Here is a 110665-nt window from a genome sequence, read left to right as displayed (position 1 = left end):
AGGAAACACAACTAAATGATGGATAACAAGTATTTTGAAAGCAGGTTCTGCCATACAAGTGTGGGTCCTGAGTTAATTAAGCAATTAATATCCCATCATGCTTAGGGTCATTTATAAAAATGCCCAGTTGCCCATTATTTTGGCTACCATGGCTAGAAGAAGAGATCTCAGTGAATTTGAAAGAGGGGTTCTCAAAGGAGCATGGGAGGTTTAAAGGGGTTTGTGTGTCTCAGTCACCAGATCTCAACCAAATTGAACACTTAAGGGAGATTCTGGAACAGCTCCTGAGACTGAGTTTTCCATCACCATCAACAAAACGCCAAATTATGTGAATTTGTCTTAGAAGAATGGTGTCACATCCCTCCAACAGAGTTCCAGACACTTTAGAATCTATTCCAAGGTGCATTGAAGATGTTCTGGCAGCTCATGGTTTCCCAACGCCCTATTAAGACACTATGTTGGTGTTTCCTTTATTTTGGCAGTTACCTGTACATAGTTGTAAATGTGATGATGATATCAAGACAATGGACTCAAAACTGTGGTCATCATAAGCCTGACAGCACCATGCCATCTTATGCGATGAATGGAGTTGTTTAGTTCAAACACAGATTTTGACAATGTAAAGCGCAAGGCAGTAGTTGTCACAATTGTGCTTGATGAAAGCCACTGAGCATCGTCTATTCAAATATCTCATGGGGACAGATATTTGGTGTTGATTTTTAAATAGACTTGGGAAACTGCTTGAGGAAATGAAATGTCTTGTTAGAGGCCAGACTTCCAAAGGACTCCTTATGATTCTCTGGAAGGTGCTTCAGTAGTGGGAGAGAAAATGACTACTTCATATCAGCAGTCGCTTCCCCCAACTCCCAATTATTGAGAACACACATTGGTAAGTGATGGTCTTTTAACTAAAAACAAATTAAAGATCAAAATGTTACTCGTAGAAACATTTATTTCTTACTGGTGACTGATGACTTTATGAATACGCGCCTTTGTTGCTTTTACCTTCAGAGAAACCATGTTCTGACTTTGGCCGTGGTGTGTCCCTCTAAGGGAGAGGTCACTTCACTCTGGGATGTCCATCCATTTTCGGATGTTTTAATTTTGGAGCTCCTGTTTTGGGGTTGATCATAAAGAGTGGAGAGATGAGGGGGAGTGGAGACGGAATGTGTCTAATAAAATATTAGGACACAGCTCTTTTATCCAATACAATGTGGCAATCGCTGCACTGCTGGATCTATGTCTTTCTCTCTCTCTCTCTCTCTCTCTCTCTCTCTCTCTCTCTCTCTCTCTCTCTCTCTCTCTCTCTCTCCGTCTCGCTCCTCTCTCTCTCTCTCTCTCTCTCCGTCTCGCTCCTCTCTCTCTCTCTCTCGCTCCGTCTCGCTCCTCTCTCTCTCTCTCTCTCTCTCTCGCTCTCTCTCTTTCTCTCTCTCTCCCTCGCCGTCTCGCTCCTCTCTCTCTCTCTCTCTCTCTCTCGCTCTGTCTCGCTCCTCTCTCTCTCTCTCTCTCTCTCGCTCTCGCTCTCGCCCTCTTCGTCTCGCTCCTCTCGCTCTCTCTCTCTCTTTCTCTCTATATATCCCTACCTCTCTCTCTCTCTCTCTCTCTCCCCCCCTCTCTCTCTCTCTCTCTCTCGCTCTGTCTCGCTCCTCTCTCTCTCTCTGTCTCGCTCCTCTCTCTCTCTCTCTCTCTCTCTCTCTCTCCCCCCCCCTCTCTCTCTCTCTATATATATATATATATATCTTCCTTATTTATTCAACACATACAAAGAAACCTCTACAAATGTCTACCAAATACACTTGTAACGGCAGAGATGGAAAAAAGACAAGGAAGGCTGACTGCCTCTGTTCAGGCTTCTCTTATTTGATCTTGCTTCAAACAAAATGACTGCAACAATTCCAGTAGAACATTATTGCATCCCTGCAGTTGACGGCAATGCAGGACGATGGTTCATTGGCATTGCATTTGCCTTTGAAAAACGAACCCTGAATGTTTATTTTTAACAATCTAGTGAGAGTTTTTACATGGTTGTGTGTTGTCACATATGTGAATCTGCAATGTGTCCCCTCCCTATTTTGTGTTGATGGTATTTTCAGTGGCTGTGGGGACTGTGTGAAGTCATGCTACATGCCTGGCCTGTTTTCCCCAGGCTGCTGGGAAGATGGGACGAGGGGCAAGGAGTGAGCCATGTTGAGGACAGAGAGGAGGTCTTCTCTCTGTTGTCATCTCACGCCTCAAACTCCCCTCACCTCCATCTCCCAAATGGCCTTCCCTCCCACTCATCAGTCGGCAGCCAACACTGCTCTCTGTTGGCAGAGGATCTAACTACACCACTGCTAAATCACATCTCTTATGAACCACTCTGGCTGAACAACAGCAGCCAAAACCAACGTCTTTGTTACCTAATCGAATCTAATATGAGATGATTATATGTAATTACAGGCAGACCTGCACACTGTGTCCTCCAGGCTAATATTCTCATCAAAGCACAGTAAGAGTGAAGCCCTTCTGCTCTCTGCGTTTGAGGGAGCTAGCATAGTTTATCATATCACTAAACATTGACACTTACTTGATTGGGATCATTTGAAGAGACCATAAAAATCAATGAGTGCAAGAGAGAGGTTTAAAATATGAGAGCCACGTTGGAATTTAAGACCATGTCACGACTCCTGGAAGAGTTACAAAGGCCTCTTTTTATGCCGTGATTAATGGACAGAGAGAGAGAGAGGACAGGTCACAAGCAGGGTTTTAATAGATAGCTTTATTAAACTAGGTAAATATGCTGCATCAATCAGAAAGGGCCTCTCTCCATAGTTTTTTGGGAGGCAGGACCAGCGTGCAGTGGTCCTCCTCAGGATCTACATGGGCTGGTACCACTAATTTGGACATCTTCACAACCAGGGTCAGCATGACAGGACGACTGCTATTATCGCTCTGACCGGTCACCATGTCATAAATATGACCACAGTCGTTCTCTGCATCCAACACTGATTGGGCAAGGCGCCGAGCTCTTTCCAGGATTCGGTGACTGCTCGGTCCACTTCTCTGGACAAGAGTAAAAAGAGATCAAGTACCTGTGAGGAATTCAGAGGGGTCTTTGAAACATTTCCTCTTCTTCATCAGACTCGTCGTGGTGTCTTTTGATTGAGGACCTGTCGATCACCTTATACCCAGGCACAAAGGTGTAGGATAGCACATGCCATAGGAGAGGTTCTGGATGCCCTGGATGGGCTGGGAGTCCTTTGGCTGGGAGGCCCCAGCAGTCTTAGTCTTTATCTCCAGGTCACCCTTTCAGTGTCCATATCCATCGCTGGAGGAGATTCGCTGGAGGAGATTACTTGGGTCTCATGAATGATAAACTCCTGTTCAAAACAGTTAACGATGTGTCATTTCTGAACAGAATTCCAAATGGAGTATTCATGATTAATCTAGGCCTTAATGTAATGTAAAATATTAAACTGCTGTGTAATGTCAAACTTCAAACTACTGTGAGACCCCCTTTAGGCTGTCCTGTAATGCAAATGTTGCTACACTGTAGTTGTAATTTCAAATCCGGACGCAAAATAAAAATGTATTTAACATCTTAACCATCGTAAAAAAGTTGTTGGGAGACTTTTCGGTTCATTTTTTGTTTACATTTCTCAAAATGGCAGACGGTTAATGTTTTCCAATGTGCTTCAAATATCAGAAGTTGTCTTTCCGAATGCTGAGGATAACTTTGGAAAGGTCTAGAGCATTTCCATGGCAAAGATGATTAGAGCACTGTGACAAACCATGGACGCGGTAAAGGAGTCAATGGAATGCAGAGGGGCGGCAGGGTAGCCTAGATTGGCACACATTCAACAAATCTAACAGTGGATATTCGTCAAATCCGTCATGATTTATGTATTGTAACAGGCCCACAATGTGGTTACTTAAATCAGACTTGGATACATTTGGCTGAAGTCCCTTTTCAGGTTTAGAAGAAGTGACTACTGAATGCTTACTCCCATTTGTATAAGATGGTTAGCATAGCAACCATAGATAAATCGATGGTGGTAGTCAAAGTCGTTTTTAACTGTAATGCAGTTGATTGGTGACAATGACATCGACATTTTTATTTATTTAACTAGGCAAGTCAGTTAAGAACAAATCCTTATTTTCAATGATTATTTTCAACAGTGAAATGCTTACTTACAAGCCCTTAACCAACAACGCAGTTTTAAGAAAAATAAGTGGTAAGTAAAAAAAATAGATAAGTAAAAAATAGAAAATAAAAGTGACAAATAATTTAACAGCAGCAGTAAAATTACAATAGTGAGGCTATATACAGGGGGCACCGGTAAAGAGTCAACGTGCCGGGGCACCGGTTAGTCGAGGTAATTGAGGTAATATGCACATGTAGGTAGAGTGACTATGCATAGTTAATAAACAGGGAGTAGCAGCAGCGTAAAAGGGGGGGGGGGGGGGGGGGCAATGCAAATAGTTAGGGTAGCCCTTTGATTAGCTGTTAAGAAGCCTTTTGGACCTAGAATTGAGTGGCTGGAGTCTTTGACAATTTTTAGGGCCTTCCTCTGACACCGCCTGGTATAGAGGTTCTGGATGGCAGGAAGCTTGGCCCCATTGATGTACCGTACGCACTACCCTCTGTAGTGCCTTGCAGTCAGAGGCTGAGCAGTTGCCATACCAGGTAGTGATGCAACCAGTCAAGAGGCTCTCGATGGTGCAGCTGTAGAACCTTTTGAGGATCTGAGGACCCATGCCAAATTTTTTCAGTCTCCTGCAGGGAAAAGGCTTTATCATGCCCTCTTCAGGACTGTCTTAGTGTTTGGACCATGAAATTTGTTGGTGATGTGGACACCAAGGAACTTGAAGGTCTCAACCTGCTCCACTGCAGCCCTGTCGATGAGAATGGGGGCGTGCTCGGTACTCCTTTTCCTGTAGTCCACAATCATCTCCTTTGTCTTGATCACGTTGAGGAAGAGGTTGTTGTCCTGGCACCACGCGGCCGGCTGTCTCATCATTGTCGGTGATCAGTCCTACCACTGTTGTGAAATCGTCAAACTTGATGATGGTGTTGGAGTCGTGCCTGGCCATGCAGTCATGAGTGAACAGGGAGTAAATCAAATCAAATCAAATCAAATCTTACAGGAGGGGATTGCGCATGCACCCCTGAGAGGCTCCTGTGTTGATGATCAGCATGGCGGATATGTTGTTACTTACCTTTACCACCTGGGGGCGGTCCGTCAAGAAGTCCAGAATCCAGTTGCAGAGGGAGGTGTTTAGTCCCAGGGTCCTTAGCATAGTGATGAGCTTTGAGGGCACTATGGTGTTGAACACTGACCTGTAGTCAATGAATCGCATTCTCATATAGGTGTTCCTTTTGTCCAGGTGGGAAAGGGAAGTGTGGAGTGCAATAGAGATTGCATCATCTGCGGATCTGTTGGGGCGGTATGCAAATTGGAGTGGGTCTAAAGTTTCTGGGATAATGGTGATGATGTGAGCCATGACCAGAATTTCATAGCACTTCATGGCTACAGACGTGAGTAATTTAGGTAGGTTACCTTAGTGTTCTTGGGCACAGGGATTATTGTGGTCTGCTTGAAACATGTTGGTATTACAGACTCAGTCAGGGACAGGTTGAAAATGTCAGTGAAGGCACTTGCTCTGAGTACACGTCGTGGTAATCCATCTGGCCCTGCAGCCTTGTGAATGTTGACCTGTTTAAAGGTCTTACTCACATCGGCTATGGAGAGTGTGATCACACAGTCATCCAGAACAGCTGATGCTCTCATGCATGTTTCAGTGTTACTTGCCTCGAAGCAAGCATAGAAGTAATTTAGTTTGTCTGGTAGGCTTGTGTCATTGGGCAGCTCGCAGCTGTGCTTCGCTTTGTAGTCTTTTGCAAGCCCTGCCACATCCGATGAGCATTGGAGCCGGTGTAGCACAATTCAATCATAGTCCTGTATTGATGCTTTGCCTGTTTGATGGTTCGTCGAAGGGCATAGCGGGATTTCTTATAAGCTTCCAGGTTAGAGTTCCACTCCTTGAAAGCGGCAGCTCTACCCTTTAGCTCAGTGTTGATGTTGCCTGTAATCCATATGGTCACTGTGGGGACGACGTCATCAATGCACTTATTGATGAAGCCAGTGACTGATGTGATGTACTCCTCAATGCCATCAGAAGAATCCCAGAACATATTCCAGTCTGTGCTAGCAAATCAGTCCTGTAGCTTAGGATCTGCTTCATTTGACCACTTATAATCGACCGAGTTACTGGTGCTTCCTGCTTTCATTTTAGCTTGTAAGCAGGAATCAGGAGGATAGAGTTATGGTCAGATTTGCCAAATGGAGGGTGAGGTAGAGCATTGTATGGGTCTCTGTGTGGAGTAAATGTGGTCCTGAGTTTTTTTTCCCTCTAGTTGCACATTTAACATGCTGGTAGAAATGAGGTAAAACGGATTTAAGTTTCCCTGCATTAAAGTCCCCGGCCACTAGGAGCACCGCCTCTGGATGAGTGTTTTCCTATTTGCTTATGGCCATATACAGCACATTGAGTATGGTCTTAGTGCCAACATTGGTTTGTGGTGGTAAATAGACAGCTACGAAGAATATAGATGAAAACTCTCTTGGTAAATAGTGTGGTCTACAGCTTATCATGAGATTCTCGACCTCAGGCGAGCAAAACCTTGAGAGTTCCTTAGATTTCGTGCACAAGCTGTTGTTTATAATACACATAGACCGCCACCCCTTGTTTTGTAGCACAATTGGTTACGGGAGAGTAAATCGGCAGCCATCTCCTCCGGCACCATTATTATCAATTTGATTGAGGTCTGATGATTATGGAGGCCAGGTCATCTGATGCAGCACTCCATCATTCTCCTTGGTCAAATAGCCCTTACACAGCCTGAAGGTGTGTTTTGGGTCATTGTCCTATTGAAAAACAAATGATAGTCTCACTAAACACAAACCAGATGGGATGGCGTATCACTGCAGAATGCTGTGGTAGCCATGCTAGTTAAGTGTGCCTTGAATTCTAAATAAATCACAGACAGTGTCACCAGCAAAGCACCCCCACACCATCCCACTTACTCCTACATGCTTTATGGTTGCAACCACACATGAGGAGATCATCCGTTCACCTACTCTGCGTCTCACAAAGACATGTCCATTGCTCATGTTTCTTGGCCCAAGCAAGTCTCTTCTTATTATTGGTGTCCTTTAGTAGTGGTTTCTTTGCAGAAATCATCCATGAAGGCCTGATTCATGCAGTTTCCTCTGAACAGTTGATGTTGGGATGTGTCTGTTACTTGAACTCTGTGAAGCAGTTATTTGGGGTGCAATCTGAGGTGCAGTTAACTCAAATTAATTTATCCTCCGCAGCAGAGGTAACTCCTTTCATGTGGCGGTCCTCATGAGAGCCAGTTTTTACAACTGCACTTGAAGAAACTTTCAAAGTTCTTGACATTTTTCGCATTGACTGACCTTCATATCTTAAAGTAATGACGGACTGTCGTTTCTCTTTGCTTATTTGAGTTGTTTTTACTATAATTATGCACTTGGTCTTTTACCAAGTTTCTTCTGTTTACCACCCCTACCTTGTCACAACACAACTGATTGGCTCAAACGCATTAAGAAGGAAAGAAATTACACAAATTAACAGGGCACATCTGTTAATTGAAATGCATTGCAGGTGACCTCCTCATGAAGCTGAGAGCGTGCCAAGAGTGTGCAAAGCTGTCATCAAGCAAAGGGTGGCTACTTTGAAGAATCTCAAATATAAAATACGTTTTGATTTGTTTAACACTTTTCTAGTTACTACATGATTCCATATGTGTTATTTCATAGTTTTGAGGTCTTCACTATTATTCTACAATGTAGAAATAGTAAAAATAAAGAAATACGCTTGAATGGGTAGGTGTGTCCCTGTTTTCCCTCTGACCTTCCTCAACACCACCTCCACACCTCCATTCTCCACATCTCCCTCTACATCCCCCTTCCCTGTTTTCCCTCTGACCTTCCTCAACACCACCTCCATTCTCCACATCTCCCTCTACATCCACCTTCCCTGTTTTCCCTCTGACCTTCCTCAACACCACCTCCATTCTCCACATCTCCCTCTACATCCCCCTTCCCTGTTTTCCCTCTGACCTTCTTCAACACCACCTTCATTCTCCACATCTCCCTCTACATCCCCCTTCCCTGTTTTCCCTCTGAAAGTTTAGTCACTGCTGATCAACATTTCCACATCATTCATTTCTTATGTCACTTTATTGTAATTATGCACAATTAATTATACTTGATTCATTGTCCCCCCAACCGCCGTGTCGATCACTTAGCACGAGCAGAGTGACACAGGCAAAACTGTCTTTCATAACTCAGCAGCAGTGCCAGGGAGTGAACTCCCCAAAGATAAGCAGGGTATTGTAGTGCTCTGGCTCACACTTCCTCAGGGCAGGTGATAAAAACCAAGTAGAGATTACATTACGTTAATTCCTTTTTCAGAAGCCCTGACCCAGAATGAATTACAAGGTACATTTAGAGCATAGAAGAGGGAGAGATGACCATCAGGCCAAATACGAAATAATGAATTACTGGAACAGTCATTGTCAATACATAGTGGGCCGTTGGAATAAGGTTAACAGACAGAATCAAGAAGGTATAGTGTAGTACAGTATGGTGCAAAGTGCAAAGACATCAATTAAATTGTGTTATATATTCTTTAGCACAGACATCATGGCCTGCCTGTAAGTCTAAACATTGAAGTATGAACAAATAGCAGTCATTTGGAAATGCAAATCCTCATTTTGAAAGATAACAGTCAGAGAGTGTTCCCGCCCAGTCTAGGTGATATGGCAAATATGGCTGTGCAAACACCCCCACGATACCTACAAGCACAAAATCAGCCTGACAACTACTACAGTGTCACCACGGGCTAATACAGTACACTCTGCCTGGCCGTTGCCCATTACTCCTTAGTTGATAGGTAAAGGACTGAGAAAGGTGAGGGCTTTTCAGGTACTGCTACGATAACACTCTCGACTGGCTTATTGGACGACACGTGAACATTTCCTTTAAAATGTCCCCTACACTGAGAATGGCGCTGCTGTTCAGCATGATGGGTGAGTTAACTATACGTTCCTGTACTATACTTTTTTGAAACAATAATGAGGAAGTATTGTGTACCTACTGTGTATATCTTGGCCTTACACATTGGAGTGTGACATATTTGAGATTAAAGGATCATGTTCAAGCAGAGGAAAATACTCATAAAAGTAAACACGATATGTGGTTCTTTTTTTCTAGGATGTGGGCATTTAATCACAGTGACGGTTCCCGAGAAGTTTGTGAACGTGACAAACGGTGAAAGTGCTCTTCTCCAGTGCACGTTTGTTACCACCGTGCAGAACACGAGCAACATCATCATCCAGTGGAGTTTTGTTGCCAAAACCTCCAATGTGCTACAGCAGGTATGTAGGCTGACGTTACTATGTCTTATGTTGCCACCTGGTCATGGCCTCTGTGTCCCCAATGTCACCTGGACCGTTTTACACACCTAGTGCGCCAAAGGATATTGTTCAGTTCATGGACAAGAGTGCTAAAGGCAATGTTATCGTCCTTACAGGGATTTACAGAGATGTCTGAATTTGAAAATGTGTGATCAAACTGCCTTCAGGTATGCATGGGAGTTCAGGAGAGTCATTGCAGTTGATGGGCATGCTGTTGGATAGCATGACTTCCCACAAGGATCGATGATTTGATTTGTTTTATACGTACAGTGTCATGCATCTTCTGGATGCCCACATGGGCATATCAGACACTGTATTTTCTGTAGCAAAATACAATCATTATGTCTATATGTGCACACATACATATGCAGTATATAAACCGACGTTCATGCATCAGTGAAAAACCATTGAGAGAACAAATCAAAAACATTTCAGATATACAACTGATCTTGTCTTCCAAGCTGGAGATACAATTTGCAACCCGGAATACTTCTTTCCTCGATAACCATTCAAGTTTTTCTAATTCGTAACAGTTCCTGTTATCTTTGCAACATTTTATCAAACAGTACAGCTCTCAAATCATCACATGACGTACAATAAATTAAGAAGTGCAGTTCATTCTGGACCTCCCCTCAATCGCAAACAGTACATCGTCGCTCTCGATTGCTGTGCTTCCGTGTTTTCATAAAAGCCAAGGCAGGTACTATTCAATATGGTGTTTGCTCTTGAGCGGCCATTTTGTGACACACCTTGGAACGACAAAAAAAAAAAAGCACAGTCACCAGAGCACAAGTGGCTCCCTGTTAGTGTGTTACAGTAGAACAGAACCTCAGACCTCAGAATCCTCACGTCACGCAGTCTCACTAACACTTGGGGTTGCTCCGACTTTCCTGACGTATTGTAACTTGATTCTGTAGAATGAGTAGGTCTCTGAAATATCAGCACGAAATCTGTTGGTTGTCCTGTGGTTGTTTTTATGTAAGCTCTAAGACATTCTTGCTGTTACTTTCTAGGTGTATTACTCTCAGTCAGGAGAGGACGTGATTTCTAAACCGTATGAGGGCAGGTTGAATGCTCCCACCTATCCAGCTACTAGCAATGCCTCAATAACAATAAGCAACATGCAAGTGTCAGATGCAGGGGCCTACACCTGCGAAGTCCACAACTTCCCTGATGTCAATGGGAAGACTGAGGCCACTATCATTGTCAACATTCTTGGTAAGTTCTGTTTTACATTTGGTCAAATGCTTTGAAATGAGTCATGGTTTACTTCATAAATCAATACAATGATGTCACATTTAATAATTGAATTGAAGTAAATCTTCTTCCTATTTCAGTGTCACTACAACACACGAGCAGATCTATGAAATAGTTTCACTGTTTTTCCTAGTCTGAGTTTGGTGATCGTTGAATTACATGCCTTCTGTGATTCCACTCATCCACAGAGTTACCAGGCCAACCTTGCAGGCCTCAGTGTCCACAGTAGTTTCCATGGGAACTGGAGCAGACTAGTATCTTCATTGTCAGTGTCAGAAATTAGAACAGGAACACCGGAGTACAAGACCGTCTTCCGACATGTCTCGTACTCCTCAGGAGTAGACTGGAGAGACATGACTTTTTCAGATGAAATTAATGATTCCCAGTTTGATACAGCAGAGAGGTTGTAGTGAAGCATTATGGTGAAGGTAATACGCGGTATTCAGTCCTACCATGGAAATGGTCTTGGCCTTTTTGTTTTTCACGCTGTGTGTTTATATACACATTTGACTGTAGCAATGGCTGCTCATCTTACCAATATATCATTGTCTTAATTGGTCATGTCTGTTGTATAGATTCATCATCTTAGTCACCGTAAACCCTGCCGGTATCATTGTGTACAGTACATTGCCACCTTTGTCACCATTGCAAAGCATAAGAAACACTCAGGGCGATGACATCCAGCTTCACTAGAATGCTCAAGTATGAATGTACCACTGTAACGACTCGTATCAATCAATCATCCAGTGTTCTGCATTCCAACGTCAACGGTACCTAGTACTAGACCAAATCCTGAGTGTTAAAAACCCCAAGTAGGACCAGAGCGCTGGCCTACAGTTGAATTTGTAGTTGACAGAGTGTTCTGCTGTGTATAGTGAAGAACGTACAGATTCATCATTGATCGCTCATGAACTGCCCTTTTCTACCTGTATATATTGCATATGTTCTTTGTCTATGTTTGATCATATTTTTTATCTATGAATAGAGCCGCAACCAAAATGTCCCCACCGGAATAATAAAGTCATTATTTTAAATAGCTAGCTACTGGTCCAGGGCAAAGTGTTGACTTTTATGTCTAACTTGGCCATACCATTTGGGCACTTTCTCTGATTGCCGGTAGTTGGATCAACTGGGTCCAACTTGCAGCATATTACGTAAGCTTAACTCTTGCTCTCTCTCTCTCTCTCTCTCTCTCTCTCTCTCTCTCTCTCTCTCTATTACATGGTCTGTAAGAGAGGCCATCTGTGCCCTTCTGTGCTGTCCATGGTGATGTGGAGTCTGGTCACCTGGTTACCCTCACCTGCCACAGTGAGCGGGGAAGCCCCACCCCCACCTATACCTGGATCAGAGTGGATCAGGACAAGACCAAGACACCTGTAATGGGGAACCCTGGTGGGTTGCCATACTGTAACACACATTCCCCATCACTCTGTTGTTCTCTGATTCATTAGAATGCTTTTGCTAGACTTTCTCTTTCTTTTCAGATCCGAATATAGGATCCTTGTATTTCCGAAACATATCCCAGTTTGAGTTTGGAGAGTATTGTTGCAGTGCCTCAAACGCTGTAGGATCTGCTACTTGCACCGTGGAGCTCAGCCATGGTATGGGTAATATATACGTATATTTAGTATATACGTAGTTTTATTGAATGTGGCTATATAATCTTTAAACACACTGCTGTAACTAATCTTACCAATAACCCACCATTAACAGAGCTAGGGGATGGGGCCATTGCTGGTGCAGTCATTGGAGCACTTCTTGGAGCTGTCCTTATTATCCTTATTATCTGGTTCATGACACACTCCATGAAGAAGCAGAAATCCAAGGCTTCAAAGGCAACAGAGATGCAGTGAGTGATTATGATTTGTGCGGCACTTTTCACGCATTCACACACAATGCCATTCAAATGTGTGGTGCAGTGTTTTACCGACAGTTTCCCTTTCCCCCGCCAGAGCCATCCCTAAGAGTTCGGCCACAGTGGCGTATGAAGGCGTCCCTACCAGGGAGAGTGGCCATCAAGCCTATGTAACCTCCGGAGGGGTTCCCATGGCAACAAACAGCCACGTCCATTCTGACGCTGACGGAGAGCGGGCCGAAGCTTAGGAGAGGCCTGACATGCTTCTGGGGTGACATCACTACTCTGAAAAACAATGCTCCACTGAAGTTTGTGTTTTTGTATAATGTTTTTTTTAAATTCACAATTTAAGTAATGGTTCATATTTGTTTTATGTGATATGAGGAATTCCAATTGTCTTGATTTCACACACCAAAAAAATACAAATCACTCTACACCCTGATTAATGTGGTAATCCACCCATTCCCTGACAAAATGTTTATTCCCATTTCATATTCATTGTGACAAATCTAACCAATGCTCATCCATGCTTTCTGGAAGAAAAAAAATACAAATTCAATTTTGCATAACTGAGACAAGTGTTTAATTACTAATGTGGATATACACATGGTCTGGAATGACATGGGGTAAATCCTGATATGTTTGGTCTGAAATGACTGTGATGACTCCCTGTGACCTTTCCAGGCAACCTGAGGAGAGCAACATGAGAGTAGCACAGCCAATCAGAGGTGGCCTCTACCACTTGACCTTAACACCTTGCTGCTGTCTCCAAGAAATACATTTCTAAGAATGAGCCCATGGAGAAAAATAATGGTATAAAAGACTAGAATAGAGCTCCGTGTTAATGTTCTGTTAATCCTTCACCTTTTTCATAATCAGGAGAGAGAGAGAGAGAGCTGTGTGAGTACAGAGTCCATCTGATCCCACAGTCACGATTCAGATATGCATGAAAATAGAGGAGTGTGGACCTTTAAGTCTCTGGTGCGTACAGATGGATACTCCAGAAAATTGGCCCGAACAAAAAGGAAAAACATTGTTGTCAAATATTATGCCACATACTGATTCAAAGACAGTGTTAATGACCAGTAGGGGGAGCTGAAAGGCCAGAACTGATGTCACTGCTAACAAAATCACAGGAAAATTAACTGACGTTAGAGCCAGATAAATACACAGATAAGATCCATTTTTGTTAAAGGGGCACCTGCCCCTTTGCCCTCCCACTCGCCAAGTGCCCTTTCAGGGGTTAGTATATATACAGTGCATTCAGAAACAATTCACACCCCTTAACTTTTTCCACATTTTGTTGTGTTACAGCCTGAATTTAAAATTGATTAAATTTAGATTTTTGTTAGGTCACTGGCCTACACACAATACCCCATAATGTCAAAGTGCAATGATGTTTTAGGGAATTTTTACAAATTAATACAAAATGAAAAGCTGAAATGTATTGAATCAATAAGTACTCAACCCCTTTGTCATGGCAAGCCTAAATAAGTTCAGGAGTAAAAATATGCTTAACAAGTCACATAATAAGTTGCATGGACTTGCTCTGTGTGCAATAATAGAGTTTAAAATACTTTGTAATTAGTGCCTTATCTGTGTACCCCACACATACAGATAATTGTAAGGTCCTTCAGTCGAGCAGTGAATTTCAAGCACAGATTCAACCACAAAGACCAAGGAGGTTTTCAAATGCTGAAAGCAAAGCATTGTTTGTGGCAAATCCAATACAACACATAATTGAGTACCACTGAGTACCACTTTCTATATTTTCAAGCATAGTGGTGGCTGTATCATGTTATGGCAGGGATGCAACTTTCACTGGGGATGGGGGGGACATGTCATTTTTGTCCCCCTCAGTTTTATCATGTGGGGGACACAACGGTGTGCTTTAGGACCACGCAGACTCCTCCGAGCATTGGGTAGGTGGTTTGGAGTGTTTATCCGACTGGATACAAAAAAAAAAACAAATCTAAAAACCAAAGTTGCAGCTCTGTGATATGGGTATGCTTGTAATTGTTAAGGACTGGGGAGTTTTTCAGGATAAAAAATAAACGTAATGGAGTTACGCACAGGCAAAATCCTAGAGGTAAACCTGGTTCAGTCTGCTTTCCACCAGACACTGGGAGATGAGTTCACCTTTCAGCAGGACAATAACCTAAAACACAAGGCCAAATCTACACTGGAGTTGCTTCCCAAGAAGACAGTGAATGTTCCTGAGAGGCCGAGGTCGTTTTGACATAAATCTACTTGGAAATCTATGGCAAGACCTGAGAATGGATGTCTTGCGATGATAAACAACCATTTGACAGAGCTTGAAGAATTTTGAGGGGTGTGAATACTTATGTAAATTATATATTTAATTTTCAATACATTTGCAGAAATGTCTAAAAACATGTTTTCACTTTGTCATTATGCGGTATTGTGTCTTGATGGGTGAGAAAAATAATACATTTAATAAATGTTGAATTCAGGCTGTAATAACATATTAGTAAATACAAGTTTAAATTGAGGATAGTCTGATGGGTGAAAAGGTCAAGGGGTATGAATACTTTCTGAAGGCACTGTATGTTTTTGTATACAGTTTTTGTCATCATTCTGAACACAATGAGTTGACTCTTCACATGGGATGACTTCACTGAACAACAAAAGAAAGGGAATATTAAATGATTCCCAATGATCCATCGCATCTCCCAAAAATGTTTTCAACATACATCTGTAAAATGATAGTCTAGAAACTAAAGCTTTGGTTGTCTTCCTCTCAACCTTCCATGTCTTCTCCCTGGACCTCCTCAATGTCCACCTCTTGAACATCAGCCTCTGAGGCCTCATCTTCACTGTCACTTTCCAACCTTGTTGAGGATGGCTCGTTGTCAGGCTCAAAAAGCCTCAAATTTGCCTGGATGGCCACCAATTTTTTCACCCTTGTGTTGGTCAACCTGTTACCTGCTTTGGTGTGTGTGTTCCCAAACAAGGATCAGATGCGCTCTGAGGTGGCTGATGATGGTGGGATTTGGAGGATGAGGGAGGCAACAGGGGAAAGAGCCTCAGTCCTATGTTGGCACGACTGTCATATTGCATCTCCATCCCAAAGCCCTTGCTTGGAAGTGTATTTCGCCAGACTGCCAAGAACCTTGCCCTCATCCAGGCCAAGGTGGGGAGACATGACACCACAGACCTCGTTGATCTCTGCACCAGACAGGATGCTCTTGCCAGCATACTTGGGGTCCAACATGCACGCTGCGGCGGGTATGGGCTTCAGGCAGAAGTCTTCACACGTTTTGACGTATTTCAGAACTGCAGTTTCCTCTGCTTGGAGCAACAATGAAGTGGGCAGGGCAGTACAGATTTCTTCTCTTACATCTGAAAGCAGAGTCTGAACATCAGACAGGATGGCATTGTCTCCCTCAATCCGTGCAATGAAGACTCCTATAGGTTTCAGGAGTTTCAAGCTGCTTACCACTCTCTCCCAAAATACATAATCCAGGAGGATCCTCTTGATGGGGCTGTCCATATCGACAGACTGTGATATGGCCATTTCTTGGATAGACTCCTTCCTCTCCATGTCAAACATGATGACAACACCACCCCAACGGGTGTTGCTGGGCAGCATCAATGTGGTGCTCTTATTCTTCTCACCTTGCTTGGTGAGGTAGATTACTGCAATAACTTGATGACCCTTCACATACCTAACCATTTCCTTGGCTCTCTTGTAGAGTGTATTCATTGTTTTCAGTACCATGATGTCCTTGAGGAACAGAATCAATGCATGAGCAGCACAGCCAATGGGTGTGATGTGAGGGTAGGACTCCTCCACTTTAGACCAAGCAGCCTTCATGTTCGCAGCATTGTCTGTCACCAGTGCAAATACCTTATGTGGTCGAAGGTCATTGACGACTGCCTTCAGCACATCTACAATGTAGAGACATGTGTGTCTGTCATCTCTTGTGTCTGTGCTCTAGCAGAATACTGGTTTGAGGGTTGGAGATGATGTAGTTAATTATTCCTTGCCCACGAACATTCGACCACCCATCAGAGATCATTACAATACAGTCTGCTTTCTCTATGAATTTCTTGACCTTCACTTGAACTCTGTTGAACTCTGCATCCAGCAAATTAGTAGATAAAGCATGTCTGGTTGGAGGGGTGTATGCTGGGTGAAGAACATTCAGAAATTTCTTCCAATACACATTGCCTGTGAGCATCAGAGGTGAACCAGTTGCATACACAGCTCGAGCAAGACATTCATCAGCATTTATCTGACTACGTTCCTCCATTGAGTCAAAAAACTTCTGATTCCAAGAGGACCATGAACTGTTGCTATCGATAAGGTGTCTGGATTCATAATTTTCACCTTGAATAGAAGTAGAGGGACTTTTGTCAGAGGCTGCTTGTTGTGAGCGCTGAGGGAACTTAATGCACTTGGCCAGATGATTTTGCATCTTTGTTGCATTCTTCACATATGATTTGGCACAGTATTTGCAAAATGTACACAGCTTTCCTTCTACATTACCTGCAGTGAAATGTCTCCACACATCTGATAGTGCCCGTTGTCAATATCGTCGTATGAGTGAGACCAAGGCGCAGCGTGAGTAGAGTTCCACATAATTTTTATAAATCGAAACTGAACAAAACAACAAACAACCAAACGAAACGTGACGCTACTGATGTGCACGAAGGCAACTATACATAGACAAGATCCCACAACACAAATGAGGAAAATGGCTACCTAAGTATGATCCCCAATCAGAGACAACGATAAACATCTCTCTCTGATTGGGAACCATATCAGGCCAACATAGACATACAAAACCCCCTAGACATACAAAAACTAAAGTACCCACCCTAGTCACACCCTGACCTAAACAAAATATATAGAAAAACAGAGATATTTAAGGACAGGGCGTGACACCTGTAAACGTTAGAAAAAAATTAGAGAAAAAACAAATACAATTCCATGTACAGATAAATAGTTAAGCAGTTAGATTAAACAACTCCTTTGTAAAATGTATATTTTTAAATGAAACATGTATGGAAACAGGTGAATTAACACTCCTAAGTTAGCAGGCTCAAGCAAGCTAAAAACCCACATGGTAGCATAAACTAACTAGCAGAAATTGTTAACAAGTTCTAAATGATTTATACACACTTTGCTGTAGGCTACTATTTACTAGTTAACAAAAAAATTGTCATATATCCACCCCACCCAGTATTGTCATCAAAACTTACCAGAAAGAATGTAGTCCTTGGCTCAGACAGTGTAGTAGGGTGGGCTCAACAGCATCTCATTAGTGTGCAAGATCTTGAGAATCAGCTGCACATGTGATGGAAGAATGCACTGTGCATGCAGAGGGTTGCAATTCCATTGATTTAAAAAAATTATTATTATTTATCCGTTATTTTACCAGGTAAGTTGACTGAGAACACGTTCTCATTTGGAGCCATGACCTGGGGAATAGTTACAGGGGAGAGGAGGGGGATGAATGAGCCAATTGTAAACTGGTGACCGTGATGGTTTGAGGGCCAAATTGGGAATTTTTGAGGATAGTTTAACCAAAATATGCCACAAGACCTAGAATTGCCTTATGTGTATCCCACAAAAAAAAGGTTCACTGTTATAAGCTATTTTTTTTGATGAATTTAAGCAAACTTTCCATTAAAAAATTTCGGAAAATATACGGAAATTTACCGGAAAGTTTCCGACCCTTTGCAACTAGCCAGCTACCTAGTTTAAATATCAGCAGTACTGCCACATCATCATAATATTTTATTGACACTTGATAACACTAGATTAAATAGCATCATCAATACCTGGTCTGGTTGGCTAATAAACGCAGCAGAGAGAGGCAGAAAGACAGAGGTGCGTCTTCATCAACGACCCTCTGACTCAACTCCATGCCTTCGTCAGTCGGGAGTTGCATCATGTGTCAGGGCAGCAGCAACACAGGTAGTCTACTGGCGCTGACCACCAGAATACTAAAATATCAATACAAGCCACTTGCCAGCCAGTCATATATCATGAGTTAGAAAATGATGAATGTATTATGAATGTTACATTATAAAATGATTATTTAAGAATTTAAGAACATCGAGGATAAATCACAATCAGTACAATTTTTTTATTTTTTTATCAAGCTAGCTTACTAGCAGATTAACATCAATTATCAACAATGACAAGCTGAAAGCCCACCCTCTTTCCCCTGTCAATCATGTCTTTAGGAGGCTTACAATTTGTAATGAGTGTACTGTACAAATAAATAGCCCTTTTCTTCAAAATAAAAATACATCACTACAGAGGCAGTTTATATTTTAGGAATATCAAGATATGAATTATGAAAGTGTTTTTATTTTGAGCACCTGCCCCCTGAAAGGTCTGTGCACTGCCTTGATTAAAAAGGATAAGAATCGGTTTGAAATGTCAGACAAAGGATCATTTACAAGCTATTATACAAACGACAAAAAAATGTGTTTGTCAGCTATGGACATTGTTACTTCAGGTATTGTACGGCAAGATCAACTCATCCAAATGCAATAAGCCTAAATACGCACCAAACAGTATTTATCCAAGATAAAGACTGGAAATGGCTTTGTTCTCTTTAATGAAAGGCTGCTGATCATCCACCAGTGACAGTGATATCATCAAAGTGAGCTTCTGGCTTTGAACAACAGGTATTTCACTCTTTCCTCTGCTCTGCCACTTATCTGTGATCAATCTATGCTGTTAGTCGAAGCCCAGCCTGTTTTTGTGCAGTAGGTGATAAAACTAAATAATTCAACCCATCATTTATTTGATAAATTACTGAATAACTGAGTGAATCCTGACAGTGATTGGATTAGACTACTTAAAAGTTTGATAATATACTGCCTCTTCTATACATACTACTCACATGCTTACTTAAATTGATCAGTACTCTATTATCATTTAATATACATTTAATAGAAATGCTTTGAAAGCCAGAAAATAAAAGTCTCAGTGTTATCTGAGGAGACAATCCCTCATGAACATCAAATGAAATGAACTTTGGTGAACTTAATCAGTACTTAACTTTTGCAACTGTAAAAGGCAAATATCCACATAAATAAACTCCTAGGCTCTCTATTGTGTGGAAATATACATTCATTGATCTCATGGCAGAAAAATATATTTTAAAAAGTGTACAAGACTGACACAACATGGCCATTACAGCTTTTGTTAGTACTTCATCGAATTCATACGTTTTCAGACAGAGGTTGTGACAATAAACCTTTTTTGGGGGGGGACATATCCGTGGCATACCACGGCTTTCAGCCAATCAGCATCACCAATCAGGGCTCGAACCACCTGGTTTATAATGCCCTTTTAACCATGACAACCTAAGGTCACCATAAGTGTGAGTAATATACTCAAATAACAGACTGTATAGATACTTATACAAACACCATTCTTACTGGACCAACAATTATATCTACAAAGGCCAGTAAGAACTTGATAACAAGAGTTCATATATATATATATGTTAATCTTTCATAATGTACATTCAATAATACCCTTCTATACTTTATTTTATAGAGTCAATAGTATAAACAGGATTAACATGTACTGTACATTATTATACATCATTTCTCAGTTACTAATCTAAATAGATTTTTAACCCCATGCAAAATGTTAAAAACTCCCTGCCTTAGATAGCTCTATATCTCTGTAAAAGATTGATTAATACTGATGCGTCTACTGTTGCGTCTACTGTTAACAGCATACATGGTCTTGAACTGCCCCTGCAGGGCACAGAGGATAGTCCTCCTATAGGTGCAAGACAGGAAGTAGTAGATTATGGGGTCCAGACAGCTGTTGAGGGAAGACAGGAGCAGAGTGAGCTCATTGAGGATGTGAAGAATCTGCTTACTTTCCAGGGCCTGAATCAGATCCATTTGGGCCAGCACGTAGGGCACTCGCACCAGGTGGTATGGCAGGAAGCACAGTGTGAAGATCACCGGCACCACAAAAGTCTTCCGGACCACCCTGCTCTTTTTCCGCTGGGCCTTGGGGTCCAGGTTCCCCAAGGACATGGTCCTCACCTTGGTGGTTATGCTGGCGTAGAAGCAGAGGAAGAGGATGAAGATGGCACAGAAGAAGGCCACCATGGTGAGGTTGGCCAGGGCCCCCAGGAGACCTTTATGGTGGAAGTGAAAGCAGATCTTGTCACAGGGTTGCTGCCTGTCATTCCTGAGGAAGAACAGAGACATGCCCAGGATCAGGCTTGCCCACACCGAGAAGGACGCCCGGTGGCTCCACCGCACCCTGTGGATTCTCAGGACCCACACAGGCTTGATGATCTTCAGGTAGCGATCCAGACTGATCAGGCTGAGGAACAGGATGCTGGCATACATGTTGACGTAGAAGAAGATACCCAGCACCTTGCAGATGTAGAAGGGGCCCTGGCTGTTGTGGTAATAGACCCGCATAGGCAGACACAGCACCAACAGGAAGTCAGCTATGGCCAGGTGTCTCAGGTACACAGCCATAGATGAGTCGGAGTGCTTCTTCAGGAAGAACACAAATATGGTCATGGTGTTGCTGACCAGGCCGAAGAAGCAGATTATTGAGTAGAGAATGGGTAAGGCAGGAGACAGGATGCCGTCATGGATCTCACAGTTGCCGTTTACATCAACCCCACTGGTGTTAACTCCTAGTTCCATCATCGTCCCACTAACGGTGGTATTCAATCTAGTCCCAAAGGCCGAGACACAAGCTGAATCACACGGACGACACATGCTGATCAATCAACTAAAGAAAGGCAAAAGTTTAATTAAAACCCATATATTTCAAAGACAGTGTTTTATAAACACCATGCATACAATTTTTTTCTTTCAATATAAGAAAAAGTATAATCAAATGAAACAAACAAACTGTATGATAGTTGCAATATTTGTTATATTATGCTGTCTTGATTGAAGTCTGAATAAACTATCAAGCCATGTTATTACAACCAGAAAACAAGAACTTACATGGGTAGCTGCTCTGCCCTCCGCTCCACTCAGTCTCAGACTGAAATGAATGAGTTCCTGTGCATGAGCAGTGCTTTTGACAGAACCCTGTCCGATCAAGGAAATACTGAGATGTGACGTGAGTCAACCATCAAATCATCCCTGTTAAGACAGCTTATGTTGCTTCCTCAATCGCAAAGCTTTCAGCGAAGGGAAAATGAGACAGACAGTTCTGAGGGCCCTGTCACGACGTTGATCTCTAGATAGATGAGGAGGATTAATATTTGAAAGAAAAACCACCATTGTCTTGACTTCATTGTTTTGGGGACTATATGAGGTTATGATGTACTGCTCCTGGGTCTATGGAGTACAAACAAGCGTTGTGAAGACAATAAATATTGTGATCAGATTACAGATACTTTTGGAAAAATAGATGATTACTTCTTGCATTACTTTTAATTTGCCCACGCCATTAGGGTACTGGGAAAAGATTCAAAGTTCAGTTTTGAATTTGATACGGAAAGGGAAACGTCACAAAATTAAAATTACCACACTCCATCAACCCAAAGGTCTTGGGGGGGGTCTAGGTTTACTCAACTTCAGGTTATTGTAACGATCCTCTTCGTCTGATGAGGAGTAGTCAAGATCGGACCAAAACGCAAAAGTGTTAAGTGTCCATGTTAATATTTATTTTAACTCAGAACACTAAGACAAAATAACAAAAAAATAGACCAACACGAAACAGTTCTGTCTGGTACAGAGACAGAAAACAACTACCCATAAACACAGGTGGGAACAGGCTACCTAAATATGGTTCTCAATCAGAGACAACGATTGACAGCTGCCTCTGATTGGGAACCATACCAGGCCAAACACATAGAAATACACCACACAGAACAAAACATAGAATGAACCACATAGAATGCCCACCCCAACTCAGGCCAAAGAGTTCAATTTGGTTTCATCAGACCAGAGATTCTTGTTTCTCATGGTGCTCTATAGATGGTGGTCCTTCTGGAAGGTTCTTCCATCTTCACAGAGGAACTCTGGAGCACTGTCAGAGTGACTATCAGGTTCTTGCTCACCAAGGCCCTTCTCCACGATTGCTCAGTTTGGCCTGGCGGCCAGCTCTAGGAAGAGTCTTGGTGGTTCCAAACTTCTTCCATTTAAGAATGATGGAGGTCACTGTGTTCTTGGGAACCTTCAATGCTCCAGAAATGTTTTGGTACCCTTCCCAGATCTGTGCCTCGACACAATCCTATTTAGGAGCTCTACGGACAATTCCTTTGACCTCATGGCTTGGTTTTTGCTCTGACATGCACTGTCAACTGGGGGACCTTATATAGACAGGTGTGTGTCTTTCCAAATCATATCCAATCAATTGAATTTACCACAGGTGGACTCCAATCAAGTTGTAGAAACATCTCAAGGATGTCCAATGGAAACAGGATGCACCTGAGCTCAATTTCGAGTCTCATAACAAAGGGTCTGAATACTTATGTATGTAAGGTATTTCATATTTTATTTAAGGCAGTCTGAATACTTTTCGAAGGCACTGTATATCATTAGAAACTAATCTATGACTCTTTAGTGTCTTGCTACAGGATGCAGCAGCAGGATGTGTTCAAGTTAGTCTCACTTCCTGTCAAGGAAAAAACCTCAGACCCCTCACCACACTAATCTTACAGAAAATATATAGGGCACTCTTTTCACATGACCCAATTATCTGTTTCATCAGGAAAAACTTTTTGAAAAACCCTTGGCCCTACAGTGACCATCCTGGAAAGAAGCTTGTTTTATAAGGACAATGGGATCCACCCAAATCATTTGAGTTCCTGGATCCTTTCACAGCAGTATACGGCTGCGTTGAGACAATTACTTATCAATGACCCAAGCCCAGCTCAGTTAATCCTTACCAACGTGTCGCTGTGTTCTCATAATGCTTAATAGGATGTCGGTGTGCGGAGCCGAGAGGGTCGCCAGCTAATGACCCAAGAACACACCTGTGCTCGGGTGTGTCCCAGGATAAATACACCTCTTCCCCATTCATTGATGAGACTCTCTCCATGCAGACACACTGAAAGATTTTGGTTGTGGCCTTTTTGTGTCTGTTTTGTTTGTTTGCGTTGGCACCGTTCAACACCCCTCATTATCACATTTATGCACGCAAATCACTCACTTACACTACTGATTACTGACTACACACACACACCATTGTTAATTGTATTTAGTTTACTTCAGTTTATAAATATATGATGTTATTCCTTATCTCCACGTTGTCTCCCTTTTTGTTACGAACTTCGAGCCGGTTCGTGACACAGGTCAGAGAGTCAACAACCTGTGTGGGGGGCTTGATTCTGCTGACGGTACATTACTGTATTAGCTGGTTCGTGACACAGGTCAGAGAGTCAACAATCTGTGTGGGGGGCTTGATTCTGCTGACGGTACATTACTGTATTGGCTGGTTCGTGACACAGGTCAAAGAGTCAACAACCTGTGTGGGGGTTTGATTCTGCTGACGGTGCATTACTGTATTGGCTGGTTCGTGACATACATATTTCCAGTTAAAGAGGATGTTAAATGGAAGAATTCAGCATCTCACTTTTGTAGTAATGCAGCTTGAACTTTATACTGAATTATCAAACCACATTGAAAAACAAACTTATAGAACAGGAAATTATATGCTTTAGCAGCCTGCAAAAGCACACTTTCACAACCCACATGCTAAAACTCCAAGCCACCTATCGCAGAATTAAGTAATCAGATAAGTCTATGTTATCAAGGGTGCATTGCAACTTTGCTTCTCAGTTCATTCAGAAGAGGTGAAGCCACCTCATATATCAAGGTGTTTTAAGAAATGTTTCTCTGCACATTCGTCTTCTGAAATTCTGGATGCATTGGCATCGGGAGGCATTTATCATTTGTAATCTGAGACAATGGAGCAAGCTGCATCTGTGCTCGTGTGTAGTCTACTGTAGCATCCATGTGGACTGTGGCTGAGGATCAAACCTGTTCACAGATCAAGCTACACACCAAAGCACAGCACTGATACACCCACAGCGGATGGCAGTGGGATTGTTCGTGATACCAAATCAACACACCGCCCCAATAACTAATTTAACTGTCTGTTTATTGTCTACCATTATTACCACCCTCCTGTGTCAATCTGTGGTACCTGCAGTGTTTTTTTCTGGTCACATTGTCAGGGAAACTCTTCATCCTATTTAAAGCTGTTCAAGGTACCCCCTCCTTCAGTTCTTTACAAAGTATGACATGCACATGTCAACAATCTGCAACCCTTTTTGGTTTCACAAACATTAAAAGGAACAGTAAATGTCTGAGGTGGGCCTGGTTTCATGTAGCAGTGCATGCAGCTGTGCAAACACGCCATCCGGAGAAAACACAGAACTTCAGGTTATTGTGGCCACAGAGCATAGCTGTATTAGTCAGGCCGAGAGTGACATGTCTTTATCTCATATCTCACACAATTGTTGTCAAACATGAAGCAGAATACATCCACTGAATTTAATGTACACTGTAAAAAAGAAAGTGCTTTGTTACACAAACTAGTGGCAAATGAGCTGCCACCACCTTAAAGGAGACGAAACCTTAACTTGGCTGGAGTATTGAAACACATTGTTGTGAGGGTATTGGGACAGATTTAAGGTGTTCTGAAACATTAATCTTGAGGTATTCTGAAACATGACATGGTGTGTTGTAACACCACATACAGTGGGGCAAGAAAGTATTTAGTCAGCCACCAATTGTGCAAGTTCTCCCACTTAAAAAGATGAGAGAGGCCTGTAATTTTCATCATAGTTACACTTCAACTATGACAGACAAAATGTAAAAAAATATCCAGAAAATCACATTGTAGGATTCTTAATGAATTTATTTGCAAATTATGGAGGAAAATAAGTATTTGGTCAATAACAAATGTTTATCTCAATACTTTGTTATATGCCCTTTGTTGGCAATGACAGAGGTCAAATGTTTTCTGTAAGTCTTCACAAGGTTTTCACACACTGTTGCAGGTATTTCGACCCATTCCTCCATGCAGATCTCCTCTAGAGCAGTGATGTTTTGAGGCTGTTGCTGGGCAACACAGACTTTCAACTCCCTCCAAAGATTTTCTATGGGGTTGAGATCTGGAGACTGGCTAGGCCACTCCAGGATCTTGAAATGCTTCTTACGAAGCCACTCCTTCGTTGCCCGGGCGGTGTGTTTGGGATCATTGTCATGCTGAAAGACCCAGCCACGTTTCATCTTCAATGCCCTTGCTGATGGAATGAGGTTTTCCGATACATGGCCCCATTCATTCTTTCCTTTACACGGATCAGTCGTCCTGGTCCCTTTGCAGAAAAACAGCCCCAAAGCATGATGTTTCCACCCCCATGCTTCACAGTAGGTATGGTGTTCTTTGGATGCAACTCAGCATTCTTTGTCCTCCAAACACGACAAGTTTAGTTTTTACCGAAATGTTATATTTTGGTTTCATCTGACCATCTGACATTCTCCCAATCTTCTTCTGGATCATCCAAATGCTCTCTAGCAAACTTCAGACGGGCCTGGACATGTACTGGCTTAAGCAGGGGGACACGTCTGGCACTGGCGGCGTAGTGTGTTACTGATGGTAGGCTTTGTTACTTTGGTCCCAGCTCTCTGCAGGTCATTCACTAGGTCCCCCCGTGTGGTTCTGGGATTTTTGCTCACTGTTCTTGTGATCATTTTGACCCCACGGGGTGAGATCTTGAGTGGAGCCCCAGATTGAGGGAAATTATCAGTGGTCTTGTGTGTCTTCCATTTCCTAACAATTGCTCCCACAGTTGATTTCTTCAAACCAAGCTGCTTACCTATTGCAGATTCAGTCTTCCCAGCCTGGTGCAGGTCTACAATTTTGTTTCTGGTGTCCTTTGACAGCTCTTTGGTCTTGGCCATAGTGGATTTTGGAGTGTGACTGTTTGAGGTTGTGGACAGGTGTCTTTTATACTGATAACAAGTTCAAACAGTTGCCATTAATACAGGTAACGAGCCTCTTAAAGAAGAAGTTACAGGTCTGTGAGTTTGTAGGTGACCAAATACTTATTTTCCACCATAATTTGCAAATATATTCATAAAAAATCCTACAATGTGATTTTCTGGATTATTTTTTCTCATTTTGTCTGTCATAGTTGAAGTGTACCTATGATGAACATTACAGGCCTCTCTCATCTTTTTAAGTGGGAGAACTTGCACAATTGGTGGCTGACTAACTACTTTTTTGCCCCACTGTAAGTGTCAGTGTCATAACCCCTTGCCAGAGACTGGGAGCCCTAACCCGGAAATGCTTGGAAACACTATTAGTCCTGTGTAGCCGAATTGGATCCCTTCTCCTTTGGTGTGGTTTCCTCTCTAAATCTCATAAACACCATGATTGTATTTCAAATCCTGTTTCGAGCCGAATTAGATCCCCTATGGAGTTTCCAAAAAACTGTAAATGGGAGTTTCCTCTTTATTGTATGTTCCCTGCCCTTACAGTATATGGTGTGTTTATAAACTCATTGGTAATTCCAAAAGGTCAAATGTACAGTATTATGCTCAAAGGACAAGAGAAAAAAATATGTGTGAAAATACAAATTATTACATTTGTCCGGGACAATGAGTACAAAATTACTTTTCAATATTTTATTGCAAATTCCAAAACATTAAAAAGAAGTCAAACATTTGTATATTGATAAAGACAGTTCAAAGATCTGTAAGGTATTTATCATCAGAAATGTGACATTTTACACACTCATGGAAAAAAATACAGGCAATGACTGCTAATGTTAGCAGTAGCACTCATACAAAACCTCAGCCCATGGCTAAATGTGATCCACCAGTCATCCATTATGCTAATGTCCTGACCTGAGTCTTAATTTTCAGATGATGGTACATGGCATGGAAGATTGTTCATATTAATATAAATCTCAGTACAGTTGAGTTAGATGATATGATTGACCATTGACATTAGCCTGTGATCCTGGTCGGCTTTGGTTAGGATTGGCCAGCAGGGGGGTAACGTAGTATGTATGTACGTATGCATGTCTAATTTTCTACAGGGAGAGAGAAATAGCCAATAATCTCAAACAATAATGATACTACATAAATGCATAATTTGGTTATCAAATGTCAGAACTGCCAATTCTCACACATAGGCAATAAGACACACGCATTTGACACTCTTCTCACGCTGACACACCGCACCTCATGTCTCACGCATCAAAAAGTACTGGTTTTCTTTTTAAAGTACTGGTTTTCTTTTTGAAATTAATCCAGTGTGTTAACTTTTCAACTGCGCCCAAATCGTTTTGAAATCCTAGTATCTGCACCAGAAATGTAAAGGAAAAATCCATCCAAAATCACTAATCCCTTTAAATTACAGTGTTAAATAACACTAATATGTGGGAACAATATTTTTTGAACAAATGTTTCATTTTGATGTTATCATAAGGTTGGTAGCAACATGGAAAATCATTGTGGAAATCGTTGCAGCTCAAGTCAACTACAAAATACACATTGCAATGCTCTCCCAATGGGCTGGCTGGCTATGTAGCTAGCTAAACAACGTAACTACACACTAATACCAAAGACCCAATTTATATGGACCCTGACTTAACTTTCATTGTTAATTTGTTTATCTTTCGTGGAAGATTCTTTATCCCTAAAAGGAAATGGGCAGAGAACTCTTCACATTATTTAAGATAGAATTTAAATATTATTTAGAAATGATCAGTGAATGTAAGAACAAAAAGCAATACGTACCAAAGTATTTAACAAATTTAACATTTATCTTGATATGTAATACCCCTCCCTCCCTGTCTGTTAAGTTTATGTACTCTTGTTTGTATATTTCTGTTTTTTTGTGTGTTTGTTGTGTTCATAGTAAAAAATAAATAATACAAATGTAAAATAATACCAAAGACAATATCAGCATGTAAAGTAGCTAGTTAGCTGTTCAATCGTCTAAACATCCTGCAATATCAATTTAGGCGTCTCACCATGTTCAACCTGTATATGCCTCAGAGTGAGAAAGTCTTACATTCACAAAGGCATAAATATATATATTGTAACGACCCTGGGTTTATAAGCTTGGAAATGTATAAACCCAGCGTCGTTACAATATATATACTTGAGGCAATGGGAAACGTTGCCCATGCTACGTCAATGGCCCGCGCGGAGCATTCTGGGCGATTCTGAGACAAGGAGCGGTCCTACAAGGATTGAATGGGAGTAGACTGAATGGGCGCTAGCTCAAAACCCAAGATTAGCACGAATTTCGTCAACAACAAGTACAAGATTACACATATTTTCCGAGATGTGAGATAATTAACTTGCTCTTTGTAATATCATATTGCTTTGAAATCTCAAAATTACGTACTTTCTAGAAAAGAGGCACGTTTCTCGACATAGACACTGACTTTGAGAAGGGATTGCGTGACGATAGGTTTAACAATCGCGTGACGCAGCATGACAACGTGAACGCGATTGGTCGACAGTCTACTGGGTGTAGCGTTACACAAATCTTCATTGGTTTCATATCTCCTTTCTAATATCATTTCAAGGGGCTTTATTGGCATGGGAAACACACACACTTCAAAACATTCAATGACACAGGGATAGAACATCCCTCAGAGATTAACAAAAACCATATAACATTAAAAATGGGTGAACCTTTCCTTTAAAATCACGAGTGGAACTTCTATCATTATTGTCCTGTTTTGCCACTGCACTGTGAACCGCGGCACATTGAAGCATATGATTGGTCAAGTTATGTAAGGGCTCATGGGGATTGGATGCATGTTTTAAAGAAACGCCCCTCGCGATTAGAGTGGCGTTTAATGGAGACAATGAAAACGTTCTCTGCTGAGTTTATAAAACTGCAAAAAGAGCAGCACGGTAGCGCTGTTTTATGTACAATGTTGTCAACAAAATGAGGTTGCTGTAACTTCCGTCCCTATTGCAGAATGCAGCCTTTTGACAGCATGTACTAAAGTCGATTTAATACACATTTACATTAGTCCCCTCGTTTCGAGATGGGCTTTTAGACTGTGACAATGAAAAGGCAGCAAACAGACCTACAGTATGTTTTAGCAGGGAAGTTCTGCAGGGTGATCTGATTTGGAACTGAAAATAATTATTTCCAACAGATTGTGATGTGAACCCAAAAGTGTACGTTTGATTCTAGAGGTTGGAAAATAAATAGACAAATATTTTGTTTAGGATGTAGTCTAGTCATCAGGATATTTTATTATCTATTTACCTGATCAATTCTCATTCTTAACATTGGGGTAAAATATAGGGTAATTATTATTCCCTACACTTATTTTATTATTCCGCTTCTTCACAATTTTGACAGTGTAATTCCATATTTGAAATATGATATGCCTACTTGTGTCTTTGAAATTGAATCATATGAAGCTATGTATTTTTCAAATAAGCATTGGATAAAATGCTCCAGGACTCAAATATTATATTTGACATTTTAGTATTGTGCACATGCTAGGCAGAGATGGTAGTGGGACACAACTCATAAATGCATCATATTTTGTCTACGTAGAGTAAGATGGCAAGGATCTTCAACTGGTAGGCATAAACCACCTGAATAATTGATATCCATTTGATTTTTCTTGAAGTTTGGGTGATTTTAAGAAATGAATTGTTATAAGAAGAACATTTTCAAACACTCGGCACTTGGGAAACAGATCAGAGCTGGCCAACCCTCCTGGAGAGCAGGATTTTCTTCCATCCTTAGTGTAGTGGTGCGACTTCCTGGCACGTGTTGCCTACAAATTTCCACCCGAGATTAGGGTTTAATCCCTGCTTCCAATCTTCCCACTGTTTCTCCCCATTTCATTACTGTCTGAAAAAAGTATCAAATCACCCCCAAAATATGTAAAAAATGATATTAGCATACTATATTTTTTGGGGAATGAAATTTCAAGTAACAAAGTCTAAATATTGTGAGTGTTAATTTAATGTTCAAAGCATCCTAAATACACCTGACCTGTGGTTTTAATTTTCCACTCTGCTCATAAGCCTAAGCCATATCAAAATTGCCATACATAGAATTGCAGGAAATAAGCTTTAAAATAGTAAAAAAATGTCCCTGCAGTACAGTTGACAACCATTGCTATAAATGCTAAAAAAAAATCCATTCTTACTGAAGCATACAGTGCATTCGGAAAGTATTCAGACCCTGAGACATTTTTCACATTTTGTTACGTTACAGCCTTATTCTAAAATGTATTACATATTTTTTTTCCGTCAATCTACACACAATACCCCATAATGACAAAGCAAAAATATGTTTAGAAATTTTTGCAAATGTATTAAAAATACAAAACAGAAATACGTATTTACATAAATATTCAGACCCTTTGCTATGAGACTTGAAATTGAGCTCAGATTGAGATGTTTCTACAACTTGTTTGGAGTCCACCTGTGGTAAATTCAATTGATTCGACATGATTTGGAAAGGCACACATCTGTCTTTATAAGGTCCCACAGTTGTCTATAGAGCTCTGAGACAGGATTATGTTGAGGCGGAGATCTGGGGAAGGGTACCAAAAAATGTCTGCAGCATTGAAGGTCCCCAAGAACACAGTGGCCTCCATCACTCTTAAATAGAAGAAGTTTGGAACCACCAAGACTCTTCCTAGAGCTGGCAGCCTGGCCAAACTGAGCAATCGGGGGAGAAGGGCCTTGGTCAGGGAAGTGACCAAGAACCCGATGGTCACTCTGACAGAGCTCCAGAGTTCCTCTGTAGAAATGGGAAAACCTTCCAGAAGGAAAACCATCTCTGCAGTACTCCACCAAGCAGGCCTTTATGGTCAGATGAAAGCCACTCCTCAGTAAAAGGCACATGACAGCCCGCTTGGAGTTTGCCAAAAGGACTCTGACCATGAGAAACAAGAATCCCTGGTCTGATGAAACCAAGATTGAACTTTTTGGCCTAAATGCCAAGCGTAACATCTGGAGGAAACCTTGCACCATCCCTACGGTGAAGCATGGTGGTGGCTGCATCATGCTGTGGGGCTGTTCTTCAGTTGCAGGGACTGGGAGACTAGTCAGGATCGAGGGAAGGATGAAGAGAGCACAGTACAGAGAGATCCTTGATGAGAGATCCTTGATGAAAACCTGCTCCAGAGCACTCAAGACCTCAAACTGGAGCAAAGGTTCACCTTCCAACAGGACACTGACCCTAAGCATACAGCCAAGACAACGCAGGAGTGGCTTCAGGACAAGTCTCTGAATGTCCTTGAGTGGCCCAGCCAGAGCCCGGACTTGAACCCAATCGAACAGAGACATTTGGAAAAAGTCAAGGGGTCTGAATACTTTCCGAATGCACTGTATATCACTTGAACTGGTACAGATATCCTACTCACGCCACTCCTCTCAGGATCCCGCCTCCTTGACCCCTCTTCCTCTACTTTCTTCACTGTCTCAGCATATGACAACTTCTGCACTACTCTAACCCTGGAAACCTCAACCTGCCTCTCTCGCAATGGACATTTCTGATCCCCAGCCCCATGGGCACCCCTACAATTAACACATACCACTACTTTCCCCAAAGATACACATTGCTTTGTCTTCTGCACTTCTGCACACCTAGGAACCTCCCCCTACACACTGCTGCCACATGCCCACATGCTTGACACCTGTAACAACGTAATGTATTCGGCACAAAAGAACAGACAACGACTCTTCTGTTTCACCACTCACGCCAACCTGTCTGTCACACCAAATGACGAGCATCACAAACACCGGGAATTTTCCTTCAGTTGGTCAACTTTCACATTTACCGCTACCCCCATAATCACTCCTTCAATGACACCCTTTTCTTGAGAGCAAAACAAGTCACATCTTTTGTCCCCATTCCTTTAACGCGGAGAGCCTGCTCCCTCTGACCAGCAGAAACACAAACAATTATCACAAGACCACTTCTGGTTACCTTCACCGATTCCACAGCACCCAACTCTGTTTTCATCCACCCTGAAACCACAAATGGATCAGCCAAAGGCAAAGGTCCACTTTTTACAAAAATGTCACTCCTTGTAACGGATTTCCTCCTCTTCGTCTGAAGAGGTGTAGCAAGGATCGGACCAATACGCATCGTGGTAAGTGTCCATGTTTTAATAGAAAAGACTGAACACACAAAACAAAATAACAAAGTGAAATGGAAATGAAACAGTCCCGTGTGGCACAAACACTGACACAGGAAACAATCACCCACAAAATACCCAAAGAATATGGCTGCCTAAATATGGTTCCCAATCAGAGACAACGATAAACACCTGCCTCTGATTGAGAACCAATCTAGGCAACCATAGACCTACATAAACACCTAGATGGAAACAACCCCATAAATCTACAAAAACCCCTAGATAGTACAAACACCCTAGATGAGACAAAAACACACATATCACCCATGTCACACCCTGACCTAACCAAAATAATAAAGAAAACAAACAATACTAAGGTCAGGGCGTGACAGTACCCCCCCACAAAGGTGCGGACTCCGGCCGCAAAAACCTAATCTAAAGGGGAGGGTCCGGGTGGGCCTCTTTCACGGCGGCGGCTCGGGTGCTGGACGTGGACCCCACTCCACCATAGTCTTAGTCCGCTTTTGTGGCCTCCTAGGAACGGCGCCCCCTCGCCGCCAACCTAGGATTGGCAACCCTAGTAAAAGGGCCCCACTGGACTGAGGGGCAGCTCCGGACTGAGGGGCAGCTCAGGACTGAGGGGCAGCTCCGGACTGAGGGGCAGCTCCGGACTGAGGGGCAGCTCCGGACTGATTGACTGCTCTGGCAGCTCCCGGCTGGCTGACGGCTCTGGCAGCTCCCGGCTGGCTGACGGCTCTGGCAGCTCCCGGCTGGCTGACAGCTCAGGACAGACGGGAGACTCTAGCAGCTCAGGACAGACGGGAGACTCTAGCAGCTCAGGACAGACGGGAGACTCTATCAGCTCAGGACAGACGGGAGACTCTAGCAGCTCAGGACAGACGGGAGACTCTGGCTGGAGAGGAGGAAGACTCTAGCAGTACTGGACAGGTGGGAGCACCTGTAGGCAAAAGAGGGAGAGACATCCTGGTGCGGGGGGCTGCCACCGGAGGGCTGGTGCGTGGAGGTAGCACTGGATAGAGCGGACCGTGCAGGCGCACTGGAGCTCTTGAGCACCGAGCCTGCCCAACCTTCCCTGGTTGGATGCTCCCCATAGCCCGACCAGTGCGGCGAGGTGGAATAGGCCGCACTGGGCTGTGCTGGCGAACCGGGGACACCATGCGTAAGGCTGGTGCCATGTACGCCGGCCCGAGGAGACGCACTGGAGACCAGATGCGTAAAGCCGGCCGATACGCGGAGCTGGAATGTACCGCACCGGGCTATGCACACGCACTGGGGAAACTGTGCGCTCCACCGCATAACACGGTGCCTGCCTGGTCCCTCTCGCTTTCCGGTAAGCACAGGAAGTTGGCGCAGGTCTCCTACCTGGCTTCGCCACACTCCCTGTGTGCCCCCCCCCCATACCAATGCCTCTCTGCCTTCGCTGCCTCCAGCTCTGCTTCGGGGCGGTGATATTCCCCCGGCTGTGGCCAGGGTCCTCTCCCGTCTAGAATTTCCTCCCAAGTCCATGACTTTTATGTTCGTTGCTGATGCTGCTGCTGCTGCCCGTTACCACGCCGCTTGGTCCTCTGTTGGTGGGTGATTCTGTAACGGAATTCCTCCTCTTTGTCTGAAGAGGTGTAGCAAGGATCGGACCAATAAGCAGCGTGGTAAGTGTCCATGTTTTAATAGAAAAGACTGAACATGACACAAATACAAAATAACAAAGTGAAATGGAAACGAAACAGTCCCGTGTGGCACAAACACTGACACAGGAAACAATCACCCACAAAACACCCAAAGAATATGGCTGCCTAAATATGGTTCCCAATCAGAGACAACGATAGACAGCTGCCTCTAATTGAGAACCAATCTAGGCAACCATAGACCTACATAAACACCTAGATGGAAACAACCCCATAAATCTACAAAAAACCCTAGATAGTACAAACACCCTAGACGAGACAAAAACACACATATCACCCATGTCACACCCTGACCTAACCAAAATAATAAAGAAAACAAAGAATACTAAGGTCAGGGCGTGACACTCCTACCATCACAGACTCATCTTTATCCTGACCCTCAGTGCAAGCCTCGGACTCCGAGAATTTCACCACACCATTCTTCTTTAACAAACCATCTCTTTTTCCACAATTTTTAACCAATTCCAGCTCACCCTCTTCCTCCCTCTCTCTTCAACCTCCTCTTTCTCCCCTTTTCCCTTCATTCCTCCTCTGTATTCCAAGTATCCTTATGATAATACTGCAGTTCTCCTGACATACGTCTTGTTCTTACCCTGTCAAGGGACACCATTTTTCCATCAGGCGTCCAGCCACTTCCGTCCAGGGGAGGTGCCTGTTTTTTACAATTGACCATAGAGTTTGCAAGAGGCAGGCACACCTGCCCATGAATGCCCCTTCTCCACCACTATGCCTCAGACTGGGGGAATTCAGAAGTACACAAGCACAATGTTTGAGGTTCACATCTTGCCTTTAATCTAAACATTTGTCTTCTGATATGAAGGTATGAAACAATAAAGGTGGAATTTCACACAAAAAACATTCTACCTAGGCCCTGTTCAGACCTGAGGTAAGTTGATTTAACGTGGAATTAAAAAAATAATGACTGTAGTAAATGTTATCTTGAGTCCATGTTAAGTCATGTTTGAATCTAGCCCCATTTGATCAGTATAACAAGGGTGGATCAGCACAACAGTTTATTCATGAAGACTGGCTGAGTGGACTAAGTCAGTGTTTTAACAAGCAAGAATCCTGAGTTCACATCCATGTTCTCACGTGAATACCAGTGATGACAGTACACTTTATACATGTGACCTCATATTACCTCTGCTATAACTTACATAGCCCTAAGAATTTCTATTGTAACATTATTTACAATCAAAAGTTGCCTGGCAACTTTAGCCTATAATTAGTGCCTAGTAAAAGTATTAAATTCTTCAAAATATTGACTGAAAATTCAATCAATATTTATAATCAATCAATATTTATGCTATAAACCACTTGCAATTTAAAAATATTTGATTATATGATCGACACAGACTTCCAAAACACGTTTGTTTGGATGCTGCCTTTGCACTGCACTGAAACACCAGAAAGTGTTTTCACAAACACAATTATTCAGATTGGCTAACAACTTTGGGTGGCTCAGAGTACTTCCATTCAGTTTTGAAACACATTCAGTGTATCATAACACTTACAGTACCAGTCAAAAGTTTGGACACACCTACCCATTAAAGGTTTTTCTTTATTTTTACTATTTTCTACATTGTAAAATAATAGTGAAGACATCAAAACTATGAAATAACACATATAGAATCATGTAGTAACCAAAAAAAAAAGTGTTAACAAATCAAAATATACTTTATATTTGAAATTCTTCAAAGTAGCCAACCTTTGCCTTGATGCACACTCTTAGCATTCTCTCATCCAGCTTCACATGGAAAGATTTTCCAACAGTCTTGAAGGAGTTCCCACATGTGCTGAGCACTTGTTGGCTGCTTTTCCTTGACTCTGTGGTCCAACTCATCCCAAACCATCTCATTAGGTTGAGGTCAGGTGATTGTGGAGGCCAGTTGATCTGATGCAGCACTCCATCAATCTCCTTCTTGGTCAAATGGCCATTAAACAGCCTGGAGGTGTGTTTTGGGTCGTTGTCCTGTTGAAAAACAAATGATAGTCCCACTAAGCACAAACCAGATGGGATGGCGTATCACTGGAACCTCACAAGCAGAGAACATCCGTTCACCTACTCTGCATCTCACAAAGACACAGCGGTTGGAACCAAAAATCTCAAATTTGGACTCATCAGACGAAAGGACAGATTTCCACCGGTTTAATGTCCATTGCTCGTGTTTCTTGGCACAAACAAGTCTCTTCTTATTATTGGTGTCCTTTAGTAGTGGTTTCTTTGCAGCAATTCAACCATGAAGGCCTGATTCACCCAGTCTCCTCTGAATAGTGGATGTTGAGATGTGTCTGTGACTTGAACTCCATGAAGCATTCATTTGGGCTGCAATCTGAGGTTCAGTTAACTCTAATGAACTCATCCTCTGCAGCAGAGGTAACTCCGGGTCTTCCTTTTCTGTGTAGGTCCTCATGAGAGCCAGTTTCATCATAGATCTTGATGGTTTTTGTGACTGCGCTTGAAGCAACTTTCAAAGTTCTTGAAATTTTCCGCATTGACTGACCTTCATGTCTTAAAGTATTGATGGACTGTCATTTCGCTTTGCTTATTTGAGCTGTTCTTGCCATAATATGGACTTGTTATTTACAAAATAGGGCTATCTTCTGTATTACACTCTACCTTGTCACAACATAACTGATTGGCTCAAACGCATTAAAAAGGAAAAAAATCCACAAATGAACTTTTAACAAGGCACACCTGTTAATTGAAATGCATTCCAGGTGACTACCTCACGAAGCTGGTTGAGAGAATGCCAAGAATGTGTAAAGCTGTCATCAAGGCAAAGGGTGGCTACTTTGAAGAATCTCAAATATAAAATATATTTTCATTTGTTTAACATTTTTTTGCTTACTACATGATTCCATATGTGTTATTTCATAGTTTTGATGTCTTCACTATTATTCTACAATGTAGAACATAGTACAAATAAAGAAAAACCCTGGAATGAGTAGGTGTGTCCAAACTTTTGACTGGTAACTTACATTGGGTTTACATTCAAACGCCCTCCAAACACCAGATTTCAGTTTAGGTGCACTACTTTTCATCGTTTTACTACACAATGATGGTGTTTTGAGTCATTCTATTTTAACAGTGTACAGTGCCTTGCGAAAGTATTCGGCGCCCTTGAACTTTGCGACCTTTTGCCACATTTCAGGCTTCAAACATAAAGATATAAAACTGTATTTTTTTGTGAAGAATCAACAACAAGTGGGACACAATCATGAAGTGGAACGACATTTATTGGATATTTCAAACTTTTTTAACAATTCAAAAACTGAAAAATTGGGCATGCAAAATTATTCAGCCCTCTTAATTTAATACTTTGTAGCGCCACCTTTTGCTGCGATTACAGCTGTAAGTCGCTTGGGGTATGTCTCTATCAGTTTTGCACATCGAGAGACTGACATTTTTCCCATTCCTCCTTGCAAAACAGCTCGAGCTCAGTGAGGTTGGATGGAGAGCATTTGTGAACAGCAGTTTTCAGTTCTTTCCACAGATTCTCGATTGGATTCAGGTCTGGACTTTGACTTGGCCATTCTAACACCTGGATATGTTTATTTTTGAACCATTCCATTGTAGATTTTGCTTTATGTTTTGGATCATTGTCTTGTTGGAAGACAAATCTCCGTCCCAGTCTCAGGTCTTTTGCAGACTCCATCAGGTTTTCTTCCAGAATGGTCCTGTATTTGGCTCCATCCATCTTCCCATCAATTTTAACCATCTTCCCTGTCCCTGCTGAAGAAAAGCAGGCCCAAACCATGATGCTGCCACCACCATGTTTGACAGTGGGGATGGTGTGTTCAGCTGTGTTGCTTTTACGCCAAACATAACGTTTTGCCTTGTTGCCAAAAAGTTCAATTTTGGTTTCATCTGACCAGAGCATCTTCTTCCACATGTTTGGTGTGTCTCCCAGGTGGCTTGTGGCAAACTTTAAACAACACTTTTTATGGATATCTTTAAGAAATGGCTTTCTTCTTGCCACTCTTCCATAAAGGCCAGATTAGTGCAATATACGACTGATTGTTGTCCTATGGACAGAGTCTCCCACCTCAGCTGTAGATCTCTGCAGTTCATCCAGAGTGATCATGGGCCTCTTGGCTGCATCTCTGATCAGTCTTCTCCTTGTATGAGCTGAAAGTTTAGAGGGACGGCCAGGTCTTGGTAGATTTGCAGTGGTCTGATACTCCTTCCATTTCAATATTATTGCTTGCACAGTGCTCCTTGGGATGTTTAAAGCTTGGGAAATCTTTTTGTATCCAAATCCGGCTTTAAACTTCTTCACAACAGTATCTCGGACCTGCCTGGTGTGTTCCTTGTTCTTCATGATGCTCTCTGCGCTTTTAACGGACCTCTGAGACTATCACAGTGCAGGTGCATTTATACGGAGACTTCATTACACACAGGTGGATTGTATTTATCATCATTAGTCATTTAGGTCAACATTGGATCATTCAGAGATCCTCACTGAACTTCTGGAGAGAGTTTGCTGCACTGAAAGTAAAGGGGCTGAATAATTTTGCACGCCCAATTTTTCAGTTTTTGATTTGTTAAAAAAGTTTGAAATATCCAATAAATGTCGTTATACTTCATGATTGTGTCCCACTTGTTGTTGATTCTTCACAAAAAAATACAGTTTTATATCTTTATGTTTGAAGCCTGAAATGTGGCAAAAGGTTGCAAAGTTCAAGGGGGCCGAATACTTTCGCAAGGCACTGTAGCTATGAGGAAGTGCTGCTTTCATGTTTGAATTGGTTATCAGAGCCGAAGTTTAAGGACAAGGGAACTAGTTACATGCCTACATATAACAGATACATTAGGAAAGCAAATGATGTCAAACAAATGGTTCAACATTCATATTAATGCTCATACTACCAACATATTTTACATACATAGATTACCAACTGGGGTCATTTTGACCCCAAGAAGAAACAGTTGTAAAAAGCAACAGCATAGCAAAATATTAACTTAATTCTTATCAAAATGTCACATATGTTACATATGAAAAAAAGTTGATTTGCATATCTGCTGTCAAACTAAAATGTCAATCTTTGCCTTAAATATGTGCAGCATTTTTTCCGAAGTACAATGCACACTGGTAATAAAAAGATGATTTACAATCATTTGATTGTAGTATGACTTCGTTTTTTAGAATTTTGAAGTAAATATGAATTTTGTCTTATTTATGTGGTAAAAATGAATGCCATTTATAGGGCCGGTACACCATCATTAGCATTTCTGCTCCGGAAATAATGGGAGTGGTAGTGCTTATTGCAGGAGGCTTCAAAAAGCATGCCCAAAAGTCACTTCAAACTACATGTTATAGCAACCCAAATACAATAACAAGTTGCACATACAAAATACTGGAGGATATTTCAGGAATTCTGATATTCATATAACATTTTCCGCAGAATAACTACATAGCACCATGTGTACATTCAGAGGGCAGCTGCTGGTTTATTTATTACAGTTGTACCAAGTATGTATACTACTGACAGACTTTTATGAGCTTTTTTGACCTCAACTCAGCACATATCTATGGTAATTTTGATTTTGTACACGGCCATACCTAGTTATAACAAGTTATAACCATAGGTGAGTACAGGTGCTCCATTTCTGCAGGATATCTGTCGATCGAACAGGCCCCCCTCCACCATCTGAGGATATGTATAACTTAATATTATGTCTCAAGAGAAACCTCGATTCAAATGAATACTTTTTTAGATTTGCCCTAGAATAATTACTCTTTGGAAGTACATACCAATACAGCTCTCTGTGTATACTCAGAGTGAATCTAATGTCTGTATTGCAGTTATAAGAATGTAAACCACTGGCAAATTGTTATACGCACAAAAATAAGGTAATTTTGTGTTTTGTCCATTATAAGATACATGGTATAGAAAAGTACAATCTTAGGCGGATACATGGGAAGCTATGTCTCTGCAGATGATTCGTCTCTATCTGGTCAAAATCCCTGATACAGGTCCCTGTCCACCCTCTGGTGGTATGGACAACGTGTTATTATGTCTCCAGAGAAACTTAGATTCAAATAAAGGTCCTATCTATCAAATGACTATAGGCAGAATGAGGTGTTTTTGGCTGGGTGTTCTTCATAGTCCATAATGATTCAGAAACATGAAATCATTATTTAGATTTGAAATGAACAAGTTGAGTGACAATGTCAATTGGAATAATTTAATAAAACAACTTTGGGCTATGATTTAAAAAAATATGCCTCTTCAGTTGGCAGGATGAGGGAAGAAACCCACTGGTCACATACTGGTTGAATCAACGTTGTGTCCACGTCATTTTAATAAAACTACGTTGAACCAACGTGGAATAGACGTTGAATTGACGTTTGTGCCCAGTGTGAAAGGGCTTATAAGAGTTTGGGTTTTGGAGTTGCCTATATGTGAACTTTAAGTTGGTTATTTTTTTTAAACAAATGTTACAGTTGGACACTCAATTATATTTTGATAAGACAGAAGACATTTCTTTGATATTGGATTTTGTCCAAACAAAAGTGGCCTTTTATGTGGCAGTGCCTGTGGCCCTTGCCGTGGGTGCAGTAACACAATTAAACCACAGGATGGCAGACAAGAGTTAATATGATATGAAATAATGTGTTTGACAGGGCTTTTCTCCAGGCTTACTTGGTAGACATGAAATTCTGCGTCTTGGTTTCATAAGGCACTTTAGTTATTTATCATACGGTCTATTTATCACACTATTTAGCTCCCGAGCGGTGCCGCGGTCTAAGGCATCTCAGTGCCAGAAACGTCACTACAGACCCTGGTTCGATCCCGAGCTGTATCACAACCAGCTGTGATCGGGAGTCTCATAGTGCGTCACACAATTGGCCAGCGTCGTCCGGGTTAGGGGAGGGTTTGGCCAGGGTAGGCCGTCAATGTAAAATAAGAATTTGTCTTAACTGACATGCCTGGTTAAATAATACAAATATTATTGTGGGGCACATATGTCTGGACAGCCCGGTCTCATAGACGAGATGTAACATAGTACATGTTAATCCGGTACACTCAAATTAGTATGATATGTTACATTTGGCATGGTTATATAAAACAGAAGGCAAAAAACGAATCTCACCACAGACAACTTTAGCATTTTCACTCATTTAAACTATTTACTACTTTTCAACTACTTAGCATGTTAGCTAACCCTTCCCCTAACTCTTACCTTAACCCTTTAACCTAACTCCTAAACTTAACCCTATCCTTAGCACCTAACCTTAATAGATAACCTTAGCCACTTAGCCATCTAGCTAACATTAGCCTCAACAAATTGGAAATCATAACATATCATACATTTTCATAACATATTGTACGAATTGCGATTCGTAACATAGCATACGAATTGCAATTCGGAACATATCATATATGAATTGTAATTCTTAACATATCACATGAAATGGATGACGCACATCACAAATTAATACATACCATACAAACCTAACATATATTTGGAGTATCCCGGAATTACATTTACCATGTTAAGTCTACCCATGAGTCCAGGTTGGTTTAGGCTACTCTTTATCATATTGTAGAGCTATTTATTATATGGCTAGCCTAATTGACAGCTGTATGGCACTGCATATAGATTAGAGGACAACACCGTTTCTGAGTATATTCTAGGTCTAGGCTGTAGTGGTCTGTGGCATTTCCCATGTTTTTCATTTAGCGGTCAGCTGAAAACCAGTGGTGCTGTAATACCACCTTTATTCAAGCCTCGCGTCACGTAGTTCTCCGGCGCGCGTTCCCCACTTTTGGTATGACCCCCTGACTGTGCCAGCAACACGTAACAGCTCTACCACTGAGGAAGCTGCAGTGGGCCTGCCCCCTTTAGCAATCGGATGTTTACTTGCTTTGTCAGCTGTGTCCTCGCAGCCTAGCCTACTATAGTCTACCTCCGAATTGATCAGAACCTCGGACTTGAACCCCAGAACAGCAATACATCAGACCGCCAAGGTTCCTTGTCACTAATTTCCCCTTCTCTGCTACAATAGGACCTTGAACAAGGGCGCATTACGTTCACTTTTGTTTTTTGCTAACCAGTAAAGATGACATTAAAATCCAATAAAAACGAACCCGCTGTCATACTTGAGCGGGTGAACAGTGCTCGAACAGCCCTCTCCGACCTGTACCTGGAGCAGCTGCTTCAAAACAAACCAAAGCCAGAAAAGGTAAGCGGTTTATAAGACATTCATACGATTGCCATAACATTCAAATTATAGAAAATATGTCTTAAATCAGATAAACAGTAGGCCTATATGTCTGTCTGGTAGGCTATAGCCTACGTACATTCCTTAGTGATGTCGTAAAAGCTATACAGATGTGTCTGTTAACTTCATTGCAGGAGTTCAAGACGCAGGGGATATTAATGCGCTGGTCAGCGCTGGTAAAATCCGGTTTAAGACGATCCTCTTGGTGTTCATGTGCTTTTTGTGTTTTTCATATATAGCCTACATTATTAAACATATTATTATTAATATATTTATATATGATTCATATATACATGGTTAAATATAGGTTTTTCCTATTTGTAAATAGTTTAACATGATGACCACACAGCCTATTATGTCATATAGGCTATCATGTTCAGAGCTTCACTCCAAGACGTTACTGCATGAGGAGAGTTCAGTGCTTGTCAAATCCTAGCTTAGTTTGTTCCAGACAGGTAATAAGCCAGATTCAGTTCTGCAATTTCTCTTACAAGGAACAGAAACCACACACCAGGCACAAGGGCTGCGTTTAGACAGGCAGCCAAATTCTGATCTTTTTTTTCACTAATTGGTCATTTGACCAATCAGATAAGCTCTGAAAAGATGTGCTGTGAATGGTCAAAATACCAATGAGTGGAAAAAAAATATCAGAATTGGGATACCTGCTAAATATGTGTATGTGACCAACAAAATTAGATTTGATTAGTTTAAACACAGCTTAGCAGAATCAGGTTAACCATTTCACAGCAATAGGGGGAAGTAGGCCAAGATGTGATGTCTACATAATGGATGAATGTATTTTTCAGAATAGGGGACTGACGATGGTACTAATTGCCAGCATAGGTCTACTATGCCCACTGTAGTTTTTAACACTACTTTTACCTCATGACGTTTGTTTAGACATGTCCATATGGTGATCATGTACAGCATCTGAATTCTACAATGTGTTATGCTCCAGTTGTAATCTTCAACTGTGTCGTTTCTAGGCATAAGTGACATAAGCGGCCGCTTAGAGCCCCACAGACACTAGCGGGCTCCAGGAAGTCTCAACTTACTGTTAGGATAGTAGAATACGCAACTGGCACATTTCCATTGAGGATGTACCCGTGTTTTCCCCGTGTCTCACTTGGCCAGGGCTCTGGCAGACCTGCTCCGACTTGGAGCCAAGGCAATGCCGTGGGTACTTTTCAGCGGGCATTTACATAACAATGGATATCTGTCAACTTTAAAGTAACTGTCCAGTATTTCCAGATTTCTTTGAAATATGACCTATAATTAATTACAGTAAGAGTGAAATAGTTTTCCTTCCAAAAAATAGTAATTAAGTATGTAGGATCTGCCCCTTTTTTCCAATTTTCACCTAAAATGACATACCCAAATCTAACTGCCTGTAGCTCAGGCCCTGAAGAAAGGTACCATTTGAAAGAAAATACTTTTAAGTTTGTGGAAATGTGAAAGGAATGTAGGAGAATATAACACAATAGATCTGGTAAAATACAAAGAAAAAACGTGTATTTTCTTTGTACCATAATCTTTGAAATGCAGGAGAAAGGCCATAATGTATTATTCCAGCCCAGGTGCAATTTAGATTTTGGCTACTAGATGGCAGCAGTGTATGTGCAACGTTTTTGACTGATCAAATGAACCATTACATTTCTGTTAAAAATGTTGTATCAAGACTGCCCAAATGTGCCTAATTTGTTTATTAATAACTTTTCATGTTCAAAATTGTGCACTCTCCTCAAACAATAGCATGGTATTCTTTCACAGTAATAGCTACTGTAAATTGCACAGTGCAGTTAGATTAACCAGAATTTAAGCTTTCTGACAATATCAGATATGTCTATGTCCTGGGAAATGTTATTGTTACTTACAACCTCATGCTAATCGCATTAGCCTACGTTAGCTCAACCGTCCCGTGGAAGGGACACCGATCCCGAAGAAGTTTTAAAAAGCAGCTTTTCTATGTTGGAATGATGTGGGTGTACCCCAACAACAGAATGGTGGGGGCATATACCGGTCATTAAAAATATAAATGTGAGTAGACCACTGATTGGCCAGCTCATCTTCCTTAGAAGGATGACATCATCGTCTATGAGGAAATAGCAAGTATTTTTTGTTTGAGAAGTTTGAGGTGGGGGTTTTTCAGTGTTTTTTCTCCAATTTATGCTTTGGCCACAAATACGAATATAGGATGAGTGAAAAACATTATTTGGGTATGAGTTAACAGAATATGGACGTTTTCACTGAACTGTTACTGTAACACCTTTTTACAAAGCGACAGTCTTGAATGATGCAGAGGTTGTTGATTCTGCTCACCACAAGCCTTAAAGTGGAACTGACAGTGTTTTAACTACTTTTCAAATATGAAACAAACAGCTAATCATAATTTCAGGCAAAAATATTCAATTCCCAGTTTATGCTACAAAACCAACTTTATAAGAGGTTTTAAAAATAGGTTGTGTTTGACAAAAAAATCTATGACATACAGTAAGGCATTGTAGGCTAGCGCACCTGTCATACACAAGGCTTGACACATTTCTATCTGGCCCATGCTAGGATTTGGGTTGTCAATTCATTTCGGCCCACTATCATACCGCCCGTGATGCGCTGCCCAACAAGTCACAAGCGAGTATAAATAAATCAACAGAGTCATCTACTTTATGAAATTACAGCCTGATGCGCTCGCGTCAGTGAATAAAAAAACAAAACATGTTTTAAGTTGAAATGTTATGACAACCTATAGCTACATTTTTGTTATTTGGAGTTATTAAATACTTTTCTGATTAGGGCCACAGTATATTATGCACATCTGCATGCATAGCAGTAAAGGCTGGACCAATATAATTTATCTCTCTATTGTTTAAATATGTTAAAATGCTATATACAGCATCCTATGTACAGGAGTGGACATTATAACGGCCATATTTTAATAAAACAATGGGCAGTTTGGGTCGCAGTTGCACGTTTTTTTTGTTAAAACAAGTAGTATATGTGTAGCAAGCTAACATATTGTTTTTTTCAGTGGCTACAGCTAGAGATGCAAGTGTCATTTGGTTAGCTAGCAAGAAATGTGAATCACTTTGCCAGCTAGCTATGCTGAACTTAAAGAACTGTTATCCACAGTTAGCATATCTCTTAGTTGTCAATCAAATGTATTTGGCATGTGTGGGCAGGCAGGCAAGTTCCCATTGAGTTGTCAAAACGTGGGTTGGGACCAGCATGCATTGGTAGGCAAGCTTCTGGTGATGGGTTGTTTGCGAACGAGTCGGCTCTAAAGAGCCGGCTCTTGTAGGTGAACGTTGGGAGCCGGCTTGCATGTCAGAAGAGTCTAATCTATTTATAAAAATAAATAAAAAATAAGATACGAATAATCAAAAGATTTAAATGAATTGAAATAACTAATTCAAAGAACGAAAAATGAAATCAAATAGTATAGGCCTAAATGCTCAAGCGCACACACATTCCTTCTGACTGTCTGCTCAGACTAACAGCCTCACCTGTTGTTCCTGTCAGTCAGACACTCAGTGTCAACCAAAGATGCGTGAGGGAGGGCCGAGCCAACTCACTCACAGTCACACACTTAGCTGTGTGTGAGAGAGGAAGGACAGCTGTGAAAACAATGTTAGAGCACAGTGTAGAATTTGCCAAAACAAAATCTCATATAAAGCCGTTTCTACGCACAACTTACAACGGGAATATGCGACAAAATCTCATATAAAGCCGTTTCTACGCACAACTTACAACGGGAATATGCGAACTGTGCACCCAACTGTGAAGCTAGCTGTAGCGGAGCTTTGAGAAACTAGTGCTAGTGATAGTGGTGGAGCCACCACCTCCACACGTGGAGATGTATCCACTCAGTCAAGTAGGCCCACTCCGCGACCCACAGCAACGCAGTCTTCTATGGACCAGTTTATGCCGAAGTCTATGTCTGTATCGAAACAAGGCCAAATTGATATTGCATTGGCTAAAATAATTGCCACCGATTTACAGCCGCTTTCGATCGTGGAGGACAGAGGTTTTAGAAATTATAGCAATAGTCTAATCCAATATACACAATTCCAAGCAGGAAAACCCTTTCAAAATCACTTATTCCACAACTGTACGAGAGCACACAGGCTTCAGTGTGGGAAAGAGTCCAAAAAGCTACTGCAGTTTGTCTTACCACTGACTGCTGGACATCAGGGGTAACCACTTCTTACATGTCGGTTACATGTCACTTCATTGAAGATTTTCTGATGTCTAGCTGTCTTCTGGACTGCTTTGAGTTCAGTAACAGACACACCTCAGAGAACTTGGCAGAGGAACTGTTGAGAGTGGCCAGATAATGGCAAGTAGATGGAAAAGTGGCCTGTTGTGTTAGCGACAATGCAGCTAACATAACCAAAGCCATGAACATTTTAAAATGGACCCATCATCCTTGTCTTGCCAGTGGGTCATCACCTTCAGCGCATCTCTTACAATCAAGAGATGCTTTGAAGGTGATGACCCACTGTGGACAAAGTGAAAGCAGCTGTGGAATACTTCCACAAGAGCACAGTAGGTGCTGAAAAACTAAAGTCTACATAACGCCAGATGCCGATGCCTGAGCTGAGGCCTAAACAAGACTGCACTACAAGGTAGAATTCAATATTTTATATGTTGAAGCGGTTTCTTGAGTCAAAGGATGCCATCATCTCTACCCTGGCCATTGTCAATGCACCAGTTGATGCTCTGACCCAAGAGGAATGGGAGGTGGTGGAGTAGGTGTGCAAAGTCCTGGAACCCTTTGAGCAGGTCACTGTGGAGATCAGTGGCGAGAGGTACAGTAAGCAGTTATTACAACATCATTGTTTAATCCAGTATTATATATGTATATGAGCAGTAGATGAGAATGTAGTATCAGTAGACAAAACATGAACCTGAACTAATCAATTACTCTTCTCTCTTTTCAGCTATGTGACAGCCTCAAAAATGATACTCCTGTGTGAGGGTCTGCAGCGAATCACAGCCAGCCGCCAGAGAGAAGCAAATGTAACCACATGACATGTGACAGAGTAGATGGACACCCTATGTTCATCAATGGACAGAAAGTTCCACAGAATGGAATATAATCAGGTGCTATCAGAAACCGCTACACTTCACCCCAGGTTTAATAAGTTAGCCTTCAGTGATGCCAGAGCGATTGATGAGGCTCATCAAAGAATAACCTCAGCAGCAGGGAGGGGCAGCCCCAGCAGTCATCTGGCTCAGGCACCAGGGCAACAGGAAGAAGAGGGATCAGATGCAGCAGAAGCACCAGCTGTAGCTGTAGTGTAGCAAACATCTGCTGTTTGAATGCTGTTTGATGAGAGAGCAACCGGGGATGCAGCACGAAGGAATCCCTCAGCAGATGCCATAATGGAGGTCTGATCCTGTTTGGAGGAGCCCCCTCCAAAGATCCACAGATCTTCTGAGCTGGTGGAAGAACAAGGCCTCTGTCTACCCACGGTTTACTAAAGTCATGACAGGGAGACTCTGCATAGTGGCCACATCCGTTCCCACTGAGAGGGTCTTCTCGAAAACAGGACAAATTATTACTTAGAGAAGAAACCGCATCAGCCCCTCGAAAGTGAGGCAGCTTGTATTTCTGAATGCAAATCTCTCATAAAAGCAAAATATGGTCAGCATTGCTGTGTGCTGCTGGTTATAACATGGAAATAAAGAAGAGAGAGAAACGAGGGACCAGTTTAATGTTTTAAGTGGGATGCTGCAGTTTTGCAAATTGTTATTTATTTTTCTTTGATATGGTGCAATATTCTATTATGCTGTTCAGATTGTATTAGATTTGAATGGTTAGATTTATATGCACTTTGTTGATATACATTAAAAAGTTAGACTTTAAATGCAAATGTTTAATAGCATTCTTTTTCCTAACAAACCAATGCATTTTTAAATACATTGTGGGTAAGGTAAAGTATGATTTCATTTAATAATTTAATTAGAATTGTTTTAACACCAATCGTAGTCAAACTATTGCAAACTGTTTGACTTGAAAAAATAGAAAACATATTTTTTTAAATAGCCGTTTGGGATCCAAAAGAGCCGGCTCTTTTTGGTGAGCTGAGCCGAACGAGTTGGCTCACTGAAAAGAGCCAGAATGCCCAATACTACAAGCTGCAGAAGGACGAGCAGGCTACTAGGCAATTTTGACGGTCAACCAGCTGAAAAAGTTTGAGAGACTTTATCTAATGTTCCCTCATTAGATTTTTGCTCATTTTGCTCTGGCTAGCATTAGTTGTTGATCTTGTTGTTGTTGATGTGCATAGGCAACTTAGGGAGAGATAGCCTACCTTTTCATGGTTGTTTGATCACTAGGACTGTGAAGTCCCCACATGTAAGAGGACTCCCGTGGTATTTACTGTACATATTTGCCGAAATCCATTCAAATGCGTTCTAATGATCTAAAGTCGCATTGTTGCTACTGCCTGTAAACACACAGTCCAGTTCAAAGTGAATGATGCCAGGCCCGTGTGGCAAGTGGCTTATTTACATATAGTCCTGCTGTAGCTCTGATTGGCTATGGCGCACCAGTCTGCATAGACTCCGGTGCTGGACAAGACAGATGTTTTTATTAGGTTTTATTTACCGCAGTGTCTATTAATTGTCCAAATGAACGGCCGCTTTCCCACTCTATATTTATATAGAATCTCCACAAATGTCTTACTCTACGTCATTCCCAAACATTCTATGATGAATTCTATGAAAACGTGAAAATGACCATATCTAAGTGCTCGCTTGACTGAAAATGAACAACAAAGGTGTCATATTCTTCCTGGGGGTGTATATGAACAGATTTGAATAAGATTTCACGTTGATAACATGCTGTCAGTCAGTACCACTTCAAGTGACACACTACTGATGGAAACGCAACAACTCTAGAGCTTATACACATTGACTTAAAACATTGGCGTCCCACTGTTCTATGGGTAAATCTCAATGGAGAAGCACCAAATGTGTACGTTTTCCTCTTTTTATGTCAGTCACCGACAGTCACTCAATTAGCCCATGTCGGCTAACATTTTATAGATTGCTAGGTAAATTAATCTAGCTAGCTATCTAAATCTTGTAGTAATTCTGGCCAAATTACTGACCAGGCACCTTGTGTGCCTAAGGGCTCTGACATCCAGGGGGCCCCTATTGGTTTTTCTCACTCAGATATCATATGAACATGGCACGAGTCATGGAAAAATGTGTAGAATTGCAGGCAATTCGTTTCAAAACAGCAAAATGTTCTCTCCATCGCATGGCAAAATGCATAGAACTGCAGGACATTTCCTTTAAAATTGCTAAATGTTTCTCTCAACCCCATGGTAAAATGAATAGAATCTCATGAAATGTATTTTAAAACTGCAAAATGTTTCTCTCGACCCCATGGGAAAATGAATAAAATCTCATGAAATGTATTTTAAAAGTGCTAAGTTTTCTCTCCTCCGCCAAGAGGGGGGCGACTAAAATGTTTGGACGGTGAGGTGGGGGGGCCCCCCAACCAAATCTTTCTTAGGGCCCCCAAAATGCTAGAAACGTCCCTGAGCGTCAAGGGATGCAGGCAGCTGTTCTGGATGTTTTAATATGGATTTTCGTCTGTCTTCTTAATTATTTGTGAAAGACTTCCGTATGTCAAGTAAGGGTCTTACAGTAGTAGTAGGCTCCCATTCCAACCACACATTTCACCATGGACCTTTGACCCCACAGGTGAGGTGCTATCATCGTCTTAATGAGGCATAACTATAGTAGACCATTAATCCCCTCAGTCCCATTGGTCCCCTAGGTCAGGATGGCATTCCCATGTCCTTGTCTTTGTTTGCTTGCCGAGCCAGGTGTGCCTATTAGATGCAAGCAGGAGGTTGTCCTTTGTCTGTCTCAAGTGGGGATTTCTTGGTATGTGATGATTGTACAATAGGCCTCGCCAGTTTCAGAGGATTAAGGCTAAGGTGCATAGCAGCGCCTTTACTGCCTGGAGTTTGAGGGGATTTACTTGAGGAATGGGTCACCCATAGAATTATGAATTAGAATACTAGAATGGACATTAACCTTCTTATGATGGTCAAAAAGATCAGCCATGTTGGTCTGGGAGTTGGACAACCATGATTTGCTGGTGCTGTGATAAGATATTGTGCAAAACAATGAATTTGAAGATAATCTGCTCTATAGCCAGACAGTTTTAGAGGAATTATTCAAATGAACTGCCAAAATGCCAACATTCCATTTAAAAAAATGCAGTCAATCCACAGCCCTACACTGGCTGAAATCGGTTGATGACAGGATTTAGACAACTTGTAAATACATCAAGTACTGACATTGTAACACTCACAGCATTCCAAGAAAGCAAACATTTTGACGTTTATGGTCTGTTTGCATATATATATTTTAGAGGCTATTTATACAGATAATTTGTATGAAACCCGTATGAACTTTTTTTAACAATTATATAACAATATTTTGAGGTGACAATATTTTCTACTACACAATTTCTGTTATATCACATGCCTCTAGTAATTGAATAGGATCTCTATGGTGTCACCCCTCTATTGAAGTGGAATGACGGGTTCAAATACTCTGCTTGATCAGAGAAGGAGCCAATGAGTGATAGAGTAAGCTTGGCAATCAAGTTCGAAAGAAGCCATGACACTTCCAACAAGGACTTAGTAGCAACTTTGACATGGTAAGGGGAAGCCTTGCGTGGAGACTTTTCCCTGACATCAGCAACGGGTGTAATAACCTGGTGCAGCAGTACCTCAGGGAGAGGCTGAAATGTGAAATCATCATCTATTGTGAGATCTGGACTGTCGCCAAGTCAGGATCATATCTGCTTTGAGGAGGCAAACTAATATCTTATCTTAAGAATATCGTAGAGATGAGTGCTGGTGTCTCATTCTTTGTGTGTGTGTGTGTTGCTTGTGTGTGAATAAGGCTTCCCGTATGTGCTAGCTGCCTGGAGTGTGCAGACTACATAAGCTGAGTCATGTTTCACTGGACACTAGCCTAATCTTCCAGGCTAAAGAACTGCAGCTTTCTATAAATAGACACACAGCAATGTCTGCCTAATGCACGATGTCTCCCATCCTAAACCCTTGTCTCATCGGAGCAGTTTAAACAGGGACAGACAGACACTAGAACATTGCGGATGTGCTTGGGTTATGTTCCGTGCTCTCATCCTCTCATTGAACCAAAAAACATGTCCTCGTGAATAATGTTGCTCTGCTTTTTATATCAAGCTTACTTGAAATGATGATACCTGCTTGCGGGTTGTGTAATTACAAAATGATTATGCATTACATTTGTTAACTGTGTATTCTACATAATAAGTACTATGTAACAATGAGTACCAACCACACTACTTCACACTGTACCTGTAGTTGTAATTACAATATAAATACATACTGTATGTTTTCACAACACTTATTGTGAAGTGGGACTCATCCAACATGAGCTCGACTAAACAAAATGCCTACAGCAATATGTGAGTGTAGGCAGAAACTTGTCTCATATTTTCTTCTATATTTTGAATGCCATTTATTGTAGCATTTATGTTTAGATATAGGGAGGGGCTCACAGATATGTGCTACCTTAGGCTGCGTTTACACAGGCAGCCCAATTCTGATCCTTTGCCCAATTATTGGCCAAAGAGCTGATCTGATTGGTCAAAAGACCAAGTAGCGGCAAATGATCCGAATTGTGCTGCCTGTGTAAACGCAGCCTTACCGCTGTGGCCCTGCAAGGTCTCGTGGATCAATAGTTGTTAGTCTATTGGTTAGAAATCTACCCTAACCTAGCCCTGGTATGTTTGGGAGGGTTTGATTATAGAGACATTAGATCCAGTTTGTACCTTGGACTATTTGTCTAGCAACCTTGTGTTGTTGCTGTTTCACTGGAACACTCTGTCTTTCACATTGTGTATTCACAGCCATATTCACAGCACCCGGTGTAATTCCTCATGTTCATTTCTTATCTAAATGAATACAAAAATATCCTACATTCCAACATAACAGATGAATGTTATCGTCACTGGATTAGGTGATGGGAACCACAGATGAATGAAAGAGAACACAACACAGCATCACAACACAACGCTGTGTTGTGATGCTGATTCAAAACATGGCCCTTAGTCTCTGTTGTTTTTGACACTACTCCCCTGCCCACTTCAATTTTTTTTAAATGTATTTAACATTCATTTTATCAGGGAGTCGTAAATAGTAATCAATAACCAAGCTTCCATCACTGGTGGATGACTACATCTCCCAGAGACCTGCTGTTCACACACTGAGGTCAGGGGTCAACACCAACTAGGAAATCACATGTTCAAAAGACCCAAAGGCTTCAAGACCAGATTGTTTTTCTTTGACTCTGAGACCCTCCCCCAGCCCTCCTCGTAATCGGACACCGCTCAGTGCAGTGGACGTAGGAAGCCACAGAAGAACATAGTGTTTTTCTTCTGGGAGACTGGGAGTGCCAAGGACCTCCACAGTTGAATCCACCCGGGCACTTTGGAGCCTGAAGTGTTTTTATTTTTTTTTAGATGGTTTATAATTCGCTATTTCTGAGTTCTGTTGACTAGTTCAGCATTATGAGATAAAGAAGATGATTGACAATGCTTACTCTGCTAAAGCGACATTAGGAGGGATTGTACCATGAGCGGCTGTAAACTTGTAATAATGCTATAGTTAAACTGTGTTACCTGTTGAGGAGGATTACCCTCTTTGTTTACTGTCAAACTGATAATATCTACAGTGGCTGCTTGCCTAATTTGACACTAACAGCATAACGAGTTTTGTATTTCACATGACATAGTAACAGGACTCTTTTGGAATTGTATTTACTTAACCTTTATTTAACTAGGCAAGTCAGTTAAGAACAAATTCTTATTTTACAACGACGGCCTACCCCGGCCAAACCCTCCCCTAACCCGGGCGACGCTGGGCCAATTAGCTCTAACTGGGCTGTTGATTACTCACTAGTCAAACTGTGTTGGGTATTAAAAGGCTGTCATCTCTACCTTTTCTGTCTCACTTTAGACCTGGGGAGTCAAACTTATTTTTCCCCGGGGGCCGCATTCGGTCTTCAACGAGGTCCGGAGGGCCGCACTGAAAATCAGCAAGATATTCATTTTAAAGTATACTGAGTTATATATAACGTATAACCACCTGTGGGTTGTATGTTTGACAGCCAAACTTTAGACCCACACCTTTTTCATTCTTGGCTGTAACTATAGAAACGGGATCTTGTTAAAAACCCTTGGTTCCCCTTTTGGAGAAGTTCCAAAAAAAAAGCTTCAGGAAAACTAGCGCTCGTCAATTATGCAAAGCTGACCTTGAAATCACGGCCCAGTAGGCAGACAGTTCACCAAGGTCGGCTTGTAATATTGGGAACCAAGTATGCCCGAGTCATCATTAAAACAAAAATGGAACGTTTTTCAACTTTGTAGTAAGCTTGTTCAAGAAATGCGTGTGCTGTGTGTTCTTCAGCTGACCTCGGCGGTTTTCTGCTATTAAAAATATTCATTATTCAGATGACACCAGTTACCCTTTAGACCAAAGTCTGGCAGTTTCCTTTGAACATGTGACTTCCTTCGCTGTCCAACCAAGGTCAGCACTTTGTAAGGGGATTTATTGAAGACTGGGTGAGCCTGTCCTTTTATGACTTAGTCCTGTGTGCTGAACAATATGATTAATGAACTTCAACCTTTTTGCCTGTATGATGGTGAAACTATTGTCATGTGTCCCTTACCAGTTTCTTTCAAAACAGGCCAGGACAGGTCCGTCTTGGTAAACATGCAGCATACTGCGCTCTATGGCCCTATGGGGATGTTTTCAGTGTTTACCTTGGATCCAGTCTGAAGAGTGTTCCACTACAATGATGTGCTGATGTGTTATGACAGACACTATTTCTACACTTCTGGTACTGGTCTCCTGTAATATCAGTATTATGTTGCAGAGTAAACAACGTGTTTACTCACATTGACCACAAGACCCCTCTAGGCTTTTACTGGAACACTGCAGACTAGTCCACATGGTGTTGAAGCCTAGTGTGTGTGTGTGTGACCTTGCTGCGTTTCCGGGACTGTATCTTCCGTAGAGAAGAGGAATCTCCCATAGACTCTGCATGATTAACCCCCCCCCCCCCCCCCCACACACACACACACTCCCCATGGCCAGTGGCAGCAGCACCAAACAGGGCACAGAATCTTAACATCTGTCCTCGGTCATTGCTGTTTTAACATTCAAGTCTATTCAAAATGTCGGAAAGAATCCACAGCCTACTGGGGTTTGTGTTGAAAGAAAAATGGGCCTGTGTCAGGCTTTGACAGTATCCTTTTTGTCATTCTCAGTCAGGGAAGGTATGGTCAGGATCAGGGTTCAATTTTCCCTACCTCAGCATTTTTCTCAAGGCTACCCACGACCAGTTTGTTTGAGCCTGGGCGTGTGCATAGTGAGATAGTGTACACAGTTCCTCCTTAAATGGGGAGAACAGACAAACATCAAACTGGTTGTTCTATGGCCAAGACAACAATGCATTTTCAGACCCAGTCAAAGTGGTTGGGTGAAGGGTCAGTCTACAAGTAACAGCGGTAACAAGTTTGACAGTTTGTTTTTCATCTTTGTTCAAAACCCATCTGTCCTCGTGGTTCCTCCGAGGCAGACAACTTTAGGAGTTTTTTTTTAGGGGTTGGTGAGCATAGAAATAGGCATAATAGACCTTGTCCTAAAACCTCCACACGATGTTTCAATAATATAATATGCCATTGTTGCACATAGAACACACACTCTAATGATAACCCACTCGGTTACAAGGGACAAGGAGAGACTAAAACCGATAAGATGAAGGAAAATTGCTTTGTGAAAATATTATGCCATTTGAGTTGTTAGTCATTTTTATGGCCTTGTTGTTTTCCCTCAAAGACATCACTGCCATCATCCGTTCTTTAGTCAGTGGATCTGACTACACTAGACAAGACTACTGGCGTATTGATTCCTATTCGTATACAGAACTATGACAGATTACCCCCTTCTTAGAGGCCTAGTTATGTTTCGGTGAGCTGATAATTGTGGAAACCAAACAAAGCTGTCAGAGTCATTGCGAGTGAACTTGTGTCAGTGCGATGTGGCCAAGCACATTGAACAAATGATTAGCTCATCTAAAAAGAGAAGTTGTTTACGTGGTTGACAAAGGCACCATTGGATTTCTCTGAACTAATATTATTACGTTCCATGCCCCCCATAGAGCTTAAGATCGTCAACATTGAAGGGACACTTGCAGTTATCTGTTAAAAGATACTCAAACGTATCTACGTTAGATAGCGTCTCTCAAGCCACAGAGCTTTGCATTGAACGAACTCACACCACTGGAGCTGGCAGCGTGTTCCATCAGGGAGCGTAGGAGGCTTCATTCCATTACTGCACCTTACAGGTGGTAAGCAACCTTTGTCACCCAGGGGTCCATGTACAGAACAGTCAGGGGCTAGATTAGTCTGATGGCTGTCCACCTGAGTGGTTTTACTCATCCCTAGCAGGGCTAGTAATGTGATAATGCCCATGGGGCTGGGGGTGAGAGCAGTAAAAGTGAATTAGGCAGTGTGATAAAAGCTTGTGCCGCACTGTGTGTAATGGAGGGACATCCGCACAACAGAGCAGGCCAAATCCCACGGGAGGTCCCATCTGGACCGGTCTTCTTCTATTATCCTCTCCATGTGTGGAGTGGAAAGGGAAGGCTCCAATCTGCTTTAAATCATTTCATGGCCTACTTTTGGATCCCTGTTTTGAATTAGCTGCTGTGGTATTTCAAGGTCACAGAAAGGTCATTCACATAGAGCACTTTGGTGTACTTAAGCGTTTGGCATTTGTATTCAATCAAACCTGGTTTGCACATCGCTGAAATGGAATGGGTGGAGTGGAGGTGAGGGATCATCAGCAAAGGCCACATTCCTTTGAGTTACATTACACACAGCTCAGTGTTCTTGCAGCCAGACAGTGGTCAAGTGGCCAGGGTTGCTATGTGTCGCTGTAATGGATGTCATAATCTTTACGAGGGATTTGTTTGTTCATATCAATACTTTTCTTCGAAACACGATCTCACTCAGGCGTAGCCATGGCAATCTTTTAGCAGGTGAACCAGAGCAGCGGATATGGGTTGTCCCTGCCTAATGAGCTGGTGAAAATGTGGAGTTAATTTTCAACCCTGAACAGATGCTGAAACTGCGAATTAAACATGGCTCTTGGGACACAGCCGAAAAAAAGCTTTTAATAATGCCACTAGAAATGCCAATGTTCAAATAATCTGACATCAGATGATCAGAATGCTGAACTCGTTGTATTTACAATGTATTTATGTATTCCCAGTAAACAAACAGCTGTATTGCTGCAACTGGCAATGCTTTTGAGTTGTTTGGGTACTTTGCATGAGATTGTCAAAGGGCTTTTCCAAGATTGCATTGTTCCACAATTTCTAAAACAAATAGGGCCAACCATTGACATCTAGTAACCCTGCAAATGTGGCTGTTTTGGACGGATTATGACATTTTGTCAAGATGATAATCCAAAATTCCACGTCTTATTGTGTTCACAGTGAGTTTTTCACCCCAGTATCCTATTGTCAATGAATCCATCTCCTGTGCCTGTTGATGTGGAGTCTTGATATGTTTTCCCATAGGGGGTTATGCCAGCCTATGAGACAAAAGGAGCAGAAGTATACACCAACGGCAATGCTGGTCACATGAACGGAACTGAGCCAACTAGGATGCGTGAGGTGGCGTTTGAAAAAAATCCCTCAGAGCCCATGGTAAAATCATTCAGATGCCAATTCCTCTCTTTTTATGTCTCGCTAACTCCCTTTCTGTCTTTCTCTCCTCTTTCGCTTCCCCATCTCTCCTCTATCTCTGTGACTCACTCTGTCATTTTGAAGATGGGTTGATGTGTGCTGTTTTCATGTTTTTTTTTTGCCTTTAGGGGGTGACTCTGAAATTTAATGGAAAACAGAAGTGCACTGTGGCCAGAATATTACATGGGGGAATGATACATAGACAAGGTACAGAACTCAACCACATCGGCGAACATACTGAAGTGATTTGAATGAATTTGTATTAGAACAGCAACATTATCCCCATACTTGTATGGAAAATAGACATGGGTTATTTGCCTGATAACTCTCTCTGGCCATACTGGTTATTCTGTACCAGTGCTGATTATTTCCTGTCCTTCTCCAGGTTCCCTACATGAAGGGGATGAAATAGCAGAGATCAATGGAACGAGTGTGGCCAACCAATCTGTCGACCAGCTACAAAAGATCTTGGCGAGTCCCTACTGTCTCTATTTTAACAAAGAAAAATATGCTGAAGCGCATTCTGCCCCTGAGAGAATGGGTGACATGTTGCAATCTCACAATCCTAGTTTTGATAGTATGGAGTGTAAGTAAAATGGTTGCCATCCTCCCATTACAGAAAGATACCAACGGAGTAGTCACAATGAAAATCATCCCCAACCAGCCAAGGTGCTCTCTTGTGTGTGAGGTAAGCCAATAAATGACCCAATGAATGTGCACCCTTCCCCTTCCCCTGAATGGACTTGGCTATAATCACTATCTGGACTGAATTATTTTTTTTTAAATTCACCCTTAAGTCAAATTTCAATTGCATGCATAATCAAAGAAATGGTTACTATTCAAGCAGCGTTATTATGCTCATTGTTAGACTAGTTCTGCCATTATATTCCAAATTATTTCATCAGATAAATACTGCAGGTACAGTTGAAGTCGGAAGTTTACATACACTTAGGTTGGAGTCAGTAAAACTCGTTTTTCAACCACTCCACAAATTTCTTGTGAACAAACTATAGTTTTGGCAAGTCGGTTAGGACTTCTACTTTGTGCATGACACAAGTAATTTTTCCAACAATTGTTTACAGACAGATCATTTCACTTAGAATTCACTGTATCACAATTCCAATGGGTCAGAGGTTTACATACACTAAGTTGACTGTGCCTTTAAACAGCTTGGAAAATTCCAGAAAATGATGTCATGGCTTTAGAAGCTTCTGATAGGCTAATTGACATATTTTGAGTCAATTGGATGTGTGTCTGTGGATGTATTTCAAGGCCTACCTTCAAACTCAGTACCTCTTTGCTTGACATCATGGTAAAATCAAAAGAAAAGAGTGTACTTTTTGGAGAAATGTCCTCTGGTCTGATGAAACAAAAATATAACTGTTTGGCCATAATGACCATCGTTATGTTTGGAGGAAAAAGAGGGATGCTTGCAAGCTGAAGAACACCATCCCAACCATGAAGCACGGGGGTGGTAGCATCATATTGTGGGGGTTCTTTGCTGCAGGAGGGTCTGGTGCACTTCACAACATAGATGGCATCATGAGGCAGGAAAATTATGTGGATAAATTGAAACAACATTTCAGGACATCAGTCAGGAAGTTAAAGCTTGGTCGCAAATGGGTCTTCCAAATGGATAATGACCCCAAGCATACTTCCAAAGTTGTGGCAAAATGGCTTAAGGACAACAAAGTCAAGGTATTGGAGTGGCCATCACAAAGCCCTGACCTCAAACCTATAGAAAATTGTGAGCAGAACTGAAAAAGCGTGTGCGAGCAAGGAGGCCTACCAACCTGACTCAGTTACACCAGCTCTGTCAGGAGGAATGGGCCAAAATTCACCCAATTTATTGTGGGAAGCTTGTGGAAGGCTACCCGAAATGTTTGACCCAAGTTAAACAATTTAAAGGCAATGTAAACTTCTGACCCACTGGTAATGTGATGAAAGAAATAAAAGCTGGAATAAATCATTCTCTCTACTATTATTCTGACATTTCACGTTCTTTAAAATAAAGTGGTGATCCTAACTGACAGGGAATTTTTACTAGGATTAAATGCCAGGAATTGTGAAAAACTGAGTTTAAATGTATGTAGCTAAGGTGTATGTAAACTTCCGACTTCAACTGTATATTTTTATATATATATATATATATATATATATATATATATATATATATAGTACATCCTTTAGTTTGCAAGAGGTTGACAGTCATTACAGAGGGCCTCAGTCACCTATTGGTGCCATTGACTCATAACCTACTCTACTCACGTGCTATAACGTAATCTAAATACTGTTCCTATTATCTTTTGACCTTATCAGCAAATTGGTGAATTATTATTCACTACCACCATTGTAATAAGACAAATAAACTGGGTTCCACAGGGTTAATGTTCTTTTTCTACGATACCATGCTTGAAACGTGACCGTATCTTAGATACGGTACCTTCTGTACCTCCAATGATATCTTCTCCCAAATCCTCTTTATTAAATAGAGTTTGTTCTTTGTCAGGCGAATCCTCCCCTTAAGCCAATGAAAGACACAGGTGACTATACAATCATTAGATTCCACTAGTGGCCCGATATACAGATCATCACTCATGTTAGACTGGCGAACTGAACTGAAACACATTGGTAGTGTTCAACTTTTCATTCACTCTGCCATCTGCTGGTCACATTATGCCATCACATCTCCCCCAATTTATGGCAGTGGATAATGATTGTTCTGCCTTACAACCTAAAATGATGAAACATTTCGAGATATGAGTTTCATTTGAAATGTGAACTAATTGAAAAACAGTGTTATACAACAGAATGACAAACCCTTCAATCAAAGTCATGTTTGTCAATTCCAGAATAAAAGAAGCATGTCCAGGCATTATGATAACTGCTGGAGTAGTATGGTCCGTGATGGCAGTCTAATGTAAAGCTTTTTACCCATTGATAGATACTAATCCAGCAAATCGTTTTCTATATAATTATAATTAGGATAGGCTACTAAGCCTATCCTAAACTATAGGGTAATTATATAGAAAACGATTTTGGAGCCCAAATCACTCCTGTGGATGGTACTATGTCCTCTGTGTGTTGCGTCAGAGAGCATAATACCACGGGAAGCGTTTGTGACCCATTAACTGATAGATTACTAACTAACCCTAACATCTAGGATGCTGTTGAGACAGGTAAGTTATCTCCTTATTTTAGAGTAATATACAATTCTACCATATGCTGGAAACTGCAGCGCTATAAATCATTGCAAAGACCATATTAACCGCAATACACATATTCCAAAATGTTTTGCCCAATTCCCAGCAAAGGAGATCATGTCCTCTCAGCCATCTCTGTGTGTGCAGCTGTTCTGTGTTACTCAACAGACGTACATGAGGGCTCAGTTTGACTACGACCCTGCCAAGGATGACCTCATCCCATGCAAAGAAGCAGGGCTGAAGTTCAAAACGGGCAACATCATTCAGATCATCAACAAGCATGATCCAAACTGGTGGCAAGGCAAGGTGGACATCTCTACTGCCGACTTTGCTGGAATCATCCCCTCCCCAGAACTTCAAGAATGGTATGATCCGCAAAGTAGAGTAGTCCATCCACATCTGATTACCAGTAAACAAAAAAAAAAGCTTTTGCCTCAAAGTTGCTCTAAAGTCCTGGGATCTGAAGTACTGGAACCCCTAGGATCAGCTGACCTTAACCTGAACAAAAACATCAGATGCTTAAAAACACACTTTGCTCTCAACCAAAAAAGAAAGATCACTTTGCTCCAAATAAAATATAGCGGTAATGTGTTAGAGGTAAAAAAAAAAAAATCAATTGTATGGATTGTAGGTGAGAGTAGGTTTTCAGTGTGTGAGTAACCCCAAGTCTCTCCTCTCTGCTCCAGGCGGGTGGCAAGTAAAAGCAAGGCCACAGAGGGCACTCAATCCTGCAGCCCCTTTGGAAAGAAGAAGAAGTGCAAAGACAAGTATCTGGCCAAGCACAGCTCTAGTAACACTTGTTATTTGTTTATACCCAATACAGTCTTGAGAACTACCTATACTAACTACATGTATAATGTATTCTACATGGCATGGGATTGTTTTAGATCCCTAAACCACCCATGTATTATTTTCTCCCTTTTGTTAGTCTTTGACCAGTTGGACGTGATTTCTTATGAAGAGGTTGTCCGGCTCCCTGCCTTCAGCAGAAAAACCTTGGTGCTTATTGGTAAGCTCCCAATGTGATCATCATAATCAAGACCTGCCTGCAATAAAACAAATTGAAATCACAATAAAAGTGAGTATATTAACCTCCCTTGGCCTTCTGTAATCTCTCTTTTGCAGGTGCACCAGGTGTAGGAAGGAGCCACATCAAAAGCTCGTTGCTGACCAAATACCCAGAGAAGTTTGCCTACCCTGCACCACGTGAGTATGACCTTTACTTCTAATGATCTTCTGTCTGGTTTTGCCAAATCCACCAACCTACATTAACTGGGGCTCGATCCAAACAACAGACACCACCAGACCCCCACGTAAGGACGAGGAGAACGGGCAGGAGTACTACTTCATCTCCAATGACGCCATGACCAAGTGCATCACTGGGAATGAGCTGCTGGAGTATGGCAGCTTCCAGGGGTTCATGTTTGGTACCAAAATGGAGACTATCCAGAAGATCCATGAGCAAGGAAAAATTGCCCTGCTCGATGTGGAGCCACAGGTAAGCATAGAACTTAATATACACTACACATGACCAAAAGTATGTGGACACCGCTCATTGAATATCTCATTCCAAAATCATGGGCATTAATATGGAGTTGGTCCCCTCTTTGCTGCTAGAACAGCCTCCACTCTTCTGGGAAAGCATTCCGCTAGATGTTGGAACATTGCTGTGGGGACTTGCTTCCATTCAGCCACAAAAGCATTAGTGAGGTCGGGCACTGATCTTGGGCGATTAGGCCTGGCTCGCAGTCGGCATTCCAATTCATCCCAAAGGTGTTCGATGGGGTTGAGGTCAGGGCTGTGTGCAGGCCAGTCAAGTTCTTCCACACCGATCTCAACAAACCATTTCTGTATGGACCTTGCTTTGTGCTCGGGGGCATTGTCATGCTCAAACAGGAAAGGACCTTCCCCAAACTGATGCCACAAAGTTGGAAGCACAGAATGGTCTAGAATGTCATTGTATGCTGTAGTATTTAGATTTCCCTTCACTGGAACTAAGGGGCCTAGCCCAAACCATGAAAAACAGCCCCAGACCATTATTCTTCCTTCACCAAACTTTACAGTTGACACCATGCATTGGGGTAGGTAGTGTTCTCCTGGCATCCACCAAACCCAGATTAGTCCGTCTGGCTTGGCCGGATGGTGAAGCGTGATTCATCACTCCAGAGAACACGTTTCCACTGCTCTAGAGTCCAATGGCGGCAAGTTTTTCACCACTCCAGCCGAATCTTGGATTTGCGCATGATGATCTTAGGCTTGTGTGCGGCTGATCGGCCATAGAAACCCATTTCATGAATCTCCCGATGAACAGTTCTTGTGCTGACGTTTCTTCCAGAGGAAATGTGGAACTCGGGTATTGAGTGTTTCTACCGAAAACAAACTTTTACGCGCTTCAGCACTCGGTGGTCCTGTTCTGTGAGCTTGTGTGGCCTACCACTTCGCGGCTGAGCCGTTGTTGCTCCTAGACATTTCCATTTCACAAAAACAGCACTTACAATTGACCGGTGTAGCAGGGCAGACATTTGATAAACTGACTTGTTGGCATCCTATCTGACAGTGCCATGTTGAAAGTCACTGAGCTGTTCAGGAAGGCCATTCTACTGCAAATGTTTGTCTATTTTATATACCTGTCAGCAAAGGGTGTGGCTGAAATAGTTGAATCCACTAATTTGAAGGGGTGTCCACATACATTTGTATGTATATTGTATTTTTTTTAAAAACTGTTGGTTAGCATTGCAATTCATTTGTGTCAGATGAATAACATGGTGCTTGTTTTTCCTTGTGATCAAGACATTGAAACTTTTGCGGACGGCAGACTTTGCGCCTCTAGTGGTGTTCATTGCACCTACCAACTCAGCTACCCAGGTACATTGCTGCTCATTCGTCACATCCAGGAATTTTGGCTATTTGTTGAGGACCTTTCAAAATGCACCATTTATACCATATCAACCTTTCTAATAAGTAATGAAGTCCCGAAACTCTCAGGAGTCTGAAACATCTCTGTCCCTTGTCTTGTAGTCGGAAGCTGTGCAGTCGATCCAGAAGGAGTCAGATGCCATCCACTCCACCTACAGACACTTCTTTGATGTGCTGCTGGTTAACAACGATGTTGATGAGAGTGTGAAAGGAGTGGAGGCGGCCATAGAGCAAGCCACTTCCACCCCACAATGGGTGCCGGTTTCCTGGGTCTACTGACCCGTGTACCCCCGAAGAACAGTCTAACAAAACTGTTTTAATTTCACAAGACCTGGCCACGCATTACTGATACACCACCAGGTTTGGGTAGCAGCTAATCGCTATGGTTACTGTCAATAAGTTTTGCACAAGTGCATAAAAAAAAAGCAATACAGAAGATACCATTTTATTTCAGAAAGTAGAATGAAACTCACAAAGGGATATTTTAAATCTTTGTAAGAGCTTAGTGCTTCTGGCTTTTCAGGTGCTGAATGATGGGTGCCATATGACTGCAGCTGATTATTAGCATGTGAATGCATAGAGGACCACTACTGTGAACGTAACACTTTACCTGACAGGGTTTCATCATCAGTATCCTTATCTCGGGTTGAATTGTAAACAGGGTGTCGTGAAATGTTACATAACTATATTGGCCATATGGTCATGTATTAAAATACAGGGAAAACGTGTGTTCTACATTAAATTGTCAATGTTCCTCGTGAATTATTTTGTTGACCTCATTAAATGGTCTCAGCTCAGAAAGGTACACCGCACTTTCAAACTGAATTCAATTTCCCTCCTACACCATATTACTGGTCATGTTTCACCATCAGCTGGTGTGAAAACTACTTCTGAATACAAAAGTCAATTATTCTACCTCTCCCCCTGCAAGTCATTATACTGCAGAAAATAGCCTCAGATCCTAGACACTGGGTAGACAGGACAACGGCAGCATAACAAAAACCATTTCATTTCAAATGTCAATTTATGATTACAGCTCATTTGTATTTACAGTACAATATAAAAAAAAAATGCCCGTGGCATTTCACACAGTCGAGGGTACGCCCAGAGTAAACCAAAGTCCACATAGGGACAGTAGTTAAAACATGTAAAAACAAGGAGTACAAAAGCAAGGTCATACAGGGATTGTTGAAATCAGGGCTCTGCTACCCAACCACAACATTATAAATCAGGTTTGGGCCTGTGTTTTCCCTCATAAAATAACTAGGGTATGGGTATCACTAAATTGATCACTAACATGTTTTAAGCTGGGCCACTTGCTAGTGCTCTGCTGCACATTAGTCACATCAGACTAAAGTCTGAATATTGTGTCAGAAGTGCTTCAACCACAAATAAACACCCGAAGAGATTTATTTCACAAAATAAATGTTCCTTGAGTTGGAGTTTAGTGTGACAAAAGTACTTAACATGTCTCGATTATTGAGCAGAGAAGCTTAAGTGGAGCCGCTGCTGTGGATATTCACAGAGTGCATGTAGAGCCAGCTGCCTTGTGCCCAGGGACTGAGTGACAGATAGAAGTCGCTAATGGATTTATTAACAGAGGAAGTTACTGATGATTTCGGGTAGGGCCGGGCTTTAAATTTGGAAGCAGCAATCGGGCTTGGGTAGCGCAAAGGCCTGAAAGTTCCGGATATGGGTAGACTGAATGTCGCAGGCATGGGTAGGGCCTGAATGGCTCTAGTTGAGATGTCACAACCGTATGATCATAAGACTAGCCCCTTATGATTCGCCATTTGTGGTCATTCTGGACAGATTAACAAAACAAAAAATGTTACTCGGTTCTTGCCCCGCCTGCTGTCTCTTCAGCACCTGCTGCATCTGTAGGATAAATATCTGCAGGCACACATTCTGGACCCTCACAATTCTATGGTCCTTTCATTGTCCATAAGCTCTTCACTCCGCTTCTGCATCCGCTTCCTTCTTCTTCTTCTTTTTCTTCTTCTTGGCACTCTCGCCCACCTGCGCATAAGGAGATTTGTTATTCTTTGGGTAAATGTTGAAAGAAATTCAAAGTTCTAAGGGAAAATGCTCTCTGCAGTTTAAGTGCACGTTGGCTGTAGCGACTTGTTAACAAAGTAGATGTGGAAAATGTAAGGACCCAACATGACCGGATGCTCACATGCTCGAATGACTCACACCCCCAATAATGTAGCAGACCGACTCCCTCTGAAGCCACAGGCAGGTTGGAAAGGGATAACTGTCTGCACTGGTTGTGCACTCGTAGGCATGGCACATTATTAACTCACTGTACATTACCAGTATAGTTACTGAAAAACTACAGCCGAAAAACATGAAGTCAGTATGTCCCTTGCTACGACCAGAACTTCTCTAGCCACAAGATTATACAGCTGTCCAGTCTGGCCAGCAGCAGAAACCCACCTCTCCTTCTGTCTCTGCTGCTGGCTCCGCCGCCTCTGCAGCTGGGTGCTCCAGTTTTTGCTTTTTTTCCTTCTTTTTCTTCTTCTTCTCCTTCTTGGGGTCTTCTGCCAATGGAGTGGAAGGTGCTGAGGCTGCCGCAGCATCACTATCGCTGTCTTCCCTCTTCCTCTGAAAGATTGAGAAATTGTCATTTAGTCCATCTCATGAGCTTAATTTATGTGGAATAAACTGCTTATTTGGCATGTGCCAATACCACAGGAGGCTGGTGGCACCTTAATTGGCGAGAACGGGGCCGTGGTAATGACTGGAGCGGAATTAGTGGAAGGTATCAAACACACGGTATCCAGGTGTTTGATGCCATTCCATTGCTCCGTTCCTGACATAATTATGAGCCGTTCTCCCCTCAGCAGCATCCTGTGGCCAGCAATACCAGAGTATAAACTTGTGTTAGCATACCTTTGCGTCCCCATTGCCGGTTTCTTCAGCCTTGGGCTTGGACGCACTGAAAATGAGAAGGCAACATGTCTCACTGTTTCAGACGCATACCGTATTTAATTTACAAATACACCTACATCCACAAACTAGTCATCAAGTTCCTCACAAGTTAACCCACATGGGTGGGAAATAATAACTATGCATGTTCACACAGCTCAGCTGCCAGACATGCAGAACAGATGACCAGACCTCTGCTGAGCTATGAGAGTTGATGTTGCAGACTGACTCCCTCAGAGACCACAGGGCAGACCAGAAAGGGATAACCGTCTGCTGACTAGAACCAGAACGTGTAGGTTTCAACACCACTGCTCCATCAAGCGCCTGTTAGACTGGCTTCACACCTGTAATCTACGTAGCCATCCTTCCAGTCTGATGGAGTGCTGTCGTTGGCTTTGCCGCGTTTGTCCAGCAGTCCCTTCTGGATCATCATCTTCTTCTGGCTGGCCTGTTCATTACAAATCAAAATCTTACTAGTAAGAAGAATAACAATGTGCACTAAAAGCATAAAGTTGTAAAATGGGAAGACTTCCAGTAGCTTGCACAAGAGGTGATACCTTGGGCCCCAAGCCCCACTTGCGGGGGTAGGTGTCGCGTTCCATGATGACCCTCTTTATCTTGGCCACGACACCGTGGTCACACGTGGAGATCACTGCAGTAGTCATGAGGGCAGTAGCTGAAAAATCAAAGGGGGAAACTTGAGACACGAACATAAAACATGTATATGGAGAAAATGTGGTTTTTCAAAGCCATCAGTCAAGGGTGATAGATAATAGGTCATCTTTGCACAAAGCGCTAATGCCGCCTATGAGATCATCATGTGGCCTTTTGGAAAAACCTCCCAATTGCTTTGCAGAACAGCATATTTCTATTGCTCACCTATACAAATGGCCTCTCCTTTGGTTGTTATCACCACAATATCTTGGTTCATCTCGATGCCATCCTCATATCGTAGGACACCAGGCAACATTATCTTTGCTCCATAGCAGATCGCATTCACCTGGGGAGAAAATAAACCACACAGTTTATTTAAAGACGTGTTCAGTCCTCTAAACAAGGTCAGTTTGAAAATGACACCCAGACTATCAATGACAAGGCCGAAATCACTCACTGCACTGTCTTTCATGACCAAACGTTTGTGCGACACCAGAAGCTTCTCCAGTGGGTAGATGACTCTGCGCAGGTACGTCTCGTCCTTGTTGTGGTCATACTGCCACTGAGCATCCAGCACATCGTGCATGGTCACCAGGTTGTCCTGCAGAGAACAAGTTCCAACATTTAAGGAGTCTAAAATACATGACACAAACAGAACACAGGCCTAAATATAATTTCCATAACATGCTGGCTAGAGTGGAATCAAGTGGCTGGGCATGTCTACTTCCTACTCAGAGCCACTATGCCATTTCTGTGCCAATGAATAATTACCGGAACTGGGGAGAGGCCCAGAGCTGAACTCAACACATTGGACTTCAATTTAACCACTGACAAGACACAGCCAAAGGATTGAGAAAGACGTGCGACTCACCCTCTCTCCCAGAACACCAGAGCGAACTCTCCTCAGCTCCTGCATCTGACCACCAACACCAAGGAGGAGCCCCAGGTGGACACACAGGGTCCTGATGTAGGTCCCCGCCTCGCAGCTCACCCAGAAAATACCTGCAACAAGCACAGTTAGTTTATTATCTCTATGCTAACAGCTTCTTTCATGTATTAAAAGTACCACCCCGCCCCCCCCAGAGCATGAGGAAATAATGCATTAGATTCCTTACCCAATCTCCTCTCTGGGTCGTACTCAATGAGTTTGCTTTCATAAACGGTCCTAACTCTCAACTGGCGCTTAACGGCTGCGATGAGAGGTGGCCGCTGGAACAAGGCACCTGTGAGGGTTTCTATTCCCTAAAAGAAAAAAAGAGAGAAGAAAAAGAAGTGTTGGATTAACCACGAACTCCCAAAACACGGTTATATCACCCATTTCCTTTCTAATGTGTGATCAGGTGTGTCAACTCGTCTTTGTTATCGCAGGGCCCTCCAGTCCTGCCCCTGGCTCCAGCATGAGCTGCCCCAGTAGAACACTGAGGTGGCAGAGTGGATCCCGGGACACAGCAGACACTCATGGCTAAAACAGACATGCGCACCACAGAGAAAGCAGGACCCTAGCAAGCACTCAGAGAATGGATAAACACATTCATCATCTCACATCCATGTCAAAAACCTTCATATGAAAAGGTATTATTTTACAGTTAAATTAAAACGTTGAGCCATGCTAAGACAAACTATTAACTTACCCTAGCAAGTGTGTGCTCATTCTCAATAGCATTGTGCAGCCGAACAATTCCCACATACTCTTTGCCTGAAACAGACGGCAGAAGAGTAGTAAGGAGTGGCCAATCTTAATGTGTTTACATAACCAGCAGGAGGTAAACAGTCCGAGCAGGAAGGGGTTGGGTTTACAAGGCGACTCACCTGCACTCTGCTGGGACTTGACCAGCCGCGTGGCTCTGTCCACACACACAATGAGGCAGCCGGTCACCTTGGGGTCCAGGGTGCCACTGTGGCCAGTCTTCTCCACTCGCAGGATACGTCGGATCCAGGCCACCACCTCATGAGAGGAGGGATTTGCAGGCTTGTCCAAGTTGATGAAGCCTGTCCTGCACATCACATGGATCGACATGGGGTTAGAGAAGAGGAGCAAAATGAAATCACAGACAAGACGTCAATACTTTCAAATGCATCCATGTAGAGCCATCAGACAAGGGTGATAGATAAGAAGTCATCTTTGCACAGAGTGCTAGTGCAATCTATTTACATTCATCATGTGGCTTCATAAAAAATTTGACACAGAGGAAAATAATTAAGAACCAAGGGTTACCGAACATAATCCTGAATGCTCCTCTTCAAAGGGTTTGAGCCATTCGGCAAAGGTGTGTAGTGAGCTGTCCGAATGTTGAGTTTGTCAAAATTCTGCAACACAATGAGTTAGAATTAAACAAACTAATTACAGTTACAAATAACTAAATGTAACCGCAAAGGGACGTGCATGTGATCAGGAGTTTACGCTCGTCTTAGTTGTGACCGGGCCCTTGACACGTGCATCAGCACACCTGCCCCAACAGTTACCCCAGTAGAACACTGGGGACAAAAGCATAGAGTCAGGCCGCTGAACCCCCTGAGTCAAGAACAGACACAGGAGGCTGCAATGCCAGGGCCCAGCAGCACTCAGCGAATGGATAAACAAGTTCATCACTTCAGATACAGCATCCTGCTTCTACAGATAAGATGACAAGCACAAAGAAAACTCACTTTCAACAGCAATGGCCACTGAGATGTGTCCAGACTGGCAACTTTGGACTCTGGTTTGATGAGGAAATCACCACTCTCCTGAATATCCTGTAAAAAAAGATATATATATATTTAGGAAAATATACACTACCATTTTCATACCATTTTAATCTATAACAGTGAGAAGCTTTTAGCCAACTGGAGCATAACAATTATAATAAGGACTTACCCCAACTTCATCATCAGAAACTGTCTTTTCCTTCTTCTTCTTCTGTTTTTTGGCAGAGTTCACTTGAAAGCAAAAACAGAGAGATACACGTTACTAATCACTACATTTTTCGTTCCATGGCATGACGTTTATACAGGGGGATCCCCCGTTTTCAGAGGTGGTGGTTGATAACTAATAGATCTCACCTCCATACGCATACCATTATTGTGAGCCATTTCAGACAACGAAGAAATCGTTATAGCGAGTAAGAATTATCGGTAGTTCAAGTCATCCATCATTGGAAGCCCACACTGGATTTGGTAAGGCACACCCACGTGGCCTTTACGGCCTGCACATGGTATAAAAAAAATAGGCCTTTACGGCCAATTTGACCAAACGAGGTACTATGCCAGCGTTCACAGCAACTTGTATATCTACAAACAGCCACATAACTCGGATATGCCAAATTAACGAGCTAGTTAACTGAACATGCTTATATTAATCTACTTGCAACTTACTACGGTTAGCTACTTATTACGACTTGCTAAGCTAACTAAAGTTAGCTGGTCATTTTGCTAACAAAATTCGGCAAGGTTGCAAAACCATCTGGGAGCATACGCAGGTAAATAAATATGCCATAGACCTAGCTAGTTGGATAGTCACACGGTTTACACTAGATCAGCAAAGGCTATTGCGAACGTGGCCGCCTATTTGACCATGCCTCCATGTTGAGGGTGCAGCAGTGCTGCTAAAAAACATGCAACAATTTCCAAGTAAATAAACATCGTAACTAGCTACACACCTCCCATTGCGTAGCACTTGTAGCCAGCTAAATAAATAGTACCGTTAGGCTGTGCAAAGAATGGCTGCAGACCACTTACTTTCAACGTCCGCCATCTTCGGTGTGCAATGAGACTGAGGGGGACACGTGTGTTCAATGCGCATGACTTTTCAGGAAAAAGCGCTACCTCCCATCCAAGCCACGCGATAGTTCATTCTAGAATCAAATCAAATCAAATTTTATTTGTCACATACACATGGTTAGCAGATGTTAATGCAAGTGTAGCGAAATGCTTGTGCTTCTAGTTCCGACAATGCAGTAATAACCAACAAGTAATCTAGCTAACAATTCCAAAACTACTACCTTAGACACAGGTGTAAGGGGATAAAGAATATGTACATAAAGATATATGAATGAGTGATGGTACAGAGCGGCATAGGCAAGATACAGTAGATGGTATTGAGTGCAGTATATACATATGAGATGAGTATGTAAACAAAGTGTCATAGTTAAAGTGGCTAGTGATACATGTATTACATAAAGATGCAGTAGATGATATAGAGTACAGTATATACATATACATTTGAGATGAACAATGTAGGGTATGTAAACATTATATTAGGTAGCATTGTTTAAAGTGGCTAGTGATATATTTTACATCATTTCCCATCAATTCCCATTATTAAAAGTGGCTGGAGTTGAGTCAGTGTGTTGGCAGCAGCCACTCAATGTTAGTGGTGGCTGTTTAACAGTCTGATGGCCTTGAGATAGAAGCTGTTTTTCAGTCTCGGTCCCAGCTTTGATGCACCTGTACTGACCTCGCCTTCTGGATGATAGCGGGGTGAACAGGCAGTGGCTCGGGTGGTTGTTGTCCTTGATGATCTTTATGGCCTTCCTGTGACATCGGGTGGTGTAGGTGTCCTGGAGGGCAGGTAGTTTGCCCCCGGTGATGCGTTGTGCAGACCTCACTAACCTCTGGAGAGCCTTACGGTTGTGGGCGGAGCAGTTGCCGTACCAGGCGGTGATACAGCCCGACAGGATGCTCTCGATTGTGCATCTGTAGAAGTTTGTGAGTGCTTTTGGTGACAAGCCAAATTTCTTCAGCCTCCTGAGGTTGAAGAGGCACTGCTGCGCCTTCTTCACGATGCTGTCTGTGTGGGTGGACCAATTCAGTTTTCTGTGATGTGTACGCCAAGGAACTTAAAACTTACTACCCTCTCCACTACTGTTCCATCGATGTGGATAGGGGGGTGTTCCCTCTGCTGTTTCCTGAAGTCCACAATCATCTCCTTAGTTTTGTTGACGTTGAGTGTGAGGTTATTTTCCTGACACAACACTCTGAGGGCCCTCACCTCCTCCCTGTAGGCCGTCTCGTCGTTGTTGGTAATCAAGCCTACCACTGTTTTGTCGTCCGCAAACTTCATGATTGAGTTGGAGGCGTGCGTGGCCACGTAGTCGTGGGTGAACAGGGAGTACAGGAGAGGGCTCAGAACGCACCCTTGTGGGGCCCCAGTGTTGAGGATCAGCGGGATGGAGATGTTGTTGCCTACCCTCACCACCTGGGGGCGGCCCGTCAGGAAGTCCAGTACCCAGTTGCACAGGGCGGGGTCGAGACCCAGGGTCTCGAGCTTGATGACGAGCTTGGAGGGCACTATGGTGTTAAATGCCGAGCTGTAGTCGATGAACAGCATTCTCACATAGGTATTCCTCTTGTCCAGATGGGTTAGGGCAGTGTGCAGTGTGGTTGAGATTGCATCGTCTGTGGACCTATTTGGGCAGTAAGCAAATTGGAGTGGGTCTAGGGTGTCAGGTAGGGTGGAGGTGATATGGTCCTTGAATAGTCTCTCAAAGCACTTCATGATGACGGAAGTGAGTGGTACGGGGCGGTAGTCGTTTAGCTCAGTTACCTTAGCTTTCTTGGGAACAGGAACAATGGTGGCCCACTTGAAGCATGTGGGCACAACAGACTGGGATAGGGATTGATTGAATATGTCCGTAAACACACCAGCCAGCTGGTCTGCGCATGCTCTGAGGGCGCGGCTGGGGATGCCGTCTGGGCCTTCAGCCTTGCGAGGGTTAACACGTTTAAATGTTTTACTCACCTCGGCTGCAGTGAAGGAGAGTCCGCATGTTTTAGTTGCGGGCCGTGTCAGTGGCACTGTATTGTCCTCAAAGCGGGCAAAAAAGTTAATTAGTCTGCCTGGGAGCAAGACATCCTGGTCCGTGACAGGGCTGGTTTTCTTTTTGTAATCCGTGATTGAATCACCAGAACGGGAAAAAAATGACATTTTAGTTAAACTAATTAGAGTTCAACATTTTGTGATAACACCATTAAACTATAAAAGAATGCATGACACTCGTAAAAAAATAAATGTTCCTTTGATGCTGGATATGTTTTAATGCATGTCAGTCTGTCTTTGCATGACAACAAAAGAGAGCCACCGAATAGAAATCAAATCAAATTTTATTTGTCACATACACATGGTTAGCAGATGTTAATGCGAGTGTAGCGAAATGCTTGTGCTTCTAGTTCCGACAATGCAGTAATAACCAACGAGTCATCTAACCTAACAATTTCACAACAACTACCTTATACACACAAGTGTAAAGGATGAAGTATATATGAATATATGAATGAGTGATGGTACAGAACAGCATAGGCAAGATACAGTAGATGGTATAGAGTACAGTATATACATATGAGATGAGTAATGTAGGGTGTGTAAACATATTAAGTGGCATTGTTTAAAGTGGCTAGTGATATATAAAATGTATTAATTTTTCCATTATTAAAGTGGCTGGAGTTGAGTCAGTATGTTGGCAGCAGCCACTCAATGTTAGTGGTGGCTGTTTAACAGTCTGATGGCCTTGAGATAGAAGCTGTTTTTCAGTCTCTCGGTCCCTGCTTTGATGCACCTGTACTGACCTCGCCTTCTGGATGATAGCGGAGTGAACAGGCAGTGGCTCGGGTGGTTGTTGTCCTTGATGATCTTTATGGCCTTCCTGTGACATCGGGTGGTGTAGGTGTCCTGTAGGGCAGGTAGTTTGCCCCCGTGATGCGTTGTGCAGACCTCAATACCCTCTGGAGAGCCTTACGGTTGTGGGCGGAGCAGTTGCCGTACCAGTCGGTGATACAGCCCAACAGGATGCTCTCGATTGTGCATCTGTAAAAGAGTGCTTTTGGTGACAAGCCAAATTTCTTCAGCCTCCTGAGGTTGAAGAGGCGCTGCTGCGCCTTCTTCGCCATGCTGTCTGTGTGGGTGGACCAATTCAGTTTGTCCGTGGTGTGTACGCCGAGGAACTTAAAACTTACTACCCTCTCCAGTACTGAGAGGGTAGGGATAGGGCTCAGAACGCACCCTTGTGGGGCCCCAGTGTTGAGGATCAGCGGGGTGGAGACGTTGTTACCTACCCTCACCACCTGGGGGCGGCCATCAGGAAGTCCAGTACCCAGTTGCACAGAGACTGTTCTCTATGCTACCACACGGCAAACGGTACTGGAACGCCAAGTCTAGGATCAAACGGCTCCTTAAAAGCCTCTAACCCCAAGCCATAGACTGCTGAACAATTCATCAAATGGTCACCCAGACTATTTACATTGACACCCCCCCCCCCCCCCTTTGTTTTTACACTGCTGCTACTCACTGTTACTTATCTATGCAGAGTCACTTTACAAATTACCTCGACTAACCTGTACCCCCACACGTTGACCCGGTACCGGTTCTTCCTGTATATAGCCTCGTTGTTGTTATGTAAATATCTTGTGTTACGTTTTGATTACATTTTTTTTACTTTATTTAGAAAATATTTTCTTAACTCTATTTCTTGAACTGCATTGTTGGTTAAGGGATTGTTGTATTCGGCACCTGTGATTTTTTTGTTGTTGATTTGATTTAATAATATGGTATTCTGAAGAAGCAGGGCTGCAGCTTTTATCTCCAAAATACTGCAGCTTTTGGCTGGAGACTCTTCTTCACTCAGGCCTGCAGACCCAGGGAGCGGGCAGTGTTCAAGACGTCGTCTCTGGTCAGGTAGCAGCCACATAGTTGCCGCAGGCCTGTGAAGGACTCCCGACCATGCAAGACACGCCAGTTATCAATGAAGAGAACCTACCAGAAAAAGAGGGAACATACTGTATTGTTTGTGTATGATTTTATAGTACATTACCCATCCCCTGAAACCCAATCCTGGTTTCAGAATGTCCCCCACCCGCCTCTTATATCAACATGTAGTGATGAATCCTTTCTGTCTAGATCAATGAAAATGCATCACTTTTTCCTTACCTTTCCAGGCTTCAGTTTGACCCACAACTCATTCTCTGGCTTCCTCAGCTCTGTGGTCAACTGTCTGTGAGCCACATACCATCGATTGACAACGTCATGGGGGATAGTGTTTATGACTGCCCGGTCATAGTTATTGTATCTGTGAGAGAGGCAACCAAGCAGGAGGTGATACCATATTAATCCTCAATATCAGATGAAATATTCATAACATTGAGCTCAAAGGATCAAGCTCTGGATTAACAAGTGTTACGCTGTATACACTATTATGTTTTATTATGAGCAAAAGATCCTGAGCTTCCCACAAAGAACCCTCCCAAGGGACTTAATTCATAATGATGGGTGTAGCATTTCTCAAATGTGTACAACATTGTGAATTAATAGCTAACAAACACTGGTTAGAGGTTGTATGGCCTAAGATGACAATGGAAGATATGTTTAAAGCAAGACATTCAGGGAGACATTCACATCTCAAATGAAAACAGACTGGTCATACCGGATCATGTACACCTCATTGTTCCAGGGATACACGTTGAGCACAGGGCCGATGCCTATCATGTGGTTGCGGTGGTCGCTGACATTTTCAATGTACTCATGCTTGATAGGCACCCGTGCTAGCAGCTCAAAGTTGTCAGGTGTCTTCTGGAGTACTTGGTCTGCAGAATAGAATCCATCCACGAGTAGTGTTCTTCCTCCCGTTCCCTCGTGTTTAAGGCAATGGAACACTTGGATCCTGTAATTCAAAGTCAAAGTAAGTCACATGATGTCATGAAATGCCCTGTCATTTCATGGGACACCAAGGTGGAGCCTATCACACTATATCTTGTTTTATCAAGATTCAAGAAATATGTGCCATAGCAATGTGCATCTGCCTTGCATCTTATCAGTTAAAAAAAGCCATAAACCGGTGTTGAAACAGTGTCAAACTGCAGCTTCCAAAAGGAATGGCCTGTTCCACAATGCTGAACCTGTTGTTAAAACTGTCCATTTAACTAACAATATATATTCCATTTAGCAGACGCTTTTATCCTAAGGGACTGACAGTCATGCGTGCATACATTTAAAGTATGGGTGGTCCCGGGAATCGAACCCACAATCCTGGCGTAGCAAGCACCATGCTCTCTCAACTCAGCTACAGAGGACCACATCATTGTAATCACCTAACACAATAACCTACATAGATGTCTAACGTGTCTGCATCTGAAGAGGAATCTCAACCTAACCAAGATACAGATCAGCATGTGTGCTGCCGTGCTAAATTGACCTGCCATGATAACTCAAACAATTAACACCCATCCGTGTGTGAACATCTTCTGAATACGTACCCACAAGGTTCCTGGAAGTATGAGGTGTCTGTGTGACGGTCCAGGGCCAGTTTGGTGTAGGCAGTGTCTCCTCGGGAGAAATCTGAAGTGAAGTTCCACATCTTGCCATACATAGTCTCCCTAATAGGAAACAGGAATGAAAAGTAGTCTGCCGTCTCAAAAAGAATATCGACAACACTATACAAGAACAATTAAAACATGTTTATAATGGCAACTTTACTCCAAAGAGTTATCTTTTGTTTCTTTGGGGTGTCAGAAGGAGGGCAATTACTTCTGATGGCCAAACAGTGTTACTGGACTAGAAGAATGGCCTCATCTGGCAACCATGTGCAATGCATTTCTTCTAACACACTTCTTCCTCCCTCCCTTCCCTCCTCGTCACCCCAAATTAGAGTCTAGTATAAAGAGGGATTAGTGTGCTGGTTCAGGCATTGGAAACTTCAAAACCACACCACCTATGGAGTCCTTAATGAACCTGGTGGATTAATGAGAAGGCAGTACCACTACTCTCTCTTCTCCTCTTTGACAAATCCACACTCCATTCTAAGTGCTGAGAAAAGTGTGTTGTGCATGTTCACTTGGCAAAAGTATCAAGGGCTTGTTGTTAATTAAGGAAACCAACATCTTCCCTGTAGCAGGTAGCCTAGTGGTTAGAGCGTTGGGCTAGTAACCGAAAGGTTGTTAGATTGAATGTTAGATTGAATTAAAAATCTGTCATTCTGCCCCTGAACAATACAGTTAACCCACTGTTCCTAGGCCGTCATTGTAAATAAGAATGGGTTCTTAACTGACTTGCCTAGTTAAACAAAGGTCAAATACATTTTTAAAATGCACTGTTGCTTTGTTACAAGCATTGTAACAAGCTAACCTTATTAAATAATCTCCCATTCTAAAACCATTTCTGTTTGTATGCATTGTGGTGGGTGGTATGCAGCTACTTTTAAGACCCCTGAACACCCACTTCCCATTCCCTAAGAGGCCAGTACCTGATGAGGCTGACCCTCTGGGTAACAGTCTCTGTGGCCTCAACAGTTGGTGGGACACCCTCCACAAAAGCAATGCCATACAGCAGAAAGTTCCTGAGGAACTTCTTCAGTTCATCATCACAGGTCATAAACTTGTCCCAATTGGCAGGGGACACCTTGGCATTGGCATAGATGTCAGAGTTCCAGATGATGCGTGGCTGCATGGCACTCTGCTTCAGTCCCTCATAGCTGTTCTGAGCCAGCCAACTCAGGTTGTACTTTGTCACATGACCATCAGGCCCTGGGGTACACAAATCAAAGACAATTCCTTCTATTATACAATTCAATAACTGTTCCAAATAATGATGAGTAGCTATAGGTGCATATCACAGTGCTGCCAAAAAGGAAATGGGCTGAAATAAAAAACCATCAAATGACTGGCAATGGATTTAGAGGTTTTGACGACATCAAACAGACCTAGATATACGACCTCAAATGAAATGACTGATTGCAACGAGAGTAAGGGATTTAATGGTTACAGGGTAAAATAAATCATATGGTAGCAATGTCTGCACTGTCTACAGTATGTCATTATAGCCTTTTACAAGAGGCAAAGGTCTCCCTGAACAATGCAGTAACTATCTCAGGATTGGCAGTGGTCAAGTTCCAGGCTACTTCACAATGTGGGCTTTCTCTTAGTTGAGAAAAGCAATCTTCAAACCAAGACTTACATGTGAGGAAGAGATTCTCATCATCCACCCTGGTGTTGGCGGGACATATGTTCAGCTCCACATGTGACGTATCTAGGTTCCTCTGGTTGGTCTTGCTGTTGTAGCAGGAGGCAGAGCGGCAATGATCCCGTAGCCACACATAGTCAAAGTGCATCACAAGTCCTCCATAGCTGAGCTCTGAAGATTCAAATGTTAGATTTATAAGTAAATATTAGCGTATAATATGGAAACTGGCCTAGTCAAGTGTCAGGTCCAGACACTATTCTAAGCAATGTACCAGGTTAAAGTTCAATATTGGACCGAGTACGTCCCCACTCATCGACAAGGCTGTAGTGGAGCAGGTTGAGAGCTTCAAGTTCCTTGGTATCCACATCAACAACAAACTAGAATGGTCCAAACACACCAAGACAGTCGTGAAGAGGGCACGACAAAGCCTATTCCCCCCAGGAAACTAAAAAGATTTGGCATGGGTCCTGAGATTCTCAAAAGGTTCTACAGCTGCAACATCGAGAGCATCCTGACTGGTTGCATCACTGCCTGGTACGGCAATTGCTCGGCCTCCGACCGCAAGGCACTACAGAGGGTAGTGCGTACAGCCCAGTACATCACTGGGGCTAAGCTGCCTGCCAACTAGGACCTCTACACCAGGCGGTGTCAGAGGAAGGCCATAAAAATTGTCAAAGACCCCAGCCACAGACTGTTCTCTCTACTACCACATGGCACGCGGTACCGAAGTGCCAAGTCTAGGACAAAAAGGCTTCTCAACAGTTTTTACCCCCAAGCCATAAGACTCCTGAACAGGTAATCAAATGACTACCCGGACTATTTGCATTGTGTGCCACCTCCCCAACACCTCTTTTACACTGCTGCTACGCTCTGTTCATTATATCTGCATAGTCACTTTAACCATATCTAAATGTACATACTACCGCAATCAGCTTGACTAACCGGTGTCTGTATGTAGCCTCGCTACTGTATATAGCCTCGCTACTGTATATAGCCTCGCTGCTGTATATAGCCTCGCTGCTGTACGCACCTCGCTACTGTTTTTCCACTGTCTTTTTACTGTTTATTTCTTTACTTACCTATTGTTCACCTAATACCTTTTTTGCACTATTGGTTAGAGCCTGTAAGTAAGCATTTCCCTGTAAGGTCTACACCGGTTGTATTCGGCACAGGTGACAAATAAACTTTGATTTGAAAGTCCAACATTGGTTCTCAAGTAACACATGGCTGAAAAGACTTGGCATGGACTCTCAGATCCTTAAAAAGTTCTGCAGCTGCACCATTGAGAGCATTTTGACTGGCTGCATCTGCACTTGGTATGACAACTTGGCAAGGCGCTACAGAGGGTAGGTGCTACCCAGTACATCACTGTAGCTGAGCTCCATGCCATCCAGACCCACTGGTATAGAGGTCATCATAGGCTGTTCTCTTTGCGATCGCAGGACAAGCGGTAGAGATGCACCAAGTCTGAAACCAACAGGACCCTAAACAGCATCTACCCCCAAGCCATATGACTGCATTAACCCCTTTTCGAACAACCTTTTTTTGACTCATCACATATACTGCTGCTACTGTTTACTATCTGTCACTTTATTCCTAGTTATACTGAACACAAATATAAAACGCAACATGTAAAGTGTTGGTCCCATGTTTTATGAGATGAAATAAAAGATCCCAGAAATGTTCCATACTCAAAAAAGCCTTATTTCTCTGAAATGTAGTGCATTCATTTGTTTACATCCCTGTTAGTGAGAATTTCTCCTTTGCCAAGATAATCCATCTACCTGACAGGTGTGGCATATTAAGAAGCTGATTAAACAGAAGGATCATTACACAGGTGCACCTTGTGCTGGGGACAATAAAAGGCCACTCTTAATGTGCAATTTTGTCACTCAACACAATGGCACAGATGTCTCAAGTTGAGGGAGCTTGCAATCAGCCTGGTGACTGCAGGAGTGTCCACCAGAGTTGTTGCCAGATAATTTAATGTTAATTTATCTACCATAAGCCGCCTTCAACTTAATTTTAGAGAATTTGCAGCACGTCCAACCGGCCTCACAGCCGCAGACCATGTGTAACCGCGCCTGCCCAGGACCTCCACATCTGGCTTCTTCATCGTATTTCATCGTTTTTCTTCATCGTCTGAGACCAGCCACCCGGACAGCTGGTGAAACTGAGGATTATTTCTGTATGAAATAAAGCCCTTTTGTGGGGAAAAAACTCAACCTGATTGGCTTGGCCTGGTTCCCCTGTGGGTGGGCCTGGCTCCCCTGTAAGTGGGCCTGGCTCCCAAGTGGGTCGCCTATGCCCTCCTAGGCCCACCCATTGCTGCATCCCTGCCCAATCATGTGAAATCCATAGATTAGGTCCTAATTTATTTATTTCAATGGACTGATTTTCTTATATAAACTGTAACTCAGTAAAATCATTGCATTTATATTTTTGTTCAGTATTCTTGTACATATCTACCTCCATTAACTCATACCCCTGGTATATAGCCAATAACTCATACCCCTGGTATATAGCCAAGTTATCGTTACTCATTGGTAAGCTATTATTACGTGTTTTACTTTTTTATTATTTCTCTATTTTCTTTCTCTCTTCATTGTTAGGAAGGGCCCGGAAGCAGTTTCACTGTTAGTCCACACCTGTTGTTTACGAAGCACGAGACGATTAAAATGGTTTTTGATATGGACAACTTGAACTTCAATAACAAACACATAGGAAACTCGAGTGAATTAAATGCCAAATAACCATAGCCTTTGGTAAAGGGAAGCGCAGATTTGAAAAAACAAAAACAATAGTCAAGACACTCACCAAGGCATTCTTCCTGAAGTTGCCAATGACAACTCGTCGACTGTGGAGCAGCAGTACACTGCCAATACCTCGCTTCATTCTGGGTCCGTATGAGTCGGGAGACCAAAGGAGCCTGTGTTTTCGATATGGGTTGCAAATAGCCATGTAAACGGAAAAACACCCGAGCCAAAGCCATTATCTGTTAATGTAAAATTGGTTTAGATGGAACACTGGACAGATGCACAATTATATACAGCAGTTGATGTGGATTATTCGCGTCAGAGACTCCTGCACAAATGATAAATTCGCCGAAATACTTATGTTCTGTTAATTACTGATGTCCCCTTTAAGGATGGAGCACCCTTGGTCATGCGCAGTGTTGTTCTATGTTATTCTTGTACTAACTAGTGTTGAGTAAATGTGAAGCTCCAGTTCAATTGCTTGTATTCAGAGTCTTTCTTATTACATAAATTAGTACTAAGTGTTAAGACACTACAACTTAATTGCTTTGATTGAGAACAAATCAACTCGTATGGTTTGATAATCTGAGTATACAATGCTCACAGAACAGATCTCGTGGATTCCAGTCAACTGTTGATAGCAGCACAGTGACTTGGCTGTAATTCAGATTTCGTGAACCTTCTTCTGCTTCGATGAACGCCTACAATGACAATCGCGGGGTTTAATTATTAAACAAGTTTGCTCCATTTTTCCTAGTAGTTTATAGTATTTGCTGGCTAGCGTTGCAGTATTGTAAACTTTGGCCTCGTACCTTGCTGAGAACTGCTAGTATAGCAGCTATAAAATAGGGACTAAACAGTTTGAGGTCGCGTTCCTCTGCCCAGGCGTTGCTGTCGCATGTCAGATTTTACACCTTGATCACACCAGCAGTGTTATTGTGCAAAATGGTATACAGCATCATCTGGATGTACAACATACACATTCTGCTACCATTTCTGTTAAGCCATCTGCGCAGTTTTATGCATACGTTTTATAAATCTAATTTATGCACCACACTGCCAATGCAATGCAAACACAGCGTTCCATTGGAAATAAAAGTACTTTTGGTGCACCAAAATTAAATAACACTGTCAGTGTGATTGAGGCGTTCCACACCTGGGGCCTGTTGCACAAAACTAGGATAAGGGATTAAGCCAGGATATCTTGGTGATCCTGGCTCAATTGATCCGTAATCTGGTTGCACTAAAGATGGATAGGGGGCAGGAGGATATGTTATGGTATAAATTACCATGGAGATTTATTCTGTGGAGCTAGCCTGCTCCAGACCAGGCTAAATTCCAGGATCTATTTAATCTCATCCCTAATGTCAGTCAGCAGTCACCACAAATGGAAACCAATAGTTATTTCACTGCTCACTATACATTGTTATCACATATAACTAGATCCACTGTTATTTAAACGTTTGTGATCATTAATTTCAATGATTTTGGATAAAAAATGATTTTTAGATGATGTTGCTATCATTAGATAATTTACAGTTTCCCATAGACTATAAGGCTATATATAAAATGCTAGAATATTAGGGCCACAGAGGGGAAAAAAACACAAGTCATAATATTGTAACCAGTTGTTTTAAAGGAGGACAGTTGTTAAAATGACAGATGTGGGGCATTTCGTGAAATTGTACTTCAGTATGGTTTCATAAACAAAGACATGCTGATGTGCCAGAATATTAAGTATCACATTGTCATAAGTATCAAAACTGTAAAAACAATATGTAGCTTTTCTGCAGAAAGAACCAGCCTCATAAATTTATGACTTTATCCTTTTTCTTCAGTGTGGCCCTAGTACTCTGTCATATAAACAAATACACATTCCATATGAATATAAAAACACAATGTGTAACATTATGTTCCTTTATTGAATAAGGACAAAACAAAGCAGGTAAACCATCAGCTCCTTTCAAAACTGAAGTCACAGTGACTCTACAAGATGGAAAGCACAGAATCTAAGCATATTATACAAAATGATACATATACAGACCTTTGAATGTGTATAACACACCCTGCATGTCTGCACACTAAAATAAATGCAGGACAAATCCATACACATCAACTGAACAGACAAATGAATGGATGCAGTAGCCTCCCTGCAGCCTTGTATTACACACAGTATACCGCACAAACATCATAAGAGGCCAAATTCGTCAAAAAACGAACCCAAAAAAACCCAAATTCCTCTGCCACCGCAGGACATATTTAACCAAAATTGAAAGCACACATACTAACTAAAATAATTCAACACATATTGGTCCCTCAGCAGCCGACCACTGTCGTCATCAGGGAAGATTGCCGGATTGTCCCAGTCCATGGCTGGTGGCACTCTGGGGGCCCTCTCCTTCCTCAGGCAGGCCACATTGTGAAGGACAGCACAAGCCACAGTAATATCACATGCCCTAACAGGGCTGACCCTTAATTTGTGAAGGCAGTGAAAGCGTGCCTTCAGGAGGCCAAAGGTCATTTCAACTCTGGCCCTGGTCCTGGCATGGGCATGGTTGTAGGCCTGCTGTGCTTCCTGGGGGTCTGTGAAAGGTGTCAGGAGAAAAGGCTGGCAGCCATACCCCCTGTCTCCCAGCAACACACCAGAGAATTCACCTGTCAACACAAAATCTCATCATTACTACCTCATAAACACAGTGATATTCTTGACACAGCCATGATGGTTATAAATAGGGGTTGTGTGGCTTACCTTGTGATAGGCACTGATAGATTTCAGAGGCCCGAAAGATTCTGGAGTCATGGACTGAGCCAGGCCATTTTGCCACAACATTGCTGATCACACAGTCAGCATTGCAGACCATCTGAAATCATAAGATGAGGAATATTACACCAATCAATGCACATCACTGGCAATGCAGAGTGTTCGTCAATGGACAATATCAAAAAGTTATGTTCACCTGAACATTAATGCTGTGAAAGGATTTCCTATTCACAAAATCGGCCTCATGGGCACCTGAGGGGGCTTTTATCCTTATGTGTGTGCAGTCCACTGCACCAATGACATTGGGGAAACCTGTCACACAAAGTAATGAGTATCCTACTATGTGTTAACAGTTGTCCTGTAATTTGTAGATCCTCTTACCTGCAATCCTATAGAACTCCTCTTTGATGTCACAGAGTCTTCTGTGGCCAGGGAAGGAGATGAAGACATCTGCTAATGCTTTGATAGCCAGACACACACTCCTTATTGTGCGGCAAATTGTGGCCTTGTTCAGCTGTTCTGCATCCCCCACTGAGTACAGGAAGGCTCCACTAGCAAAAAAGCGCAAGGCCACACAAACCATTTGCTCCACACTCAGTGCATGGCTCCGTGCAGTGCGGTGCTTAATCCTGGGACCCAGTAGTCTGCATAGATACCTGATGCCATCTGCAGAAAACCTGTATCTTTCATATAGATGGTCATCAGGGAAGGCCAGTGGGTCCAACCGGTCCCTGAAGACCCTTTCTCACCTGAAGGCTCTCCTCAGCACAAGTGCTTCTTCATCCACCACATCTCGCACGAATGGGCATGCCATTGTCAGAGCAGAAAGGAACACACAATTTTGGGCCTTCATATAGGCTAGTGGCCACACCTGGTGCTGGGGGGGGGTGGGCAAAAGAGGGCGATGCCTTATAACGATGACTTGGTTGTACTGATTGCTGGGAAAATAAAAAAAACCTTAGAAAGATGCCACCGTCCTGTGTGCTCACAATAAGAGCTCATATGTCATGGCTCACTTGACTTTACGAGAATATACCTAATTTTTATTTTGAGCTGTGTCATCTTCTTGGAGCTGGGGGAGGAAAGAAAAATAATGATTAATACATTTGTGTTACAGTTAGCATACAGTGTACATTGAAGGCATATCTCACCTCCCTCTCAAGTTTTTTTATTTCAAGGTCCAGTTTCCTAATTGTCCTCTTTTTTATTTCGAACTCCAGTGCAAGATTTTCCATCGTTTTCTTCTTGTACTGAATGTCTATGTCTGCCAGTTCTATTTGGCACCGGAGGTGGTTGCCATACAACTTTCTGATAGCTTGTGAGCTCTGTGAACACAATACAATTAGCGCAGCTGGAATTTGGCAGGATGTGGTGTCCTTTTATTAATACGCACTATGTTGCCAGGCTGGTTTTCCCACTGTATAGCATCTGGGTCCTGTAAAAGAAATTAGATTTTTTGATTTTGATGAGGACTCCTCACCATTGTAGAGTAAATAGTACTTTCACAGTCTTAACATGATACCTCATGCCTTCTGGAATCCAGAGAGATGGTCTCCTCCTCATCATCGTCTCCATCATGTGCTGTTGCTGCTGCACTGGGGCCTTCACCCTATCACATTTAATCGGATTCATATTGAAGCTAGTAGACAAGACATGCCAGGCCTACAGTATGCCTTTGATGGAGTACTCACTGGATCAGCATCGTCTGGTGCTTGTGCTGGTGGCTCTAACAGGAACACAGTGCTGCCAGACACTGCAAGGCAATAGGTAAACCAAAGTCAGACAGTCCAAATTGATTCAATATGAATGTGGTTGTATCCCATGTAGAGATAGAAGGACATACCTTGAATGAAGCGGGTGGCATCTTGGGAGGAACCTATGCTCGTCTCTTTCCCCCCAGGGATCCCCTCTAAGACGGGCCTGCCTTTATTTAGCTCCAAGGCCATGTCCTCTGCTGGGGTAAGGTCAGCCTTTGGTGACCCACCACCCGTGCCTTGTCTGTGGGTATTCTTTTTCACTGCTAAAACAGTACAGACAATGTGTGAGCAGGCACCTTCTGGGTACAATATATGCTTGTGCTTTGTTAAATATTAGTCAGGGACCATACCATTCTGCAGAATGTTCTTGTATTTGATTTTGACCTGCTGCCATGTCCGTTTTGGCCCGTTCATGTTTAATCTACACACACACACACACACACACACTTAATGGAGTCACACTGCAAAAAATTACTTGGTATTTTTGTCTTGTTTTCAGTAAAAATATCAAATTTTATCATAGCTTTATACAGTGTGATGGAGTTACTTTACACAATTTCACTCATATCTGCAGTGCATTTCAATAAAAAAAATTAACCGTTTCATAATTACAGTACAACTGCATTTTTGGAGATGTGAATTAAATATTTGAATTGTAATTGTGATGTTTCAGCGGAGCGGTGAGTGTGTAATTGTGCACTACTTACGCATTCAGGCGGTCTGCAATACTTTGCCACGCTTTTTCTCTTTGCTTTATCACTGTGGCGGTGTTGCCTTTCTTCTTAATTATATCTTTTACCTCCTCGTATGCCTCCATGAGGATTTGTGCTTCCGACGGGGAAAAGTACGCGGCTCTAGTTGCCATGGTAAATCAGTTAATCTGTGATCTGTGGCGGGGTCTATTTGAGTGAGCCGTGAGCGCGCACCTATCCAGGATTGGTTTCACCTGGCTTAATGAATCCGTGTCTGCTCATCCTGGCTTGGTCTTTGTGCAACCAATTAAGCCTGGACGCACATGTTTTGGCTTCATTGAGCTCAGCTGAGTCATTTATCCCGGATGTCTTAATTCTACTTTTGTGCAACAGGCCCCTGGATGGGTATTTTACATATCAACTAACCACATCATATGTTATATCAAACTGTCACTTGATGACTCAGTCAATGACGTGCAACACAACAATTGGTTGATGCATGCTATGTCTGAGCAGGGGTACACGACCTAATGCCTCGATCACACCGAGAGAGACATACTCAAAATGGTACGCAGTATCATCTGGATATGTGTGCAATAAAAGTTCAACATTCACCCTTTGCTACCATTTCTGGCAATCCTTCTACACATACAGTTTGATGCATAACGTATGCCTCACACATAATGCACTGCAACTGCCTCTGCAACGCAATGCTGCAAAGCAAACGCAGCGTTCCATTGGAAATGAATGTGCTTCTGGTGTACCAGAATGCCAAAACTGTCGGTGTGATCAAGGCGTGTGGAAATGAATGTACTTCTGGTGTACCAGAATGCAATAGCTCTGTCTGTGTGATCTGTCTGTAAGTCTTCCAGTTCTCGTGCTTGCTTCTGCCTCCTTCTGGTAGACTGGCATAATGCAGCTTGGTTCCGAGTTCTGAAATGTTGAAACAAAAAATGTATTTGAGGCTCAGGGCTTATATTACAAAGGCTAATTGTGTCAGGGATAAATGTTTACCCAAGATGATCAAATACTGTAGCTAGGTAAAGTAAAATCAAAGTCTCGTACCACAGATTTTCTAAACATATTGACTCTATGCGTCACAGGTTCCATCCATCCGGTTTGCACGGACAGGGATGACCGCTGAGGACTCGCGGCTTGCCTCGCCCTGTTTTGCAACATCGAAGCAGTATTTTGAAGACATTCGTTGAAAAAAAAAATACAATGTATCCTTTCGTTGATGTAGGATGGAAGTCTCTCTAGAACAACTACTTTTTTTCATGTCTGAAAAGCCAGTAAATGAGAAATGGAGTGCCGGTACTATTTGATGAGCGGAGGAAAATTGATTTCGTTTAAAAGATATGGCTGTGAAGCCATGTGCTTCTTTGTTTACAAAAACATAGGCTGTTAGTGGAGTGGTGAAATTGTGTGAATAGTTCTGTAAAGAATTTGGACTTGTAAGAAGTGAGCCGCACAACCGGTAAGAAAGTCTGCGTTTTAGTCTAGTTGAAGACTAATATAATGAATTGGTTGTCCTTTTGTGTTGCGTGAGACATAAAACGCGTGGATTTACTTTGTCGATGGCCTTTGACATGCGCGCGCCTATTTCGGATTATTCTGGCATCAATGTTGCTTTGACCATCAAACCAGAAATTGTTTGCGTAAATTAGTTAAACCTTTCGGCAATTACCGCTATGGAACTTGTCTGTAACTTTGCGGTATCATGAATAATGTGTGGAAACGACGGATTGTGTGTAGCCACTAGCCAGCTTGCTATCGTTAGCTAGCTAGCTAGTTACGCAACAAAGAGATTTCGGAAGGAGGGTAAAGACCCCTGAAGAAAGTGGCACAAATGTTACCTTTCATTAGCTGCATTTGTAAGGACGAAAATCTCAAGGAGCCCAAAGTTTGTTTAGCTCTGAACTACATCACCAGATCGATTGTCTATCTAGTTAGATTTACCCAACTATATTGTTTGATTTGTCATAATAGCTAAATGTGTCTTGACTCGTGCATTAGCTAATTTTGAAAGTGCGCTTTCACATTCGGTATTTTGGAGAATAATTGACTGCGCACTGAAACCTATTTACTCGAAGCCAGCTAGCTATTCTGCAATAGATTTGCGCTCTAATAACTTTTCATAGCGCGTACATTTACTATTACAGGGATGTCCTCGTGTGGATTTTATGTGGGTGAGGGAAGGTCACGTGGGTAAAACGTTTGTTTACAATCAACCTCTGCAATCCCCACACCCACCAATTCCTCCATTAGTTTGATTGAGGCTATGGTCATTGCTACGCGAATGTTTTACAATGTTACATTATTTATGGATTTTTGATATTGTGGATTCATAATTTGTTATTCAGATGTTAACATGCAATATTATTTCCCCAGTACCGGCAACTTGCCTGGAGCAGTCTATTCAGACAGTGGGACAAACTGTATCTGCCAACTCAATGCCTAGTTTCAATTCCCTACCGACCATTTGTAAGGGTGAGTGTTGTGGACTGTGGGAACATGGAAGAGTCTATGCATAAACATTTTGCTTGCATCTTTTTAACACTTCACCCCCTAATTACATACCATTAATGTTTTGAGACCCCTGGTGCCTTACAATGTTTACTGAGAATGTGCTTTGTGCTTTTTTGTCTGTTTTTTGTCTGCTATGTAATAAAGTGCTTACAGTGCAGGTAATGGTTATGTCCAACCTACCGCAATGTGAGCACTTCTGTCACAAGGCAGACGTCCTATCTGCTCAAATCTGACGTGGTCATCCAACATTTTGGTGAAAGAAAGTCCACTTCATTGTAATTTCCCAATTACATAGTTTCTGGCTTTCGGTTACTGGCCCAACGCTCTAACCACTAGGCTGCCTGCCACCCCATAAATGGTGGGATCCACTGAACTTGCTGTTTTTGCCCATTGGTGTCAAAAGTGCTGTTTGTGCAGGTAGATAAACTCATCAGACCTACTGCAAAACCAGCACTTCCTGACTCACAGGGTGCACCACTCATCCAGTTCCACCAGAGGGTAGGAATTCCTTGGTCGCAGTTGCGGCAAATAACATTGCCAGGGATCTCTAGTGTGGGTTTTGCGCTATAATGAAAGCACAGCCCAGATGCTGTGTCTCTGATGTGAATTCCCAAAGGTTTTAGATCCCTTGAAAACATCCAACTACGTTGCTGCTGGTTCTGGACAGCTTTGCTGGGTGATCAGCCTGTGCACTTCAGAGTCGCTGTGCAAACCCATGCAAAACTGACTATAACTGGAACTGATCACCCTTCCTAACTCACTACCCCTTGTCAACACAAATAAACCTAATATTGACTTGCACCTTTGCTGTCTCATCTTTGACCCAAAAAGGGCCCTTTAGCTGCTAGTATAGCTGTCAGAGTCACACAGCTTGTCTCTTTCCCTGAACAGCCCAGGAGTCATTTTGTTTCACCATTTTCTCCAATTTATTGGAATTTAGTGCAACTGGTCGTGGAACATGCTATGCTTCCTTGTGGTTTTACATTCTAAGTGGGGCCACTAAGACTGGCTTGTGTTGAGAGGCGGAGTCTTGGGCAATTGCCGGCAATCTTAAGAGGCATTGCACTTGTCTCGGTCTGACAGCACTGGCAGAGCGCGACCACTGGAGTAGATCACATGGGGGCAACATGGGAGGTGACATACAGAAAACAGGCAGGGCAAGAATGTCAACCATATTTCTGTAAAGGATTGTACAGTGGAGGATAGTAAGATCAGATGGCAAACAGTACATGAGAGGTATTTGAAATGTGACATGAAGTGAATGTTTAGAGGAACAAGTCAGAAATAAAGTGTTTGTTTGGACCCTATCTATCTTGCATTGAGACTCTGTTTTGTTGTCGAATAGGAAAGAATGTAGTGTCACAGAATGAAGTGAACTCAACTGTAGCTTGAAGGTATTTTGTAATCAAGACCCCTCGGTCTTGAGGAGGATAGCAGTCTCTCTTAGCTACAACATCCCAACTTGTGGCCAAGGCCAGTGACGAATAGCATATTTTGAACATCATGCCATATAGATTTTTACACTGTATCAATCAAATGTATTTTATAAAGCCCTTTTTTACATCAGCAGTTGTCACAAAGTTATTTAGATACCCAGCCTAAATACTATTGAACATTGTGTTTTATCCCTAATGTTGAGCATTGGGAGAGGTGTCATGCGTGGCTGGGAATGAATACCTTTAGCAGTATTATGATGAAGTGCTCCTAAAGGATATAATATGACATTTCCACTGTCTGCCATATAATGGTGGTCATGTAGTATGTTAATGTGTGCCCCAAAACACAACTGCTAATTTTCCTTGCAATGTATGTCTTTGAAGGGGGTGAGGATAGACTGGTCAGGACATGCTGGCCATTAAAGTGGTTTATAATCCTCTGCTGTATCACTACAGGATATTCTTTGATTATTATGGTGAGTGTGTGTGTCTCTCAGGGTCTCCCCACTGTTTTAGCGCATTTCTCAGATTCCTGCCCTGTTCCCCTCACACCTGTTTAAACGCCCCTCTGCCTCCTTAAAAGTGTGGTTCTAGCCCATTCAGGGGGCCTCTGAATCTGCCTATGCCACGACTACAGCCCAGATGAAGGCCCCTACAGCCATATTGCCACTCCTCAGTTCCCCTTTTCCATTGATGTTAAAACATTTTTATACAAATAATTTCTGTAGGTGTACAAATAGTCCTAATGTTCCTCCTTAGGTGTTTTTAGATAGTAGTGACTGTTCTCAAAGTAAAGAATTAAAGGACGTGGCCCCTTGCCACATTGCCTGTCTGGTTCACGGAGGGTAGTGATTATCCGAGTGCTTTCTCAATGCCCGGCAGAGAACATGATGACAAGGTACTGGTATTTCCCTTAAAGATCGCAGAGGTACAATGTATTTGTCTCTCTTAGTGTGATAGTTAAGTAACGCAATATGAGCTCTGACAGCAATTTGTCAGAAGCTTGCTGTGTGTTTGTGTGTAGTAGCATTCTATACTAATCCATCTCATACAGACTATTTGAGTTGTCAGTGCCCTAGAATTTGAATGTGCAAACTGCTAATGATGACCTATAAGGTTGTTCTGTGGTTATGCTCAGTGGACTTTTAGTGATGCAGGCCTGCCTCAAAGAAACAAAAGTGTTGTCACAGGTTACTAACAAAATGACAAGGCAGTAAAGACTTACTTTTGATATCCTTTTTCAGCGTTAGTTACTTGAAACAGAAGTCAACCCTACACCCCCAACCTAATTATTGTCTTGCCAAGTAACAGAAGTTAAAACGGAAAAGCCCAGCTGTTTTGAGAGAAGGGGTTCATTTTGCTGTTCACGCAGGTTTTGTCAAGAAAATGTCTGTTTTGCTAATATTACCCCCTTGGAGTCCAACATATGTCTGAACAGAGGTTAACTTGAAAAGGGGTTGAGAAGTTTCAAGTATTCTGTACTGGGGCATTATAGAACTCATTTGGCATACGTGTGTCAGTTGATGATGATCATGCAATACCATATTGGTATACAGATGACATGAAGAGAGAGCCTACAATGTATCTCTTCTGAAGAGTACTTCTAACAGGACCAAATGCAGCTGTAGTGAGGCCAAAACATCAAGGGCCCCTACCACCCCATGCACACTTTCTGCCCTCAGCGGGTGCCTGGCTGTCACGGTTTTACGAGTTGTAAGCCTATTTTATTTGAAGTTTCCATTTTATCGTTAATTCCCTCAGGTACACACTTATTATAGTGCTTAATGAGCGCTTTAACCATGTCCACGTCTCGAGGAGAAAAGGATGGTAGAGGTGCAAGGGGTGGAGTTTCTTGGGGTCAATAGCCAATGGAAAGCACCCAAATTATGAGTGGCATTGAGTTCAGTATTTATGAACTGTAAAGTTGTCTCAAACTGACACTGGGCTGTGAAGAGAGATACGAGTACAGGCGAGTAAGAAAATTATTTGAAAATTATCTGCTTCATATAATATGTGCTTTGATCATTAGGCTGGTCAAGAGGCCTGACTAGGTTAATTCAATTCATATATTTATCATTATTGTATAAGGGGACGTTTGATTGCATGCATCAATGATTGATCGTGGGTCTAAAACAGGATTTCTTTAAATTAGTTAATTGATGCTGTGGACATAAGCTTGAGCACGACCCTTTCCTGGAGTGAAGTGGGAAGATCTTTATATTCTATATAAAATATCATTGCTGCTCAGTCAAGATTTAACTTGTCAGTTTAGGGTCATGTGTAATGTAATTAATCTATTAAAAGGTGGACAGGTGATTTAATTGATTCATGTGGTAAATTGAAAGCTTTCTGTGTAGTCTGATAAAAATGAAAGGATATTTTGATGTAGGTAGTTTCAAATGTGAAAGGAACTAGTCAGTTTATCATCCAATGTGCCAATACAGCTACTAAGTGAACAGCAAGTGTCTGTGTTCTATGATCAAAGCAGAAGAAAATAGAATTCCTACTGTATTTTACACCAGTCTGTGTTTTCCAGGTGGCAAGGATGATTTCTCAGGTTCTCCTGGCGGGGACACTATGTTGCCTACTCCCAGGTCTGTTTCCACTCGAAACCAACATGTATGCCGAGTTGGCAACTAAATATAGCGTATATAACGGGGGCATAGCTTTCTATTGCAAACAGATTTTATGAAATAGAAAGTTATAAAGTTTTCCTAAACTTCTGAGTCTGCAGAGATTTATGCAGCAAGACCCCTCTCAACACTTCTGACCCTGTGGTATCCTCTATCCCTTATCCCGCTCTGCAGGTTTGCTGGATGCTACACCACTGAAGGCTAGAGGTAAAAGAAAATACAACAATGGCACGTGCTTGTTTTACTGCGTAGCCCAATCTTTGATTTATGTTTGACTTGCGTATGTGTGTGCGCGAGTGTTCGCACATGCAAGTTTCATTATTTTTCCTGAATGTGTTTTCTCCATCCCACTCTCTTCCACCACGGTTCCTGCCATTAAATACAGCTGTGAGGGAGGTCAGCATCGACTCTGCCCAGGCTCGTGGCTTCCTGTCTCAGTCACGCCCCAAACGGAACGTCGATCACAAGTGGCACCGCGGCACGCCTGATTTCCAGTCCTACTACAAATTCTACAACAGCATCGGCCATATTGAAGGAGTGAGTAAAGGGAGCAAATCATGAGACGCTCCCAAGCAGATTTTTCATCACTGTAATGAATGTTAAACAGAATTTAATACAGGTTATTTTCACCTGCCCATTCCTCAACCCACCTGATCACTTATTTTCTCTTTCCCTCCCTCTCTCATTCTCAAACCCTGTGTGGATCTCTCTCTATATTCCTCCCAGCTGTATGAGATTGACAGGATCAGGATGCTGTATCAGCAGATGCGTCACCTGGAGCAGGTCTATGGGCCAGACGCCTCCAGCTACCAGAATGCCCTGGGTGTGATAACCCCACCACCCACCACCATAGCTCCTACTACCACCACACTGCCTGCTACCACTCAGCCCACTCCTACTACCCAAGCACCACTTTCTTTTACTAAGACTGAAGTCCTGTATCTGTGTAACCCCAAAGACCCCCTCTGTAAAGCTCACATCGTCTACCTGCCTGCAGGGGCCATCCCAGTCCTCTGTGACCCACGCTACAACCCTGCCTGCAAACCCCAAACTGGTAAGGTGGTCATTGCTGCTGTACCTATGGAGCCAGCTCCTGCAGCACCTCTGGAGCCAGCTGTTGAAGCACCACCTCCACGATCTCCTAAGAAGTCTCTCCAACCTCCTCGTCCTCCTCCCATCGTCATTAAAGGGATGGAGTATGACTGTGACCCTTACTGGGACCCTGACTGCCTGATCGATCACCCACCTCGCCCTGTCAAGGCGACTGAGCCACTACCACCACCCCATACACTCCCCGTTGTTGTGGAGAAGGAGGTGAAGGAAGACGTTGCTCTTGAGGAGACCAAAACACCTTTTGACCTGCGTGATTTTCAGCATGACATATCTTACCGCTATTCTGACCAAGCCCCTGACCCGCAGTAGACGAATAAAACAACATAAAATTGACATACAGTAGTGTTAGTTTACAACAGAAGGTCAGTAAACAAATACAGGTAGAACAAAACCATAACTTTTTTATTAATGCATTTTCCCTCCAAGTATGACACTTTTTCACTTCATCAGAGAATATGGTTTCAGTTTTAGAGACAAGCCTGACAAAATCTTGTATTCAACGTGTGTATGTGAGCCTGTTATTTTGTTATTTGTCTGGGTTGTGGACTCTACGAGGTGTTGAAAGCGTTCCACAGACACAGTTGTGTCATGTTGGCTGGAAGTCCTTTTGATACACACGGGAAACTGTTGAGCGTGAAAAACCCAGCAGCGTTGCAGTTCTTGAAACACTCAAAGCGGTGTTCCTGGCTCCGACTACCATACCCCGTTCAAAAGCACTCAAATATTTTGTCTTCTCCATTCACCCTCTGAATGGAACACATACACAATCCATGTCTCAATTATCTCAAGGCTTAAAAATGATTCTTTAACCCGTCTCCTCCCCTTCATCTACACTGATTTGAAGTGGATTTAACAAGTGACATCAATAAAGGATCATAGCTTTCGCCTGGATTCATGTGGTCAGTTTGTCATGAAAAGAGCAGGTGTTCCTGATTTGTACACAGTGTATACAGTGCATTTGGAAAGTATTCAGACCCCTTCACTTTTTCCACATTTTGTTAAAATGGTTTTAGTAATTTTTTTCCCCCATCAATCTACACACAATAAAAACAGGTTTTTATTCACAACAAATGTATAAAAAATATACAACTAAAATTTGACATTTACATAAGTATTCAGACCCTTTACTCAGTACTTTGTTGATGCACCCCTTGCAGCGATTACAGCCTTGAGTCTTCTTGGGTATGACGCTACACCTGTATTTGAGGAGTTTTTCCCCATTCTCTGCAGATCCTCTCAAGCTCTGTCAGGTTGGATGGGGAGCGCTGCTGTACAGCTATTTTCAGGTCTCTCCCGAGATGTTAGATCGGGTTCAAGTCCGGGCTCTGGTTGGGCCACTCAAGGACATGAGACTTGTCCCGAAGGCACTCCTGCATTGTCTTGGCTGTTTGCTTAGGGTCGTTGTCCTGTTGGAAGGTGAACCTTCGCCCCAGTCTGAGCGCTCTGACGCAGGTTTTCATCAAGGATCTCTCTGTACTTTGCTCCATTCATCTTTCCCTCGATCCTGACTAGTCTCCCAGTCCCTGCCGCTGAAAAACATCCCCACAGCATTTTGCTGCCACCACCATGCTTCTCCGGAGGGATGGTATTAGCCAGGTGATGAGCGGTGCCTGCTTTCCTCCAGACTTGACGCTTGGCATTCAGGCCAAAGAGTTCAATCTTGGTTTTATCAGACCAGAGAATCTTGTTTCTCATGGTCTGAGACTCATATCAAGTTGTAGAAACGTCTCAAGGATGATCAATTGAAACAGGATACATCTGAGCTCAATTTCGAGTCTCATAGCAAAGGGTCTGAATACTTATGTAAAATAAGGTATTTGTTTTTTATTTTGAATACATTTGTTAACATTTCTTTAAAAAAAACGGTTTTTGCTTTGTCATTATGGGGTATTGTGTGTGTAGTGTGATGATTTAAAAAATAAATACGTTACAGCCTTATTCTAAAATGTAATAACATGTGACGTGGAATAAATTAAGGGGTCTGAATACTTTCTGAATTCACTGTATATAGATAGTCATATTGATTGTGGTCAAAGGACGCTCTCCAGTGGTGAGAAACAGAAAATGAATCCAGTTCTCTGGACAGTGTTAGGAAAATAGACTGGAATATTTAGTAAATGTGTAGTGATCGCATTTTCTAAAGTGTAACACACTATGCTAGAGTATTATGACTGGGAAATTGGCAGGACGAATTTGTGTGTGAGTATGTATAATGTTATTAAGTAGCTACCTGTGCATAGTTTATATTTAGTTATTAGTATGATTTTTACTTTTCACCTCTGAGCAGTCTATGGCGCTGGATTTAGGCTCCAGTCTCTGGAGGCGTGTTTTCGAATTCCGCCGCTGCCATATGAGTTTTAATAGCATTTCTCGCGGTGATCCTATGGTCATGGGTTCACTTAATCAAGCGCTGTAGTATCATGTAAATATGTCGCCTGACGACTCCAATTAGTCGGCCGGTCTATATTCGCTACATACATCCAATCTAAAACTGCAATTAATGAAATTGTTAGGAGAAATAACGTAGCAGGTTAGGAAAAAGGGTTAGCGAAAATGCACACCTAACCACTTCTAACCAGCATTGGGCAACATGTCATCAGCATCTGGCTCTGAGGAGCATTTCTCGAAGACGAGGCCTATTGTATGCTGTCTCCGTTGTCATTCAGTTAAAGATGCACTATGCAGTAAACCCTAATTTCAGTTTGTGTGGTGTATCGAGTCATTGTACTATTTAAACCGCTGTGAAGTATATTTTCCATAACTCAACATATTGCATTTTCGGCTCTTTAAAGCTGGTGTACAAAATCGAACGTAAGACGAATTTGTCCAGATCGACCAAAAAGTTACATATTGCAGCTGGTACTTGATTGAACTTCATCCTGCAGCCATCGCCTGCATTGTGGGACGTTATATTGTCAACCAATCATTTGTGGTTTTGCAGATGCGTAGACCACTCAAACGAGCCCCCAATCGTCTATCGCCCTGGCGTAGTGTTTGTAAGAAGCAATATGTTTTGGTAGCCAGGCAAGTGAACATGATGAAATAACATATTTAACAGAAATATAGCTAGAGTATTTGACAGCAAAAAAAATGAAGAAATATAGATTGTTAAACTGCAAAGCACCTAGTACTCTACCCGAAACTTGCATTTCTGTTAAATGAATTGGTGACTGTTACTTCATACACCCTTTATAACTTTATAACTCAATCAAGTGGATAAAGGTAAAAGGCACCGCTGAGATTCGAACTCAGGATCTCCTGTTTACTAGACAGGCGCTTTAACCATCTAAGCCACGGCACCGCCTGAAAATCTGTGAGCGGAGTGTTTCTTTGTACGTTGAATTAGGTGCGAAACTGAATCCGACTGCTATTTTAATGGTGACTAAATGATTTAGCCTAGTCAAATATAGAACATTTAACTCATGGATACAGCCTGGTTGTGATGTTTGTGTTGTTTGTGATTAGGCCTACATTAAATTACATTTCACTATACAGCTCCGAATCCAAATATTATTTTCAAACACATTTTCTTAAATACTCGAGTAGAATTCTAGCTGTACGTAACCAACGGTTGTAGCAAACGCGTTTAGAGGGGAAATAAACTCCTATTACAAATCTTCCATCAATGACAAAATCTCTCCTAACGACGAGGATGGGATTCGAACCCACGCGTGCAGAGCACAATGGATTAGCAGTCCATCGCCTTAACCACTCGGCCACCTCGTCGAATGTATGAAAGCCGTTCCAGTACCATATTATGGAAAATACATCATACACAAAAATCATTCTGAGTATCACATTTGAGTTGTCAACTATATTTCCCAATTGCCATTAGAGGTCAAATCTCCTGGTAGTTGTTGTGAATTTGTTAGATTACTTGTTAGATATTTCTGCACTGTCGGAACGAGAAGCACAAGCATTTCGCTACACTCGCTACACTTACATGGTTAAAATATTACATCTGCTAACCATGTGTTTGTGACCAATAACATTGTTTTTGATTTATACAGTATCACAATTGGAAGCAGTATTTTGAAGGGCGTGGGCGGAAGGCTTGTTCAACATACATTTGAAGATGGCAGCATGCGCACAGAACTATAGGTTTACTTTCACAATAGTTATTAAGTCGTCAGCTAATCAGAACGGGATCATCGGAGTGTTGTAGTTCTCCGAAGATCAGGTGAGAATAATCATTTCTCATCAAATTCCATTCATCATGTTCTGATACTTCATTACTGAAGTAACAGGTAAGGATGTACCTCACTGACGATACTTTAATCCAATGGCAGCAATGGACAAGAATGCGAGGCAACTAATTTTAGATCATGGTTAAAATATTACATTTTTGCCGATGCTGATACATTACAAACTATAATTCCATGTCAGTCCTACACAAATGTGTATTTTGTATCCCTATCGTTACATTTACGTACATGTCATGGAAAGTCGGTATCTTTTACTTATTTGAGAATGCTTTGCGGCAAATATTAGCATAACCTCAGACCAACAGCCTTCCCATTGGTGCATACTCTGGTTGGCTTATTTGCTTTTAAAGTGGCACGTTTGTACTATCATCTTAATGACAACAACCTATTTCTACAAGCAAACGTTTTGTGGTGAATTTTGTCCAAATGTTCTGTGTTATTTCGCTGAATAAATACAAAAGAGAACGGTCGGAAATAAAATATCGTGACTGCTACTCCATTACTTACACCGCACTCGTGACAGCAAAGGTTTTCCGCTTTTGCAGCGAGTGGTTGCTGCTCCACGCGGCAGATAAGTAAAACGACATCACCACACCAAATAATTTACAAGACTGTGTTGCTCCAAAGAACATTGCACTTGCTTATTATTGAGACCGTGACAGAAAGAAACACTCAGAAAACCATTTCAGCAGCAGGACTGTCGTACGTAGGCTAACCCATGCAGACCCAGTTGATTTCAATATGAATTTACTATCTCCCATCTGGCGCTAGCCTATTATCACTTTCTATCCAATGTAATTGAACACCATGCCAGTTTGAAGAAATGACGCACCATCACTGTTTCATTTTTTTTATCTAGTCTGAGTTAAGTCATTGCAAAACTATTTTCAACAGAATTGATCTCTGATGAGTTAACCCTCATACTACCGACTGGGGTCATTTAGACTATATTACCTTAGTTGGCTGCTTTGAGCAAAACTTTAATATAATAAAAATATATTCTAGGAGCATATTGTTTGTGAATGATCTTTATTCAGAGTTCACTTGAATTTCAACAATGTCAGGTACAGGCAGGGATGACTGGGGCCTTCAGCAAGTAAGACACAAGGTAAGATTCACAGGTATAAATTCCCACTGTGCCATGACAAAGTTAACTACATTACTTTAGTTGGCTGCTTTGAGCAAACTTGTATGTAATATAACCTATTCTGGGAGCCTAGTGTGTGTGTATGATCTATGTGGAATATTGTTGGACCATTGGTTTCCCTGAAAACAGGTATTGACAGGAGGAGCAATACTTTACAGACGACACCCTATCCAGCGACTGTGATCTGAGAACCTTTTTTTGCAGCAACGCTTGGCCCTAACCACTGCTCCATAATTGCTGTCTGTCAACCTCCCTCTCCTCATGATGTGCCAGTTGGGGTTGGTGCGCTGGCCAACTGTTTCCTGTCGTATAGCCTCTTGCTGCTCCATCAACAGTGCCATGCCAGCCAGGATGCCTGCATGCCCCAGGTGCCCTTGTTTTCTTTTTAACAATGTCTAGTACAGAAAGGGATGACAGGGAGGGTAGCGGTTGTTCTGGCTCAGTTTCAAGGAGAGATGCCATTCCACTGAACCTGCCCCGTAGACGGTTCCTCAGCCAGGTCCTCCACTGACGTCACCTGGTTGGGCACGGCTGGCTTCCTCCACTCACATTCCACATCCATACGGCCGATATTGTGAAACGCCAAAATAGGCTGCATGGCTACACTTAAGGGCTATACGGTGGCATTTGCATGTGGTAAAGGGAATCAAATCAAATGTTATTTCTCACATGCGCCGAATACAACAGGTGTAGACCTTTCTGTGATATGCTTACTTACAAGCCCTTAACCAACAATGCAGATCAACAAATAGTTCAGAAAATACTTGCTAAATCAACAAAAGTAAAACATGTAATAAAAAGTAGCACAATAAAATAACAATAACGAGGCTATGCATAGATAATAAACAGCGAGTAGCAGCAGTGTAAAAACAAAGGGGGGTGTCAATGTAAATAGTCTGGGTGGACATTTTATTGGTTATTCAGCAGTATTATGGCTTGGGGGAAAAAGCTGTTAAGGAGACTCTTGGACCTAGATTTGGCGCTCCGGTACTGCTTGCCGTGTGGTAGCTGAGAGAACAGTCAATGACTTGGGTGACTGGAATCTTTGACCGTTTTTTGGGCCTTCCTCTGACACCACCTAGTATATACGTTACCAGTCAAAAGTTTGGACACACCTACTCATTCCAGAGGTTTTCTTTATTTTTACTATGTTCTACGTTGTGCGGCTGCTTGGCCATGGGAACCAATTTCATGAAGCTCCCGACGAACAGTTATTGTGCTGACGTTGCTTCCAGATGCAGTTTTGAACTCTGAAGTGAGTGTTGCAACCAAGAACGGACTATTTTTACACGCTACGCGTTTCGGCACTCGTCTGTCCCATTTTGTGAGCTTTTATGCCCCCTACCACTTCGCGGCTGAGCCGTTGTTGCTGCTAGACGTTTCCACTTCACAAAAACAGCACTTACAGTTGACAGGGGCAGCTCTAACAGGGCAGATATTTGACGAAGTGACTTGTTGGAAAGGTGGCATCCTATGACGGTGCCACATTGAAGTCACTGAGCTCTTCAATAAGGCCGTTCTACTGCCAATGTTAGTCAATGGAGATTCCATCGCTGTGTGCTAGATTTTATACATCTATCAGCAAAGGGGGTTGCTGATATAGCTGAATCCACTTATTTGAAGGGGTGTCCACATACTTTTATATATATAGTGTACATATAGTGTGTACAAATAGTCCACACACACACTATATATATAAATATATAGGGATACCTACTTATTCCAGGGTATTTCTTTATTTTTACTATTTTCTACATTGTAGAATAACAATGAAGATATCAAAACTATGAAATAACACATGGAATCATGTAGTAATCAACAAAGTGTTAAACAAATCAAAATATATTTCATATTTGAGATTCTTCAACATAGGCACCCTTTGCCTTGATGACAGCTTTGCACACTCTTGGCATTCTCTCAACCAGCTTCACCTGGAATGCTTTTCCAACAGTCTTGAAGGAGTTCCCACATATGCTTAGCACTTGTTGGCTGCTTTTCCTTCACTCTGCGGTCCAACTCATCCCAAACCATCTCAATTGGGTTGAGGTCAGGTGATTGTGGAGGCCAGGTCATCTGATGCACTTACGTTCGGATGCCGAGCAGTTGCCATACCAGGCGGTGATGCAACCGGTCAGGATGCTCTCGATGGTGCCGCTGTAGAACTTTTTGAGGATCTGGGGATTCATGCCAAATCTTTTTCGTCTCCAGAGAGGGAAAATGCGTTGTTGTGCCCTCTTCACAACTTTCTTGGTATGTTTGGACAGATGGTTGGTGATGTGGAGATAAAGGAACTTGAACTCTCAACTCACTCCACTACAGCCCTGTCGATGTGAATGGTGGCGTGTTCGGCCCTCCTTTTCCTGAAGTCCACAATCATTTATTTTGTCTTGCTCACATTGAGGGAGAGGTTGTTGTCCTGGCACCGCACTGCCAGGTCTCTGATCTCCTCCCTATTAGGTGTCTCATTGTTGTCGGTGATCAGGCCTACCTCCATTGTGTCGTCAGCAAACTTAATGATGGTGTTGGAGTCGTGCATGGCCACGCAGTCGTGGGTGAACAGGGAGTACAGGATGGGACTAAGCACGCTCCCCTGAGAGGCCCATGTGTTGAGGATCAACGTGGCAGATGTGTTGTTGCCTACCCTTACCACCTGGGGCAGCCCATCAGGAAGTCCAGGATCCAGTTGCAGAGGGAGGTGTCTAGTCCCAGGGTCCTTACCTCAGTGATGAGCTTTGTGGGCACTAGGGTGTTGAACGCTGGCTGTAGTCAATGAGCAGCATTCTCACATAGGGATATGTTCCAGGTAGCCTCTGAGAATAACATTGACGAGTATACTGATACGGTGACTGAGTTTATCAGGAAGTGTATAGGAGAGGTTATACCCACTGTGACTATTAAAACCTACCCTAACCAGAAACCGTGGATAGGTGGCAGCATTCGAGCAACACTGAAAGCGCGAATCATCGCATTTACCCATGGCAAGATGACTGGGAATATGGCAAAATACAAACAGTGTAGTTATTCTTTCCGTAAGGCATTCAAACAGGCAAACCGTCAGTATAGAGACAAAGTGGAGTTGCAATTTAACAGCTCAGACACGAGACGTATGTGGCAGGGTCTACAGACAATCACAGACTACAAAAGGAAAACCAGCCATGTCGCAGACACCGACGTCTTGCTTCCAGACAAGCTCGCTTTGAGGATAACACAGTGCCACCGACGCGGCCTGCTACCAATGACTGTGGGCTTTTAAGACATTTAAGTGTGTTAACCCTCGCAAGGTTTCCGGCCCAGATGGCATCCCTAGCCGTGTCCTCAGAGCATGCACAGACCAGCTGGCTGGTGTGTTTATGGACATATTCAATCTCTCCCTATAGCAGTCTACTGTCCCCACATGATTCAAGATGTCCACCATTGTTCCTGTACCCAAGAAAGCAAAGGTAATGGAACTAAATGACTATTGCCCCGTAGCACTCACTTCTGTCACCATGAAGTGCTTTGAGAGACCAGTCAAGGATCATATCACCTCTACCTTACCTGGCACCCTAGACCCACTTCAATTTGCTTACCGCCCCAATAGATCCACAGACGATGCAATCGCCATCACACTGCACACTGCCCTATCCCATCTGGACAAGAGGATTACCTATGTAAAAACGCTGTTCATTGACTGTAGCTCAGCATTCAACACCATAGTACCCTCCAAGCTCATCATTAAGCTTGAGGCCCTGGGTCTGAACCACGCCCTGTGCAAGTGGGTCCTGGACTTCCTGACGTGCTGCACCCAGGTGGTAAAGGTAGGAAACAACACCTTAACTTCGCTAATCCTCAGCCCTGGGGCCCCACAAAGACTTCAGGAAACAGCAAAGGGAGCACCCCCCTATTGTCATATATACACATATTCATATACATAGCTCATATATCAAGCACATATATTAAGCCGCCTGACTCAAGTCATTGCACGCACCTCTGTCCAAACAGGAAGCACCCTAGCCCCAGCCATAAACTGCCAGTTTCAGTTCCCCTTATCTCACGACTCCTGGACACACAGACACTTCATCGCACGAACACACACACCTCACTCCCCCCTCTACTGGTCGGGTGCCAAGAGCAGAGGACTCTGCTGTGCACCAATGGAGCAGGCCCGCCTCCAACTCTTCGGGACCAGTCAGAAGACCAACACGACAAGACTCCACCTACATTATTCCATGTATAAAATCTGTTGCAACCTCTGTCTAGGCCCCTTTTCAGCTGACTCCTTACTGAGTTATATGAATAGGTCCGTGCACGTTAAACTGCAGGACAAGATATCTTTTGACTCAATAAACTGCCTTTTTATTACAACTGAAATCCACTCTGTCCAGCGTCCATGATTTGGTCTCACTCTCCTGTAGTTAATCATCAACAAAACTTGGTAGCAGAGGATGGTTTTCAACATCTGAATTCGATCTAGGACAAGTTGATGTGAGAGGAGACAAATCATTGGGTGCAAACCAGACGGAAGAGTGACCTGTCGCCAGGAGACTTCGGCCATTCAACTTGCCTCAGGAAACTGATCAGAGCGCTCGACATAAAAGCAGAGCCTGTTAAATCAAAAATCTGCATATTCTATTTTAGTCAATTGCCAAATTTTGATCAGTAGTACTGAGCGTGAGTATGAATTGCTGTTAAATTACTTTTAAGAAATTAAGGCATGGTTAAAAGATATATTGCATAAATAGAGACTGGCTAACTGAATCTGCATGTAAAATGTCCTATTGATACGTTGTGTACTATCGAATAGGTCTTGTATGAGGTGTGGTTAAATGAACCGAATCTGCATGTAAAATGTCCTATTGATACGTTGTGTACTATCGAATAGGTCTTGTATGAGGTGTGGTTAAATCGACTGAATCTGCATGGAAAATGCCCTATTAAATGAGTTGTATATTATCTAATAGGTTGTGTAAGAGGTGTAGTCGAGTAGAAATAGTATATGTAAGTTTGGCGTTCCACAAGACAGTGATCGGGAATGATGTGACCATTGCACATCAAACTATAACATAATATAACCAGTTTTGACGTTCCGCAATTTTGTTGTGCCCAGTTCAGAGAAAACATTTGTTGGGGAATAATTGCCATACTGTGAATACATAAACGGTGTAAAATTGACGGCCGCTGAGCCCAAATACTGCCCATACCAGCCGCCGAGCTGCGAATTAACCCAGCCGCCGTGCTGAATGCTGACTGGTTCCTATTTTCCCTCTTTCTGCTGTCGGTATTCCCCAGGACATAGAATTATTCTGACAATTGTTATAGAACCGCTTGAATTTGCTAATATATTGTTCCGGGAGGTGATTGGTGAATTATTTTTAGAAAGTATTTAAATAATTCACTGAACAAATCCGAATAAAAAATACCGGTTCCCAAAGTGATAAAATTATTCTGACAATTGTTATAGAACCGCCTGATTTCACTAATATATTGTTCCAAAAGGAAATCACAGAATCAATTTTAGAAAATACCTAAATAAATCGCTGAACAAATTCAAATAAACTACCGGAGAAACACACACGTGGCTGGCACCACATACTGATGAATCTTTGCGTGCGAGGGTGAGACACAAGAGATAAGTCTGTGCCGACACCGCGAATACATCCCTGGTTTCGACCAGGGACGGGCTAAGCATACAACGATAGAAATAAACACCACATAGTAAGGATTGAATATACCTAAATAACGCATTATACACATTATCAGAGGAACTAGATAAAATGTCTGCAGCCACCACGCCCAAACTCAAATTCAATGAATATTTAGATCAGAGTATGATTGATAGAGCGGGAGGGAAAGAACAGTATAGTAAAGTGAAGAAAGTGTGGGAACGGATAAAATTAAAATGGACACAAGCAGGTTACTTTAGCGGGGGACCTCCTACAGGGGGGAAACTCCAATCTATGCAGAAAGAGCTAGAGGACGCAGTAGAAAAAGCAAGAGCGAGTGAGACGGAGAGGAACAAGATACACATGTTCAAAAAAGAAGGCACTAGAGAGAGAGAGAGAGCAGAAGCAAGATAAAGATAGGGACATGGGCGATAGAGGAGAGTAGGAGGGTGCAACCGCAGAAGAAACCAGACATAATGGGCGTGGTCTCTGCAACATCAGCAGATACCAAAGCTCCACACGATTATTCTCCCACAGCCCCCCAAGCTGACAACACCAACACGGCGTCTGCTCCTCCCTCACTATACCCAGAGATACCAATAGAGGTGGCCCAACCTCCACCATATTCAATGGGGCACAATCAACGGAGCCCGTCACACAACCCATTCATCGGAAACCCATTCCTGCCCAGGGCTCCTCCCGCAATACAGGCTCCAGTTCTGAGAGTACACCAAGGGCAGCTAAAAGGAGAAATGACGCTGGGGATAACGGGTGGCCATATTGTATGTGAGCAGCTCGAAACCGGGACTCCAGGCGTAGGAGGCCTCCCCCAGGAACTGAGACCGCAATGCTCCTCTGTGAACTCTCTCACCTCTGAAACCACTGAACACCTACTCACAGGATTGGATTCTAACCACTTCCATCAGACGGAAAGGGAGGACAGTCATAAGAGCATGACTACCGAAAACGAAGAAGAAATGGACATGGTGCTCACCCCAGCTCCAAGGGGAGGTCCAAACGTGAGTAAGATACAGGAGCTACTGCAATCCTCAATAGCTCAAGCCAAGGAACTCAGGGAGCTTATGACAAACCACGATAACAACAGAGATGGAGCCTACCGTGTAGAAGGAATAATGAGAGGAACAGTAACCGAAGTGACCGAACCAATGGGGTCTGAAACTCCCCGCCGGTCCTCCAGAATCGCTGATAGAAGAGAGCGAGAGCAGGTGATGGCAGGACAGTACCCCCTGCGACCGACACCCGGTGACGCACGCAATTTGGAGTACCAGCCCTGGAAAATGACCGATTTAACAACCCTGATGGAACAGATGCCTAGCTTACATGGAGGTGCCTCAGCGTGGCTACTTCAACTGCAGACTCTTACGTCAGGCCTGCAACTCTGCCTAGGAGACGTGAAAGCACTTCTAGCAAGAGCCACCGACCACGGAACCATGGAGGCCCTCATGACAGCAGCTGACCTTGAATGGCGGGCCCCAACACTGCCCATAGACCACTTCCGTACCAGATTATGGGAAGTTCTACGGAGAGCCTACCCTACAGAAAGAAACCATGCCACCTTATCCTCCTTCACTATCAAACCCAGGTGAGCATCCAGCAGAATATCTGGATAGAGCTAAATCCACCTGGAGATCAGTCCATGATTAACCATTTGACCATACAGACACCACCCTCAACATGTGGAAAGAGATGGTGGTGAATGGCTGCCCAGGGGATGAAAAGACCAAACTGAGAGGAACAGTGGGACTGATCGCACTCCCTCTGACACAATTCAATACGCATGTGCACCACCATGTGACCCAGCACAACAAGGAAAAGGGGGGTGCTGAGAGCCAGGTACAACTCCTGAAGCTCCAATTGAAGGAAGCACAAAAAGGAGAAAAAACCTAAGAAACAGATGGTGGCGGAGGAACCCAGAGACAGGCACCAAAACAGACATCTCTCAAATAGTGGCCCAGACTGTCTCTCAGATGATTCAACAGCAGGCAGCCCCACTCACTGCTCCTATAGGGGCCCCACCACCCCAATACCCTCCCCCACAACAGTATATCCTGCAACAGCAACAGCCACAATGGCCTCAACGGGGCCCCTACACTAGACCACCCAGAGGGGGAAACTACCAGTGTTATAACTGCGGAATTCCCGGTCATTTTGCCAGAGATTGCATGAAACCACTCTCCCTGCAGCAACAACAATGGAGAGGAAGAGGACATGGAGGAGCACCAGGAAGAGGGAGAGGAAGAGGAGGACCCCCTCCTCTACACTACAACCAACCAGAACCTAGCTATATGCAGCAGGAACAGCCGGCATACAACCACCCAGGATCCAGCCACATGCAGCAACAGCAAGATATGGCAGGGAACGCTATGCCCTGGCCATGACGATGCCCACCACCCGCTGCAGGAGAAGGGAGCCAACTTACTGGAAAAAAATGAAAAAAAAACATTTTTACCCCATACCAATGAACCTCCTCGCACCCGGATCATCAACAGGTTTTGCACAATTAACAACAGATCTATCTGCGGTTGGATGTTTCTGTAAAAGACGAATTCACCTCATCCGTCCTTTTCCAGAAACAAGAGGGGGAGGAAGCAGAAAGGAAGCAGAACAAAGAACAAAGGACTGGTGAAACTAAAGACCCTTCAAAAGGTCTCGCACATCTGGTGGCACCCTCAAATTAAAGTAATGACTGACTTACTTTGCGACGTAATGACTGACTTATTTTGTGACAAATGCAGCATCTGTGGCAGACACAACCCGAATAAAACATATCAAACATACCTAATGCATATTTTCAGGACAGTAGCATAGAACGCTATCTTAGTTATGGTAGATAGGTGTCCAAATGGTTAGAAGCAATACCAACAGCAAAAGAGAATGCTAGGTCAGTCATTAAGTGGCTACAAACCAAACTAATACCCAGGTATATTGACAGTGGCTCACATTTCAGTAACAAACACCTAAGACAGGTGGAAGAAAGATTTGGCATAACCCACAGATTTGGATCTGTGTACAGGCCCCAATCTCAAGGTCTGGTAGAACTTAAAACCAAAAGCTGAAAGCTAAGATAGATAAAGCATGTGCAGGTACGAAGTTGACATGGATTGAAGCCCTGCCTCTGGCACTGATGGCTATGAGAGCCTCACCAGGAGCAGGCACCCATCTCTCTCCTCATGAGATAATGACTGGAAGAGTCATGCCTGGTCCACCAAGGGAGGGAGGTCATATGCCCGCTCTTGATGTACAACAAATTGTAATGTCTGATTATGTGAAAAAATTGACGCTTCTCTCTGCAGCACTCTCTACCCAGGTTCGCAAGGTCCAAGAGGGGGAGTTGCCGGGGGACACGCCACCACTGAAGGTAAAAGTTGGTGACTGGGTGAGGGTTAAAGTCCACAAGAGAAAGTGGCTGGAACCCAGGTGGACTGGACCGTACGAAGTGAAGGAGGTTACTTCACACTCTGTCCAGGTCAAAGGTAAATCAGGCGCACCTTGGCACCACCTCACACATTGCACTCCAGCCCCAATACCTTCCAGAACACTGACAGAGGTCCGAGCCGATTTGAGCGGCCTTAATTCGATTCCAAATAAAGACACTCCTTACTCAGGTGATGCGGCATCAAACTCCGCCTCCCCTGAAAAAGGAACCTCGCCCAGTTAGAGGGATATTTCTCTCTCCCTGGGCAAGGCTAGGGATATCTGGCCCCTTATTTGTGATATTCCTACTGATATTTGGGGTGTCCCTGGGCACTTTCACATGGTTAATTGAACACCTATCTCACCCTGCCACTCCACTTACCCCTACCCCTATCCCTGACACCGTCCCTAACATCACTCTCTCCAGTCACATCCCTAATGGCCTTCCAAAACAGAATCGCAGTCGATATGCTGTTGGCTGAACGAGGTGGTGTATGTGCCATGTTCGGTGAGCAATGTTGTACTTTTATTCCCAATAACACAGCACCTGATGGTAGTCTTACTGTTGCCCTAGAGGGTCTTCGTACACTTAATGGGAAGATGAAGCACCACTCCGGGGTTGACACCTCTATGTGGGACTCCTGGATGGATGCGTTCGGTAAATATAAGACCCTCATCTCCTCTGTCCTTGTGTCCGTTGCTGTTTTTGTGGCTATCCTAACCCTGTGCGGTTGTTGCTGTATTCCTTGCGCCCGCACATTGGCCACTAGAGTGATTACCACTGCCATTACCCCAATGCCTACAGACCAGTCCCATATGTACCCGCTTTTGGGGGTTGATGACCCTGAGGCAGTGTTTGCACCTTTTGAGGAACCCCTTCCTCCTGACTTCTCCTCTTGCCCATTCCATGTGTAGCACTAGTGTTGCCTTTTCTGGTCCTTGTTTTATTGCCTAGTTTCGCTGCATAATAGAGGGGTTTTTTGTTTTCGTCATCTCCTCCTTCTCGGTTCTACTATAGTTTTCACGTCTAATAGATGTGAAGAGGGGGATTTGTCATATATACACATATTCATATACATAGCTCATATATCAAGCACATATATTAAGCCACCTGACTCAAGTCATTGCACGCACCCCTGTCCAAACAGGAAGCACCCTAGCCCCAGCCATAAACTGCCAGTTTCAGTTCCCCTTATCTCACGACTCCTGGACACACAGACACTTCATCGCACGAACACACACACCTCACTCCCCCCTCTACTGGTCGGGTGCCAAGAGCAGAGGACTCTGCTGTGCACCAATGGAGCAGGCCCGCCTCCAACTCTTCGGGACCAGTCAGAAGACCAACACGACAAGACTCCACCTACATTATTCCATGTATAAAATCTGTTGCAACCTCTGTCTAGGCCCCTTTTCAGCTGACTCCTTACTGAGTTATATGAATAGGTCCGTGCATGTTAAACTGCAGGACAAGATATCTTTTGACTCAATAAACTGCCTTTTTGTTACAACTGAAATCCACTCTGTCCAGCGTCCATAATTTGGTCTCACTCTCCTGTAGTTAATCATCAACACTATCCACATCGTCGTGACAGCAGTGGAGAAGGTAGAAAGCTTTAAGTTCCTCGGCATACACATCACTGACAATCTGAAATGGTCCACCCACACAGACAGTGTGGTGAAGAAGGCGCAACAGCACCTCTTCAACCTCAGGAGGCAGAACAGGTTTCCTTCCTGAGCAGTATGACGGCTGCGTGGTCCCATAGTGTTTATACTTGCATACTATTATTTGTACAGATGAACGTGGTACCTTCAGGCGTTTGGAAATTGCTCCCAAGGATGAACTGAGATCTTGGCTGATTTATTTTGATTTTTCCATGATGTCAAGCAAAGAGGCACTGAGTTTGAAGGTAGGCCTTGAAATACATCCACAGGTACACCTCCAACTGACTCGATTTACGTCAATTATCCTATCAGAAGCTTCTAAAGCCATGACATAATTTTCTGGAATTTTCCAAGCTGTTTAAAGGCACAGTCAACTTAGTGTATGTAAACTTCTGACCCACTGGAATTGTGATACAGTGAGTTATAAGTGAAATAATCTGTCTGTAAACAGTTGTTGTAAAAATGACTTGTGTCATGCACAAATTAGATGTCTTAACCGACTTGCCAAAACTATAGTTTGTTAACAAGAAATTTGTGGAGTGGTTGAAAAACAAGTTTTAATGACTTCAACCTAAGTGTATGTAAACTTCTGACTTCAACTGTATATACTGTATTATATTCTACTGTATCTTAGTCTACGCCACTCTGACACTGCTCATCCATATATTTATATATTCTTAATTACATTCCTTTACTTAGATTTGTTTGTATTGTGTGTATTGTTGTGAAATTGTTAGATATTACTTGTTAGATATTACTGCACGGTTGGAGCTAGAAACACAAGCATTTCGCTGCACCCGCAATAACATCTGCT

The 110665-nt window shown here is 42.7% G+C and overlaps 6 protein-coding genes, 2 long non-coding RNA genes and 7 other non-coding genes across 20 annotated transcripts; 3 read left to right on the top strand and 12 right to left on the bottom strand.

Annotated features, from left to right (window-relative positions):
- Window positions 1–8798: 8798 nt before the first annotated feature.
- Window positions 8799–13171, top strand: LOC110533953 (V-set and immunoglobulin domain-containing protein 1). Its single transcript, XM_021618550.3, has 7 exons — window positions 8799–9097; window positions 9282–9445; window positions 10498–10702; window positions 11975–12133; window positions 12226–12342; window positions 12455–12590; window positions 12694–13171. Exons 1-7 carry the CDS (start codon window positions 9055–9057, stop codon window positions 12842–12844), a joined length of 975 nt encoding a protein of 324 aa, XP_021474225.1. The 5' UTR covers window positions 8799–9054; the 3' UTR covers window positions 12845–13171.
- A 5529-nt stretch (window positions 13172–18700) lies between these two features.
- On the bottom strand, window positions 18701–21762 carry LOC110533952 (P2Y purinoceptor 14-like). The gene is made up of 2 exons (XM_021618549.3): window positions 21582–21762; window positions 18701–21360 (listed from the first exon to the last, which is right to left on the bottom strand). The coding sequence occupies exon 2, from the start codon at window positions 21345–21347 to the stop codon at window positions 20268–20270; it is 1080 nt and encodes a 359-aa protein (XP_021474224.2). The 5' UTR covers window positions 21348–21360; window positions 21582–21762; the 3' UTR covers window positions 18701–20267.
- Window positions 21763–41256: 19494 nt separating this feature from the next.
- On the top strand, window positions 41257–64336 carry LOC110533951 (55 kDa erythrocyte membrane protein). Of its 2 annotated transcripts, none has more exons than XM_021618548.3 (12): window positions 41257–42581; window positions 57288–57416; window positions 57584–57662; window positions 57841–57926; window positions 58075–58143; window positions 60827–61023; window positions 61345–61448; window positions 61587–61667; window positions 61784–61864; window positions 61954–62156; window positions 63449–63523; window positions 63677–64336. In XM_021618548.3, the coding sequence occupies exons 1-12, from the start codon at window positions 42459–42461 to the stop codon at window positions 63851–63853; spliced, it is 1404 nt and encodes a 467-aa protein (XP_021474223.1). In that variant the 5' UTR covers window positions 41257–42458; the 3' UTR covers window positions 63854–64336. The 2 variants fall into 2 exon arrangements, with proteins under 2 accessions (XP_021474223.1, XP_021474221.1); XM_021618546.3 differs by having other exon boundaries at window positions 42192–42581; window positions 60806–61023.
- Window positions 64006–70984, bottom strand: LOC110533950 (H/ACA ribonucleoprotein complex subunit DKC1). Its single transcript, XM_021618543.3, has 15 exons — window positions 70874–70984; window positions 70014–70075; window positions 69806–69892; window positions 69375–69466; window positions 68969–69153; window positions 68791–68855; window positions 68275–68401; window positions 68031–68161; window positions 67617–67760; window positions 67385–67505; window positions 67063–67181; window positions 66850–66953; window positions 66470–66515; window positions 66014–66181; window positions 64006–65593 (listed from the first exon to the last, which is right to left on the bottom strand). Exons 1-15 carry the CDS (start codon window positions 70935–70937, stop codon window positions 65528–65530), a joined length of 1581 nt encoding a protein of 526 aa, XP_021474218.1. The 5' UTR covers window positions 70938–70984; the 3' UTR covers window positions 64006–65527.
- LOC118937075 (small nucleolar RNA SNORD83) lies at window positions 67253–67330 on the bottom strand. The gene has a single exon (XR_005034471.1). It is a non-coding gene; the product is annotated as a small nucleolar RNA SNORD83 (small nucleolar RNA).
- On the bottom strand, window positions 67835–67973 carry LOC118937079 (small nucleolar RNA SNORA36 family). Its single transcript, XR_005034475.1, has one exon. It is a non-coding gene; the product is annotated as a small nucleolar RNA SNORA36 family (small nucleolar RNA).
- LOC118937087 (small nucleolar RNA SNORD17) lies at window positions 68492–68702 on the bottom strand. The gene has a single exon (XR_005034482.1). It is a non-coding gene; the product is annotated as a small nucleolar RNA SNORD17 (small nucleolar RNA).
- On the bottom strand, window positions 69246–69325 carry LOC118937076 (small nucleolar RNA SNORD83). Its single transcript, XR_005034472.1, has one exon. It is a non-coding gene; the product is annotated as a small nucleolar RNA SNORD83 (small nucleolar RNA).
- On the bottom strand, window positions 69545–69754 carry LOC118937086 (small nucleolar RNA SNORD17). The gene has a single exon (XR_005034481.1). It is a non-coding gene; the product is annotated as a small nucleolar RNA SNORD17 (small nucleolar RNA).
- Window positions 70985–73219: 2235 nt separating the features above from the next.
- Window positions 73220–81992, bottom strand: LOC110533947 (trimethyllysine dioxygenase, mitochondrial). The gene is made up of 7 exons (XM_021618536.3): window positions 80898–81992; window positions 78075–78251; window positions 77365–77644; window positions 76379–76498; window positions 75550–75786; window positions 75057–75195; window positions 73220–74882 (listed from the first exon to the last, which is right to left on the bottom strand). Exons 1-7 carry the CDS (start codon window positions 81070–81072, stop codon window positions 74751–74753), a joined length of 1260 nt encoding a protein of 419 aa, XP_021474211.3. The 5' UTR covers window positions 81073–81992; the 3' UTR covers window positions 73220–74750.
- Window positions 81993–82739: 747 nt separating this feature from the next.
- Window positions 82740–84456, bottom strand: LOC149980022 (uncharacterized). The gene is made up of 2 exons (XR_016483724.1): window positions 83586–84456; window positions 82740–83491 (listed from the first exon to the last, which is right to left on the bottom strand). It is a non-coding gene; the product is annotated as an uncharacterized LOC149980022 (long non-coding RNA).
- A 1605-nt stretch (window positions 84457–86061) lies between these two features.
- On the bottom strand, window positions 86062–88098 carry LOC118966780 (uncharacterized). The gene is made up of 3 exons (XR_005053669.2): window positions 87903–88098; window positions 87112–87211; window positions 86062–86979 (listed from the first exon to the last, which is right to left on the bottom strand). It is a non-coding gene; the product is annotated as an uncharacterized LOC118966780 (long non-coding RNA).
- On the top strand, window positions 86924–94641 carry LOC110533948 (uncharacterized). 5 transcript variants are annotated; one of them, XM_090186708.1, is made up of 6 exons: window positions 86924–87086; window positions 88438–88536; window positions 92548–92605; window positions 92819–92851; window positions 93030–93181; window positions 93371–94641. In XM_090186708.1, exons 3-6 carry the CDS (start codon window positions 92557–92559, stop codon window positions 94064–94066), a joined length of 930 nt encoding a protein of 309 aa, XP_090042834.1. In that variant the 5' UTR covers window positions 86924–87086; window positions 88438–88536; window positions 92548–92556; the 3' UTR covers window positions 94067–94641. The 5 variants fall into 5 exon arrangements, with proteins under 5 accessions (XP_090042834.1, XP_021474215.3, XP_036846263.2 ...); XM_021618540.3 differs by lacking the exon at window positions 86924–87086 and adding an exon at window positions 87146–87523; XM_036990368.2 differs by lacking the exons at window positions 86924–87086; window positions 88438–88536 and adding an exon at window positions 89993–90487.
- A 2760-nt stretch (window positions 94642–97401) lies between these two features.
- Window positions 97402–97483, bottom strand: trnas-gcu (transfer RNA serine (anticodon GCU)). The gene has a single exon. It is a non-coding gene; the product is annotated as a tRNA-Ser (tRNA).
- Window positions 97484–97893: 410 nt separating this feature from the next.
- On the bottom strand, window positions 97894–98027 carry LOC118937073 (U8 small nucleolar RNA). Its single transcript, XR_005034469.1, has one exon. It is a non-coding gene; the product is annotated as a U8 small nucleolar RNA (small nucleolar RNA).
- Between the last annotated feature and the right edge of the window lie 12638 nt (window positions 98028–110665).

Source organism: Oncorhynchus mykiss, chromosome 10, assembly GCF_057628025.1.
Source record: "Oncorhynchus mykiss isolate SJ-2025 chromosome 10, ASM5762802v1, whole genome shotgun sequence".
Classification (NCBI taxonomy): Eukaryota; Metazoa; Chordata; class Actinopteri; order Salmoniformes; family Salmonidae; genus Oncorhynchus; species Oncorhynchus mykiss.
The sequence above is the reverse complement of the archived record's forward strand: the minus strand, read 5'-3'. Positions and strand labels throughout refer to the sequence as shown.

Bases quoted from the DNA above. Each gene is read 5' to 3' on its own strand.
- LOC110533950 (XM_021618543.3), bottom strand. From the start codon at position 70,937: ATGCGCATTGAACACACGTGTCCCCCTCAGTCTCATTGCACACCGAAG. The intron at 70,076-70,873 runs GTAAGTGGTCTG...TTTGCTTTCAAG, and splicing joins GAAGATGGCGGACGTTGAAA to TGAACTCTGCCAAAAAACAG. The intron at 66,182-66,469 runs GTATGCTAACAC...TCAATCTTTCAG, and splicing joins CCGGCAATGGGGACGCAAAG to AGGAAGAGGGAAGACAGCGA.
- LOC110533947 (XM_021618536.3), bottom strand. From the start codon at position 81,072: ATGGCTTTGGCTCGGGTGTTTTTCCGTTTACATGGCTATTTGCAACCC. The intron at 75,196-75,549 runs GTATGACCAGTC...CCTCTCTCACAG, and splicing joins AATGAGGTGTACATGATCCG to ATACAATAACTATGACCGGG. The intron at 74,883-75,056 runs GTAAGGAAAAAG...TTTTTCTGGTAG, and splicing joins TCAAACTGAAGCCTGGAAAG to GTTCTCTTCATTGATAACTG.
- LOC110533952 (XM_021618549.3), bottom strand. From the start codon at position 21,347: ATGTGTCGTCCGTGTGATTCAGCTTGTGTCTCGGCCTTTGGGACTAGA.
- LOC110533953 (XM_021618550.3), top strand. From the start codon at position 9,055: ATGTCCCCTACACTGAGAATGGCGCTGCTGTTCAGCATGATGG. The intron at 12,134-12,225 runs GTGGGTTGCCAT...CTTTCTTTTCAG, and splicing joins ACCTGTAATGGGGAACCCTG to ATCCGAATATAGGATCCTTG. The intron at 12,591-12,693 runs GTGAGTGATTAT...TTCCCCCGCCAG, and splicing joins TCAAAGGCAACAGAGATGCA to AGCCATCCCTAAGAGTTCGG.
- LOC110533951 (XM_021618546.3), top strand. From the start codon at position 42,459: ATGACATTAAAATCCAATAAAAACGAACCCGCTGTCATACTTGAGCGG. The intron at 57,663-57,840 runs GTACAGAACTCA...GTCCTTCTCCAG, and splicing joins GGGAATGATACATAGACAAG to GTTCCCTACATGAAGGGGAT. The intron at 61,668-61,783 runs GTAAGCTCCCAA...TCTCTTTTGCAG, and splicing joins AAAAACCTTGGTGCTTATTG to GTGCACCAGGTGTAGGAAGG.
- LOC110533948 (XM_036990368.2), top strand. From the start codon at position 90,380: ATGTATGTCTTTGAAGGGGGTGAGGATAGACTGGTCAGGACATGCTGG. The intron at 92,606-92,818 runs GTCTGTTTCCAC...CCCGCTCTGCAG, and splicing joins ACTATGTTGCCTACTCCCAG to GTTTGCTGGATGCTACACCA. The intron at 93,182-93,370 runs GTGAGTAAAGGG...TATTCCTCCCAG, and splicing joins GCATCGGCCATATTGAAGGA to CTGTATGAGATTGACAGGAT.